Source organism: Siniperca chuatsi, linkage group LG13 (genome assembly GCF_020085105.1).
Source record: "Siniperca chuatsi isolate FFG_IHB_CAS linkage group LG13, ASM2008510v1, whole genome shotgun sequence".
NCBI classification, from domain to species: Eukaryota; Metazoa; Chordata; class Actinopteri; order Centrarchiformes; family Sinipercidae; genus Siniperca; species Siniperca chuatsi.
In genome coordinates, this window is record NC_058054.1 from 4103630 (window position 1) to 4238415 (window position 134786).

General features: G+C 38.5%; 2 protein-coding genes across 3 annotated transcripts in view; both read left to right on the forward strand.

Annotated features, from left to right (window-relative positions):
- Positions 1-632: 632 nt before the first annotated feature.
- On the forward strand, positions 633-63547 carry LOC122886633 (extended synaptotagmin-2-A-like). The gene is given in 25 exon segments (XM_044219056.1): positions 633-784; positions 2149-2536; positions 18293-18334; positions 21505-21639; positions 22427-22503; positions 23607-23679; positions 28322-28411; positions 38032-38087; positions 42821-42941; positions 43676-43852; positions 44751-44833; positions 45816-45864; positions 46822-46911; positions 47088-47183; positions 52529-52591; positions 54633-54707; positions 55761-55847; positions 56017-56166; positions 56607-57058; positions 58572-58670; positions 58768-58801; positions 58803-58900; positions 59048-59153; positions 59417-59466; positions 60285-63547. Coding segments are annotated over 24 exon segments (2730 nt in total). The 5' UTR covers positions 633-784; positions 2149-2155; the 3' UTR covers positions 60331-63547.
- A 4587-nt stretch (positions 63548-68134) lies between these two features.
- Positions 68135-134786, forward strand: part of LOC122886635 (receptor-type tyrosine-protein phosphatase N2-like) — a 227269-nt gene continuing 160617 nt past the window's right edge. The window contains exons 1-9 of one of the 2 annotated variants that reach the window (XM_044219062.1): positions 68135-68801; positions 88985-89035; positions 111194-111307; positions 121590-121704; positions 123076-123220; positions 127189-127573; positions 130994-131305; positions 131926-131966; positions 132745-133118. In XM_044219062.1, the coding sequence (XP_044074997.1) occupies positions 111199-111307; positions 121590-121704; positions 123076-123220; positions 127189-127573; positions 130994-131305; positions 131926-131966; positions 132745-133118 (1481 nt within the window). In that variant the 5' untranslated portion in view covers positions 68135-68801; positions 88985-89035; positions 111194-111198. The remainder of the gene's footprint in view (positions 68802-88984; positions 89036-111193; positions 111308-121589; positions 121705-123075; positions 123221-127188; positions 127574-130993; positions 131306-131925; positions 131967-132744; positions 133119-134786) is intronic. The other variant, XM_044219063.1, reaches the window with a different exon arrangement.

Here is a 134786-nt window from a genome sequence, read left to right on the forward strand (position 1 = left end):
AGTAGAGAAATCAAATGTAGGCTACAGGAAATATAATGAAAGAATTAACTGAATAACTAGACATCCTAGTAAAACCCTAAATGCAGTTTAAAACCTAATCTCACATTTGTGAGAGCTTTATTGTGAAAATAAAGCATATATTTTTTTCTCCACCTAGAACACATTGGACCAGGTCTAGATAAAAAAAACTAGGCTACTGTAGACCTGGGAGCCTATTGATTAACACTTCAAATAACTGTTACTGTTTAAAACCAGTTTTAGGCTTGTGAAACCTTTATTAGCCTATCTATAACTATATGTGTAAAAGGTAAAAACAGAAAGAGGGCGATTTCACAGTTTTTCTCCCTCCAGACCACATACGATGTAAATAAAAAAAATACATATATATAAATATATATATTTAGACGTGTCAAACCTGGACTCGATTGCCATTAAAACTCTAAAGACTGTTTAAAACCCATTTTCATATTTGTGAAACCTTGACAGTGGAAGAGAAACTTTAGACTAGAAACTCCGTAACCGTTTTTTTTTTCCCGCCGCAAGATGGCGCCCGGGTCCGCCGCTGTGGTTGTGTTTTGAAGCTCCCTCCCAGACGGAGGCTGACCTCCTTCCCGCGATGACAGTTTCCTGCAGGCTGGCTGAGGCTGACTGGTCGCCCTCACAGTAGGATGCAGCGAAGGGGAAAGAGGGTAGACTTTACCTGGTCGTCATGCAGTGGACTGGGCTTGTAGAGTGAATTTTTGTTTCGTTTTGAAGGAATAACGAATGTCGCAGGCGGATACCGGTGAGTGTGTGTTGCTTGCTCAGCGGTCAGCGCAGAAGAAGAAGTTGTATTTTTTTTCCGCTGGTGTTTGGTTTACGCAGTGCTGGTGGTGAAGTCCTAGCCCCGATACGTGTCACTTTGTGGAGAGAACGTCACGACAGACTCTATTCAAAATATCTGGAAGTTAAGTGTTGCTGTGCTTAGCGGTAAAATTGTACACACCGTAACCAATGACTGAAGTAAATTTTGGATTTAGTAGTCGGTGCTCTTCAATTCGGCACACACACAACCAAACAACACATATTTCAGTAGAACGTATACTCTCATAACTCGTATACTCCACACTTGTCGTTGCTATCCTGGGCGGTGTGTTTTGGTGGCAGAAGATTGCAGGGGAAACGGTTGAGGCACTTTTTAAAAGTTGAAATACTATTAAAACATTGTGTACAGGTGTATTGGATTTATGCCGAATTGAAGAGTACTTCTAAATGCTTCGCAATATATAGTAAGTTCCGATTTTTCAAGTTCGTACTGTTGCCAGTTTCCCCAGGAATAAAGGTATCAAAAAATAGCATTTTTGTATAGGAGTTTCGTATGACTCGTCATCGTACAAGAAGGCAGGCACTGGCATGGCAGTTGAGCCAGCAGCGTGTATAGATAGGCTGTGAAAACATTGTATAGACTAAACAAATAGTATTTTCCTGTAGTATACTAATAAAGTAATCTTTGGTCTAATGTGGATCGTTTTTGGGGGTTAAGTGAATTTAATAAGTTACCAAGTTTTTACAGCCTGCTTGATGAAGGGAGATTACTGTAACATGGAGCCTGTGGAGTACACATATTACTACACAGTTATCCGTAGTATCCTTTTTTGATATACAAACATTTTAGATCAATTCAAATTTTAAGATTTTCAGATGCATACTCGGCTTGCTTCCTTGCAAATTATTATATAATCTTGCAGATTATATTGTTATAACGTTTTTGTTTTTCAGAATATTTCTATAAGCCTGGTAGCTTTGGGGGGGTCTTTGGTCCACAGGAAGGGAAATATTGTTGATACATTTTCCCAGCCAGTGTGCTGTCACTCAGTGTTAGCACTGATAAAAAACAAAACAAGTAATAGACAGAATCTCAATGGTACATCTATGAGGCTCAATAGTTAGTCTGTTAATTCTTTGTCATGCTTGATGTTGTTTTATTCCCTGGGGTGTAACTACAGCATGTCTGTGGTATAATTGTTTGAACTTTGACCTGTAGAGATAAAAATCTTGCAGCATGAGGCCTCTGCTTTGCAGTGATGAAACAATTGCAACTTTGTAAGCGGCTGCTTGTGACAAGACACTAACATTTGCTGTAAATGTCCGTCAAAAATGTCTTTCCAGTGAGGAAATGAGTAACAGGATGGAGGATTCGGCGGCACCAGGTGTCAGTGCGAACGGACCCGCTGCAGCGCCCAGCAGCCAGGTGAGCTCCACCATAGGCCCACCTGTGTCCCCAGAAGAGCTGGATGAAGAGCCACAGTCGTCTCTGACGGATATCACCCAAATGTGGATTAAATTTGGCAAGACTTTCGCCATCATCTTCCCAATCTACGTCTTGGGATACTTTGAGTTCAGCTTTAGCTGGGTTCTGATTGGACTCGCCATGTTGTTCTATTGGAGGAAAAACCATGGCACTAAGGACTACAGGATAAACCGTGCCTTAGCATTCCTGGATCATGAGGAGAAAGCCGTGAGGCAAAGTGTGCCTACTGCTGAGCTGCCACCATGGGTAAGTCCTCCAGCATTATTACATTCCTGGTATTCTCGCTATGTTGTCATTACTGCTTTGTATTTTGACTCTGTTCTTCCAGCCAGCCAGTATCAGATGTCAACATTGACTGCCTGCCAAACTGGCTGATAGAGATAACTTAATTCCCTGCCATGGCCAAAAATGTAACTGTAGTTTGTCTTCCCACTGATTCCCCTCAGTTTCTTCACTCAAAATAGATAAACTTTTATTTTCCTCTCGGGGGAAACCGGGGTTTAGCACTATGGTACTTTAAGAAAAAACACCACAGACAGAACATCCCAGCTCACACCCTTTTGAATTTGTTTCCGCATCCACTCAAATCAAAGGATCACACCAGTACCCTGTCATTTCCTTGTTTGGGTTAGTGGTTAACCTTTCCACACTCTTGTGTGTGTGTGTGAGGTGTTGAAATTGCACTGGAAGCTACACTTTATAATATACAGCATTTATAAACTATGACTAACACGCAACTTCTCATAAGACAGGATACTGTAGTATTTTATTGGTGGAAAAAGCTGTTTTTGGGCAGTGTAGCTGGCAGCAAATAGAGAAAATTAATAGGTTTTGGCAGTTAGATACTCTAAAATGGCCATAAATTGCCCCAGGAGTTTCACAGTATTTAAGATATTTCTCAGATGGTTCAGTGGTGTTTCACATAGGAGGAGCAATATGGTGACAATCGGGGTAACCAGGGATAGACAGAGATTCATCATCTCTGACACTTGATAGTCTGACACTTTCATCCAGGACAAAACAAACTTTGTTGCTTGTTAATGAGGGTCTCACAAATAGCCATCGGAAAGGTCACACATTCTGCACTTTAGTTAAAGGCACACAAGCTCCCCATCAGTTCCAGGACTCTTTTTGATCATTTCAGTCCTGTTAACCACCCGAAGGAGTTGTAGTCCTCAATTAATATTTTACTCGTGACCTTTGAGCCTGCGGGGCTCTCGAGGCTGGCACTGTCTGTATTCATACATTACATACATTCTCTCTCTATCTACTCATTATCTGGTCTTGACATGTGGCAAACTCATCCAGCCAAAACTACTAGTTGCCAGCATGCAAGGGATGGAGATTACCATTGGTTGCGAGCAAACAGTAACGTTTGCTTGTCCGAGCTAATTCTGCAAATGAGTTCCTTTGGCCTGTATTGGCAGAGATTCGGAAGCAATGGATGGAAAGCTTTGGTTCAGTAATGCATAGTTCCATTTATTATTTCCAAGCTTCATGAAATCCACAAGCACGTAATATCTGGAGGGATACTTATGGTTTAAAGACACAATTCTACACAAATCTCAAAATGTGTGATTTGTGGCGGTAAAATGAAATTGACTTGACAAGTAGGGCTGAACAATTAATCAAAATATTATATTATTATTACAATTTTTTTCAGAAAGGTAAAATGTGTCACAAAAACATTTTATAAATGAACTATTGTGGTGCTACAGAGATGTCCCGGCCTTCGAATCATATTCTCCAGACGTAAGGGAACATGCTTGTTTGGTAAAGACCCCAACAAAAATCACATCATCATTTTATATATTTTTTTATATATATACTTTTTTCCATTCCCACTAAAATCGTGACTCATTGCCCAATCAAAATATCTGTCAATAGAATTTCTTTGCATATCGTTCAGCCCTATTTACAAGTCTCTAATTGTTTCTTTTCCAGTGAATGCCAGCTGATAACATCTTGCTTTGTGTCCTGACAGGACTTATTGTTTTTGTTTTGATTGGTTGCCTGTCAGATCTGTCCTTGCGTGACAGAAACTTTACTTTAACCTTAGAGAATCAATGGCCTGATTAGATTTTGGAGCACCTTGCTGCATACATTTGCATATTAATGAGGAAAAGGCAGATTTCTTTAAAACAGCAAATAACTCTTTCATCCTTGCACATATGGACTTACCCTCAGTGGCCACTGTAGTAGGTAAACCTGTACAATCTATTGCAATTCAATACAACAACTCCATTACGAAGTTTATAATGTTTTTTGTTTTTGTTGACATTGTCAGAAATGTGTAAATTCAATTATATATTTATTATTGAGGACATTTTTGTCCTCGTTTTTTCATACATGAGGGGGGCAGAATATTAGAAACACATCTGAATGTAATGTAGTTCAGTATGGACTTTGTTATTACCACTCTATGTAACGTAAAAACAGGTTTACGTCTAAAGAAATATTTGCTAAGTACAGTATGCTCCTGCTGAGTGAAGAGGAGCATTTCAAACTTTGTTAGCTTTTCCCATAATTAGAGTTATTGACTTGTGATGGCTGAGTTTAGTTTAGGCCATATCAATTATTTCGACATTATTCTAAAGATTAATAGCTGAAAGTTATTATTCACAGCTACAAACAACTGACACTTGATCAATGGCTTCACTATGGAAGTGAGACTTAACAATATGTTTCTGAACGATCAAGATCTTTTATTTAATTATTTATCTTTTTAATTATTTACACAGAGACTCAATACCTCTGTAATAGAGAGGCTGCAATAATATTTTCTATTATCAATGATGATGCCAGAAAACTGAGAAGCTGAGAGGATGGCAGCATGCCAGCCAGACCCAAACACAGCCCCCTCCCGTCACAGAGCGTCCTATCATCACAGCCATTACACAGTGCTCAGCAACAAGCCCAGGCCCAGTGCAAAAAGCAAAAAGCTTTGCTATAAGCAGAGACACAGTGGTGTAGAGCAGCTGTCACATTTGTTATGTTGTGAGTCAGCAAGCTTATCTTTTGTCTTTATGTTGCATGTTTCATCAAGTCTGTGTTCCAGATGTTTTAACCCACAACAACGGGGCTAATGACGTTTGGATTTGTAAACCGCACAATGCTGATTGACAGCTCATTTTCCTGATTAAAGGGAAACTGAGAAACCAGTGAAAGGATGTCAAAGGATTACAGCATCCTTCTGATAATGAGCCAAACACTCAGCAGTGAACTTTGACCCCTGAAAGACACTCAGAGACTGTCAGTCTGTCCCCATTCTTCATAGAAGATATATTATCTATTTCACCTCTGTCACACTAACCTCAAAACTAAATGATTACAAGCTCATGGAAAGTCCCAGAGTCATCATGATACAGTTCTTAACTAAATCAACTAAATAACCATCATTAGGAGCCCTATTGTATGAATGTTACTGGCTGGTACAATAGTTAAATTAAAAATTAGAATTAAAAATCCCCTATGCAGCTTCCCAGTGCGCAAGTCTTCAAATTACTTGTTTTGTCCGACCAAGAGTCCAATATCCAATCCCAATTCTCACATTTAAAAAGCTGAAAACAAACCGTGTTATAGATAGTGAATCTTTACATCTTTTTAAAAAAATCGCTTTTTTGTTGATTGATTAATTAAACAACTAATTGTTTCATCCCTACTTGAGACATAGTAAGCACTGTGACCTAGGGACAAATGTCATTATTTGATACGACAGCGTTTGCTTACTTCTCCGCCTTAAAGTTTTCTAAGAAAAATCTGACAGTCAGAGTAAAATCCTTTTCCTTTCAGAGGCAGGTAAATACCAAAATCTCTAAATGATGGTTAATGACCTGCCAAAGTGGCTGTTGATGCTTTATCGTAGAAAAGGTTTCAGTCGTAGTCATCTGGACACTGTTTTCAGAATCAAGACGTTTCGGCTCCCATCCGGAAGTCATTCTCAATTGTGAATGATGTTGATGCTTTGGTAATCTGCCCAAACAAACGACCCGTTAACTGAAATGCACAGAGATTATTCAAACTTTAGCACCCAGTCCAAGAGGTATTTTCAATAGAGTGGTGTAACATGAGGAATTTGCAAAAAAAAAACAAGTACGTTGAGGGATTTCAAAATAAATAAATCTAATTTTATTTTAATTTGCTTTTTGCGGTGCAAATTTCAAATTTTGCTTTGCTAAATCAGGACGCAACAAGTGGATTTTTATCTGGTGGTTTCAGTGAATTTCATTGTCCTGATAAACATTGGCGTAATTTAATTTTCACTTTAGTTGCGCAGTAGCAGACACAATGGATAAAACGCCATATACTGTATAAAACCAACATACACTCTCTGTATGTAAAATCAACAAAATGAACCACATCTGCAATACATTGGCGAGCAGTAAACCAACTGTGGTCATCGGTCTTGGCTCGCTCTCTCAGAAAATATGCCCGCCTAGGCAGTGTGGGCAGCAGCTCATAGTTCACAGGCCAAGAATGCCTGAGGTAATGGTAGTTTTATCTTAGTGAAGACAAACTGACACTGCACGACTCCCTCACTGCTGTCGGACACAAAAATAATAAAGTATAAAGGCTTTTTGTCAGGAAAAGATAAAGTTGTTGTTGTCTCACTGATGTTCAGAAGTATGTAAAGTTGTATAGCAGAGTTTAACCAGGAGCTGTCTCATCCATGGGACGTGAAAATCATTGCACACACTGATAACCATGACAGCAAGTAACTTGTATTTACTACCAAAGAAGTGTCTCAGACACACGTTAACACCGTTTTTTAACTCCGTTTATCCAAAAATGTTTAATGTTTATAGGTCATACAATTGTCGTGGCTTATCCCTAATTAATTTGCCAATTAAACAAGTATGTATTATCAAATAAGGCATCATTGGATCGGGCTACTGTATGATGTAAATAACTTTTGGTCTGATAACAGGACCTCCTTGGACATAAAATTTCAGTCATGAAAAAACTGGATTTAATTACATGGAGTCCAAATGAAAGTAGAATAAACAGGGGAGTGGCTTCAGAACTTGAAGTCACAACACTGCATGAAAAAGGCTTTTACATTTCCTGTCCTTTGGTTTTTAATAAATTTTTGTCATGTTCATTCTAATTTTATTACTTACCGCCATTTATGTTATGAAGCACCACAAGTTGTTGGTCTTATGGAACATTGCTATCAAAGTTACGTGTGCTTTTCAGTCTCTGTTTTCATGCAGTCTGTAACTCAGTGTGTCCATCCATGATTACTCGATTGCTAATCCTTTGATCCTTATAAGCTGGAAAATCATAAAGTTTGTGACGAGCAGAGCAAAGATGAGCAGAGTAAGAATCCTGTGTGCAACCTTTAAAGCTCTTTAAGTTATTAACAATGCATGACATAAAATATAAAAGATTTTTTTCTGAACAGTGTCATTCCAAAATAGAGAAATTGTAATTAGCTGCAGCCACCAGCCAGTGGTCAACGTTTAATCACCTTTTATACATTTGTTATCTCTATAAGCCTCTTTGGCATCAGTTTGGCCGGAATTAAAATAATATTAGAAATGCATTTTATTTATCACATACTAATGAATAGTTGACCTCAAACAGCGTAAAAGTAAAAAATGTTTGCATGCTCAAACACAAGTAATTTCAGTGTGTTTAATCATTTTTGTATATTTGGATTGTCTGAACTTTGCACTCCTTATGGTTAAATTGATTTATAAATTAAGTTATTCAACTACAAAAAAAAAAGATTTAGGCTAAGGGCAACAAAGGTCATCCCAGGTGACTGCTGGCTGCCAGAGCATGATGAATGTGGGGTCAGTGGGGCGGGGGTGTGATGAAATGTCTGCAACAACAACAGCATAATTGAGAAGGAATGAGGACAGTAAACTAATGGGGTGGAAGTTTTCCACAGGCTGCAGGATGCAGGCCACAGGTTTATAGTGTAAAATCACATTCCTGTGGAGCTAAACACAATACAGAGCATCAGAGTCAGAAATTTGTATAGTATGCTGATACTGAATGTCAGAGTGTTTTGACTGGATATCATTTAAATAGGAATCGTGCCTTCCTACCTCTGTCACAGACAGTAGCAACAAGGACTGGTGTGGCCAGTGTGCAGTATTACTAGACATTTGTTTTAGGGTTTAGAGGATTTTTCCAGGCTTAAGACATGGATTCTCTTTTTTATGCTTTCTTTTTTATTTTAGCATTTTGCCTTTTAATAGATTTACAGTGAAGATGCAGACAATAAACATGGGAAGCGTGAGTCAGTGAGGGGACAGAAAGGTCCCCACTATGGGTCTTAAACCACTAGGCTGTTAGGACTCCCCGACTCTTGTTTAATATGTTTGTATATCAATAGATTCAGGCTAGCTGCAAGCAGTTTGACTTGAGAGTGTTAACAGTTGATTTTACAGTTGTTTAATTAGCTTTGGATTGAATCCGATTGCTTGACCACATTTAACTTAATCAGAAGAAGTGGAGCAAAGGTGAACCAGGGGAAACCAAAACAGACAAATGAAAGCCAGTACTGTAATACTAATCCATGTCCTCCCCCAGGTATGGCCCAGGTAATTTAGAGCTGCCCCATTTATATCATTATTGACACCATTTAATCAATCCATCAGTTATTTTTAAGATAAATCAACTAATGGTTTGATGTACAAATTTAAGAAATGACAAGTGCCTATCAGCAGTTACCAGAGTCCATGTGCCCATGGAATGTTTGGTATTTTTACTTGATAATTTACTTTATATTTATATTATTAGGATAGTTAGTTGATCCACTAATTGATTAATTGAAGAATAGTATCAGCACTTGTTATCTCAATTTTGTTTTATTAGCTTTTTCTGAGCTTTCAACACCAGAACCAGTTCCATTGGTTGTTGGAGCCCGTGAGATGAGATGGAAAGCTCAGAGAAAGTTAGTCACTTTTCAGTTTAGATTTTTTTAAAATCTTTTTAACTTTTCACTAAACTACAAAATAGAGCAGTATCAAATCTGGCTTATTTAGATGTTTGGAATCCTTCAGATGAATTATGGTAGTGTTTGAGTCAGAGGAGTATGGCTGTACTGGGCAGTTCCTACTGTAGGTGTGGATGTGTGTAACTATGAAAACAAAGCTGGGTGGTGCTGGAAAAGTACAGGCAAACTCAGCTAAACCCTTCCCCTTGACAGTTTAATGTTAAAACAACGTGATTTAAAACAGTTTGACTTATTCAGCTGATCTTCAAAAGACCGACATGGAAAGTTACTACGACCGCTGTGTAACTGTTTCTCTCTGCGTCTCTTCATCTCTGTGTGCTCGTATGACATGGCATGGGTGGGGCTTCCCTGTTCTTCTGATGTGCCAAAGGGCAGGGCTCTGCTCCACAGCAGAGAATAGAAACAATGTGGAGGAACAGAAAGGCCTTGTGCTGCTCTGTCCTGCTTGAACCTGCAGTCTGTAAGTGTTTGGACTCTGTTCTCCAGCGTGTTGGATTTGAAAACAGACGGTGACTATTAGCTTAAAGTGATGACTTTGGTCTTTTATTTGAGGGTGTTTACATCCACAGCTGTTAAACCTAGTAGAAAGTGTTGCCTTTTTTAAACTGTACCCCCCACCCCAAGGATAAAAAGGCCATCGCTATCACTGCCCAAATCATTACAGACAGCATGTGCGCATTTAGTCGTACTTAAAACTGTAATGTTAACACAGTTTAGTGCAGCTTGCTAAATGTTAAATATGAAATATAGCCTTCCTAGAAAATGAAATGATTACTCTAAACAGACCTGTAGCTTGAGGGTCTTGATTTAGATCGTCTTGAAGCATCTTAAATTTGGCTACAGATACTTAGGAAGTCTGCATAGCACAACAGTACTTTGTTCTGGAGCCCAATGAAATTAGAAATATTTTAAGAGACAGTTTTGTGGGTTTTTATGTGTAATTTATTGCTTTAATATGCAGCCCTGCAGATGACAACATATATATTTTTTAAACTATTTAGCCTAAAAGAAAATATTGTGCATCAACTTCAACCCAAATTAGGCTATCAATAACATATACAGTATAAGCCCCGTCATATAGGTTTCCTGTTTCTGCACCTTTCAACGCCTTCGGCAGTTCGAGGAGAAGCTGATTGAGCAGGTTTCCTTGTTTTTCTTGTCACCTTGTAGAGGAGGGTCACTGCCCGCCCATCGGAAACTGAGGTTGATTTTTAGTCAGCAGGCAGTGACCTGACATACATTTAGAATGATGACAGGAAATGCAGTTTTCTTTTAATTTGTCAGTTGCAGTTAAAATGAATAAATTCCAGCAGTACTCGACTGAATTATTCATCCTCTCCACACCTCTCTCTTTCTCTCTCTCACTCTCACAAACACATGCATTGTATTGAGGGTGTGGCTGGAAAGGGAGGTTAGGATTTCCAAACAGCTGTTACATAGTTCGACTGTGAGTCTCACTCACTTGACTCGCTTTGACACAGAGAAACACACACACATGCAAAACTAAAAGGGATGCTCCGATCCTATACTGATCACCAGTAGAGTTGCCAAGTGGGAGGGGCTGCCGGTCCCAGAAGTGCTTTTCCCCATTCTGTGTTCTCATTTCAATTTGTTCGAAATCCTTAATGTTATTTAACGGAAACACGGGATAATGTAACAATCCTGTAGGTTTATGTTACGGCCACCAGTTGTAATTATTTCAACTTTGCTTTGGAGGAATCATGATTTGTCTGTCATTTTGGCATTGCGGATAGGTCAGAGCTGTAGCAATCCTCGGAAACAATCAGCTATCTTCTTACGACGATTTAGCCTCTGGGGGCAACGGCCAATGTTTTGGGGCTTCCGGTGTATCCGGGCCAAGACTTGCTCTTCCGTGCGCTGGTCATTGTCTACAGTCCGATTAGCTATCTCGGAACCCATCGACTATTGTCTGACGATGATTTGAATGCAGATCATTTGTTAAAAAGAGTTCTGAAATTGATAAAAAGCTAAATCGTCGTCAGATGATAGCCGATGGGTTCCGAGATTGCATTTCTGCCAAAGCCTCTTTTGCTCTCCACACGGACTGTTTACAGGCATGCAACCAAAGCCCGTACAAACGGAAACCAGAACGCTTCTAATACCAAGATCTTGTCCCTTGCCTACAGATTCTGCATTCATATGCAGATATCTGTTTATAGAGATTAGAGCTGTAGCTAATTCAGAACGCCTCGTCGTTACAGTTGAGAACAGAACACACCGCTGTAGTTGTGGAATTCACCCACAATTGAAACCGCAATTAAAAATGAATTTATTTAAGCTGCAGATTGTGTTTTCAGTTTTTTCAATACCGTCATCTTAACCTTCCACCCACCGTTAGCGGTACATGTAACAGAATTTTAAGTCAGGTGATCGAAGTTTTTATGTACACAAGCTTGTACCTTTGACTTTTTCACGTGACATTGTCTAGGGGAAAAATGAATGGGACTTTTACTTCCAGAACCAGGGGCTCCCGAAATGACTGCCCCCACGTAACTCTAATGGTTCCTGTTCCAAAACAATTTCACAGATATTTCCCAACCTCTCATACTGCATAGGAGGCCCTACAGAAGCCATGTTGTACTTGCTGTTTTTGAGGTTAGGAGGCATTGAGATGGAAACAGCACTGTATATAAAGAAATGCAAGTGTCTTTGCTGGTGTGGGCAGATGAGTTTGCGTAATACATCCATAAGTTTGTAGGCTTATTAGATGCACTGCACAGACACTGCCCAGCACTTTATAATACTATCACACAGGATTTTAAGTCTGGAAAGTTATCATGGCACTAATCGTGATGATTGTGTGAGAAACAGTGGGAATGCACCATTCAAACAAAGTATATACCTGGTATATACGCTTGCAAGTATTTGGCAACGCACTGCATTTCTGTTTGATGATGCTCTGCAAAAGCTGAGCCATACCAGATGACCCTGCTTTTTCTTTTTTGCTTTGTTGTGTATTTTTATCATTGGGAGTGCAGTGATCTCATTGAACTAAATGAGGAGGCTGCATTTTTTGACACAGTGCCATTCTTGGTCTGAAAATGGCCTTCGACTCACTTCTCCAAAATATGAACGCCTTCCTTAATACTACAAACATTTGAAAAGTGATTTAGACCTGCAACCATTAGTTAATTAGTCAATCGTCACAAAATGAATCGTTAACTATCTTAATTGTTTAAGCCATTTTTCAAGCAAAAATGCCAAAATCTATCACAGCATCTGTAAGTTTTACTCCATAGAATACAAGTGAAAATTTAAGATATTAGGTGTAACATATTGCCTTGAATAAGTTAGTACCAAAGACATTTTGAGACATCTCATGAGTCCATGACTGAGAAGATTATCAGTATCTAGAGGCCTCCACACTGCGGTTTTGCATTTTGAGCCATTGGGTTGGATTTGGAAGGAAATCTGTTGAGAGAGGGAGCAGTTCTTCTGGTGCAAACAGAGCTAAAGCTTTCAGGTTTTCTGCTAAGAGCACATGGAAGGAATGAATGACTAGTAAAAAACCTTTTTCACTCTGAAAAATGCTGTGCCATTGTTGCTCTAAAGAGAGAGAAATGTTCCCAGTTTTTTTTGAGGAAATGAATAAGTTTCCTTGTTTTGTCACTCTGAGCATTTCATGCACATCGTGGAATAAGGTATACAAAATACATAAATTCCTTTTTTAACCACTGTTTTGTTAATCTCCCTCTTATCAACTTTGTTTCCTCTTCTGCCCATATATTTTGAGTTTTATCCTCAGTTCTGTCTCTGAAGTCATGTTGGCTGATTTGTTAGTGTTATTTCCTGTTTACTTCATGTGAATGAGTGAATGATCTGAGAGTTTCCTTTTACTTTAGTATCCATATACTGTTTCAGTCTTGCTTTCTCTGTCTCTGTTGTTTACCCTACAAGGGGAGAAAAGTGTGCTACTGCCACTGCCTGTTTTATTGCACAGATGAGTCATTCTTTCCTCCTTTTACTTCATGGTTCCAACTCCTTTGCTTTATTTTGAGATCCATCAAGTTGCAACACATTCAGCCAGTGTAGCTGACTGCTGTGATTAGTGCAGGTACCTACTAAAGGACAGAGCAGAGACACATCACAGCCACATCTGGCACAGCTTCGCCTTAAGTTCAACCTTGAATAAACTTGCAGTGTTCAGTGTAAACATAGAAGGCCAACGATTTGTTTTCCATTTATATGTTTGGCTACATTCCTACTTCTCTGTCCTCTAGACTTAAGTTGGATACAATATAGTGATAATAATTGATGTAACTTCATCCCTTTGCTTTGTTGCTATTCATGGTGCATCGTATATGAGATCCGTGGGTGCATCATGACAGAGATGGTGATGTGTAGTGAACGTTTCCTGATTTCGGGGCCCGGCAGCTGGTAGAACTGACTTTGACTACTTTGAGGCGGGTGGCAGTGTTCTTGGAAGTCTGATTTGTATGTGTATGATAAAGAAATTGTATCTCGCTGTATTCAAACAACAGTAGTAAAATAAGACTCAGACACCAGATGTTTGTACTTTATATTTAATGCTGCCACTCACTTTGATGTTGTTTTTATATGTTGTTGTTCCTTGGAGAAAACTACATTTCCTTCCGGACAATAATGTTGAAACTTTTAGACAAACATGAGAAGCACACTTAAAGAAATATTGGTTAACTAAAGCAGCACACCGTGACAAAAAAACGAAAATTTGCTCAGTCTCTCATGGTAACGATACAATTTGTGTGTTGTAACAAAATCCTTTTGACATTATAACAAGATATTGTCATGTTATAATTAGAGCTTTTACGATACTAGATTTTTGAGCCCGATACCAATATCAGTATTTGACAGTTTTAAAAAAAACATTATAACCATATATCAGCCAATATTCTTTTTTATTTATTTATTTTTATTATATAATATCTTCAACAAACATTTTTGCTAAGAATCCCTAAGATGTGTACTGAGCAGGACATTTTACAGTTGACAAATAAACTTGTCAGTGCTCAAACTGTGACAAACATAGTAATGATGACAATGTTTCTGAATTACCTCTGACATGTCTTTGGCATTTCTGTACTGCAATTAGTTTTTACTTGTCAGCCAAAGTATACACCAATACTGATATATCTGCTATAAGCTAATATTGGCGGAAATGCCAGCCTGGCCGAGTTATCGTTCGGGCTCTAGTTATAGTGATGTATTTTTGTTGTTATTACTGCATACCAAATGATTCTGTTATAACAAGAAACTTTTTGTTCTTGTTAACACCAGATACCAACATATCTGGTTAAAACGAAAAACATTTTTCATTACTTGTATATTAACTAATGTCGTTGAAACAATATCTTTTTAGTCATCACATGATGTCTTGTCAGTTGGCTGTGAACTCATAGTGTTCTAAAAATTATTTTCATCTGTTAATGAGATATACCGAGCAGTTAATGGCCTTATATGACCTTTGTGAAAGGTTCAATACAGTGCATCTGAAAATGTTCTCATTGTAAGCAGAAACTCTTTTTGAAACTTTTTTTTTGTAACAGTGGCAGTGACATACTTCCATAGTTTATTGTAGGTCATGGGTCCATGGTAAAACTGAAAAAAACAATGAAATAAGCGATAGGTAGCACCGTAGAAGTACAGAAGAAGAAAGATCTTTGTATTCTCCGTTTGAGAAACAAATTCACAGCAATAACTCAACACCATGAAGTGAACATATACAGTTTTACCATGTGATACTTACAGATCAAAGGGTCATCACACAGTGACAAGACTTTGTTGTCCGTGTCATATAAATAGTTATTGGAATTTTACACACATGTGCTATGTTTGTATGAGACAGAGTAGCCTTGCATTCTTGTGCAGAAGACACATGCAGCAGGCTGTTATGAGTCTGTACTTCTTGGAGTGTTTATCCCTCGAATAAAAGCAACACTATCCCTTATGTGTAGAGCTACACTATATAGTTAGCAGACTTAAAGCGTAGTGGTGTAAAATACCGGTTTGTTGTTATTATAATTTACTTGTGGAAGAAGAGCTTTAGTTGTTTGTTGAGAATGCTGAAACGCAGAGTACACTTGATAATTCTTGAAGTATACAGTATTACACAGTATGTTCATTACAAACAACATGAAATACGAATACTCTCAAACTGACATTTAAAGAGTTATTTGACACTTAGATTTCTTTAAAGGTCCAATCTGTAAGTTTTTAACTATCAATTTTAGGTATATTCACATGTACAATTTACGAGTTTGGTTTATACATAAAAAATAAGCATTTTTGTGTGTCACAACTAAGATTGGTTACAAATAAAGACCTGTTTTACTCCTGTGTTTACACATGGCAGAAGTAAATCTGAATAAAAACATAGATTTACTTTTTGTTTAAAAAAAAAAAAACAACTAAAAAGTGTATTGTAAAGTAGTAGTACCATATTTATAAAACTGAACTGATTCAATACAAGTATGCTCATTTACTTGACAATGGTGAATGAAGACATGAATTTAGTGGACTTTTAATACAATAGTAAAGTCCATACATTTATAGATTTTTATACAACACACTCCACACACACTTTTTGCGACTAATTTTGATAAATTGAATACACCATTATTAGTGATAATGTAGACTTTGTAATGGAAATTACAGTTTATTTGTGATAATAGTTTGTAATACTATGTCATGAATCTGCTGTGGACATCTTCATTTTCCAGTGAATGCAAAACAGAGAAATGAGGAAGCACGCATACACAAACTATTTATGTATTTAGAGACTAAAGCCTTCCTGGTCCAACCGAACTTAGTCTCTATTCAAATGCATTGTGTTCATGGCCATATTCACATAAATACTCACTGAGGGTTTATGTGTATCTGCCCCAGGCCTGATGGTTTCTGCAGAATCCTCCCAGTGTGTCAGTTATGTAACAGGTCTGTCACAGTCGACCCCCATTCCTCCACAACAGTGTTGATGCTGCTCCACTGATATTCTGTCAGACTGCATCCCACTGTGGCTTCGTAGACTCAGTCCTCTCAGGTAGTCAGCGCTCTGCTGAGTAATTTCTCTGTGAGATCTCCATCATTTGACAGAAAGTGATAACTGCACTCAGTAGGGTAAAAGTCAAACACACATTAGTCGCTTTTTGGCCATGGTAGCGCCAATGGCCCTACGGATGGCAATGTCAGTCTGCCGGTCAGTCGGTAGGTCCACCGCTTTGCTTCAGACTGAAATATCTCAACCACTATTAGATTGACTAGAATGACATTTTGTACAGACATTCGTGGTCCCCGGGGGATGTATCCTAAGGACTTTTCCTCTTGCGCCACCATAACATTTGGTTGACATTTGTAGTTCTGAGTGATTTCCATGCATTTCCCCCTCAGGATGAATTGTAATAACTTTGGTGAACCCCTAGAGTTTCCTGTAGCTCCACCATCAGGTGTTTTTTGACCAAATACCTGCAAAACTAATGACATTTCCATCTGCCTCAGCTGTAGTTTTAGTTTAGTGCTAATTAGTAAATGTTAGCATGCTAACATGCTAAACTAAGATGTGTTAGTATTTGGACAAAGCATCACTGTGCCTAAGTGTAGCCGCAAGCATGGCTGTAGACTCTTAGTCTTGTTAAAAGATAGTTACAGTCTTTGGGTGAAAAAAACTAACTCTGGTGCCAATGAGGTGATTTTAAAAGTGAGAAAGCCAATATGATACTTGTGGAGAAAGTTCTTCCTAAAAAGATCCACTGAACTGAATTAAGTTTTGAAGGTCGTAGTTAATCTCAAATGTTTGTTGTCACGGGGATGCCAAGTGTCTTACAGTGTGTGTGTGTGTGTGTGTGCGTGCGTGCGTGCGTGCGTGTGTGTGTGTGTGTGTGCGTGCATGCGCATGTTTGTGGGCTGCACCAGAAACCATATTGCCGTGTTGTCAGTAAGGCTGGGTGCCACAGAGAACTGGCATGGATAGGGGAAAAAGAACAAGATACTGTGTCAAAACAAAGAGGATGCTGTTTATCTGTAGTAATTAGACTTTACAAAGAACAACCTGGCATACATACTCCTTTGTAATCACGGACCTGCAGTTTGTTGAATTATTAAATGCACAGTTTAGTGTATTTGTTGTTTTTTCATGTAGTTTTAGTATCTAAAATGTTCACCTTTATTGTGCAGTTGAATTGTAATGGGTTACACAGATAGTTAGTCTACCCTCATTGATATAAATTGGGTGGACAAAATATTAGAAATGCTTCAGTGTAATGCAATTAAGTACAGCCTCTAAAATGACATTATAACCTTCATGAAGGTGTTGTTTTAAAAGCATTTTGGTGCATTGGGTTTAGCTTGGTGCACCAAATAAACTGACAACTGGTATGTCTTCTCAATAAAAGAAAGGGATGCTACGTAGTGATTCAATGAACTGAGAAATTTATTATTTACTATTTCTTATCATGTTTTGTCTTGCATCTATGGCTCTGACTTTTTACCTCCTTACACATCTCCATACAATAATCTGTGCTTCTTTTCCCTTCATTGTAAATCACCCTCAGTGACAGCTGAACATGTAAAATATATATTTATCTGCTTAACTGCTCTTTGAATTTGTGGCATTTTGGCTTTTTAGAAGTGTATTCTAGAAAAGGAAAGTCATTTAGAGCATTAGCTGCAACTGGATGAAATAGACTTTTTTCCTTGTCTGTTTGAATTGACACTGGAGATTATAGTAATTGTAAAAAACTTTATTCACACAAGTCCATTGGCCGATGAAGTAAATAACATGAAAAAAGGAAAAAATATTAAAACGACAGGAACAGAAATTTGACCTGTGACCTGTCCTGCCCTAGATCGAGTTAGCTTGTGCACTTGGAGTAAAACTAAAATAAAAAACACCTCCCTACACTGATGTCAGAAGAGCTAAAGACACCAAACTGGTCATGTCTGAAAAAATCATGGGATTTTACATTATGGCATTGATGGGAATTCGGTATGAATTTAAATCATGACTCTAACGCTTGCCTTTCTATCTGTTTTTCCAGGTCCATTATCCAGACGTGGAGAGAGTGGAGTGGCTGAATAAGGTACATACACACACACACATAAACACACTCATTAACTTTATCCCTCTCTTCTCTCGCCACTGGTTTGCTCTACATCAGGCGCTGTTAGCTAGCAGAGGCAGACAGGTAGGATATATAAATAGGATCTGAATCTGGAGCTCTGCTAGACCTTTAACCAGGGCTTCCTTCCCTGGAGAGAGAGAGAGACACAGAGTGAGGTGGAGAGAGTGATAGAGAGATCCAGAAAGAGAGAAATTGGCACCTGGAAGAGCATCACTTACTGTAAATGTTCAGGTGGACTTCCAGTAAGAAGGTAATAGATGTAGATGACCAGGTAAAGAGCTTTTTAATTTCCAAATCTGACATTGTGGTTTTCATGTTTACAGTCATATTTGCCTTTTATGGTTGTTTCCAGGTACAGAGAGTCTGATTTAAAGGTGCAAAAAGAATGATATTTGCTCCTTCAAAGCACATAATTGCCGTAATTTATTTGTGAGGGGTTGATGGGTGATAACTCCAGCTGACTGGTATTTTGTACTGCTCACCAACTGAAGATGAAGAGCTGTGAGCGACCATGAGGGCTTTAAAGCCTGATTTTAGCTTGGTGAGATATACTCATAGGGCTATTTCTGGTTTTTACAGTATTTAAAAAAGTCAGAGATTTCTATGTTTATTCATACCATACTACTAACTGTTAAATGTATTTACTTTTTCAACAAAAGCCCTCAAACCATTGCTTGTTTTATTAGGTTTACTTAGACTCTGGTGCAGTATAAGGTGCCTCTCTACACCCATTTTTCTTTACTTTGTAATGACAAGAGGAACTCATTTACTATAAACTACTGCTATCAGCACCTTCTTGCAGCAGGAAACATAACTTTGTGTGAGAACATTATGTCTGTGTGAAAAAAGCTCACAAACCTCTTTTGCACCAGCTTGAAGTTGTTGTTTTTTTATTTGAACACATATACAACAGTATACAACCAGATAATAGAAATAAAACAGATGTGACAGGAGAGGTTTATACAATGGTCCTCCCCCTAACTTAAGGGAAAAAATGCTGAACTACAAAACACAAAATGATTTAGCAAAATTCAAAGAAAATAAATGACAATAAGAAACACACAAAATGAACACAAGATTTCACCAAATCAACAGACAATAATGTGATGGAAATGTAAAAAGAAGTACAGATAAAAAGTAAAGAAAAGAAAGAATTAGACATCATGAAGTAAACAAAATAAAAATTAAATTATTACGCTGATTATGTGAACTGTACAGGAGAGGCTCTGGGAGCTAAATGCTAATGTCAGCATGCTAACATGCTCACAATGACAATACTAACATGCTGATGTTTAGCAGGTATAATGTTGACCATGTTCACCGCCTTAGTTTAGTGTGGTAGCATGCTAACATTTGCTAATTAGCACCAAAGTACAGCTGAGGCTGATGGGAATGTCATTAGTTTTGCAGGTATTTGGTCATAAACCAACGTTGAAAATATAGTAACCCAGCCTCATTGCACAACTTTCTGAATTGTCCCGAGTAAAATATTTGCCCCAAAAATATCAGACCTGCTTTCTCTCCCATTTCTAATGTTTACTGATGTATCATTAGTTTGGGAATGTTTTCTTCTGATGTTCAGGACGCCAGTTTATCCGCTTCAGCAAAGCTGATTCACATTTAATTTTTTGCACCATTTAAAAGAATGAGGTTTCCTCCATTTACGGTGCTCATGTAGATGAGTCTGAATGTCAGTGTCATTAATATCTTCAGTCCCTGTTTTCCAAACAGCTGAGGGACCACACCCCAGAAAGGGCATGGTGACGATCAGCACGGAGAACATTCCTGCCTGTTCGCTCACATATTCACGCCGTCTCCTTGTCTCCTTTCTCAGCCTGTAAAGATTCTTCAGAGGTATTTCTGGGTCACTGAGCAGCAGAGGATAGACTGAGGAGAGAAACGCTCTGACCTCAAAGCCCTTACAGTGCCAGTATGTGGCTGTGGCACATTTACAGATAAAAGAATAATTCCCATTATTTAATTATTTAATCTTCAGCATGAGGAACAGCATACTGTAGTTTTGCTGCAGTTCTTTGTCTTTTATTAACACTTTGGTGATACATATCTAAAGTTATTGCTTACATTTAAATTTCTAAAAGAAAATCCCACTGTATATGTCATCTTTGCATATACAGTGCATCCCTGATATTTCTCTCCTTCTCATTGTCTCAATAAATTAGACTAATTGAGTTTCCGGAAGCTGCTGGACACTGTGGGACTTTAAGCCTGTGGATAATGAACAGGTTTTACTACTGTAAAATTCTCAGTGCAAAAGATAATATGGCTCAGTTTAAAGTCAGTAGTTAGGACACTTTTACATGTTGCCGTGTAAGTAGTTGGGCATGTATATTAGAGCCTGACCAATAGTGCCAATTGTGTGCCTTGGAATAAAAAAGTGACAGCCCCAATAGCCAGTCCGCTTAATAAGGTCAATATTGCCCCCAATACAGATGAATCCCTAGTTCTTTAGGACATCCCTAGCCCTAATGTGTATGCATATCAGAGCTGAAATAATTACTTATTTTTCCCGATGTAACTTTTGAGTTTTGAGTCTCGTTGGACAGCGACAGGATGTCTTCACGGTTCAGTTCACAATAAATTGACATCCTGTGGAAACTCCAGTGTTTGAGTCTGTAGGTGAACAGAGCGTTGCTGGTTGCAGCTTCTGAAGTGCAAAACTTTACTTGCATTTCACTCTTTACTAGGGCTAAATCATATTGTGATCATTTTGACAGAAATTACGATTGCAATGATTCATAATTAGTGGGAATGATCATTTTTTGCATCACAATTTTAATTTTCACTGAAAAAACAATTCATGATGATTTTCTTACATCTGGAGAACAAGATTCGTAGGCCAGGGAATCTCTGCAGCAATTATCTTGCTTGTTTGCCAAATAACTGTAATGTTATCAAATATATATATATATATTGTATTAAAAGTCCACCAAGTGTGCAGTAAAAACAGCCTTCTTCAACGATTGCAGGGGTATATCAACAGCTAACAATGTTAGCAAGAATGAGGCACGTCATCTGAAACAGCTCTTCGCTCCAGCCCGGCAGAGAGCATGTGGGATATGGACGTGATATATTTGTCTAATTCTTTCTGCCTCTCTCTCCTCCCTCAGACGGTGAAGCAGATGTGGCCGTTCATCTGCCAGTTTGTGGACAAGCTGTTCAGAGAGACCATCGAGCCGGCAGTTAAGGGTGCCAACCCTCATCTCGCCTCCTTCTGCTTCACCAAGATCGACATGGGTGACAAGGTGACGAGTTAACAACAAGTAGTGTGAACTAAATTCCTCACATATAAACCAAAGGCTCAGAAAGTAACACAAGAAAAGAAGACAACTGCACAGAAACAACAGTGCAAACAGAAAGATCTTCACATAAAACTACTTCTGTATGCTATTAGTTGTACTAGTGCTATTACATCTTATACTACTCTGTTTTTTTTGCACTTTTCCAAGTGGCAACAATAAAAGCAGACGTAATGTTCACCATGGTGGATCATTTAATTGAAATTAACAGAAAGGAAAGTACCTGGTTGGAAGGAAAAACACATTGAGAAACATACAAACTACAAAATACTGTAGTACGATTTAGTAGGAATGTAAAGTATTAGTTATAAACTAAATGGGTTAAAACATGCTAAATGACTGGTATGGTTTGTTAATACTGTTGCTCATAGCTTCTGTCAAAGTGTAGGTGTTTAGATCTTTTATTGGTGTGTTTCTATTTTTGTCTACTTTGTTGCTGTTGAACTTCCATGGCTTGCATGAACTGAGTCTCCATTTTAGAACATTGTTTGCAGGAGAACAAAAGCAGCAAAGTGAATCTGGGTTTTTAATTGGAGCTGTTTTCTATTATGACAAGTATTCCTTGTCTTTTGTTTGTCTTTTTGTCTTAAACCACACACTGAGTCAGGATTTGCTCACATTTCAGAGTAGAGCATCATATGTAGGTAATAAACAGCAGATCATCCAGAGTCTGGTCAGGTTTGAGAAAGATTTGCTCACTTGTACCCGTTTTGTCATATCTTTGTTTCTGCAGCCGCTGAGAGTGAACGGGGTGAAGGTTTACACAGAGAATGTGGACAAGAGGCAGGTCATCATGGACCTGCAGATCAGGTACACAGTAAAGCTCTTATATTCGCTTGTAATTTCTGAAGGATAAGGCTGGTGATAGTCCTTTGTTTTAAATTTATTTATTTTTTATTGTCAACAAAGCTCATGAAAAGACCAAAACCAACAATGGCTTAGTGAAAGTAGTGCAAAGTATGGCTTTCCACAAGGATATGGCGTAACCAGCCAGTGGGGGGAAAGTAGCCAGCTAGGGGGGTGTGGCACATTCTAATGCCACTATTTGATCATATACACTGATCTTAATTATTACATATTTTTGTGAGTTTGCCTACCCAGTCTGTAAATAGCTATTAATATTTAAAACCACACCTATTCCTGACTGATCAGAACTTTTGTAATCAAGAATCATTAGACCTTATATATATATATATATATATTTTTTTTTTTTTTTTATTTGACACCAACACTGTAAGGTTTATCTAGAAATGCCACAATGATAGTTAATGTATTGTTTTATTAGAAACATAAAGCAGATATGATTTAAGAATAACATTCACTTTGTTACACACAAAGAGAAAATTACTCAATGACAGGATAACCAAAAATGTAAACATATACTTGAAACTTGATCATATACATTACTGCTAGAAGTTCCATTACATCATATTTTATTTTTAAAACGTGATTTGGGGCATCTGACATTAGTTTGCAGAATTGGTCAATGGCAAAAAATACAAAAGCCTTCTTGGACATTTTAAACTGTAAAATGACAGTGTGAGGCTGAGGCATAGCCTACATTTTCCTCATATGACATAGGCCTGTTACTTTGACAACATTGCCTGTTTCAGTGTGTGTTTGCAATGCGTCTTAGAGACGGCTCCGCTGTAAAAAGCACAATGTAAATAAATATATATGGAAAATGCAGAGGGTTCAGTGGACTTTTCAGTGCTTACTGCACAATCGTCAAGTTGCTGCCACCGGTGTTTTCCGAAGTAGCCAGAGTAGTCATCGATTATTTTGCTAATATTTGTCAAACACTGAAGATGACTCTGTGCTCTCTACTCGGCAGTAAACAACCTTTCAGCTTCCCTCACTTTCACATTATAACATTAATCCTCTTATTGCATTTTTCTTGGTCTTTCTTTCAGCTTTGTCGGGAATACAGAGATTGACGTAGACATCAAGAAATACTATTGCAGAGCTGGAATCAAAAGTATACAGGTATGACTGCAGTGTGAATGTACAATGTTAAATGCCATTTGTGCATGCGTGCATGTTAACCAGGGTCACATAGTGCAAAGCTTTCTAAGAAGTGGCAGGCCTCTTTCCTGCTGTGTTACTAGATTTACCAACAGTGCAGCTCTGTCATGTTGCAACGGTTTGATTTAGTGCTGAAACTATTAATCCATTAATTGAATAGGCAAAAAATTAATGGGCAACAATCCTGACAATTAAGTCATTCATCAGGCAAAAATACTCTGGTTTCAGGTTCTCAAATGTGAGAATTAGCTGTTTTCTCTATCTCTAATATCTTTGGGTTTTGGACTGTTAGTCAACAAGAGAAATAATATGAAGATTGGGCTCTCAGAATTTACTAATAATGAAAATAATTGTTAGTTGCAGCCCTAGTTTGATTTCTTCACAAATTCCACCCTTCCATCTTTTAAAGGTACACACCTCCTTTTTTGTGCAAACAATTTTTCAGTTGTGTAAAATAACTATAACAAAAGAAAATAAGAAACCCTAACATGAATGTGTTTACACTGTATATGAATTTATGATATTAGAAAGCTACAAACTTTTTTTTTTTGATTGATCAATTAATTTAACGTTAAGTCTATAAAATGTCCAAAAAATCACAAGTTCCCAGAGTCCAAGGTGATGTCTTCAAATTACTTGAGTTGTCCAACCAACAGTCCAAAACTCAAAGATATTTAATTAATAACTATATAAAAGAGATGAGCAGCAAATCTTCCAGTTTTAGATGCTGGAACCAGTGAATCTGTGGAAATAAATGATTGTAACGAATCAATTATCAAAACAGTTGATAATTAATTATCTGGAAATTTTTTAATACTGTATATAACTGACAAATAGTTTCAGCGAAGAAAATACTAAAATAAAACAAAAATACAACAAAAAAGATAAATGAAATTATAAAACAATTTGACGAAACTTGACGAAGATCAATGGAACCAAAAAACAAGCATATTAATTTTAATTTCTAAGACTATAGAAGATAAAAAAGAAACCGTAGTTTTAGGCAGATGTGTGTCTTTATTGGTGGTAGCCCTCGTTCCTTCGGCCATGACCACTGTATTAACCCGTGACATCTCCAGAGACAGTTTTACGTAATGTGTTGACACAGGACTGATAAAGGAGATGTTATCCACTCGACTGTTTGCAGAGGATCAGGCCATATTTGCTGTTCAGAGATCAAAGAAAGTGAATGGAGAGAAGAGTTGAAAAGATTTACAGAACGGCAGCGTGTACGAGGCAAAGTCAATATTTGCCTTTGTGTATGGCTTAAATTTATAGCTGCAGTGCTGGGCTGTGTGTCAGCTTGTCATAGGCTGCTGAAGAAATAAGTAGTTCAGACGCCGAAGATGCTTACTGAGAGCTTGTCGTTTCTTCACATTAACTGTCTGACTACATCAGTTACTGAAAAGAGAGCTTCTTCTTCTGGTTAGATGGATCCTGACACAGGATTATCTGCTGCACATGATTTATAATGGGTCCTCATTCAGGCAGGAATGAGCTACAGGAGGGCAGCGGGATAAACAAAAGGCTATCTTCAATCTTTCCACTGCACCCATTTTGATGAGCAAAATGTTGGTATTTGATTACTCAGAGCGAGCTACGACCAAATTTGGTGCTGCAGACGGGCAGTCTACATTTCTAAGCTTTGAGTCACTGCGGCCACTGAGAAAGCAGCGTCCTTAATAATGAAAAGCTCTGAGGGGAAACATTCACTTGTTTCTTAAGAATTGTCAGCCACATCTGTAATTTCAATTTAACATGAAAAAATCTTTGACCTGCATCAGTTCTTTGCCTCTGCTAAAATCATCAGAGTTTTGCATTAATGAATGATTTCAGCCCCAGATGATTGAAGCGCAGATTTTCTCTCCTCGTGACTCTTAGCACCATAAAGGTTTTGTAATACCAGCATTTAACAGTCTGATATCAGTAGAAACAGCCAAATGTCAAAGGAAGAGTTTGGCTTTGTGCTTTTGAAAAGGCCAGTGTGTTCCAAATTGCATTATATAATGAGGGTGAAGACAAATGACAGTTGTAGAGTATAATGCAAAGATCAGACTGTACAATAGCAGCCCAATAATGGCATGATCCAAGCAAAAATGAGTGGGGCCACAACAGTTTATATATTTTAGTTTGTTTATTTTATTCCATATTTTATTTTGAAAACATTGCTGAAATCTGGCAATGAATTTCTGGTCAGACTAGTCTTGTTTATTTATTCTCTATAATCAGGAAGTTTTTGATTTGAGTCAAATCTGAGTCAAACCAATTTTAGACTATTTTATTTAGGCAAACATCTCGTATTACTGCGTGTTTAAATAACATTTAAAACTTGAGAAGTTTGGCTTCTTTTGATAAACTAAGTAAAGGGTTTTGCTAAAACTAGTTAGACAAACACCTATGACACCTCTGTGAAGCCATGATGGTTGACATTCCTGATCTCGGAAGTCTGTCTCTGGCCTTTCCTTCCCCTTGCATGATCATGCACTTATTTCTGCCCATCAGCACAACCCCAGATTCCTCTTTAAGACTGTGGATCAGTTAGTTAACCCTGCCTCTCCTTGTGCCCCTGCTGATTGTGATGCTGATTGTGAAAAGTTTCTTTTGCACTTTGCTGGTAAGGTGGAGTTAATAAGATCTGATATCACCCCCAACCCTGCCTTTTTAGATGTGGATCACCCGCTCAGGGATTCTTTGAGCAATTTTTCTGCTGTTACTCTGCCTGAACTCATCATCAGACATCATGTCTCTTATGAGAGTATCCTCCAGCCCTCTGGACAAAATCCCAACTAGGTTTTTATTGGAAGTTATGGATTGTATTGCGCTCCTTGTACAAATTATTTTTAAAAGCTCGCTGTCTACTGGCTGCGTCCCAGATTACTTTAAAACTGCTTGTCTCCAGCCAGTCCTAAAACAACCTGGGCTTGATCCCACCCTCCTGGATAAAATCTAAGCAGCTTCTTGCTGCTGTAGAAAACAAAAATACCTTTGGAAAGTACCAATCTGGCTTTCGTCAACACCACAGCACTGAGACAGGCCTTCTCAAAGTCACTAATGACCTTTTAATGAATGCAGACGCAGGCGTTGTGTTCAATTCTTGTGCTGCTGGACTTAAGTGCTGCCTTTGACACAATTGATCATGGCATTCTCTTAGATAGACTGAGGCACTGGGTGAGCATATCTGGCACTGCACAAGACTGGTTCTCATCTTATCTGTCCAATAGGAAATTCTGTGTCAGCATTAATAACTTCATATCAAGTACGGTGTGCCTCAAGGTTCAATTCTGGGACCAATACTGTTCTCCTTATACATGCTTCCCTTGGTTGATGTCATCCGCAGACATGGTATTTCTTTTCATTGTTATGCGGATGACACACAGTTGTACCTCCCTGTCAAGCCCACTGACCTTAGTACTCTGAGTTCTCTGCAGGACTGCCTGTCTGACATAAAAGAAATTGGATGTCGATACATTTTCTTCAGCTCAAATAAAACTGAAATCCTTGTTATTGGGCCCCAACACATCACTAAACAAATATTGACATCTACTGGTAACCTGTCACAACATATCAAGCCTGTTAGCAATTTATGTTTTGAGCAACATATTACTAAGCTTGTCCAATCATGTTTTTATCACCTCAGAAACATTGCAAAAATCCGATCTATTTTAAATCGTACTGATCCAGAAACTGTTGTACGTGCTTTTATCTCCTCACACCTTGATTATTGTAACAGCCTGTTCACTTGTCTTAATCAGAAAACTTTGACACGACTGCAGACTGTACAAAACTCAGCTGTTCGGCTGTTAACCAGGACCAAGAAGTATGACCACATCCCACCTGTTTGTTTTAGGATTGATTTTAAGATCTTGTTGATTACTTTTAAGGCTCTTTATGACCTGGCTCCAGACTATATTTTAGACCTTGTAATCCCTTATGAACCTTCACGTAGTTTGAGATCTTCGGGCAAGGGTCCTCTGTCTGTTCCTGAGTCCAGGATGAAAACTAAGGGGGACAGAGCTTTTGCTTTCAGGGCCCAGAGGCTCTGCAACAACTTGCCTGAAGAAATTAGGTTGTCTGAGTTAGTGTCTTCATTTACGTCTCTTCTCAAAACACATTTTTATCGGAAAGCATATCCTGATTTTACCTGTTTATTGTATTGCTTTTGTGTATTTTATGTATTTTATTTCTTTATATTTCATCATTCACTGTGGTATTTTATTTATCTTGTTGTGAAGCACTTTGTACTTTGTTTTGATTAGTGCTTTATAAATAATATATAATAATATTAAGTTTTATTGTTATTATTATCATGCAAGTCATGAAAGATACCAAGCAATGATTGGTTGGGGCTCAACATGTAGTCTGACATATCTCTTTGCCAACTCAGCATGAAAAAAAGGCACCATGATCACCTAATCTGACAGTGACCATCTCAAAAGACATACATGTCATGTAGTCTAATTGCAGCATAATAGAACACTTTACATTCAATGAAAAAGACGATGAACATTAATAGGTTTCAATGAGATACAATGAAATATATACAGTAGAAACATCACTGAGAGGTCACTGACTAATTCATGATGGGTTTTTTCCCCCTGTCCAGCTTCATGGAACGATGAGAGTGGTGATGGAGCCTCTGCTGGGGGACATGCCGCTGATCGGAGCCCTATCCATCTTTTTTCTCAAGAAACCAGTGAGTACCTTGACCTTTGACCTCATCCTCTGACTGTGACTTTCTCATGATGTGTACCAGCTGAGTGTCTCCTCTAAAATCCCTGTAAGCCTTTTTACCAGGAAATTTCACTGTACACCAATACACTTTTCAGTTTTAAATGAAAATAGATTAATAAGCTCTATATACAGTACCTACTTGGATACTTTGGCCAAACTCTGGTGTACTGATTGAAGGAGGGCCACCTAGTGCCATGTTTGAAATTTGAAAAGGCTTTGCAAACATGAAAGAAAAGCCTGAACAAAAATATGCTGTGTAATGCGCAAAAATAGTTAAGTTAATAACAAAAGTTATTTTACAGAAGCACACGTGCAATGAAGATTTTTACAGAATTTGGTCTAATAACTTGCAGAAATGTCCTACAATCACTTTGGCCATCCATCACTTGAGCATTGACATATACTGCATGGATTATGAAAACCTGATTATGATTCTGCTTGTACTGTACAGTTCTACCAAACCACAGTGTTTTCCACTCCAGTCTTCCTGAACGCGTCCCAGCCCCAGTCCTCCTTTATCAGTGCATTCCTTCTCTCTGACTGCTGTCTTCCTTCCTGCACATTTTATCTTCAAGATTCAGGCTTTGACAGTGGTACCCACATAAAAAAGAATCACCATCAAAATTCTTAAACAGAGATGTGGAATTGTTCACTCCAAATACGTATTTTCAGTCTGAAATGAGAAGAAAGAGGCATTCGTTATGACAGCAGCAACACTTTTGAGTGGAAGCTTCTGGCTATGTTAGGAACAAAGGTGTTCAGAAAGATATGTTAATTTGTATCTTCTACATCTGGGTGGAGTTCACTGATGAGATGGTTTTTAGGTGTTGTTGTTTGGTGAGTCGATGCTGCATCTTCTCATCCAACTACAAAGGAAGTGACATCACTACTATTACATCAGATATAGGGCGATTTGTTCTGGCTTTTTAAATCCAGTTTTCTATGTTCAAGTCATTGAATATTTGCATTTATAGCTTTTTAGCAGGTTTTCTGTAGGTTTACCCATAAACCAGGTACATCACAAAGCTGTACCTGGTTGACACATGTATTAGGGCTGTATATTGGCAAGAATCTGGCGATACAATATATATCACGATATAGGGGTTACGATTCAATATATTGAAATAACATCAACCACAGCTTAACATTGTTGGTGTTTGGTTGGTTGTTGGTGGTATTTCCCCATCCTCTTCTTCCCTGTGGTCCACAGTCATGTGTAAGTGTTGTTATCTTTACCTTTAAATATTTTCCTGTGATTGATAACACTAAAGCTGTTTTTTACATGTTTTAACTTGAATGCAACTTCAGTTTCCTGAACCATCCGATTATTTTGGATGTCTGTGAATTTCCTGAACTTCAGTTGTCCTGAGATTACTGGTATTCATGGTGCATTGCTGTGGTGCATTGTTTTAGTGATGCCATTAGATTCAAATACCAGTCATTGTTTGGTTTTATCTGGTATGTATTATTTGTACATCTTGCCATTATGGCTGCCAGCAACAATATGAGGTTTGAACAAAGAGGAGTGTTTTTATTCTGAATGAAGAATGTGGAAACTCTGTGTACTAGTCAGGTTCAGTTTAGTACAAGGAAAAGTGAACCAAGTGCTGCTTTACTTTCGTATGAACACCGCCTGGTAATAGATTCATTTCTAATTGTCAGATTATGTTGTTATCAATGCATTTTGTCCTTTTTGAGTGTGGCAGGTCATTCTTATTCTTGAAAATTGTAGTTTAACAAAATAATCTTGACTCAAGTTCTACTTACTATCTTTTTCCAGAGCTTTCAACCTTATCTCATAGTCTTTATCAGCAGATGGCATTTGTCATTTGTGGTACTTTTTCAATAACACTAAATTTAATAGTTGTAATGAAGATTTATATCAGTTTTTTTGTCATTTGTCATCACCATGACAACTGAGCAAACTCTTCTCATCTCACGGTGGTCTTCATCTGCTGATGAAGACTTTTAGATGCAGTTGAACGCTCCAGAAGTAAGTAGAACTTGAGCCAAGATTATTTTGTCAAACATAGCAGGAGACCATTTTCATGATAGGAATTACAAATCAGAAAACAATGAAATTCCATGAACAAGAGTAAGACCAAAGGTCATGTAACAATGAGTTAGTACAATGACAATGAAATTTGATTCACAAAAGTATAAACTAGCTGCCAAATTAGTTACCTTGTGCTTCATGACAGGAAGAAAGAAAGTATCACAGTGAAAGATCAACATTGAGTACAACACAGTAATTATTCTAGTAAACATACATATAAAGTCCACACATTAGCTCCAGACAGCTAGTATCGTGGTTAGTTTGGATAGCAGTAAAACGTTTCAGTCTGGAGCAATACCTGTAGAGTAATACCCACAGAAAAACCTAGCAGCAGAAGTCAGCCAACACTTGGACCACTTTTGGTGATAAAATGAATGAAACAAGGATTTGTTTATATCTTTGTAATGGTTAAGTGTGTCTTTAGTTTTCATGCCAAAATTGAAAGCATTATTATATCTTATGAACCATTATTTTTCAGTGACAGTCATAATTTTCTTACACGAGTTGTTCTGTGAAATCCCCCTGCTGCTTTCATTCTCTTCCTGTGCCAGCCTGGCACAACGGCATTGTGGTCCACCATGGTCTACATCTAGAGCGCTAACTAGGCCACAGAAAGATGTACGCCCACTTCACTGTGCTGCACTCACACACAAACATGTGCCATGAACACATACACTGTACATTTGACCATCTATAGTACACTGTACATTTACAGCAAACTAACACACAGACATGAGGGGAAAGGCTCACATAAAGATTAAAGAGAAACTCAATTTCACACACAAAGATCAGTTTACTGGTCATAGTAAGACCTACCCAGCCCGTGGAAACAGATGAACATGTCTTCTATGGCTCTGGAGCAACTTTGTTTTTTAGTGTATCCCTTGTAAGTCCCCCATGTGTTTCCTGTAGATCTGACTGACAAAGGAAACTTGACTGACATGTGAACATTCACACAATTTTGTGCAGTCTTGTTTTCGTGCTGACCTGATTTTGCCAAATGAGCAATAGTTCTGCCTGTCGAGCGCAAGCTGGACAAGTTAAAGCTCTTCTGTTTTTTTGTAATTCTTCTGGACAGACAAAAGGGATAAATGCTCAAGAACAAGGCTAATTTTGGAATGATGTCTAAATAGTTCTCCTTAGCCAGCTAATTCAACAAAATTATGTGAAATTAGGCAATACCAAAGCAGCAACAAAATACATGCATCCAACGTTGTAGCTGCAGACCACAGCATAGTATAGATGGTCAAAACAGTGTGTCTGCTGCACATAGAAACACAGCCATGTTCCCTTCTTCTGTGCCTCTCACACACAGAATATACTCACATACTGGTTATGTAATGGAGAGAGAGAATGGGAGGCTCTTTAATGCTGTGAACATTTTAATAATCTTACACCAGACTGCCTGAGGCTTAACCCCGGGATTCCACCGGGCATGGCTGCGTCGCCTCATGGCTGCAACGTGGCCGCCGGAGGTGATCGCGGCCATTCGAGACAATGCTTGTGATCCCACCAGATGCGCCACAGCGCGTCCCTCCGCTCTGCTCCATGACGAATACGCGGCGAGTCTAGTTTTGATGGAAGCCGCGTCAAACAGCACAGAGCAGATGAACCAGGCAGGAAGTCAGACACAGAAACGACATAGAGAATCCGGTCAATTTTCTAAATTAAACACTCTGTGCAGACTCCCAGTCGTATTCAAACAGAAAAAAACAACTAAAACAGACAAAAATAGAGACCATTTAACTACATAGCCTAATTACCCACGATAGAAGCACAAAAGTCACGGAAAAATTACCGAATCAACAAGTCAACAAGTCATGAAGGACAGAACAAAACTGACTTGCAGACCTTTTGCTTGCACAACGCTGTTTACAAAACAGATGATAAACTTTTGCATTAAAGCGCTCTGTAGTAACTTACAAACATAACTTTTTACATTTCCTTTTTTAAAGTCTATAGCCCATTTTCACTTCCCTTTAAGAAATAAATGCTGACGTATTAATATCAACCAAGATAGGACTTTATTGATCCAAGCTTTATATACAAGCTACCCAGCAGTATATAAAGTAAATAACTCCACCAACATTAAAGTGATGTACACATTAATTCATCAATATTTATTATCCAGTCATATAATATACATTATTCTGATATGAGCCATTCTGCATAATGAGTACTTTTACTTCTTCCTCCATTGAATATGAGTCTTGGATTTGAATACATAACTTAATAATATAAGTGTAATATTTCTTAAAAGAAGGGGGAAAAACCTCAAGCTTCTGAAGGAAAAATAAAGGTCAGGAGGTTTAGTTAAAAAAGGAAATAAGTTGTTGCTGCCAATTATTTATGTACTTTTTTTTACATTTATTTGATTTGATTTAATATTTCTAACTTGTATTATTGTTGTTGTTATACATGTTCCTTTACTCTGTCTGTCTGTGTGTGTGTGTGTGTGTGTGTCCATGTACAGATAATTTAGCAGTTTCATGCGTCACGTTTCCTCTTCAGCCATAATAATGGCTTCCAGCATCTGACATTTTAAGCCTCTTTTATAACCTTTTTCAACTTTGCGGTCATTCTTAATGTCGCGCGCACACACACACACACACACACACACACACACACACACACACACTCATACACACACGCCTTTCTCTGGCTCTTACTCGTACACAGAAACTGCCACCTTACAATCTCAATGATATGTTTTAAAACACAAACACACTGAGAGTAGGTCATTCCACATTAAGTCCAGATATACATTAACCTTGACAACTGGCACGCTGCTCACATTCCTTTTATGGTTAGTGGACTGGTGTTATTTTGAGCTGGCTGCCTTCCCAACATGAGTCTGGTGATTGTCTTGTGATGGTACAGTTTGCGTGACGATGATTGAACACTGACCAGCAGTCGGTCCACATCTGCTGCAGGAACACTGCAGGCTGAGACTGGTTCACAGTATGAAACAGATATTTCTGCTTCTCAGTTCTGATTGACTTGTTTACTCTCTGAAAATCAAATCGGCCTGATTATCGGGACAAAGCGTCTCTGTGTCTCAGCGTGTCTCACTCAGGCCTGGTAGCTGCGGCTTGCTTGCCACACCTCAGCTCCATCCAGACTGCACCCTATTTTGAAAATTTTTGATTTTTTTGCCCCCATGCTCTGACAAAAGATGGTAGCAACCAGTAAACCCAAACTCCAGGCTTCTTTATGGACACTATGTGCGTGTTTTTCCACAGTCTGTGCTACTACAACTGCTGCTGCTACAACGCTAGAAGAGCTGTAGCTGACCTGCTTCTTATACTCCTACTACTACCAGGATTCATTTTGATTCTGCAACTACCATGAGTACTGTTAGTACTGCTTTTGCTTCTGTTACAATCACTTAACCACCTCAGCGACTACTGATACTACTAGCTTTGTTGCTACTAATGCTAATGCAACTGCCATCACTGCTGCTTCAACTCCCACTTCTAGGTTTGGGCAGTGTGATGATATTATCTGTTTCACAAGGGCTCGCAACACTGTAGAATGCTCCCTTTCAAAAACAGTACAAAGAGTACAGCGTTTTTGAGCCCAGGTTGGCTCTTCATCCGGTACAGAAGCAGTGCTTTACACACCAATATGATGATATGCTACGAGGAATTTTGCTATACTGTTTATACCAAAGAAGCTTTCCCCATGATCTCTTTTCATAATAGGTCATTGTGGGTTATGTTGTTAATCAGCGAACAGGGCTTTTTTGGGTTTTTTTTTTTTTGTGATCTTGGATTCACAGAATGCTTTGCATCAATCAGATGAAATCCTGCAATTTGTCAAGTATTTAATTCACTGCATTAGACAAAAATCAAAGTAGTATTAAATGCAATAAACTGTTCAAATAAATAGCAGTGGAATGCATTTCATTGCATTAAGAATAAATTATATTACTGTTGAATGTAATGTACTGTTTAATACTACTATGCATTATATTAGAAGAATGTCTTAACATGTGTAGGACTGCAACAAATAATTATTTTCATTGTGGATTAATCATTTTATAGTCTACACAACATTAGAAAACAGTATTTCACAGAAAACTGTTTTCTACAGCCCATAGTGACGTCATCAGATGTCTTGTTTTGTCTAAACAACAGTCCAAAAATATTCAAGACAAAGATAAGCAACAAATTCTCACATTTGAGAAGCTGGAAACATCAAATGTTTGGCATTTTTGCTTGAACAGTAACCTCAACGATTTATCTATTATCAAAATAATTGCTGATTAATTTGCTATCGATAAACTAATCGATCGACTAATCATTGCAGCCCTTAACATGCGTAAACAAATACTTATTTTTAATTACAATTTGCCTGGACAAAGGAGTTTTGTAAAATGCAAAAAAAAAAAAAATCTATTATTATTACAGCGCGATTCAAGTGAAAGTCAGCTTATTGCCCAGTTGTACCTTGATAGAAGAATTTACCATCATTTATCACCATCCATTGCTACTACTAGAATTACTAGTACTACTAGAACTGTCGGCACCACTTTCATGGACACCCCTGTCCACATACTTTGGTGTACTTTTGGTCTGTTATTCATGATCTGTGCTAGGCTGTTATAGCAACATATTAATGGTCATGGGTTTGCAAATCACATATGAGTGTAAGGTTTGTGTGTCCACATACTTTTGGCCTTATTTTGTACTAACACTGCCACTGCAGCTATTCCTACTATTATTATTACTCCGTCACCGCTGCTACTAAATGGACTACTGCGATTACTTCATGAAGGTATAGAAGTACTATATAAATGCTACTATACTGCAACTACTACTGTTACTACTGTAATCACTGCTGCCTGTACTACAATGCAGCTGTTAGTACCAGTGTTAGCTGGTATGGCAGCAGCAGAGACCATGATATTCAGTAGATATCAGGGTGTGTCAGGTATGTGTGCAGTGATTCAGCCCTGCTTATTACTGCAGTGACTGTTGGAGCTTTCAGTCTGACAAACCCTTTGATATAATGTTTAGAATGTGACTTCTCCTCATAAAGTATATAAGCCTCATAACTGGGTTAGAAAACCAGGTTAAGCTCCCATTGTGAATATGAGAATCCAGGTTAACATGCGTGGCGGTTTCCTTTTATGAAATCTGTAACTGAATGTAGGGAACATGTTACTGCCTGCATCATCTGTGCACACTCAGATTTCCATTTTGAGAATCTTGTAATGCCAACAAATACATAGTGGAGTGCAGCACCTCCTATAAGGATTATCATTGCATCTCTTCATGCTGTTTAGTCTGTTCTGTCTATAGGTCAATATTAACAGCTCATCTTGAATAATTGAAGTGGTGAAAGCATTGTAGTGGTGAATTCAAGGGGTCTGTCTTTTAAAGACACCATCATAATTCATTATTGTTATGGGATTGTGGTAATTCTTTCTGAAAGCCTGTTTTTGTTTTCTTTTTAGGGGTTATGGACTCATTGTTGCAATGAGAGTTTATTGTTTGGTGAGAGTATATAGTCATGTGCACTAACATCACACACAGCCCACACATATTAGGACAGTCACTTTTTTTCCAAAAATCAAATTCAAATGGAGGAGAGCTGTAAGTAATTCTTTCAAATTAATTCAAAGCAAACCCACGTAACCTAATCTTGGAAGAACTGACGTCATTCCAGTCATTCTCTGTGCCTCCACTGCCTCATTTGAGTGACAAGCTGACGGATGACTCCTCAGATTTGTTGCTGTTGTATTTTACAACGTCGGCAAACAGCCTTAACTTTAGCCACAATTTTGCCATCTATAGTGAAGATAGTAAAAAAGCTTCCACACATTACTTCTCAGATTGTTCTGCATGCTAGTTCCTCCATTATGTCGTAATGAAGAGAACAACAGACCTTTATTTACTGAGAGGGGAACAAGGCATTCATTAGATTAGAGTGCATTTTATGAACCCTCCATCACTAGAGCTTGTACATTGTGAATTTTGAATTTGGACAGATAAATACAGATGGAATATATTTATTTTTCAACCCCTAAATGTCTAGATTTTTTTAAACTCTCAAATATCAGCATCGGACTCAAAAAGCTTTGAGTAAGGCTATAATTGTAGCTCAGGTGGGAGAGCGGGTTGTCGATCCCTGGCTCCTCCTGTCTACATGTCCCAGTGTCCTTGAGGAAGACACTGAACCTCAAATTGCTCCCAATGTGTGTATATGCAGGGACATTTTGGATTAAAGCATCTGGCAAATGAATGTAAAAAAAAATGTAAAAAAACAAAACAACAGCCCATAACACACTGACCACTACCTTATTTGTGTTTTTTAGTTGTGATATACTGTCTAGAGTGCAAACCAGTAGTGTCTTTTTTACAAGCTTTTTTTCCCCTTACGAAGTGATTCAGTTACTGAAAAATCCATCTCAGACAAATTCTTTCCTTTTCATTTAAAGTAATATTAGGAGATCTTTTTTACTGCAGTAATGGCTCTGCAAAAAATGGCTGTCGCTTGTTTTTCATTAACTGTGGATCTCTTTGCATAATGTTTCATCAGTGGTTCAATATTCCCCTTCTTTTGTGTCTTAGTGTGACTTCACTTCTGATCTACTGTAGCATCTAACAGCTGTTTATTTGTTAATGTAATGTCATTTATAAAGACAGTGAGATGCAGTCCCTTACCAAATACTTCCTGTCTGTATGAAGGCTAACTCAATCTGCCCCGCTGTATTGATCATCGGGTCGATTGAAATAGAGCTGGGCTCCTCAGCTCCTGCTGTCGCTGCTCTGCTGACTCGTGACGCCGTCAGTGAGGAGCTGATAATGTGTAGAAGAAGAGCTCGGTGCTGGGAGAACTCCGAGAGCATTTTGGTTTCACAGAGATTGTTTCATACCAAAACTTTTCATTCAAAATTTATTTTGAATGTTTCTGCAGTAGTTGGAAATCATTAATTTGATTATATGAAGGAAAATTGCAGAGATATAATTTATTCCTCAAATCATGTTTATGGTTGGACTGATTCAGGCTTTTGAATCATATTGATCAGATTAGATTAATTGCCAATATTTAGTTCCAACATTCAGTTTATAATTTTGACTGTTTTAATGCCAGAACACTAAAACAAGTTTTCCTTGTTAGCCATTTATTATAAATATTATAAAACCTAAGCTGCTGTCAGGGAGAAATGTCCATCATTTAACAGGTAGTAAAAGTTAAAATTCTTCCTGCAAATCTTCAAATTGCAAACTTAAGAGATTGTTATATTTCTGACAAAACTTGGGACACCGCTAAAAACTGTTGGAGAATTTCTGTATCTCTTTCTGGGTTAAGTGCAGCTGATTGTCTCCTTAAAAGCTGAACAAAAGTCTTAAGGCAGCTCTGAACTTGAGTGTGTGCTTTTTATTAACAGGAGTAGTTTGTCAGAGTAGGGATCATGTTTTACCTCCAAGCAACAAATTATTTATCTTTTGCTTTGTCTTTTTTCTCTCATATTTTATTAAAATCTAAATCATATTTCTTCTCTCTCTCTTCTTCAGTTGCTGGACATCAACTGGACAGGACTCACAAACATGCTGGACATTCCCGGTGTCAAGTAAGTAACTGCATGCAATGCGGTGTGAGTGTGTTAAAGTTTTATGACTGTGTGTGCGTGTATTTTGTGTTTCTATCTTTAAATAGTGTATTTGCGTGCCTGTGTGTCATTTGTTAGTCTGTGCATCCATTGATTTTAATTAGAATTAATCAGTTTACTATGTTGTTAAGAGCCGAGCAGCCACATCCTGAACGCACACACACAGATTCTTTTGATAATCATGGCCAGGTGGCTTCACACAGTTCCTCAGGGACCTAGCTGGCTATTAGAGAGCAGCTGTGTGTGTGTGTGTGTGTGTGTGTGTGTGTGTGTGTGTGTGTGTGTTTGTGTGTGTGTGTGTGTAATAGAGACATGATGTCATAACTGTGTCTATTTTGTTTCCATGTGGACGTGCTCTCATGCACTGTGTACATCCTATGTTTGGATCACAGTGTGCTGTATGTAACACACATAATGTATACACACACACACGCACGCATACAAACACACAAGTTTAAGCTGTTACCTTTGGTACCTTTGACCTCAGAGGTCACTGTTTCGTTCATTATTTCCTACATAATGAACACATAATGAGCAGCACATTTTAGATCAGTTATCATTTTGCATCATTATTCAGATTAATGCTGTGTGATCTTTTATTTCCTTATCTGTCATCTGGCATTGCATTGTGGGACTATTTCAACCTCATACCAGACTGGATGGAAATAGTATTATGGTTCATAGTTCATGTGATCAGGCTCTAACTGAAACCTACAGTACTTTCCAATGCAAATGTTGGGAACATTATGAGGCCACTGAAATGAGTTTAGAGCAGATGACATACAGTGAGACTGCATAGTGCCATTCAGCATGAAAACATGTTTTATAGTTTCTCTCTGTGACTCACGCCTTTGAACACCTTATTATATTACATTCTTCTTAAACCACAAGTATCTAATATAAAATACCTCTACTGAATCTAAGTTGCTGTCAAGTTGTTTTTTGTTTTGTTTAACCAAAAAAAAATCCGAGAGTTACCTTCCTTGTGTTTGCCATTGAATGTGGTTTGAGTTTGTCTGTTGAGCTCATGGAAATGTTAAAGGTGCCTTGAAGGAGTTTTATGTTTACATTCAGTGTTACTCACCAAAACACCTTTCTGCAGCCCAACATGCATCTCTTCATAGACTGCCTTTTAAAAACGGGATGAGAAACCTTAAATCACTCACAAGGTCACATATTACCCTTTGTTTTGTGAAATATAAACCCATGAATATTTCTTAGTTGTAAAAAATTCTCAAATCGTAGAAATGAATACGCATGTGTAGTGGACCACGCAACTTGGAAGCAAACCGGTAAGAGGAAGAAGCTTTTTTAGAGTATGATTAGGTGAGTGAACAGGCGCCATCTTGAAACACATTATCTAGTTCTCTTTATACATCCATGGTTGGGCTTTTTTGAACTGCCTGGTTCTTTTTCTGTTTAATCCAAAATATAAGCCAAAATATAAAACATAACACAGTCTGTGCAGCAGGTATTTTTCATGCACATTTGCACATGTTTGACTTCTGCATAAAAAGTAGAAATGCCAGAGATGTAATAAAAAGCTGAAATATTGCAAAAAAAGTGCTTACCCATGGCTGAGGTGGAAAAGTATGCAAATCCAAAAAGAGACATTGACGTTGTACTTGCTTCTTCTTCTTCTACTGTAGACAAAACTGTCGCTTAATGTTATCGGCCTCCGCTCCACCAGAAAGCCCAAAATATAAATCATCACAATAGTGGGGGTGTCACGGGTTTAAGTAACTTTAATGTCTTTAACTTTGTTACTGGTGTGCCATTAATTATGTAACCTTGCCATGTTCACAAGAATATATTTGCATAATTGTACAGTAGTTGATGGAAATACACACTGATTTGCACATTGTTTTTTTTAGAAAAATTCAGATATTTTTGCTCAACACTGCAACATTTTAATAGAGAGATAACTAAAGAGTCTTTAAAGCAGCAAACTGGAAAGCTTTTACAAATTACTGTTGTATTTCAGCGAACAGGTAATAGAGAAAAGCAATTTTTTTTAGTCCTTGTGAGAAAATATCACATCCGATTACTCCAAACCCTTAACAGCAGGAAAACTAAAAACATGCCGAGCACATCCTTCCAGCTCGGTATAATGACAAAATGAAGCCGGTGCTTTGAAGAGGCATTCCCAGTAGACACACAGCCAGAGCGGTCTATCAGGCTCTCAGGCTCTGCTGCTGAAACCATTACATTAACCACCGGATCACAGAATGGATTATGACCTTTATTTTTCCCCACTAAGTGTTGGTATTTATAGTAACGTGATTATGAAAGAAGAGCTGCTGCAGACAGAGATGTGATGTTGGGTGGATTTGGTAGAGAAGCTTTTCCAGACATGATTTCTTTTAGTTCAGCATCAACCTCGAGGGAGTCACAGCAACGACAAACTTTAGATTTAACAGAAAAATACACACTGACAAAGACACTACATCACTACAACAGCGGTGACAGATGTAGTGTCTTTGTAATTTACTTGTCAAGTGCACTGCATATTAGATGGATTTGTAGCATACTGTTATGGTTCCATTGTGAGAGTTTTTGAGGCCTCTATTTTGAGGCTGAAGTGAAACCAGAACCCTGGGTCCTGTTCAAGAATTAAGAAACCCTCATTTAAATTCCCATTAACATTTGGGATATTTGTAAAGTACAAACAAAAACAGCCCTAAAAATGTAACCATACACATTGTGTTGTGCAGTTCACTCCAACAGAGGCTAGCCCAGAGGTGGCATCTGTGAGGCTAGCACATGCTTTGAGCTAAATGCTAACGTCACCATGCTAACATGCTCACAATAACATTGCTAACATTCTGATGTTGAACAGGTATAATGTTTACCATGTTCACCGTCTGAGTTTAGAGTGCTAACATTTGCTAATTAGCACTTAACACAAAGTGCAGCTGGTGTGGCAGGTTTTAGTTTTTGCAGGTATTTGGTCATAAACCAAAGTATTAGAAAACCTAAAATGTGACCTGATGATGGCACTAGATGGATAGTGAAGGGATCACCAAAGTTATTACAGTTCATCCTGAGGTGAACATGAATATCTGTACAAAATTTCATGGCACTTGGTCCAATAGTTGTTGAGGCATTTTACTCACAACTACAAATGTGAAGCTCATGGTGGCACCAGAGAAAAGGTCAGGGGATCATCAAAGTCATTATGACACATCCTCCAGGGACCATGAATGCCTGTACAAATGTCATGGCAATCCACTGAATAGCAGCTGAGATATTTCAGTCTGGACCAAAGTGGTGGACCAACAGGCGACACAACCTCCATAGAGCCATGCAGCTAGCATGGCTAATAACAAGAGGTAGTTAAACCTGACGTTGCAACATTTATTTTTAAAATCTGATCCAGATTTTTGTAAAAAAAAAAAATGTGTTTGTTATAAAAATGGAGAGAGAAAAAACAAGCCCAGATTATACATGCAACGAGAACAACAAAGCCTGAAACAAAGCTGATGGTGGTAAACGCCCCGTCCTGCAGAGTACTGTTACCACACTGCTAACTGCTTTGTCACTCCTCCATATTGACCTGTTGCTGTTTCCTGTTGGTTTACTGTTTGTTTTCAGCAGAAAAACTCGCTGCGGTTTTCAAAAGACTCCGCCCTGTGAAATGTAACTTTCCTTGTTCGACGGGTTTGTAGGAAAACACCAGAGTGTGTGTGTGTGTGTGTGTCTGCTGTGAAGGCATGCCTTCGCCCCACCCTCCTCACTCTCTTCCTGTGTGTTAGTGTAAGGTTACTCATTATTTCCTCAGTGATGATTTGCATTTTGCCCTGAAACAGCAGGAAAATCTGAGGTCACCCTCAACTGTGTGTGTGAGTGTGTGTGAGTGTGTGTGTGTGTGTGTGTGTGTGTGTGTGTGTGTGTAGTGTCTAACATTTATCTGGAGATAATTATGTGTTTAGTGAGTTAGAGACCAGGTTTAGCAGACCAGGAATCAGCAGTTCAACATTAAAATCAACTTAGCATTCACAAGAAATTCGAGTCTGAAAATGACCCAGGATCAACTCTTTCAGGGGTGATTTATTTCTGTTAGTAAAGCACTGCAGCTGTGTTTTAATGCAGGTTGCTGCTGCCCTCTAGAGGAAATGAGGCAAAGGAAGACAGTACTCACTCTCTCACTTACACACACATACCACACTACTGTCAACTTGTATAACACCCGCTGTGACTGCAGCCAGGGTTTAGTGTTGTCTTAATATACATGCTGGTTGTTTCCTGTCAGGAAGCCGCAGCACTCATCTTTCAACCTGTTAATCTTATATAAATAGTGTCTGGAACCAGAGAGGAGTATATTGTATGTGTGTGTGTGTGTGTGTGTGTATTTGGACATGTATGTTAGTTACAAGGCCGGTCTGTTAACATATAGACAGCTGCAGATGTTAACGCTTTCCTTCCTGCAGAACAAGAAAATACCTGCAGAATGACAAACAGGATGAGAGAGTAAACTGCTTCTCACACTTTGACCATTCAGAAAAATATTTTGTTCTATTCTTGTCATCTTCTCTGGCTTTTAATTTGTAGTAATTGCACCTTTTTACATTTTATATTGTTTTTGATGTTTTAAGGTTATTCTTTGTTATCCTTCCTCTCTCTCTTTCTACCCTCTTCCTCACCTTCTTCACCCCTCATCACTTTCCATCTCTTCCTCCATCCATCCCTCTCAGTGATTTGTGTGACAACATCATCCAGGACATCATCTACAGCTACCTGGTCCTGCCCAACCGCATCACCATCCCTCTGGTGGGAGAGGCCCAGCAGGCCCAGCTACGCTTCCCCATGCCTAAGGTAACATACACACACACACACACACACACACACACACACACAGTTGAACATTTACGGTTACAATAAGTCAGTCTGTTGATTGACAGAAAATTATTTGATTATTTGAAGGGTTTGGTCATCAAAAATACCAAACAGTCTCTGGTTCCAGCTTCTCAATTGTGATGATTTTCTGCTTTATATTCTTTTATCATTGTAAAGTGAATATGAATAATGAAAATAATCATCTGTTGCATTTCTAGTTATTGATAACAGTGTGGTTTTGTTATAGCACTGAAAAACACCAAATCCCAAAACTTTCCTTCCATCTTTCTGCTCCTCATAGTAAATCACTACAAAAATGTCCCTTGAAACAGAACCTACTAAGAGACTGTCACTGTCCATTTTAATGGTCCTAAATGTTTGTCAAGTTAATGTTCATTGCTTTGTATTTTATTTTACATCCTGCCCAAATTCAAATGAGCTTAAAGCTAATTCACATGCGGTTGTCTCTGATTATATATGGGGTCTGCTTGATAAACTCAACTGCTCTGATTATCACTGTAGGCGTCATTACACCAAAATCTTTTTTAGAGTAAGTTTTATGAGCAAGCAGGGAAACTGCTAACTTCTCTCAATCTATTTTTTTTTTTTTTTTTTTTACTTTTTCAAGTTGTACTTATTTATTCTGAAAAATCCTCACTTTTCCATGCACACAAAAATATAAAATGATTTCAGAGACTCTTCTGTCTCCTCAGGGCGTCCTGAGGATCCACTTCATCGAGGCCCAGGACCTGCTGGCTAAAGACAAGTTCCTAGGAGGGCTGATCAAAGGCAAGTCAGACCCGTACGGAGTCATCCAGGTCGGGACCCAGCTCTTCCAGTCCAAAGTCATCCACGACACTGTACACCCAAAATGGAACGAAGTGTACGAGGTGAGCGACACGGTCTGACAGCCAGCATCAATCTGAGCTAAAATTTAAAGTTATATATTTTATAATTGGATTTTTGGCCTCATGCATTAAAAAGATACATACAGCATACATGGATCTCATCAAAATAAAGACCCTTCCCTTCTGGTACATCTGTAGTAAAGTGGTAGCACTTTAAACAGCAGCCCAGCTTGCAAGGCTTCTAATGTTTCCTGCAGGCATCCAGTGATTTGTAATAATCACAAGATAGTAATCATAAACCTGTTCAAATTTCTGTCTATAACAGGCCTGGACATTTGTAATTGCCTTTCGATTCAGTTTGATTTTTAAACATTCATTTAAATTAGTTTTTCTTTCAAAAGTAAGCAACTTCAGTCTTAATAACCATGGTCTACACATAACATTTAAAGTTAATGTGCACATACTCACTAAGAAAAGGCACAAAGATTGATCTTGGGATTTTAAAGAATCTGAAAATCGGACCAAGTTCTAGAAAAATTCCTACAGACCGAATATAATAGTATTTGTGTCAGTTCATGAGGCTTTTTCAGGATGCATTTTAGATTTTTACATTTTTGTCAGAAACTAAATTTTATATGCAAACTGTAATTGCATATAGAGTGCAATGACACAATTGGATGCAAATTCTTCCTGGGTGGCCCAAGTTGAAGGAAAAACTCCTTTATTCCAAGGCTTTATGACTCCAATTCATGAAGGTGTAAAGACAAGAAAAAAAGGAGAGCTGTCTGAAGGAAAATAGCAGACAGACTGGGAGTTCCTGGTTAGTTCAGTGTTCAGTCTGAACACTCCTTGAGAGTGTTTTCATGCACCAGCAGTGACTGTCCAGTCCTATGTTCAGTGTGTATGAAGGTCGTATTAATGTTGTTATTTGTATTTTCAGGCCTTCATCTACGATCACTCAGGACTGAATCTGGAGATTGAGCTGTTTGATGAAGACACTGATAAAGACGACTTCCTGGGAAGGTACAGTTATTAAAACAGCAAAGCTACCACCTGTTATAACTTCGCCTACTCCTCTACCTCTGTTTCGTTCTCTTGACCTTTGTTAAACTCAAAACAAACACACAAACACTACATTTCTGTCTCTTATAACTTATGGTGTCTAAATATTTAGCATGAGTTAAGGCTCTTTTTATGGACAATTAAGGCCAAAAATTGTCATGGATTTTGTGTTTTTCACAGATGTTCTCAGCGCGTATGACTAGTTCTGAAACGATTGCTCGAATAATCGATTACTTGTCAACAGTCATTTTGATAATTGAGCAATCGTTCCAGTCATGCATCCACCAAAAATGCAAATCATCCTCTTATCTTAGCTCCTAAAATGTGAAGATTTGCCGCTTTTCTCTTTTACATTATTATGAAGTGAATATCTTTGTGTTTTGGACTGTTGGTCGGACAAAACGAGACATCTGAGACGTTACCATGGTGATTTTTTACTTACTTAATTATTGTTTGTAGTGACCCACTTAAATAAAATATAGTGCTTAACATTAATTCAACATTTCAGATTCGATTTGTTGATAACACTACATACTACAATGTATACTGCAATAAGGATAGCTGCACACATAGATTTGGTAGTTTATGGATTAACTGAGTACTTTATGTATTCTGTATATTGTGTTTTTCATATTTTATACAAATCAGATTTGTCATAAAGAGTTTGCACTGCATGTAATAGGATTTCACACTCCATTTACCTGAAAGTAGTTTTTCATCAAAGGACCCTGAAAGCGATGGCTGGCTTTCACAGTGAATTCACAGTGGTGTTTAATGAGTGCAGCGTTGTGTGTCTGACTTTAACTTCCACCAGAGGCCCATTAACTCACCGCCGAGTTAGAAACAGTCTGCCGTGACACTGCAGCCAAACGCGGTGTGATGAGTCGGACTCGTTCAGAAGCCCTCAGTGAAAGTTTTGAATTGTTTGTGACTTGTTTTTCAGTCTGGTGATCGATGTGGCCGAGCTCCAGAAGGAACAGAAGGTCGATGAGGTAATCTGCATCTCTTCCTCTTGAGTGTCTTCAGCAGTCAGCTCTATTTCAGACTGAAAAGCAGTAGACGTTTTTTCATATAGCGAATTCTTTGGTCCCATGTACTGTGGTGTTTCTACAGTGCACTTACAAGAGGCCACCTGTCACTCACACCCTGAAAACTGATGATTTTTTGATTTTCTGTTGAAGTTAGATTTTTGTGTGTTATATTCTATTTCTCCCCCTTTTCAGTCATAATGGACAGACATATCACTGCTCACACTAACTACCCAGTTCTTCTTGCTTTAATTGTTGTTGGAGGGGATGAAAGAAAAGCAAACTTTATGTAACTTAAAATCCTTTAAATAATTCATAAATCAGTTCAATTGCATTTACTGTATATATACATGTCTTATTATTCTTCTTATTAATAGAAGGGAGAGATTTATACAGTTTAGACTTACAGATAAGAAATAAATATGAAATAAAATTATTAAGTAAATGGACAATAAATAGTATTTTGTGGTTCTCATTTTCGTAGTACAAAATAACATTCATGGCTTCTAATATTTGCTGTCATGTATGAACAATCTTTTTTTTTTTAAAGCTTTATTGCATCTTCATCTTTACAAAAATCCCTTTTGTTGTGTATGTCTACAAAGCAATTCCTGTGTGCCACAAAAAGCACAATATAAACTGGATATAAATCATTGCTGTGTTGTAACAATCAGTGATAAAGCGAAGCAAAACTAGTTATTTGTATCTGTGAAAATGTCATATTACTGAAGAACCCTGTTTGCGCTGGAGCCCAAACTCAGTTCAGAAGTATTCCTCTCCTTCACTTTACACACTGGGTTTGATTTATTTTCGTCTATGCATCTCTTTATTTATTAGGCAGAATTTGGTGCTATGGGGTGGAAATATGTCTGTAGAAACTATTGGCATTGATATTAACAAGGAATATTTCTTTGTCTTCAGTGGTTTGTAATGGACGGTGTGGCTACAGGGAAGCTGCACCTCAGACTGGAGTGGTTATCTCTGCTGCCCACACCTGAGAAGCTGGACCAGGTACAGCTGATTCAAATTATTAAACAAATCAAGCTATTTGGGGGAACTTGTGATGGACATTTAACCTCCAGCCTGCCTGAACCTGTAAACGTGTGCCATGTTCTTCCCACGAAGCCTCAGAGGATAAATTTTACCAAAAAACTGAACAGTTACTGCATCTTTTTTTGTCCTCACAGGCACTGACGAGCATCAGAGCTGATCGTGGACAAGCCAACGACGGCCTGTCGTCTGCGCTGCTTCTCGTCTTCCTGGATTCAGCCAGAAACTTGCCGGTAAGTCAGTCTGGTCGACTTAGGTATTTATTAAGCCCAGGTAAAGAAGAATGGTGATTTATAAATGGTTTTGTTAGGGAAAGCAGCTTGCCATAAAGACATGTGGAGGCTGATTTTTACGAGCTGCCCTGTTGATCATAAATCAGACATGCCAGTTTACATGTAGGGACAGAAACGTCTTAGCTACAGTGTTGAAACCCGGACACTTTTGTCTGTCATTCCTGCTATCAGATGTATAGCTAGTTACCGAAGCACATTTACGCCATGAAAAGAAGTTTGTTGCCTTCGTTGCTGTGTGGTTACTATGTTCATGCCGTTTTTTAAGGTTTTTCTGTGTATTTGACAGCATTTTTACCATTAAAGAATATTTCTTGATTTCCCACCTGTCTGGTGCTCCGGCTCGTTTAAAACAAACACTCGTGCATTCTTGGGAATTGATGAAGTGTATTTGACATCCAGTTTTTGCTTGTTGGTCCCAGTTCACACTGTGTGTTCACCTCACCCTCACTTATCATCTTTTCTGAACCTTTTTTCTGCTTTCTTCACTCTATCTCATCTTAAAGGTGCAGTAGAAAGAAGACTTTAACAAATTCTGTTGTAATAGTGCTCTTCTGGTCTCAAGTGTTGCACTTTAGCTTTTTTAAATTTCCAATTCAATCTATTAAATACACTAAAATTGTTATTTGCTTTAATGTAGGATCCCGTTCTTCTGTTTCTGAGAGTCGGGAAGATTTAACTGCTGACACAATTAGTTAATGTTACCATTAGTGCAGCAGTTGAATCAGTAAAGTATGTCTCAGTGTAAATGCAGACATAGAGTTTCATAGATATAATATGCTTATAGAATAAAAGACTATTCAAATTGATATTCATCCTGTCAATAAAACAATCCTTTAGATTGTAAAGCATTAGTGTCATGTTGATAGTGATACCTTTATATAATTATCATAAACAAATGAGACTTTTTTTCCCCGAGATAATTTGTTTCATGTTCGTGGTATTGTTAGTTATGTTCAATGCTAGTCTTTGACCACACCCTGGAAGAACCATGCATGTACATATTAAGAGACCTGAATACTGTGTTCCAAGTAGGACTGGGTATCAAACCTTAATACTTCTTGAGTACTGACAAACATGTGTCCATAGAGTACCGAAAGTTGGCTTTGAATTCTTGGTCATATGTTTAGGCTTGCTCTCTTATTCATTGATCAGATATTTCCTGATCTCCTGACCTTTCTAACTTTGCAATATGTTTTATTCCAATAAAATGAGAATAAGAATGAAAATTTGGTCCGACAAGACGACCAGAAGGTGTCAGCCCTACAAAAAAAGTACTGTTTTGATATCAGCTGTGGAAACTCAAGTAATGTATTGGCACCAATGTTGCAACATTTCTAACAAACCCAGCCCTAAATTTTACATTTTTGGGGGGGGTTTTTTGTTGCTCTGGGCACATGCACCAGAAAAGTTCTTCAGCTTTTATGTTTTTGTTCCATAGAGCATGAGCTGTAGAGTCTGGTTGAGCAGACCGACTCTGCACATGTGTGGATGGCACAGAAATAATATTCTGCCACAGTTTTTGAGGCTTGATCATTTTTATTGGAAAAAATAAGTCATTGTGGCTGCTACTGTATATATACATTTACTCAGCAGTGGTCTCATTTGTTTATGGTAACTGAACTGTTGGTAATAAGTGATCAGATTGTCGCAGCACCTTTTAGTAAAAGTCGAGTCTGTCTTTTCTCATACAGTATTTTCTAGTTTAAATAGCTTTATTTGTTAGCGTTTGAAGTCTGCAGTGCAGGCCTCTCCTTCCTCTTTTCAGCCTCCTCTTCTTCTCTGCTTCTTCTCTCCCCTCCCCACCTCCTCCCCCTCTGAAGAGCGTCTTCGAGGGGAACTTGGGCTCTGGCTACTTAAAAGAGAGGCGGGCGGCGGGCCTCGTGTTTTGCGAGAACACTGCCTCTCTCTATAGGACCTTATTTGTGAGTCCGCTGGCTGTTTTCTGCATCCTAGAGTAGTTTGGCCAGTGCCAAGGTGTGATTACCTCTGCGAGAGGTCATGTTCCTTTTTGTTATGTTTGTTTGTGTTTTAAAAAAGAAGATGTTTGAACTGTTGCTGCCTGATGAGCATGAATCCCTACCAGTGCATGAGTTGAATTCCTTAATATCATTATTTGTTATGAATGTTATTTGTCGGAGTTTGACTGATTACAAAGCTGAGGAACATGACAGAAAATTGTGACCAGAAAATGAGCAAACAACATTGAGGGTTTATGTTTTAGGACTATCAAAAGCATCCTTCCTCCTCTATTATGTTCCTTCATAAGGAGTTATTGATCTCACAGGATTGGTTGACACATTGTGCATTGTTTCCATTAATCCAGTTTCATCAGATGCGTTATTTTCTAGAAAGTGGAAACAATGGCTGTGTGTCCAATGAAATGAGTCTCGCCAGAGCTCATTCTTTGTATCTCATTTTCTCCTGAGAAAAAAAGTTGATGTTTTTCTGCCTCACTGCTGACAGATTACATTTTAGCAGAGCAATAGAGTTTCAAAAGGATAGAACAACCAGTACTGCTCTATTCTATTGTAAAGGTATAAGGGTAACTTTGTGTTGTGACGGCTTTTGTGTGCAACTGTTTTTTTATTTTATGGGGTGCCAGCCAGGAAACATCCTGACAGAAGTTGTCTAGTCACACGCACAAAACGTCAGCCAACACAAAGGATGTATGCCTTAAATGTCAATCAGCCTGCTCACATACAACCTTAATATAAAGTAAACATTTGTAGAAGAAAAAAAAAATCAACACAACTTTGCTTTTCAATAATTAGAAAATGTATTAACACAAGAACAGAGGCACTGCTTTCCCAATAAACAAAACAATATGTGAGTTGAGTTAATTTCTCAGTCCATAAGAAACACAAAATACGCAGTCCTCCTTGGAAAAGACGAAACAAAAATATATAGCTCGAAACAAAACCACCAGTCTCTCCCGTGTTGAACAAAAAACGTACTCACGGTGCTGAGCCAGGACAATGACGAACATCAGGGAATTAGTTTTAATTTTGTCACCCATATTTAATCCTGAGATCATAAATCCATGTGAGTTTCAGACATCCTTCTTATTTGAACTATTTTTCAGTTGTCAAAAACTGTTGATGAACATTTAAGTCCAATTAGTTGCTCAGAATATTTAGTCTTGTTTTAGTCATCAATATATTAGTTGAGAAAGAGTTTTCAAACATTTTAGTCTAGTTTTAATAAGAAATTTGACCGTTTAGTTAATCTCAAGCAAACTGATTCAATACGTTGTATCCATTTAAAAAAACGTAGAGAAAAAATTTGCCTTTTTATTCGTCAACAAAAATATTGAGACATCGTGCCCGTTTTTATTTCCACACTCAATTTTTGTCAACTGTTTTTTTGTCCACAATATTATAAAGAAATCTAGAGACAGTTTTTGTTTCGTAAATTCTGTTTCGTCTCTTAAACATCTCCTCTTCGTCATGTAAAAGAGGTTGTTGATGAATATTTGTCACAGTTTTAGTTCTCACCACCTTGAATCAACAGTTCACAAACATATTCAGAAAGTCCCAGATGCCCTAAACCAGTCCCGCCTCTCAGGCAGGTTAAAACAAGTCTTTGAGAATTGTTTGTACTACGTGTTGTAGTAGCAAATTAGTTTTATATGTAATTTATTTTGAGAGGAAGGAATGCATTTTGATCATTCTGAGACACTTAGAGCAAGGAGCATCAATTCTCTGTGGATCGCTTTCCCTCCATCCTTCCTGTATGAGCCCATTGTGTGTGAACAGGTTTTCCCATCAGTCTCCCCTGTGGCGGTTCCCCCCAACTCTGCCACGGGGGGGGCACATGGTTACCGCTCCATGAAAAACTGAAGCAAATTAGATTAACTTTAAAGGAATGCACAGACCTTTTGACAGGAAATGTCTTATCTGAGGTGAATGTTGGCTGACGTTAACACTTAAATAAGTAATGCAGTTCTGACTGTTTGCCAGTAGGTGTCACTGATGAGTTACTTGTCAACAAGTCTGTGTATTGCTCAACAATCTTACCTCTGATCCCATCACTGATCTGACATGAACTGGATTGAGTTTTCAGACCCATTTATCCATGTTAGATCAAAGCTGAACAGGAGCGAAGAGAGGATGAACATTAGCAGAACATTCAGTCATTGGTGCTCTACAATTTGAATGTGTCATTTTGCAGTTTTTGACAAACACTGTTAACGTTCAACCCTGAGGTCATTCTTCTCTTTTCGGTTTGACATTTATGATCACATCGTTCTGAGATACATTGACTTAGCATGCATACCTGCATTATGTGTCCCAGATGAAAACACGAGTGTGACCTCAGTATCAGATACTTTTGTTGCTGCCAAGTCTGTGATTCTATACAAAACACTCAGTTTTATCGCCGATTCAGTGTATTGTTAATGGAATATGTTGTACATGACCTTCTGCACGAGAAGGAGTTGGCTTTAATATCAATGGAATTCATACCAATATAAATATATAAATATCACCCAGTTATCACAGCTACATAAAACCATCTCAGCTTCTTCTCAGTCAGAATGATTCCTTCCCTCTGATCTTCATTTACTCTCTCCATTTCACTCAATGACTCCCTTCTAATGCTGTGGTATTTTGACTAGAGTCCAACCAATATTTTTTAGCTGACATTGGTTTATGGCAGATATTGGCATAAATATTGGCAGAGATCCAAAACAAATAGCATTTTATAAATGTTTTATATGCTGCAGATTTTTGTATATTCAGCCTTGTTTTTTTTAAATTAAAGCTGAATATATATTTGTTGTATTTGTATTTTAAATTATAGTTAATATTCATAATATTGTAATTACATTTCTAGTTTATTGTTCAACTGGAAAGAAACTCCTGCCTCAATATATACCATTGCCACAAATCTTTACAATTAACATTTGATAGATAATTGCCAAAAATGCTTATGGGTAAATAACAAACATAGTTTGTAATCAGTGTTGCAGTGTATCATTATGACTTGTTTTTTTACTTTAAAAATTTGCTATCAATATCAGCCTCATAAATCCAGTATTGGTCGGACTCTAGTTTTGACCTCATGTCCAGGTTTAATTGGGGAATGACATTAACCATGTGATCGTCCATGTTGTCTGTCTGTCTGTTTCTTTGTGTCCCAACATTTGGTGATGCTGGCGGTCCTGGTGTGTGCTGTCTTTCTCCTCATTCTCCTCCCTGCATGCCCCTCTTTTCCCTAATAACCTGCCGGTGTGTGTTTGTGTGTTGTTTGCTCTCTCCTGCCTTGTCCCTGGGGGAAAATCAAAGCACAATCCGTTAGAGTACAACCAAGCGGGGCTGAGGAAGGCCTCGGTCAGTAAGGCAATCAAGGTAACAACACGGTAACGAAGTACACCCATATCGCTCAGACACCCAGGAGGGATACAGAGGAACACTGACATATGCTCACACAGGCAGGCTTATGTACTCACACATTCAACTCATATTTACACTGTATGGCCAAAAGTATGCAGACACCCAAATATTCTGGTTTCAGTCTTGACACCAGATGTTGAACCCGGCTGCAGGGATTTGCTCCCATTCAGACACAAGAGCATCAGTGAGGCCCAACACTGATGTTGGGTGATCAGGTCTGGCTCACAGTCGGTGTCTTAGATCATCCCAAAGGTGTCGGATGGGGTTGAGGTCAGGGCTCTGTGAAGGCCAGTCAAATCCTTCAACAGCAAACTGGGAAAACCATTTCTTTCTGGAGCTGGTGGTCCGTGTACGTTCAGGCAGTTTGTTTTTTCGTTTGAAACCAGAAATGAAAAACAGAGCTGTTTTTCCTTTTTTGTTGTCAGAAGAGAAAACCACGTTTAAAAAACGGTCCAGTTTTTCCTTTTTGAACTGAAGAATGAAGAAAGGCAGACAGGCGACTATGCTATTAATATGTGAAACGGTGAACAATAATTTGGTAACACGTGGGGACCTCTGCTGGTCACTTTAGACAACACTATTTGGGAAGGACCACACAGGCTATTTCCACATATAATTAATTAGGCTATTAATTCACGCTACGCAGCTAAATAATATATCACACACTTTTTGGATAAAATATATTTCATATCTAAAAGAAAAGAACAAAATCATTTTTTATTTTATTCTGACAACAAAAAAGGAGGAAATGGCTCTGTTTTTCTGTTTTTGATTTAAAAATGGGGGGAAAAACTGCCTGAATGTACACTGTCATGTTGAAACAGGAAAAGGACAAACACAAACTGTTGACACACTATCATCTAAAATATCATTGAATGCTGTTGCATTAAGATTTCCTGTCACTGGAACTAAGGGACCTTGACCAAACCAGGAAAAACAGCCCCAGAACAAAAGTGTGCAGTGTCTGCATACCCTATAGTGTACACTGCAGTTTGAAGTAAGCACACAGATTAAGTCTTTAACAGCTGCATAAATACAGATGGCTGTAAGTAAGTAACAGTGCCACCAAATCCCTACATTTTCCTCACAGCTCTCTGTGACTATAAACCCTTGTTGGTTTTGGGAGAAAGTCTGGCGATTTTGGAACAATGTAGTGCACTATGAAAATATCAGGGAGTGTATCTTAAAGGTGTGAATATTCTCTCCTGCTGTGAAAAATTTCAAGCTCATTAAATTATACTCGAACAGAGTTAAAGCTCACTTGGTGATGTACCCAGCAGGGGGCGCTGCTGCATCATAGAAAACGGCTCTGTGGCCGATTTCACTTACTAGAACTGTACTTACTGACTGACTGTTGTTGTGAAATAATTAACAAACTCCACTAGTCATGTTTGTTGACTAAAACTGTGCACCGTGTCTAACAATGTGTTTTGTAGTACACTTACACCCAGCCTTTTAATTCTGAAACTTTTAATCGATCTTTTCATTTAAACTGATCTGGTGTTGTTTTCCAGACTTCCTGGTTTGGGGCCATAGAGACTTTTACCTGATGTACTTTACTGCTTAATCCCTTCCCATAAAAAGTAACACATTTTGTTGATAATGTGATAAGTAGCTATATCACATTCCCAAAATGACACTGCATGAGCTCAAAATGCGAATTTTGAATGCTCATTTTAGAAGTGACTAATGGTATGTTTAATAGCTTAATTTTAGGTAAAAAAAAAGATGCTAACAGTTTAGCTGAGCTAAATCTTGACAAAAGAAAGAGTTATAGACTCCATTTACTCTATCACTGCGTCTTTTTTAAAGAAATTCTTTGAACTGTAAATTGTAAATTGAACTGAAACAGTTTTTGTGTTTTCATAATGTTAAAAAAATACTTACTTTCTTAGAGTGAAATGCCAAATAAGTCATTAATGCTAGCAGAGTATGCTAACGCCTTGCTCGCCATCGCTCTTTCTTGATTGTAAAACCTGTTTTTCTTCTTCTGCAGTCCGGTAAAAAAGTGACCAGCGATCCCAGTCCATTTGTCCAGTTCACAGTGGGACACAAGTCCTTCGAGAGCAAGGTGAGACAAACATTCTCCACATTCATACCCACCACCATTAATTTGTTCAGTATAATCCTTATGAATCTTGTGTATCCTCTACTCTCAAAAAGCAATAGAACTACGGCCAATGTCACTTTTAGTTTTATTTTCAGAAATTCAGTTTGATCATTGATGATTTTCTCATCAGTTGAGATGAGAAAATCAATATAAATCTCATGTCTGTGTGTTAAGTACAAAGCAGGAGTCAGGACGTGGTTAGCCTAGCTTAGCATAAAGACCAGAGACATGGGGAAACAGCTACTGTAGCCTGGCTCTGTCAAAGGTTCAAAATTAGGCTACAAACACTAATTACCACTTTGTACCTTTTTTGTTTTAATCGTACAAAAACTGGAATGTAAAAAAAGTACATGCTGGTACTACGCTACTTTCTTAGCGAATAACACCCTGGTACAGTACAAATCCAATTTTGTTTATCTACAATTTTAATTAAAAAATAATATGTGTTCATCACTGAGCTTTAAAAAAGTTTATTGCCTGTGTTTTCACTTTGGGCAGAGCCAGGCTAGCTTTCTCCTCCCGCCTCCAGTCTTTATGCTAAGCTAGGCTAACTCCAGCTCTATGCTTAACACACAGACATGAGATTTATATTGATTTTCTCATCTCATTCTCCCAAAGAAAGAAAATAAAGCTATATCCTCAAATGTTAAACTATTTGAGAAAACTGTGGATTTACCCTCCACCCGCAGATTACATGTTGAAATTTTGAATTCACTTTGACTGAAAAAGTTGGTTAATTTGTTGCGAAATAATGGCGCCCATCATCCTAAAGCTAACATATTTCTACTGTAGTTGCTGAGTCTGTAGCCACAGCAACTAATCTGTGTTCAATCAGTCTTAACAAATTAGTAACTTAAATTTTGCAACCAGAATAACTTAAATTACATAGAAATGAGCAGTTTTGCAGTTGGCTGTAGTCTGTGACTGTCAGGGTGTGGTCTGGCTTGACTGTGCCTTGATATGTTCCCCTGTTTTCCCTTTTCTCTAACTCCTCTCTGTTGCGTCCCCTTCCAGATCAAATATAAGACCAATGAACCGGTGTGGGAAGAAACCTTCCCCTTCCTCATCCACAACCCCAAAAGCCAGGAGTTGGAGGTTGAGGTACAGAAGCTTCTTTAGTAACACCAGTATTATATTTGCTTAACTTTTGGTGGCTGATCATTTCACTGCCGCTCCACTCTCACGTTTATAAGCAGTTAAATCTGGGATGTGTGAGTTGTTACTGACATTATCCTGTCAGCTAATGTTTTTTGTACCCTTTGTGTTTTAGGTGAAGGATAAGAAACATGAGTGTTCGTTGGGGACGTTGAAACTGCCTCTGAGTTGCCTGCTGGAGGCGAAGGACATGACACTGAACCAGCGCTTCCCCCTGAAGAACTCCGGACCGAGCTGCACCCTCAAGATGAAGATGGCTCTGCGGGTAGGAGGACAACCTGCAGATGATGTTCTCTAAGTGATAGTGAAAAGAATTAGTCCTTTGTCGTGACATATTTTTATGAATGTCGCCTAAACTGATTTAGTTTTCTTTCGCTCCAGGACTTTAGAAGCTTTTTAAAATCCCAAATTGAGCAGTAAAGTGGTCCCTGTGGTTTGTCAGGCTCGTACACCTTTTACTGGAAAGCAGCTCAGCTGCATCACGAGACATCAGGATCAAACTTTGAATGGAGCAGAACTTTATTAGTTTATGAAACCTTTCTAGTTTTTTCTTGCCTGATTTTGGAAAAATCAGTTGTTCACACAGAACATGGATCTAGAAAAAGGCACGAATTAAAGATATGTCCGCTCTAAAATACAAAATGACAGTTGGTTGTGACCTCACTTCCCTCTTTCTCATTTTTCTCTGTATGTGACTAATTTCAGGTGTTGTACTTGGAAAAGAACACATCCTCAGAATCCAACCCGTCCTCCGTGCAGGTCCGCAAGGCCAGCTCCTCCAACCCCATCCCGCAGCCCCCCGTCTCCTCCGTCTCCTCTGATTCCCCCAAGCCTCCCTCCTCCACCTCCGACATCCCCCGCTCTGCCTCGGTGTCTGCCCAGGATCTGCTGAATCGGCGGAGGGAGGCCGATGAGCCCTTTAGGTCTCCAGGAAGCACAGACTTAGGGCTGGGTGGAGGAGGAGGAGGAGGAGGAGGAGGAGGAGGAGGAGGAGGTCACAGCCTGGCGGAGACTGGGAGGAGCACCTCCAACCTGGCCATCTCTGGTTCCCAGCAGTACCTGGCTGGAGGCAAGGAACCAACGCCCAGCATCGCATCGGACATCTCCAACCCCTACGCTGCTCAGGAGCTGCAGCTGAGACTCCAGCATCTGCAAAAGTATCTATTGATCAAAAATATATCACTTTATCTGTCCAACCAATGATCAAACTGTCTGTCTGACCGTGTATAGAACACATTTTTGTACGTCTTTATATCCATGGAAAATAGTTTTGTCTGATTGGCCGGCAGGTGTCCATTAAAATCTCAAACAGAGGTTTAACCACTCAAATCTGTGCACAGGATACGTGTATTAAACTGCAGGGAACCACAGGAACAACGCTTTACACTACCTTACCAGTTAACTCACCTGTGAAACCAACATAACTTTATCCCGACTTTCACACCAAAAGTGAAAGTGTGAGACTGCTATCATTTTCAAGGTGATTAATTTTAATAGTGATTGACCTTGAACTCCCATATACTGACCTCCAGGACGGGCATCTAATACCATTTCAGCATTGATAGGAGGGTTTAAGTTGTGCTAATTTCACTGTAGAATCCCAGAGTTAAATTAATTTTCTCTCTGATCCTACTGGGACTTTTAAATAGTAAAAATCTTGGGTAATGCTTTTCGTCATGCTCTTCATGATACACTCTACCTCGTGCAAACTGTGGAAGAAGGGGAGGGATACAGAAAGATTTTTAGAACCCGTTTGCCTGAAAAACATTAAAATTTCAATGTTTGATTATGTTTGTGGTGAACACAAAAAAGAAAAATTCAGTAAGATCCAGTAAGGTTGTCGTTATTCTATATTTATATATTGTCAACAAATCTCATGAAAAGACCAAAACCAACAATGTGTTATTCCATCTCTCAATACTTTCTGACTTCCCTACCCTGTCTGACTCGCAGCTCCAAACCCACTGGTTAAAATAAAGGCTCAGTAGTTTCCTAAAACAGCTGCTCACTGTAGTTTCTATCAAACGTTACTCAAACAGGAGTAAGAAGTGTATTTGTCGGGCACTATTTTCAGCGGCGGATGAATCCACATTTGGTGCTCTAGTGAGTATTTGGGGCAGCAGGATGGTGTGTGTGAGTCAAAATAAACTACAGTGTGTGTGTTCATGGTGATGAAGTAACATGTCACCCAGTGCAACAGCGTGGCTCACTGATATGTTTTTAATAGTTTTTGCATCAAATAACTAATTAGAACCAAACTTATCAGAAAAATTAACATTTGAACAAACATCAGTGTGATATGATCTACCTAAAATGACAGAAACCATCTTTGGGAAAAATGTATTTGATTGTTTAGTTTGGCTCATGTCCCATCCGCTAACATGGAGGGGGCGGGGTTTATGACCTATACTGCAGCGAGCCACCGGGGGGCGATCGAGATGTTTTGGCTTCACTTTGTTGGTTTGGGTCTTTTCATGGGATCTGTTGGTGAGAAGAAAAATACAGAATATCACCAGCCTTATCTTTTGAGGGGACATTTCTACAGATCTGAACATTTTACCTGACTGGCCTCCAGTTGTAACTGCACGCTTTCACACTACAATGAAAATACAGGCTTGAAAATGAGGTGCTGGTTTTGATGAGTTTATCTCTCTCTCTGTGTGTCTGTAGTGGTTCAGGCCCCAGTCATTTCCCGCTGGGTGAGGTCCAGCTGACAGTCAGACACAGCTCCCAGAGGAACAAACTCATCGTGGTCGTTCACGCCTGCAGGTGCGGACCAGTGAGACTTAGGGGTTTCTTCCAAAAAGACACTTTAGAAGTTGAACGTTTTCACTCTCAAGTAATATTCATTTGTTTTCTTCCACAGAAACCTGATAGCGTTCACTGACCATGGCTCAGATCCCTTACGTCCGCCTCTACCTGCTTCCTGACAAACGGAGGTCGGGCAGGAGGAAAACTCACACATTCAAGAAAACCCTCAACCCAATTTACGATCAGTCGTGAGTCTCACTCTTCTGCTTTCACTTGTATTGTTAGATAGCTTCAACTTTATTGTTAAACACAGTTTTGTTAGTTGTTGATTATTCAGTGGCTGAGTATAACTGTTGTAAATGTACTGTGGGCTCTTCCTCTCTCTGTCTGATCAGGTTTGAGTTCACTGTTTCCCTCGTGGAGCTCCACAGGCGGACTCTGGATGTTGCCGTGAAGAACGGTGGAGGTCTGCTCTCCAAACACAAAGGCCTTCTGGGAAAGGTACAGACCTTCACTGGACTGGCCGATAATAGGACAAAAGGGTCACTTCTTTCTAGAGTTCCTTGTTGCGTGATTCATTGTTATGGACTTAAATCTTGAGATCTGTCTGTGCATTTAGAAACTTAAAACATTTTTTAATTTACAAAAATATCTTCTAATATAGTTTATTAGTCTGGACATAATAAAATATTGTCATTTCATAATTTAAATGTATCAAGTCATTAATTCTGTCAGCGAAACAAACTGTTGCCTTTTCTCATCAGGTTCTGGTGGATTTGACCCACGAGGACATCAATAAGGGTTGGACACGATGGTTAGTCTTTGATCTCCCACTTTTCAAGTGTACTTGGGTCATTTATGAGGATCTCATAACACAACAATCAAGTGAAACAGCTCACACAAAGCTCACTTTTAATATATGATGTTAAGAAAACCGAATGTCTTTTAAAGGCATTCTTTGATACAGAAAATGCTTTTTTTGTGACCTTAGGTGACCTTTTTGATCATCATTATATAAAATACAAAATGACTTCTAATAAAATAAAAGATATTGTCACTTATGGATATCGATATCAAAATGTTATTATGTTGTTATTATTAAGTTATTAGTTGTTATATTTATGTGACCTAAATATGGAATTTTGGTAACATGATAACCGGTGTATTTATTTGTTTTTTTTGTATCATGTCATATCACATGACTTAAATTCCATACCAAGGTCATGTATTAACACACTCAACCATCTCCATAACAGCTGAGTAAATGTGGCTGTAAGCTCCCTAAGTAAATAATTTCTTTGTCAAAGTGCTATTTCCAAGGACAAGAATGAACTGTCAAGCTAAAAAAAAAAATATAGTGATATAGGTAGAATCAGTTTCCTCATGTTGTTGTCATGCTAAGATCTGCAGCTCCATGGCAACCTTTGAAGGATTTTTACAACTTCAGAGTCACTGTTTAAATGAAATATAGTGTAAATGAAGTACTTGTTTGCTAACAGTATCCCATGAAAAAGTTCTGGCACTGTAACTGAAACTGGTGTTGCAGTTTTCCAACTGAAACTGACTCGTTATGAACTCTGATTTTAATGAAACTGGTCCAAAATAAAACGCTCTTTCTTTCTCCTCCTGCAGGTATGAGCTGAGTGAAGATGGCCTGACGAAGCCTCACCAACTATAGACGGCAACGACAGGAACCATCATCATCATCATCATCATCATCAATCATCATATCACCACACTTCCACTTTAGAGACTTCCACTGAAGTCTACAGTACGACTTTTTTTTGTTTTTAATTTTCATTACTTGTAACGTACAAAAGGAAACAGAAAAGCAGCTTCTGACATTCATTTAATCACAGTCAATCATCAGTCGCAAGGCAGACCTCCCCTTTACGAAGTGAAAGGCTGATAGACTAAAGGGAGTATACAACATGTAGAATACTATATATTACATAATGTACTGCTGTGGAAGTCTATATTCCATATTTATAGGAGAAACTATAACAGCTTTAGGGGAAAACAATCTTTTTTTTTTTGCTGTTGCAGCAGTTTCCTGCCTCGAGTTTCGGTAAAGAATGGCGATGTACAAGTTTGTAAATATATACAATGATGCTGGTCAAAACAGACGCTATATTCTAGAGATAAGAGAGAGGTGTGGGCTCTTACTTGGCCAAATGATTGTTTGTAATTTTATTTGATTTGATTACATTTTTTTAATGAAAAACATTCTGCACAATGTGTCCGAAGCAGAGCAGGCGGGCGGTCGCAGGGGAAGGCGCCACCAAAGAGATGAGAAGTATTTATTGTTTTGGTAACGCAGCTGTACCCTGGCTTTATTCCACTGTAAGAATATGTGTATTAACCAAGTGAAATGAACTGCAAGTACACAAATATTGTGTTAAATATAATGCGAATACCAGTTTGTTTAGTTTGCTAATATAGTTTATACACCTGTTGTTACACTGAAATAAGGCCATTGTTAAGTGCTACCTGTTTGTTTTTCAAATATTTGCACATGTGTGTTTTATTAAAAAAAATAGAAATTAGAAAAATTAAAGTGTCAAGTTTGACATTTTGGCTTTCACTTTCTTGCTGAGAGTTAGATGAGAAGATACCACTCTCGTGTCTGTCAGCTACAGCCAGAGAGGATTAGCTTAGCTTAGCATAAAGACTTGAAACAGGGTGAAACAGCTAGCCTGGCTCTGTCTGAAGATAACGAAATCCGCCTACCCGCAACTCTGAAGCTCACTAATTTGTACGTTTGTTTAATCCGCACAAAACCGTAGTGTAACAACAACAAGTTGTGGTCTTACAGGGGGAGTTACTGTATGTACTGGACTGTTTCTTGGTGATGACAAGACTCCAGGAAGTCGCTCCACATCCGCCACATAACCTCAGTAAAACCACATTCTGTTCAACCTTCAGACGGAGCCAAGCTAGCTGTTTCCCCCTGTTTCCAGTCTTTATGCTAAGCTAAGCTAACTTAACCCTTTGCTGCCTTTTATATTTAAAGAGTGTTATTGATCTTCTCGTCCAACTGTTGGAAAGAAAGAGAAAATTTTCACAAAATGTTGAACTATTCCTTTTAGGTAATTCCTGCATTCAGCTGATTTTAAAATGAAGTGATTGAACTATCACCCACATTTTCTTCATTTATCTAAAGGCCACTCTGTAGAGAAGTTTAAAATTCTCCACTTTGGCTCCCTCCAGTGGTGGTATTAAGAAAAGTCGCTGACAGACAAACTGTAAATTCTTAAATGAATTCTCGTTATTTAGCTCAATGAGAGAACCAGACCTAATTTCCCGTTCCCCAGGTAATGCAAACGCAAACCTTCACGTTTACCTTTTGTTTTGATCAATTCAGTTGATAATGTATATTTCCTCATTAATAATTCCCACAGTACAACAGCAGAATCATGTCATACTCAATACTGTGATGCTCTGAATTCTTCCTCTCTCACAGAAATTCTGTTTTTATTCATTAATTAATTCAAATCATTCCACTTTGCAGTTTTTTTTCTCGATCAGTGTTGAGCTACCGTCAAGAAAACTCATCACTTCCTGCCAATTTTTCACATTAAGAGTGTTCCAGCTTTCCCTTGATTAGTAATCTTTCAATGTGAAACATCTGCAGTGGAAAAACTGGAATGAATAAGTGAGTGTGGACAGTATTTGTGATAAAAAAGAGAAACTGAGAGCAGCAGAGTGAGTATGACGTGACTGTGGAAATGTACATTATTATGCTGAAATCACCATGAGTTGTTGTAGTAGGCTACATTTAATTCCACCCCCCTCAATGTTTTTAATTGTTTTATTTTATCTGGCCTTTATTTGGACAGACAGTATTTACCACTTTTATATGAGAATTAACTGTTTACATACCTGCACAAACACTGAGGTAAATGGGCTGGAAGTATCACGAAGCCCACCTGGATTTCTACAAACGGAAACTTCTGAATGGTTTTATCACAGGAAATGTCTGCAAATGGTGGCTTTAAAAAGTGAGAACATTTGGACATTTTCTCACTAAGAAATTGAACGTTATGTCGAGAAGCTCACAGGAGGGTGTTTGTGTTTGTCATTCTTTTTGAGTTGTTCACATTTTGTTTATGAAACTACATTAGTCTTAACTTGTCACGAAGTGTCATTTTCAACACGTGTCTTATTTGTTGTTGAGTTACACACAAAATATGCGTAGCCTGTCGAAGACACAGGGCAGTGTTGAAAATGACATTTATCTATTTTTTTTTGTGTACATACACTTTTTTCACGCACATCATATTAAACACTGCTTTGACTTTACAGCACTTGCTCAGAAGGGATTTATATCAGTAACAAATCCACAGAATACATCATTCTTGGTATCAAACACATTCAATAAATGTTATGTTATCTATGTGGCCCCACAAAGCCAAAGAGCAGCAATTTTGTGTTGATACAGAGGAGGCTAATGTGACCTTTGACCTTCAAAACACAAATAGACTTTTGTTGTGTTTGCATCACGCATCGAGAAAGTATTTTACATATATGTCTAAACTGTGCCGTTCTGCATTTTATGTCTTTTAATGTTTTTTTATTTGTGTTTCCCAGCTGCCCTCTTTGTCTTGTTTTATTATTATATGTTTTATTTTGTAAGAATCAAAACGTTTGTCTGTAAGTCATTGGATTTGAGAGCTATGCCTCTGGGATGGACTCTGTCCTCTGAAAGGCGGTTTGTCTTCTCCGTCTTCTTAATTTATCTTGTGCCTTAAAATTCATACCCAGAGATATTTACATGTATAAAAAGAACCGACAAAATGCTACAACAGTTTCCCATGTTTCAGACTGTCTCCTAAATGTATTTTAAAACAAATAAAGAGCTTTAGCTGGCTATAGCAGCATGAAGCTGTACAGCACTGTGGCTTCTGACCGTTGTTTTTATATTTATCACTGCAGAGGCTTTAAGGTGGCGCAAGTATTGCTCACCCCTATTTGTGCCTCAACTCCAACACATTAAATCATCTGACCAATAAATTGCAGGGATTTATTTTTTTTAAATGAGTGTAAAATTAAACACTTGAAAAGAAATACAGAAGAAGAAAGAAAACAATGAGTTCTCCACAAAGAGTTCTGAGCTAACATAAATCCACTGTTTCCATGCAATCTGTCACTGCCAAATAGCAAGGGTGCCCTCTAGTGATCACATCTAAAATAGCTTAATGCACCACTGGGTGGCGTTATATCACCATTTTAGTGCAGTGACCAGCTTTAAATTTTTAAAATCCCATCATTTTAATCCTTCATGAAGCTCATATCGTTTCTACCTAAAGGCAAAGCAGCTAAAAGTTCGCTAACAGGAACATTATCAGTTTCAGGAGCAGATCAGTAGGTTTTTTATAAATATTTCCCTGTGCAGATTATTATTTTGTCAAGCATGAGCCTGCAACCTGCACACAGTAAATCAGGGGTTAAATCGATGGTTCTCAACCACTTCAGCTTGTGATCCCTTAAAAGAAGCTTTGTCTCCTTAAGAGCCCTCATCACAGACTACATGTCAACTAGCAGTGGTCAAAGAGTGACTTTTCCTTCTCACATTGTTTTATTTGAATACTTTTTAGCAGCCTGGAGATGTAAAATTATCCAATAATTCACATTAAAGAAGCAAAGATTAGAAAAACGTCAGAGAAAAAAAAAACAGTTTTATTTACATTTCTGGTGGCCATGTTTCACAAATGATTGTTTCTTGGAAGTCGCAGATACATTTGCGAGGCCTGCAGGGCTCTCGCATGCTCGTGCATGGGCTGCAAGTATGGTGTTTGTTTTGATTAGTGAAACGTGTCAAAAAGTGAGCAGAAATTATCCAGGCGGTGGTCGTCCACCAATCGGAAGGTCGGCGGTTCGATCCCGGATGCCCCCAGCCCACATGTCGAAGTGTCCTTGGGCAAGACACTGAACCCCAAATTGCTCCCGAGGGCTGTGCCTTCGGTGTGTGTGGTCAGTTAACATCTGCCATCAGTGTGTGAATGGGGTAATGTGATATGTAGTGTGTGAAGCGCTTTGAGTGGTCGGAAGACTTACAGGTACAGTCCATTTACCATCACCACGTCATTTTGCAAATTGCAGCTTGGGTTGCAAATTTGGTGTAAAGAGCCCCTGAAACTGGGCATAATAGGCTCAAACTGGATCTTCTCTGTGGTCCTCGGTTTTTACAGAAGTAATGTCTAATTTCTTTATATCTGGTCTTTAAAAGTATGAAATTGAACTCTGATACCTGCAGACACCCCGTGTAAATGTATTTGTTTTGGGCATACAGCATTATTTAGAACAACACAACAGGTTTTTGGACTTTAAAAGTCTTCTCTTCTCAACTAAAGCCAATGAGGCATCAGATCTTTCACCTGCTGCTCCGAGAATCTGCACTTCAGACAAGAAAAAGACCGAAAAGTCTTGTGCTGTGTCACCAAAGTACTAACTCTTTGCAGCGTTTGCATTTTTCCTGCCTCTCCATCAACACCACACCTTCTTCATCTGACCCTGAACACACCACAGGAGGTCAAACTGTACCTCAGATACTAAAATCACAAAATCAGGCAGCGATTAGATTTATGTTTTCTGTGTGTGTGTTTGTGTATGTGTGTGTGTGTGTGTGTGTGTGTGTCTCCACCACGTCCCTGTGCTGAGGCAAGGCAAGTTTATTTGTATAGCACCTTTCAACAACAAGGCAATTCAAAGTGCTTTACACAAGATTCATATCGGAGCCACTGATCAGCTTTATCAACCAACAGTAGTATTTTGAAGTAAATTATTTGACAAACAGGAAGCTGAGAAGTGGACTGATGTGGTTTCTCCTGGTCTTAGTGTGGACTCGGAGTCTGATCGACGTGTAAAGACAGCATTACAGTAGTCGACCCAACTGAAGATAAACACGTGGACAAGTTTTTCTAAATCCTACTGAGACATAAATCCTTTAATTCTTGATACACTCTCAAATGATAGTAGGTGGATTTTGTAATTGTCTTAATGTGGATGTCAAAAGGTCTGAGTCCATGACCAAGATTTGTGGCCTGGTTTGTGGTCTCTAACGTTACAGACTGAAGCTGAGCACTGACTTTTAATCATTCTTCTTCTTCTGTTTTATCTTTATTTAACTGGAGGAAATTTTGCACATCCAATCATCGATTTGCTGAATGCACTTACACAGTGGTTGTATGGGACCATTGTCCTCTGGTGATATCATTATATAAACCAGTGTGTCGTCTGCATAATTATGGTAAGATATCTCAGCTGTGCTGAGAGGCCACACAGTTTGCCTGCAGCCTGATAAAAATCACTGCGAGAGCTTCTCCTGCTTGAATATTTTGATGAATCAGACTCTGACCCACTTTGACTGCCTCTGGATATTAGTGTCATACACACACACACACACACACACACACACACCCGCACACACACACAGAGTATATCATCTCTCGCTGTTTGTCATAAATGAGAATCTAATGTGTGCAGGTGGCAAAAGAGAAAGTTTGAGAATATGCTGCATGCTGATTGATGGCCTGTGGGTATTTGAAGTTTGTGAGAATATGTGTGTATTTCTATCCTTATGAGGACCAGGTGTCCTCAAAAATGAGCTGCTGGGCCCCCATTAATCACCCATTCCTATCCCCTCTACGGGCATTTTGTACAGTATTCCCGTGGCAGAATATTATATGGATCCAGGTTTCCTGCGTGGTAATTTGAGTGAACATAAATTAAGAGTGTGCCGCAAGTAAAATTCACTGAAATAATGTTCTTAAAAAGGGCTAGATAGTTACTACGATGGGTCTCCTGGGCAAAAATGAGCTGTGGGACCCTTTTTTTTATCACCTGTTGGTGGTAATTTATGGATAAAAACAAATTTATTCAAGAATATGCACCATGCACAATTTGACACAGGGACCAGTAGTGAAGTCTTGTCATTTTAGCTGATAATGTGCTTTAGTAGAGCATATTCTTAAACAAATTTGCAATACTACCACTAACCAACTGACACATAATGGCTACAGGGCTCTCTGGGCCACTGAGGGTTTGGGGCCCTGAGGCAGTTAACCCTGACCTTAGGGCCAAGAACTATTCTGGCCTGTAAAACCACAACATGTTATGTTTACACGTCAAGTTTTATAGGATGTAGATTAAACAAATGAGATATAACTTGTTTATCAGTGAGCTTTAGAGGTGCTGGTAGGTGGATTTTGTTACCTTTAGACAGAGCCAGGCTAGCTGTTTCCCCCTGTTTCCAGTCTTTATGCTAAGCTAAGCTAACCAGCTGCCAGTGGTGTAAAGTAAATAAGTACATTTACTCAAGTACTGTACTTTTTGCAACAATACAATTTTGAGTTACTTGCACTACATTTATTTTATAATCACCAAATATGATGTATTATTATTGATAAAGATAAGACTTTATTGATCTCTTGGTGACATTTAAAAGCTACTCAGCAGCATAGTAACAAAAATTAGCTCCTCCTTTATCAGCTCTAAGTAGTGTACATATTAATGCATCAATAATTATAATTCAATAATACAATATATTTTATTCTGAAATGGTCCATTTTGCATATTGATTACTTTTCACTTTTTGTACCTGAAGTATATTTTGACGCTTATAGTTTTCTACTTTTACGTAAGTAAAATTTAGAATGCAGGACTTTTACAGTATTAGTACAGTACAGTATTGCAGTATTTTTTACACTGTGGTATTATTACTTTTACTTAAGTAAATGATCTGAGAGTACTTCTGCCACCGCTGCCGGCTGCTGTCTTCATATTTACTGCACAGTCAGAAGTGAATAAGCATATTTCCTAAAATGTCCAACTATTCCTTTGAAAAAAAAACCGTTTTGTTACATTTTCCTCAAAAACCATCTGCAAAAATACAACAAGTTACAAGTCATTTTCTGATATTAACTGGTTTTAGAAGAGTTTGCTTAAATATTTATAATAATTAATATTTATTTGAGGGCATTTTATCTCAAACTATTTTATTCAGGCAGTGACCCTGACGATTCATGACGACTGTTCCCTCCAGTTCAGCAGATATTTCTGTTTCTCAGCTATCAGATGAGAAATATCTTCCTTTGGTTCACCTGCCTTCAACTCAGAACATGAATCATTTCCGACAGCACCTGAAAGCAGCGCTACTGCTGAATCAGAGTGGGGCGCTCCGTGAATCCGTCAAGTCAGACTAAACAAGATTAAATCCGGATATTGACTGGATTTGACCTTCAGAATAAATGTTTAAAAATGCATAGTATGGGGCAGAACTCTCTGTAAAATGAAAAGATCACATAGTAGCCTATCATGAAGAAATGTTTGCACAACCATGTTCATGGATGGGCAAATTTGATCATAAACAGATCTCCAGTAAACTTTGTTAGGTGACAAAAACTTGTTAGGTCTAAGTCATAATTTAAAGCAACAAGACAGATGTAATTTATTGACCGCATACACCTTATTTAATTATATGTTTATTTTCATTTTCATGTGCATTACCTCAAGAACTCATGACACAAGCCACCACACAAATAAAAACATAAATTGAACGAAATATAAACACAAATCTTCTTAAAAGTCTTTCATTTAAGTTGTAGCATTACCTATACTGTGTTTGTCAAGTGGTTTTATTTAGAAAATTACCACATGAAAATGACATTTTGTGAATTTTATATAAATAAACGTTATTTACTGATTGAATCCACGTAGATTTTGTTCACTTCGGCCTTTGCATCTCACTTGTCCATACAATTTGCAGCGTACGGTCTTTTTCAGACGTTTATTTCGAAAATTCTCACCGGAAATACTGTATGTGCTCGTGCCTTGACGCTGTGAGAGCTCGAGCCTCCAGCAGCCTGCAACAGCAGCAGAAACGCCCTGCATCCTCTCTCCTCTCCTCCAACATCCATCCACCGCCCGTGTGTCCCGACTCTCCTCTGCTCCTCCAGCCGCGGAGGAGCCACTCTGAGCGGGAAGGAAGACGAACCAAACCTCGCTGGAAGAAATGGCCTTTTAGCACTTGAGAGAATAACCCAGAAGAGACATGGATCCTTTGCCTTTTTCCTTCCTCCACCACCTCCTCCTCCCTCCTCCTCTTCGCTTCCCTGAGCTGCGTCCCCGCTTCTGCTGACAGGAGATTCGGTGAGTAAATTAACGGATGATTATTCTCCTAACCGGAGCTGCATCCGTACTGTCTCCGGTCCTGTGGAGACCTCTTCAGAGCCATTTTGCAGACCGGAGGAGACTATTTTTGTTTCTGATCTGTGTCAATATTGTATCAGGAGCTGGTTCACCGCAGCTTCACCTGAGCTGAGGAAAAACAAACACAGTGGCCCTAATAAAGCAGAAAGATCCACTGCAGATGTACAAGTCCACATAGGAATATCATAGAAATAACAGAAGAGCAGCGTCAACTCACTACTGCGCACCGCGGAGACGCCACAAGTCCGAAAATAACAGGAAGGAGACAATACAGGGAAATTAGCCATTATTTTATTAAGAGGACCTACATCTGTTGTAACAACAGGCGTAATTAAAATAAAAAAATCTAAAAAATAAAAATATAATACAAACAATTTGCAAAGATTTTTTATTTTGTAAAATAATTCAAAGAAAGCAATACATAAAATTCGTGTAAATAACATATATGCAAAATAAATACAAATGAAACGTACAAAAGAAAATAGTAACAGACTGCTAATCAATATAAAAATAAAAAACAAAAATTAATGAAAATAAATTAAATAATAAAAGTAAAATAAAAAATAATAAAGAAATGAATTATTAAAAACAAATCATGAATTCCATTAATAAAGTGCAGACAAGATGAAAATAAACCCACATAATGAATACACAAATGAAATACACAAAACAAAACTTACTTTACAGGTGTACCAGAATACTAGTTGAAATACTAATGTTAAACTATTTATTTGATTAAAATAATATTACAATTAAAATTAATAAATAAATAATAAAAAAATAATTCAAGAAAACAATAGCTAAACATATAATATAAAATGAATAAAATAAACAAAATAAAATATAAAAATAACAATAATAAAAATAATAATATACAACAGTACCAAATATAAAAAAAATAAAATAAAAAAACTGTGCAGTGCTGGGTCTGTGTACACTCGCTTGTAAACAAAAACAGGCAGCAACCATCAGTGATAACATCAATGCAGAGCAATAAAATAAACAAGCTCATACATACACTCTCCAATTTCCAGCTCTGTGCTCCTGACAGAGGAGCTATTGATCGGAAATATAAAGGTGTGTGTGTGTGTGTGTGTGTGTGTGTGTGTGTGTAGACTGGAGACATTAATTTCTCTCATGCAAAGAATCTATAAATAGCTGATAAATAATATTCCCCCACTGATCCGGAGCCTGCAGGATGACTGATGCAGGGATGTGTTGTTGAAGATGGTGAGAGGAGGAGGAAGAGCAGGAAGAAGCTGGTGCTGAGAGGGAGGTGTGTGTGTGTGTGTGTGTGTGTGTGTGTGTGTGTCCAGACCCTCCTCCTCCTCTCTCCTTCAGATTACATAACCAGCATACAGAGAGTGTGGCAGCCCCACCACAGACTCAGCTGAGGAGACGAGCAGCAAAACAACAGAGTAGAAATATATCCTATAATATGTTCATCTACCTGTGCTGTTATTGAAGTATGTGGTTTTATGACCACATCTGTATACTAATCCTGCAATAACCCTACAGGGTCTTTTCGTTTATTGTACTGTTTTGACATTTCATTTATTGTTTCCTAAACAGTTTTTATCGTAAACATAATAAAAATATTATCTTGACTTAGTTGTAGCATTCTGCTTGTCTGCGTAATGCTTAAATACCTACAGCTTCTGTGGTAGTTACAGAAATGCAAATAGTGCATATAAAAAGTGGCAACACACTACAGTTTAGCTAATGTTGTGGTAATGGCTATATGTAGTGTGACCTACGAGGCTACCGTACTACGGCTCGATGTAAACAGGAAGAGGCTGAATTAAGGCGGAGCTCAAACTACTAATTTAATACTTAATTTCTTAAAAAAGAGTGGAATAGAGAAATACAAACACTTGACTAGCTACTAAGCCGGTCACTCATGAATCCCAGTGTTTTATTGGTTTTAGGGTGCTGTCTTCGGTGCCCTTTTTACTTGTGTTAGATGGAGGCGGGACCAGGAGGAAGTTCATGTTGGTCATTAGTGTGTATTGCATGGCTGGCGCCCAGAAAATACAAAAAAAGACTTGTTTATGCAGTTAATTTCATGCTGAATAACTTAATTGGATTGAAATGCTTAAAAAATATTGAATATATCTAAAAATATTTAATAATAATGTATTAAGCTTGCTGATTCTGAATTAAGCTTTGCGGCTGGTGGTGCGTGGTAGTCTGGCCTCTATTGTCCAGCCGCCACTGTCATACACGTGTGAGATAAGATTCACATCCTGCTGTTGGTTTCATGCCATCCTGCTGATGTGACAAGTGTAGCAATACGCCTAAAAAAGGCAAGGAAGAAGACCGCTAGCATGCAAACATGCTAACAATGCAGTATTTAAACCTGCAATAACTGATTTTTAGACCACTTGGGGGCAGCAGAAACAAGTTGATGTGGCAAACTTGTTAGCAAACAGATGCTTATTTACACATCCAGCAGTTACGTAGCAACATTTCCATTCATTTGGACTCGTGTTTGTGTCCACATGATGAATGTAAGTCCAATATTAAACTACAGTATATATTAATATATTCTCTTTTAGCTCTGTTTTTGGTCTCCACCAACTCCTGAGGGAAATATCTGGCTCATTAGCTGCTAGATGCTCCACTATGTTCACCAGCTGGTCTCTAACTGTGTCTGTCTGTTTGCTGCTGAGCAGGTAGTGGACAGTGGGTTTAAGAGCAGTGAACCGAAACAGTTGTAGTTTTGCAAAGGCTTTATGAGTGAGGAAACACACTCAAGACGTTTGTTAGGCCTCAAGGATACACACAATGCATTTTGTGAGAAACACTGAATGTAAACTTTATTTATAACCTTGCAACCTCTCTTGTAAGCATTAAAACAAAGAGTGATTTTCTCATCCCAGATTTTTTCTTTTAAAATAATATTTCAAGCTCTGAAAGGGTGGGGGGGGGGGTTGGAGGTTTGGTGGTTAATTGACAACAGCAACTTATTTCATGTTGAATTTATAATTTAACTCCCTTTGTCAGATAAATGTAGTGTTGGAGTAAAAAGTACAGTATTGGTAGAAGTAGAAAATGGAAATACTGAAGTAAAATACCTCAAAACTACACTGCAAAGCACAGTACTTGAGTAAGTGTACTTCGTTACTTCCCAACTCTGAATAAACATATACTGTATTAACACATACAGTAAATGACATCTAGAAAGAACAGCAAGTTCCTGTTGATACTTGGCCTCAATGCAAAATCTGCAAAATCGCATTAAGTAGCATCACCTTCAAGCGACGTTCTCTGTTTTGAGATCATTTTGACTTTCTTCATAAAAAACTTTTAACTTTAAGCATGGATTGTATAAACTGTGGAATGAGGTGAAAGTATCCCTATAAATATCTTACATTATTCCTTATGGGACCTGTATATTAACATTTTTAATCACAAATTACATTACACTGACCCTTTGCACATAATAGTCGTACAATATTTAAAACGTTCCTGTAACGTGCCTTTAGGGAGCCATAGTGAGAATATCACGACCTGTGTTACTGCTGGTCACCCATAATAGTCGCATAACATTGAAATATTGATGTAGTGTATTTCTAAGGTGCTGCAGTATTCAACAGTGACTTTACAGTGACCTTGTTACATTTCATAGTAGTTTTATCTCATATTGTATCTATACTAGAGAGTTAATATAGTTTTGTTCAGAAGAAGACGATCAAAATACCAAAAGCAACAGAATAAGGAGCAACGATTCTCTGACGTACGAAACCAATTAGAAATTCTCATAAAGAGTAGGCTATTGATGCTTGTGGTTGTTTTTCTTTTGCTGATCCCTGATTGGAGGTCATAGGTCAGTTTATGTGTCACATCTCTTCACAACACTCTGTGACACTGTGTAGTCTGTGGGTGATAATATTTTTAGGGCAAAAATGTGGCTTTTTAAAATGTGCAGAGAGTTTCAAAATGCAAAATGTGCTCCGGTGTTGTGCACAGGAAGGTGTGGAAGGAAATGTTACGAGCAAAGCACGCCAATTTCTTCATCTACTCCCACCGTCCGAGGAAGTGAAGACCTAGTGGATTAACTTTATTTTTGATGGAAGTGTCCCCACAACAACTGGAAAACACTTTGCGCACGACAAAACACGTGCGCAAAGTTCACCATTTTACTTCCGACTGCTAGGAGGGCCGTACAAAGCAGGATTTGCTTCAAAACTGAAGCTCAAGGATGGATCGATACTGACTTTAAACTTGGGAGCTGTAAATTTTTATGTTGCTTCACCGTTTATTTATTTTGCAGCCTGATAGCCTGTTGAACTCGGCGTTTGCATGTTGCTTTTTGTGGAACTTTGTACTGCACCGCTAACCTTAGCTCACCTGGCTTTGTTGTTACACGAAAGCCCCCCCTGCTCACGCCAGTGGTATGTCCCAACTGGTTTTCAAACTAACTGGTTCCTGAACGCGTCCACGTGTTGTGTTCATCTAACAGCAGATTACATTTCTTTTTTTGGTCGGTGGCTGTGATGTAGTGCTCAATTATACAAATCATATTCGCCGCAGTAGATATGAGATGCGACTTGAAAATCACCAGTAATATGTTTGCAAAAGTATGACGAGTCTGGTGACAGAGGCAGACCACAAGTGCTGCCGTATGTGTGTCTGTTGCTGCCGTATGTAAATGTACTTGATAGACAGGCCCGGAATCAGAAAGACTTTATTGATCCCCGAGGGGAAACTCTTTCGTTACAGCTGCTCACTGTCACGTCAGTGCACACAGGAATAGAAGTTCTAATAGAATACAAATAGAAATAATTATAAAATAAGTCCACAACGAGACAATTATTTCTAGTAAGAAATAAGAAATGTGCAAATCAAAATATAATACACTATAATACAGCTAAGATAAATAAAGTGAATATAAAGTACAAAAGCTAAAATCAGTGTAAGTACCAAAGTGGATTTACAGGTTGATAAGTATGTACGGTGTAATACAATGTAATAATATAAGTAATAAGTAATAGTGCATGAACTGTCAAGTTAAGTGTTGCAGATTAACCAGATTATTAGACGGTGGCTATTGCACAGCAGTAATATTAGTATTAATAAATATCAATAAACAGGGAATATTAAACTGAAAACAGAGTATATTGCACAATATTTCAAGTATTGCAGTGATGTTAATGATCCAGTGTCCATTATATGATATACTTCTGCCAAATAAATGCTGTTGAGATGCCTAATCCTGCCCCTTGTCTAACTCTGAGAATGAATCACATTACATTTACTAATTGACCTACTTTATGGGGCAGGCAGCTCCTCCTAAAACACATATATACCTCATTTTCATTCCTATTTGGAGCCAATAAACACGTAACGTTTTAATCATTTTTTCTTTCTTTCTTCCCTTACATTGCCACTCGAGTGAAAAGGGGTAGAATCATGTTTTGAGTGGAGTATCCCTTTTGTTTTTGTAATACCGTGATATAATACAGTCACCATAAAAAACAAATAAAATGCAAATAAAATACTGTAATATAAATTCAAGGTCATATTGCCCACCCCTACTACCTTCTCTGATCGATGGTGAACTAGTGCAAGATTGTAGTGATGCAGAGAAAGTGATGTGTGTGTTTTTAAATGAAATGACAAACCATGTTGTTGTCGTTCTTTATGTTTCTCAAATTTGCCATGATCTCCAAACAGCAGGTAGCACACGCTTGTTTACAATGGAAAAAATGTGAAATGATCTACTGCAAGGGTTTTTCACTTGCTTTCAGAAACGCAACATTTTAATAAACATTCAAATCATCAAATGGTTATTTAAAACTCCACTTGACATAATAGCAACTTGGTTCAATCAAACGTCATTCTTTTCTTCTAAGCCTACTAGAGGGTTTGAAGAAAGAAAGTTCAAAGACTAAATGAGTTAAGTGGAATATTTTTGCAGTGCAGTTACAGCAGACCTGTAGTATTCTACCACCCATCGTCCATCATCACTAATAGCTTCTCTTACACACCTTTTACGCTGGATTATTTGTGCTGGATGATGAAGTGGGAGCTCCAGCGCGCAGGGAACGCTGCCCAGTCGAAGCACTATGACTGTTTGGGTTTTCATTTTTTTCCTGCTGTGTGTTTTGGCAGCGAATCACAGCTCGGTTGAACAGGTGATACAAGCTTCAAAAGTACAATGTCCACCTTAAGAGGCCATCGGATGTGGAGGCTGAACCTTCAGTTGTATTTCTGCCAGAACAATTTACTGACAAGTTATTTGTGATTATGTTTTGTTTATGAAACAGGTTAGAATGATCTCCAAAGAGAACACGTCTCTTGCTTACAGGCCACTTAATGTGAATTTGCCTGTTTTTGGGACAAGTTGTGCTACATTGAAAATGGGTACATAATAAGAAATTGCCAGCAAGAATTCAGATGTTAATACAGTGTGCTTGTTCAGAAGTGGAAAGCAATGTTTACTAAAATTCTGTCTTTGTTTTGAGGTTCTGGTACTTTACTTGAGACTTTCTGCTTTTCTTCCACATTTCAGAGGGAAATATTGCGCTTTTTACTTTGCTCTATTTATCTGACAACTGGAGTTACTAGTTACTTTGTAGATTCAGATTTTTACATTTAACACGAGATAAGATCATAAAATATCCCTGCTATAGAGTAAAAACTCGTATTGCCAACGAATGTTTATTTCATAATCGATTAATCAGTCAACAATCGTTAAATCAATAAGATGTCAGAAAATAGATCAACAGTCCAAAACCCAAAGATGTTCAATTTATAATGATATAAAACAGAGAAAATCAGGAAATCCTCACATTTGAGAAGCTGGAACCAGTGAATCTTTGATATTTTTGCTCTATAAAATGACTTAAATGATTAATTGATTATCATCAATTGTTGTCAATTGACTAATTAATCCAAAACTAAAGTCATAGCTGAAGCAATTAGTTGTAATTAGTTACATGTGAATTTATTACATGTATTTCTGGTGAAATTTCATGTCTTATGTGAAACCATGAATTTCAAACATGCCTTTTTCTGCTATTTTGGAGATATACCTCCAGTTTTGGGGATTTCATTCATTTCATTCATTCAAGTTCAAATTTTAATTATTGATGTGCTGATATGTACCAGTTGCATGTTAATGCGGCAATAATTTAACAGTGAAAGAAGCCATTCTTCACTATGAGTACTTTCACTTTTGATACATAAGTACATTATACTGCTAATACTTGTCTGAATTCAGGAGCATTTTAATATCATGTGTATATTGAACAACCCTCTGATTTACAAATGAGGTTGCAGCCAGACACTGTTTATTCTAATAAGTATTTAGCTGTAATGCCTGTTTTGTCATTCAGTTTGCATATGGCAGGCATCACATAGCCTATTGTGTATAAAATAACTTTTTAAATAACATTTCTTAGTAATGATGAGTGACTTCAGTTGCTCTTTATTGATTGTCTCTGTGTGTGGTCTCGTCAGCTGCTGTTTGTCCATACAGTGATTTATGTTTATTGTGCTTGTCGTCTCAGTGTGTTTTCATTGTAAAGCCTCTATGTGAGCCAGATTTCCCCTCCTGAGATTTGAACCGCAGACTGTGCTCAGTTCAAGTCTCCTAATCATTAACCTGGACCTGGAGAAGGTCGCAGCTGGTTTGCCTGGTGTGACCGTAGCCATGGCAACGCTCATTAACATTTTATTCATGCTGATTGGTTGGTCGGGGCAGGGCTGCAGAGCTGCTGAGGTGCTTTCCTGTAACAGTGCAGTAATACATGTGGACACGGGACGTGGACAGAGGCAGGTGTGAGAGAGCTGTTATGTCATCCCATAATGTCAACTTTGCTTTTTTTTTTCTTTTGGTTTCTCTGTTCTTGTTTTTCATTGTACCAAAAGCTGGAATCAAATGTCTGGTCCAGGAGTATCATGAGTCCAGTTTCACAGTTTTACGTCATCATAAAGGCCGTCAATTTTTTATACAAGATAGATCATCCAATATTGATCTAGATGACAGAGCTCCTGCAGAATATTGGTTTATTGTGTATGAATTAAGCATATTTGGGTCATAGTGGCAGATTTCAAACAAATTTTGTAGTCCAAAACAAAGCTGCTGCTTTTAACCGTTTCTGTTCAACTACAAAAATAATACACAATACTGGAGACGCAGTAAGTCTCTGGCTGTTTTGTATGTACTTGTTACCAGTTATGTTTATCATCAAACCTCACCCGTCAGTAGTTATCTAGAATTATAAATGACAGTTTAATAAATAGTAATACTGAACAGGAGGATGTAAAAGGCTGTTAACTCAGGGTTAGTTGGTTTGTTAGTCAGAAAACTTTATTCTCAACATGTAGCCTAGCTGTTGTAGTGTAAAATTGTGGGTTGATATTAATAAGGGCAAAAGACAGCAAGCTAACGTTAACCAGATATGGATTAAATAGTTAATAAACAATGGGTGCTATCGTCTTTCGCAGTGATGCTGTGTCAGTTTAAGTATAGGGGATGATGCTGCTGAAGCTCTAATCGATTTCCAAATTCAGTCCAATAAAGTTCTACTGTTTTTATGGTGGAATTTGAAATGGTTCATTCTTTACACAGTAAGTTCCCGATCCAGAGAGTGCGGTTTGTGTTTACTAGGCAGTTAGATACTAAGAAAAACTGTATACGAAGAAAAACATGCTGAAAAGAGATTTTTGTTTCCAAATTAAAACATTATAGAAACACTTGGAAGAATATAATTCTAACTATTTTCTAAAGCCATCACATCTCATCCTTGGTCTCTTCCCAGTTTTAATGATGAGATGTATTTACGTAAGAATAACGAGACTTATTCTTTGATAGTTTCTGATTTAAATCTAAATTTGACAAATGACCATTTTAGGTCTTGTACTGCTGCTTATGTTAGGACAACATTGAAAAAACAAGAAGTTTGGCTTCTTTTGTTAAATGAAAAAAGGGGAGTTTAGCATCAGTACTGAAACTTAGGTTTCTTTTTGGCACTATGGAAACATTTCCAACAATACCAAGCCCTCATTTTTGCAGAGTACATTTGACATATACAAAACCCTTGCATGGATTTTGCTGTGATGATGGAAATCACTCAAAGAGCAAAGGGGATCTTCTCCGGTTTCCTGCTGTGAGAGGATCCCTGTGAAAAACTGAAGATTAATGAGGATTCAGAAAAAACACATAGTGATTATAAACCTGACATCATCCTGTGGTGAACTCCAGCTGTAACTAATTGCCGTTACATTTGTCGGTGTTTGCTATATTGATCAATTGGCTGCACTGACTTGACATTACTCAATAAACTGATCGATCTGGATCAATGTTTATTGAGTGCAGAAAGTGCGATGAAACACCCGTCACCCTTAGTGCTGCCCTGCTTCTGCTTTGTTCCTACCGGCTGCGGGCTGCTGTTTCTGGCTGTGTTGATTGATATCTCCTCCTGTCCTGGTTTCTTCTCACCGTGCAGGTGAACGCACATCTGTTCTGAGTATTTATCTCAGTGAATTGTGTCTGTTTGGCCCTGCGGGGGTTTATTGTGCTGCTTGCTCAACCTCTTAATGCTGTTTGGATTTACCGGAGAGCTCCCAGTCAGCTCCTGGACATTTGTGGCTTTCAACAGTTTGATGTCTTAATAGAAATGAGTTTTGTTTTTACCTGAGAATTGATCGATCACACGTTAACATCAAAAGCTTACACTTACCTTACACTTACTTTTACCTACCTTTTACTTGCAATATCACCCAACTCACTTAAACCCATCAGCGTATTTTCACATACCCCTCACGCAGACCTCCATCTTTGGTTGTTGCATCTGAAACAGACAGTCTCGCCTCCTGAAGCTTGATTCAAAGATAATTGTAGTTTATTACAACTTAGGTTCTTAAACAAGTTACATTTACTACAAAACATATCAGCATGTGCAATTTAGTTGAATTTATGAATTTAATTTATGGGAAACAGGGTAGTACAAGTGACATCTCTCCCAGTCTTTCCATTGAATTCAGTGGTGGAAAGTAACTACATACATTTACTGTAGTACTGTACTTAAGTACATTTTGACATACTTGTACTTTACTTGAGTATTTCCATTTTATGCTACTTTATACTTCTCTTCCATTACATTTCAGAAGGAAATATTGTACTTTTTGCTACATTTATTTGACAGAGTTACTAGTTAGTGTTTACATAAAAAAAAAACACATGATATGCTTATATGATATGATGCGGTATTATACTACTAATCTACTCAGTAGTATATAAAGTATCTACAATTGGCTCCACATTGACAAACTACAACATTAAAGTGCTCTTACATGTATTCGTTAGTGATACAAACAGAATAACAGAATATTGTATAATAATATAACACTTAGAAAGGAGCCATTCTACTACTTTAAATACATTTTGCTGAATACATGTACTTTTTCAGGACTCTTACTTGTAATGGAGTATTTTTAGACAATGGTATTTCTTCTTTTACTTTACTTAAAGGATCTGAGGACTTCTTCCACCACTGTTTGTTACAAAATTGGTCTTTTTTCTCTTTTTTTTTTTTACAGCCAACAATGTAAATAACACTTCAAAGCTGAAAGAGTGTGGACACCCTGCCAACTTTGAAACCAAAACTATGCCCTTGCTTGCCATAGTTGTGTGCCTACAGTTTGCCTGTGCAATGAGGGATTATTACTAACGTTTCAGGTGCACTTGCTTTCTCAAAATGTTAGTGAAAGTTATATTTTTCAAGCAAAAGTGTTAGGGTATGGTGTTATTCAAGCTTAACCAAAACCTTTGTCTTTAACACAAGTTATATTACATGCAAACAAAAAATAATGTTCACATGATTTACGCCCACAACGTCTAATTAAAAACTTTTGTAGAAAAACACAACACCGAACTACAATTGATTTACTGTATAAGAACGTAACTTTGACTGTTTGTTGGAAAAATTAAAAATCCACAGTCTATACAGTACACTCAGCACATAATGAAGGCAGCCAGCATCTGAGAGCTACAGTAAAAGAGAGCTCTGAATACAAAGCACTGCTTCTTCATTCGGCCAGATGGATGGATCACTGGCTTTGAACAATCAGGGGAAGAGAGGAAGAGAGGAGGATGAGAGGAAAGGGATAAAAGGATGAGGGAGGAGGTGATGGAGGCGGTTGTTTTGTCGCGGCAGGAGACAGAGGAGGGGAAGACAAAGGGAGATTATCGCCAATTTAAGCAGGGCTGTTCACACACACCTCTTAATTGAGAAATGGATTTCCCCCGCTCTACTGCGACGAAATAAAAATGATCAAATGCTGCCTTTGCTTCCAAATCCTTCCTTTGTGTTCGTCTAAATTGTCAGGTGGCATGTTGTCGTGATTGATCATTTCTCTCAGAGCTGAGGCTCAAACAAATTGGATTGTTGTCATCATAAAAACAAAGGAAACATTGAAGGAATGGTACACTAGAGAAAACACGTCTCCTACACACACATATAGATAGACAGCACATAGACTGCCAACTAGGAAAGCCCTTTCTGATCAGCCATGGGAAAAACTTGAAAGTGAGTCAGCCTTTAATTGAACTAAAAACAAAATACAAAGACAGGGAAAGCTTTTAAAAGGCCCAGCCCTTTTTCCGTCAGTCTGCGACCCCGACTTGTTATCAACTGTCCCGAGATGTAAACACGCCCACAGAGATAACATTGTGTGGTAGTGAAGGTTAGAGCTGAATGCTGAATTAAAATGATGCAAGTCATTTGTTGTAAACCAGACAGAAGGCCACTCTTCTGTGCTGACATATAATGAGACGGAGACAGGGACAGAGGCCAAGGATGGAGACTGAACTAAACTTAATATCTTGCTTACTTTTCATTTGTTGTCTCTGGCCGGATGTTAAAAAGGCACCTAATACAACCTAATACATAGACAGAAAATAGCACTGTAATACCAATAATCAATGCCACAGTATCACTAGTATACCACATGGTAATTAGCTACAATCAATATGAATACCAGCTACACAATTTGGAGAGTTATGTCATTTTTCTCTCCATTCCAAAACTAAAAGCAATAGTTTAATAAATGGTGTTTATCTGCTCTAATGTATGCTGCTAACGTTAGCATGCCTGGCCAACTAGCTTACTGCCTACAGTAGGCTAGTGTAACCCAGCGTTAGGCCTACTTATATAGCCATTGACTAGCACGTCATTAGTTAACCAAGTTATTTTGTAGGATTACTTCTCAGGTGAAATTAGAAAAAGCTTTGTTCAAGACACGTCCTCTATGTGGGAGCCAGCCCTGGATGCCATATCAGAGTTTAAGCTAACGTTAGCGCCTTTGTCCTGGTCTTTATTGGATTTGAGAATGTATACACTCCAGCAACTGTAGTAACCCTAGTACTTATCTTAAAGCATTTTCTCTTTTGAATTCACTTCAGCCCCATTAGGTTACATGTGGGATTTTTTTCAGCCTTGATGATGTGGAAATATGGATTGTTCCTTGTATTTCGCTGAGGTTACATCCTATAAACCATCCACTACTGCATAATCACTACAGGAAAAGAGAGAAAGCCTGGCTTTGTTCATGTATAGTGAAAAAACTGTCAGCATGTGGATGGTAGAAATGCATTTTACACATGTATTTTGAGGGTACATGTCTTTAACGTATGTAAAGAAACATATAACTGTATTTTGAATTTTCATATATTATAGAATATGATTATGGGCCATTTGTCATTTTCAAGCTACACATGGACGAATATACCCAAAAGTTTATATGGCCAATTAAATCATTGGCTTTATTTTTCAAGGTGACCGCTCTCAGTTTAATCATTGGCCCTCTCCCTTGGGAGCAGCAGGTGTCTGATGCAAACAGGCAGTTGGCATCCTGGGAAATGTAGTGCCTTTTTTGTCAGCAAGCGCAGCATGTGATGGCCCTGCCAGGAGGCATTAAAGGCCACAGCCTGGACGCTGCTCTTTGCTCACAGGGTGAAGCTGATTGAAATTCTGTTCCTCCCGCATCGCCGGCTTGGCGTCGGTCCACAGTGCAATACTGCAACCTATTTCACAGTCTGCTGGTGTGGAGTGATGAAACCAGACAGCAAAAACTCACGGTGGCAGCATAAGTCCAAAAGTAGCATGCAGAGCCATCTTCCATATCCTCCACTTCTAACTGGCTCTTATCTGGAAGTGAAATGAAAAAAAAAAATCTCTAATTTACTTATTTTTCCTTAAATCCTCTTTATAACACGTCATGGGGTCACCGTAAAGTTTTTTTAAAGGAACTTTGGCTCCACTTAGGCAATTAGAATCTACAGTTTATTATCTAATACATTCATAATAATAATAATAACTATAACAACCGCGGGGTTGTTGCCTTATTTGAGATGGCATCCGGTTGAATCCTTGACTGACGATACATCGTTTAAAAAGCACAAAGCTCCACAACTCTATCTGTGTAAACCATTATGAGATCCCAATATCACTTTAACAACAGTTGCTTATTATGTAACAAGAGTGCATACATAATCCAACAGTTAAAATTAAAAACAAAACAAAGGCAGGAAAAAATTACTGTTCGTGCGTCTGTAACTTTGTTGTAATTCTGACTTTTTGATAGTAAACTTCAAAGAGTTCCCTTTTAGAAGAGACCAAGAACAAAAAGTTTCAAGAACTTTTTTATTTTGGGTCATTTTTCGGCTTTGTGCACAAAAAGGGGGTGCTTGTTAAAAATAGCAGATATGGACAGTAAAAGAAACTATGCAGTACAGTAATACAAGTGCATTTAATAATAAAATAGATGCCACTAAACATAAAATAAAATCTATAAAACATCAAATAACAGCTTTCATTAAAGGATATTTCAAATGTGTGACAAAATTTTCGCTGCATGAAAATAAAATAAATCTAATTGAATTAACCTGCTGCTTTGATCGCTTCACTTAAAGAACTGTTTTATTTTATTGGATGTAAATATTAATTTTTGTGTGCGTTTAAAATTAGATATTGAATGTCAGCAAACATTTTTTGCCAAAATGTGTGTATATAATTTTGTTTTCAAATGTTATGATTCCCTTTCAGTTGTAAGCCTCTGCGTATTCCTTTTCTTGCTTGTATATTTTTGCTCTTATTATGCTGTTTTGGAGAAATTGGCCCAAACGCCGCATGAACGCCCCAAAGCTGCTGTAATGAAGCCCTGACTCTTTTTGAACAGGGTTTCTGTGTCACATGTTTCTGCTTTTAACAAGACTGCGTCTGCTGTAAACTACTGTGATGATGTTTTCCACAGAGATGTAAACAAATACGGCCTCGGGTGATTCCCCCTTTAATTACAACCAAAACAGAAACATAATGAATATCCAGCTAACATGACACAAGCTTAACGCAAATGACTTCACTCTGATATGTCTTCTTTCGAGTAAAACTGCATCCTGGGTAAAGAGAAACGAGGTTGCTCAAAGCTTGAAAGCATGTGCAGATCAAGTGGCTGCTGTTGATTTTGGTTGGAGGCAGGAATCTGAGTTCAAAACAAGTGTGTTTTTGGTAATTTATGCAGCTTTATGAGTGTTTGCTGCTTTGTTTTGATTTATTTGGCAATGTAACCTTTGGTGGCGAAACATTCAAGCAAATACGACAATGTAAAAAGTGAATTTTCTGTAATTATCCAAGAGAATAAAGTCAATTGTGAAACACAAGTAAGATTGGTTCCACCTAATTACAGGAAACATCGTTAATGTTATTAGCAACACCTGCGTGTTTGCTGTGAAAACGGGCTATATGTTGCTTTTCCAAGTTAGTATTAGGTATCCCAAACAGGGTTATGCTAGAGCAAATAATATTTTAATTACATTTTTATAAATAATATTGTTCTGTAGTACAAGGGCTAACAAGCTGTACACTGTAATACAGTAACAATTCTGCTTGTCTCCTACATGAATCATCATCTGGTGAGTTTTTGCTCAGGACATGTAGCTTTAGCCTCAGTGTCTTAGCATTATATCGTGTACAGTATGTAAGTATTGTGTGCATATTTAAGACCCTTTTACATGTTTTTTGTTGTAAGATGGGTCAGCTGCAAACATTAAACTGAAAAGCTTGAGATGGAGTTTTCAACCATCTCACAGAGGTAGCGTTCATAAGTTAGCTAGCTACAGCTGATAAAATCTGATGACATTTCAGCCGTCAAAACGGACAGTTGTCGGCAAATTCTGAGTGGTAAATCTGCTGCTGCATATACCCCCTGAACGGAAAGATAGTAGGTCAGTAGATGTAGTAGCAGTAGTTGTAGTAGTAGAAGTAGTCATGGTAGAAGTAGGTCATAGCGAAGAGTCAGGTAAAGGTGGAGCTAATTTCAACTACTTTATATTCTGCAGGGTACCTTAGTCCATAATAATACTTCATAATGTATGTATTAATAATCGGAGTCTGCGTAGTAACTAATAACTAAAGTTGTAGTGGGTAAAAAGTACAATATTGGCTTCCAAAATGGAGTGGAGTAGTATAAAGTAGCATAAAATACTCAAGTAAAGTACCTCAAAATTGTACTTAAGTACACTACTTGATTACTGTGTTGTACTTCATATGGATACTGTTTGACTGGTGATACATTGTTTATGTATATCTAAATGTTCAATATAAATGTTGTTATGTTGATAAAACACTTAAAATGAGCGTCATTAACTTTCCTTTCAAAAGTGTTTGGCAATGCAAATGTGTATCATAAATTGTAGGAAGCAGAATTAGAAAAAAAATCTGAAAAGCCATTTCTCTAAAAATACAAAAAACAGCCCAAAATGCAAGAGCTGATGTCTTATTAAACCATTTAGTCTCATATTCCAGTCTTAAAATAGAAGGGCCAACACTGTATCGCAGGGTAAAACTGATAAGTATTTCTTTAACATGAGAATTGGTGTTATATTTAAATCATCACTTCAACCTAATGACGATAATAATGATTAACTTTCCTTTCAAAGGTATTTGGCAATGCAGATGTGTTGTATATAATTATAATTTGTAGGAAGCAGAATTGGAAAAAAAATTGAAAAGCCACCTCTTTAAAATCTCTAACCTAGTAGGACAACAAGGGACCAAGGAACATTTAAGAAGCTCCCTGTCAGTCTGTTTGTGTGGTTGTGAGTACATAAAAAATACAACATAAAGCCATCTTTTGTTCACACCAAAGAAAAGAAAGCAATACTGTTGCCGTGATCACCTCCTAAAAGCTGCAGAAGCAGGTTTGTAACAGAAAAGTCATCGGCTGGAGGAATCTGGGCAGCAGAAGTAGATGAATAATGAGCCCTACCCTGCTTTGGTCTAAAGCTGCTGATGCTGAGGTGCTCTTGAATTGCTCCAAAACTGTTACAGTCAAGCTGCTCGTTGCCCAAAAGCAGTTTTTGTGGTAAGCTCCCAGGTGTGAATGTTTAGCAAACCCTTCCCTGGAAAGTTGAAGATTGAAAAAGATATGATACCACAAAATGAAAACAGGAGCTCACAGAGAGTAAATGGTGGAGGGTGATGGGAGAGAGATGAGGGGAGGTAATCGCTGGCACTCTTTGATCCCTGGAAGGCAGAGAGGGAGCAAGTGTTGTCATGGTTACAGCATGCATACATCATTTTGCTAGTTTCAGCCGGCACCCTGCCTGCTACAGTCCCTGGGGTATTTCCCTAATGTGTTTGTGTGTGTGCGTGTGTGTGTGTGTGTGTGTGTGTGTGTGTGTGTGTGTGTGTTTACACCCACCTGCATACATTATTATTTCAGTTCATTGTTAATAATATCATTGGTACATGTTTATCTAGATGAACATTTTAAACTGATAATTTATTAATGCCAGAAGTATTAGATAAAGCATCAGCAGTAGCAGTCCTCGCAGCAATATTAGTAATGGAAGTACTTGTAGTAGTACTAGAGTAGTAGGGGTACTAGGAAATTTACTGAATTAAAGTATTGGCAGAAGTGGTAGAAGTAGTAGTATTAGTAGTAGCAGTAGTCACTTAATAGCAGTGGTAATTGTAGTAATACCTGTAATAGTAGTAGCACAGGCAGTAGTAGGACTAAGTAGATTAGTAGAGCAGTAGCAGTAGTAGTAGTAGAAGTATTTTAGTAGGTATAGCAGTGGCAGTAGTAGAAGTAGGAGTTTAGTAGATAGTAGTAGTAGTAATAGTAGGACTACTAACAGTGATAGTTTAGTAGTATTAGTAGTAGTTTTAGTAGAAGTGATAGAAGTAGATTAGTAGATGTAGTAGGAGTGGCAGTAGTAGGAATAATAGTTATAGTAGAAGTAGGTCAGTAGATGTAGCAGTAGTAACAGTAGTAGCAGTAGCTGTAGTAGCTGTAGTAGTAGAAGTAGTCTCGGTAGAAGTAGATTGGTAGCTGTAGCAGCAGTTGTAGTAGTAGAAGTAATCTTAGTGGAAGTAGTAGAAGTAGATCGTAATAGTAGTAGGACTAGTAGTAGTGGTAGTTCTTGTAGAAGTGATAGGTTAGTAGATGTCCTAGTAGTTGATGTAGTAGTAGTCGTAGTAGAACCCAGGCTAACCTCAGCGACCTTCTCCACACAGCCACAATCAGACATGATCAGTTCTGCACACTGGAGGGTTCTTATTGCAGCTGCAGGAAGCACATGTACTGCACATGGTTTGCACCTGCTTAGCAACTGTTGTCTGTTTCTCTCCTTCTTCAGCACTTTTGTCTCCATGATGGATTGTTTAATTAATTTAGATTTTATCAATGCATCAATTTTCATGTAATTTTCCATCTAATGCTGATTTACCAAATTGACCTTAAGTCTCCAGAAGTTTAAGAACTGGTGCTTATCTCGTGAATCCAAGTCCCAGCTTTGCAGACAGAACACTAATTAAAAACCTGAAAGTGACACTCTGCTTGGTCCTGATCCAGCCCGGCACAGAGAGACAGGCCAGCTGCTGCCTAACCAATCAAATGGGCTAAACTATGATACTGTAAATCCTGTTTGGGTTTGTGCATATGAAAGGAAAGAACATTATGTTTCTCTGTTGAACCTGAGTGCCACTCTTACCTGCTATAACCCCCTGCAAAAGGACAAACAAACAACCACCCCCATTCCCTAAATCTACAGCAGGATTTAACTTGTTTTATATGAGCCAGACAGACAGAGTGTTTATAAGTGCTAAATGCTGCCAGATCTCCTGTAAGCGGAAAATAATAAAATATGGCTGCCTCCCCTCTTCTCCCAGAGGAGCACTGAAGGAGCCAGTTTGATGCATCCCCATCAACCCAGTGTTAACTCCGGATAACTGCAAGCATTTACTGTCCACGGCTGACAAATATAGCAATACAAAAACAGTCCAAATTTGGTAGAAAGTACTTTTTATAGTGAGGTCTGTTATCCAGAGTAAGGCGGACTTTGTTTCTGGAAAGACATATTCCCGTTGATTTCTGTATAATGGCCCTGCACACACTGACAGATCAGTTGTTCAGGTTGATTATGTCACCAAATCTATGTATAAGAATGATGAAGGTGTAAGTTTTTCCTGTCCAGCGTCCGAAATTAACACCCGTTTGGCGCGTAAATCTTGGAAGGCTTACACTAGCGGGTAAATGTTTGTACCAAAATTGTCATGTTATAGCAAACTAAGCTGAGAGTCTCTGCTGAGAGTTTGACACACACACACACACACACACTGCCATATGTGTTTTTACTTGCGTCTAAACAGTGCCGCGAAAGTGACCATCTCGAGCGCTCCTAGTTTGGCGATTTGAGTGGAAATTTTGCTCTGGCCTCTTCTTTAAGTTTGTATTCAACATAATACCTCATTATCTCAATGAAATGTCCTGAACCTAATGTATAGATTTTTTCATCTACCAGTCCCCTTGGCCGGTGAGTCAAAAAGTTAATTTCGGACACTGGTCCTGTCCCAACAGATGCAACAAAACTAATAGGATATTGAGGGAGATGTACATGTCTACAGTCTTACAGTCTAAGATAGCAAATAAGTGAAAACACCTGTGGTGGGGTATTATGGGGGTGTAGGGCCTCCATAACTCCACTGTACTAAGGTGGCAACAGAAATCTTTTTAAAACCTGGGCAAATTAAACCAAAACTATCTGCATGGCTACAATTCGAGGTTTAGAGGTAGGTGATAAAATCATTTTGTTAATAAATTGGTTGAACCAACCTTTGTTGTGACTTTTTAAGCTCCAACTCAGTGCTTTGAAGTAGAGAGGGCTAAATACAAGATAATTTACTGTGTGTAACAGTGAAATAACTAGAAGAGTGCAGATCTCCGCCAGGCCTGGTATCACCAAATGGTGATAGCCCTTACGTAACGTATTTAACTTACGTCACGTACTTAACGTAACCTAACTGACGTAACTAGCGTACTTATTTAACCCAAACCATGATCTTTTCCTAAACCTAACCAAGTAGTTTTGGTGCCTAAACCTAGCCAAACTGTGACTGTTTCGCAACCACGGCTGCGTTCAACCCCGACAAAATGTAGCAAAGCGTTTATTTAAACGGAAACAGTGGTGCATTGAACACTCAGTTGAAGTACGTAGGCGTACTGCACTGCACTGCCTTTTTACTACGGTGGTGTTTATATACATGTCGCTGCCAACTGGGTAACACCTCTGACACACCCACCAAACGAGAGAAAACATACCTCAAAGCCCGTTGCCCAGCGTTTTCAGGAAACATGTCGTTCAACCTGGAAACCATAGCAAAACGGTGCACGTTTTCAGATTGAACATTGCTACCATGACGACGAAGGTCACCTGAAAAAGGAGGTTTTTCAAAAATTGTGAATCACCGCAACCACGAGAGGTCCTTGAGCATACTGTCATAATTGTGCACAAAAAACATTCGGCTGAAGGGTCCAGTAGTATATGAGATTAGCCGTGGACAGATACACACACACACACACACACACACACACACACAATGCATTATAACCTCATCAGACTGTTCACTTTGACTGAGAACACACCTGAATTAATTTACAGCCACAATGCTAACTTTTCAGCTAACTCTCTATGTTTCTACTGCTACTGTATATGTATTATTTATTTAACAGTAAATATGCTGGAAATGTGTGATTCAGTTACAAAACCTGCCTGTGTAATCTTGTTACGTGCTAACCAGTGTGTTGTTATTGTGTGTCTCTTCAAACAGGTTGCCTTTTTGAGAGCGAGCTGTGTTCTCCATATGAGATCTGTGTCAACGGTAAGATGTCCAGCACACACACACAAACACACAAACATGTTTAAAGCTTTATTGAGCTGACCAATTACATTACAAGTATTTAGGAGTGTTACAGAACAGATCATGAGAGATATCATGTTTGTTCACAGTTACATCTCTTGGTAACACGCATAGACTGTATATAAAGATGGACGACGTGTCTCCACTTCCTCCCACTGCACAAACATGAAGCCAAAATATTCCGGTGACGCCTAACTAATTAGAACCAAACTTATCAGAAAAATGAACACTTGAACAAACATCAGCATGATAAGAACTACCTAAAATGACAGAAACCATCTCTGGGAAAAATTTATTCCACGTGTACTTCGAGCTTTGAGTCTTTAGTTTGGCTCATGTCCCATCCGCTAACATGGAGGGAGCGGGGTTTATGACCAATACTGCAGCGAGCCACCGTCATATCGTCCATCCTTATATACGGTCTATGGTTACACAACTCCGACAGCAGTAGCAATGAAACCAACAATACAGTCAGACCATTTATAAGCGTTACATCCCTCTCATTAGGGAACCTCTTTTAAGACTGTAGACCGTATTTTGAAAGCAGTAGTCCAAGGGATTCATGTGTGCTGTGCAAAATGCTCTGTTCTTAAAAAATGCTCAAATTGGGAGCATAAAGGGTCCGCAGAGGAAACAAAGTTAGTCGTTTCTTATTGCAATTTGGTGTAGAGTATTTTTCTGTTCATGATTCGGGAGCGTTCGAATATAAATGCTGAGATCTGGGGGATCTCCTCCCTCTGTCTCAGCTGGACCTTGAACTTGTAGTTGTTGTTTGTAGACCTGGCCAGTGCTCAGGGCTTGTTTAAAGGCAGATCAAAGTGTAGACACCAGGCACATGTACAACAACAGTGTCCAAAACATATTGAATCTCTACTGCATTAATGATAGTAGTTACAACAGGCAAGACATTTGCTAAATCAGCACGTGTGCGTATGCAAGTGAGCAGAAATGAGCAGAAATATTAATGCACACAAAATCTGAATTGCTGCATTGCTTCTACATTCATACTAGCCTCTTTAGAATTAACTGCTGGGTTTTGTAATTACACACTCAACCACATATAAATATAAACCCACACTCACTCTGCCTTACTCCCTTGCGGCCTCTCTGGCATCAAGAATAAGGAAACCCCTGCTGAGAATCAACCTAGAATCAAAAAAGCTCAAAACATGAAAGTCGTTCACAGAAAAATCAGCATATATTTTGGAGTCTTGGAAACACTTTTATCTTTGACTCCACTGGGTCAGGTGGATGATAACCGGGTTGCTCTCTAGAGTTCATACTGTTCAAAGCGAACCTTTTGTTTTCTGTATCTGCCATATCATCAGCATTCGTTGGTGTACTGGGAAACTCTCAACTGTGCAGGGCAGGCTTCACTTATCAACATCTCTGCAGGATTTAAAGCAAAGCCAGAGAGCCAACAGAGATAACCAAATACTATAATCTGTTGTATAATCTTATTAAGCATGTGAATGGTCTGTTAGGAGGTGCAGGTGGCCGTGCTGTTGGGTACACAGCTGACCGACCGCGTTTCTGACCTGCTTCCTGACGTGTTTATTTCAGGCAGAGTGTGTGTTTGTTCTGAATTCATTAGCTCTGTCGTTTCCTGTCTGCGCGGTGTCCTTTTGAAGTGTGCCCGATAATCTAATTCTGACAGAGGAGGTGAGGATGAAAAAACAAAACACATATCTAGTTCTGTGAGAAAATCATTATGTCCTCGATGCATTTTATTTTTAGCCAAGCTCAGACAGGCTCTCCGTCTGTGTTGTGACTGCCTCAGGTGACCTTGTTTTGCTTTGATGAAAAATAAGGTGTCAACTGCTTGGTTAGTTGGTCTGCTGTATTTCATTGCTGCTAGATTTTTCTTTGCTCTGCTGGTCACACTCATATCTTCGTGCCTTCATTATTCGACTGCAAATAAGTTATAATTTATTTTTGTGATTCTGCGAACACTGAGGTCATGTCCTGCATATATATTTGAAATGAGGCTGTTTCTGGAAAAAAACATCATATTTCAATATAGTAAATTCATTTAATATATATATATATATATATATATATATATATATATATATATATATATATATATATATATATATGTATGTGGAGATATTAAACCATCATGTAGGACAGTAGTTCACATGTGGGGGACAGTATAATCTAAGGGGTTGCAAGATGATTAACAGAAAAGATGACAAAACTAAATTCTGTTCCACAAGAAAGTTGTTTTTCTGTTTTTTTCTTTAAATGTTGTCTTTTCTTGTGAAATACTATTTATTCAAAGTCTGAAAATGATAAAAGGAGAAAATGCTAAGTTGAAGCAGAAAATACTTGATTCTGTTCTAATGATGGCTCAGTAACTGTTGTCAGACAGCAGCTAAACAGGGAGAGCAATTTCACCTATTTTGCAGATTTCAGTGGTCCACAGTTTTGTTTAGTGTGGTTTTTTTGCCTCACTAACTTCAGGTAGTATATAAAATTTACTGCTTTGCCTCTGTTCCTTCATAGGTCATTAAAAACCCCTGAGTTGGATGGTTGTTCAGTAGTTGTGATGCCGTGTTTCCTCAGCTGATGTTCCAGCTGGGATGGAGGACTCTGTCCAACTCTTGCCTTTTCCCTTCACTGTGACCTTATGTGTTTCAGCAACAGGAAGTGTTCCGACTCCGTTGTTTTCTCTTTTAACGTCCTGTCTACGCTGGGAGTGGGAATGTGTCGCGTTGTGTGGATTGACATCTGCTTCTTGTGATAACCCTGCGCCTACATTTTTAGCAAATATCTGACCAGTTTTATAATATAACTTACAGTGTGAAAGTCTGCCAGGGATCAGCTAATCATGTTACTGTTATAATAGTCACTGGAATGTACATATGCACACATTCTCGGATCTTGTTCTTCCCATTCAGCTGACTTTTCAGTACCTGCCTTACTCTGTGTAGGTATTTGGCTGTGGCTGACTTCCTTGTTGCCTCCTCATGGTTTCTGTTTACCTGCGGGATCCCAAGGTATTTGTAGCTTTCCTGAACATCTACAATGCCTTCTGGTAGTTCAACCCCCTCGGTTCTGATCATTTTCCCTCTTTTTGATGCCATCCGACCGCACTTGTCCAGTCCAAATGATATTCCGATGTCGATGTCTTGCTCATTCCTGGAATATAGCTTGATCTCATCCAGGAGGTGACTGATGGTTGCTCCACTTCAGAACCGGTATCCGTAGCCAGTCTTTGTGATAATCTGGCTGAGGCGGTTCAGGCCTATGCAGATAGATAGATTGATTGATTTATCATCTGGTTCACTGATCATTTGTGAAGATGGCAAAGTGAGCAAGTTGACTAGTTGTAAGCTAGTAAACGCCGTACATAACTTTGCACCAACGATCGTCTTTTTAATATCTGTGGTGGATGTTGTCAGGCCATACAACCGCCTCAAAAATGTGGACGTGTTCCCAGTGTTGATCAGTTTATAGCAGGCTGTGTGAACCGATCAGGACTGAGACTTTGACTTGTACTTACTGTAGCCAGCAATAACAACCGGAAGTTAGGAGACCAAACCAGAAATGAATCAAGCGAAAAAAGGTGCTAGCGTATGAGGTCAATACTTGTCTAACTTGATTTGACTTGAATGGTGGGTGTTGCACATATAAATGTAGTTGTTCTCACCCAATCAACTGCTTTTTGATTGATTGATTTGTTTATTTGAATGTCCTGCAACCAGGGGCATAGCACAAAACTCTGGACCCTGTACATAGGCATTCTCTATGGGCCCCTCCCCGCATCCATGGCATCGTTCTAGTATCTTTGTGGGCCCTACTCGCCCTGCATACTCGCCCCCCCTCAGTCCTACGCCCCTGCTTGCAAACTATGGTGCCCAGCCCATATGGGCTTACAAGACACTAGACAGCAAGAGCAAACAGGATGGCCACATGACAAATATACAGTTCCACAAATTCAAAGAGAACATTTAAAAAGATTCAATTTCCATGACAGAAATGTCCTATTATGTTGGATACAGTGTTCTCTGGCTTAGTTGCCATGCAACTTTCTATTTTCTATAAAACTTGCGAAGACAAAAATCTCCTCATAAAATCTCACTGCTAATTATTGTGAAACATGAATATTAAAATGATTCTATCAGTGTTGGCTGTTTTGGTGGAGCTACTTGTCAGCTCCGGTACACTTTCAGTCCAAGTTTCAAAGAGCATGAACAGCTCCCCCGGGCTGAGTCATCTGAGGTGAGGCTGCGTTGACAGCTGGATCTCACAATGGAAAAGCTAGTGTTGGGATTCAGGTAGGGCAGGTTTGGTTATTAGCAAAAATATCAAGGATATTTATGAATATTAATAGAATTATGAATACTATCAAAATTATTCATGTGAATTAATAATTACTTGGCACCACCCTGGGATCAGGGACCAATAACCAAACATGAAAAACAGTCTCAAAGGTGGCTGTCCACCTAAAAATGCTGATATTTAAAGCACTATCTTACATTATTAAGGGTGGACAGCGGCAGTCTTTCTCTCCGTGAAGAAGCAGTAAAACCTGAATCTTCCTTCTGCAGGTACGGGATCGTTACGGGGAAAACCGATCAGGATCCAAAAGTGTGTTCAGCAAACACAAAGCAGTCGCTTTGTTGCTCGTCCAGCAAGTTGAGACTTTCCTTCGGGAGTTAAAGTTCATGTGAGCGTCTCCTGAAGTGGCCGAGGCTACAATGGAAAGATGTTACGCTCCCGACTTTATGGAGGCGATGACGTCATAGCTGTGCGCCGGCATTTCCAGTGTTTAGATTCAACCGAGCTCTCGCGTTGGCTTCAACCGGGATCTCGCATCAATCTTACACCTAAGTGTGAATTAACGGCTGGTGGAGACCTGGCGTTGTTGCACTGCCTGGCCTTTGTTTCCCATTCAAGCCCTTTAGTGAAGGCTTCACCTTCCCCAAGTAGGCCCATGTCTTTGTTCCGCACACATGGTGAGGCGAGGCCCAACACTAGGGTGGCTGCACCTTCAGCCATTGTTCTCACCCACCGTGTGTCTGACCTGCTTCAATAGCTGCTGTCAAACTGCCCATCACAGACAATGGCAGTCTGTTGTGTTGGTGATTGGCAGCTCAGGCTCTATCAGGCCACACAGCAGCTCTGATTGCCTGAGCTGACTATAACGTCTTGGCAGAAAAATACAATGGGTGAGGTTGGTATTGTTCAGCTGAGGACATTCTCTCTCTTTCTAACTTTTTCCAACAACAAGGGGAGAGTGTGACAACTAAAATATATCTCAATACCCTGAGGAAAGAAGTTGTTCTTTTACCTTGGCATTGGAAGCCATTTAAACGGTTTGAAAATGTTTTTATACTTGACAGCTACTCCTGGATGAACACTACACGTGACAATATTATATAGAAAAGATGCATAACTTGCCTGGAGATTTTGAAGAATTAAACATCTTCATCATTAAAGATCTTTCACAAAGTAATTTAACACTGAATAACAGAGCATAAAGACTATAGCAACAACTGCTACACTCCTCTGTGTGGGTTAAAAACTTCAACGATATTACCTTCGGACTATGCCCAAATCAGTGCATCACAGTAGGAGCATCCACAAGCAAAAATGGCAAAAAACCTGTTATGACATATAAGTATACTTACTATACATGGGGACAACATTTATTTAAAACCTTATTCTTCACATTGTAGCAAAATAGTGAAGTTTGCATGTTGTTATGCACATATATCCATATATGATGGCAATTTTACATTTTAGTCTTATGTCTGCATAGTCACTTGTAAAAGTCATGACGACAATCTTCCTGAGCTGACCCTAGTAACATTTCCAATAAACTTAGAACTGTAGTTATCAGTTAACAGTTATGACTTCTTTACCCTCACAGTGTGGGGCAAGAGAGGAAAAAATAAATAAATAAAACCACAATAATAATCAGAGCAGCAGTCTCCCTTCCAATATTTTCAATTTTCACTTGTGCCAACTGCATGGATGAAATTATGACTACACACGCATTAGACACAGCATGTGAGTCCCAACTTCACGTCTTGTCATTTTATGCTTGTGCACCATCCACCATTATAAAACAGCAGAATTATCTAATAGATAGTGAAATTGATGAGAAAATGTATTAGGGCATTCAGTGTGAGAAAAGGAGGCGAGTGTCTCTTGCGCTCATGATGGTTGTTAATTAAAGTTTCAAGGACAAATTAGTTTTTTAATCCATCACTGATGCAGCCTGTGAGAGAACAGAAAACACTCTTCTTCTTTTGGTTGTGATCAGGTTTTTCTTGCTTTTACTACATTCTTCAAACATACGCATTGTGCAGGTATAGCAAAATGATATCACATAGCCATATATCATCATGTATATATGTATATTGTATATCCGCACACTGTACAGCGTGCCTCCATTCTTCCAACCCCATTTCCACCATGGCGCCATTTCATAACCACCCCACACTACCACCCACCCTTTAGCCTCAAAATAAAACAACCTTTTGTTTTATTGGTGCATTATGTACGCACCATGTGCCAGATATCACATGCGCATTATGGCTCTTTTCGTAACAGTCATGTGTTGTCTGAATAAAGCCATTATGGAGCATTAACGTAGCAAACACATGTGCATGACGAAAGCCATTATCTTTAACAGGTAGATAAAGACACCAGTGTTACATATTCCATGTCTTAAATGGGCTTTTGGCAAACCTCCTTAAATAAATGTGATAACATAATGATCCTTGCCCTCAGACAAACTTACCTCCAGCATAAAACATGACATGACAGTGACATTCCAGGATTGAGGCAATTGTCCAAGATTCAGTGAGGAGCGATAAGGGTGTCCATCCACCCCTGTGGACTTTTTGCTATTTTAAAGCGTATCACCCCGACATGTCTGGGTACAAAAGGAGAGAGGGCAGGCGAGCTGCATGGAAATACGCTGCTCGATCAGTGACTTGACATTTTCATTGTGACTGTCATCTCAACAGACTGAGCTGTGCCGCATTTAGAGCCAGCACATCGAACGCCTACAAGGGTCAGCTTTATTACACTGCAAAAAGTGCTCCCTATAATAATACATTTATGTGGTGAGTTTTCAAATGGCATGCTTTATCTATTGACTGATGGAAAGAAGCAGGATAGAGTTTGACTTGTATTCGCTACAGTTTCACCTGTTTTCAAGAATGTATTGATAATATTGTGATAGCATGTCACTTCATCAGTACAGTATACTGTACACAGATAAGTCCACTTGATTAAATCGGATGTAAGCATTCAATAAATAACTGTCTATTCAGATGGTCATTTTTTGCAGTGTAGAAACCTCCGCTGACTTTCATTTTTAGCCCCAGCATGCAGCTGAGTCTGGCCATAGAGATAAGGATGGCTGCCTGTCAATTATACTTAGACACTTAAAGGTTCCTATGTTTTCACGTCAGGGCTGCAACTAACTTTTATTTGTATCATCCAATTATCTGAAGATAATTTTCTTCATTAATCGATTCATTGTTTTGTCAATAAAAAAATGTCAGAAAATAGTTAAAAATGCCCATTGTAATTTCTCACAGTCCAAGCTGATATCCTCAAATGTCTTGTTTTTTCCGACCAACAGTCCAAAAGCCAAACATATTCCCTTTACTATCATGTATGACAAAGAGAAGCATCAAATCCTCACATTTGAGGGGCTGGAACCAGCACATTTTTGCTTCAGATATCAAAATAGTTGCAATAGATACATTTTCTGTCGATCAGTTAATCGACTAATCGTTGCAGCTCTAGTTTGAACCCTTTAATATTAAACAAAAATCATTACATTTCATTACTGCCATTCATTTTCCCAGGTACAGCATAATTATTTTGATATTGAGATATCTTAATATCTAATTAATTAAGATATCATAGATGTTATATATGATTTAACACTTTCCGGGCAGCTGTTGATTTACATTCATTTCAGTATCGTATGAAATTCTTCTTGTAGAGACGTGAAAATAGCTTGAGATAGTTACTACATCAAAGAAAACATAATATTACCTTTACTCGTTATCCAACTTATATTATAATTGTGTGATAATACAGTAGGGTGTGCAGATTAAGCTCAGAAGTTTGCTTATGTTGTGTGTTCACACATAAGTGGAAAGTGCTGACATCACTGTTACTTAAGAGTCTGCCATACCTCATTGTTTTCTTGCAGATTTTATTTTAACGTTTTTGTACAGACTTTTCGTTTGAGGCGAAGGGTGTTTCTTTCCAAAGAGCAGTGAGTCAGGTGAGGATCGGAAATAAAGGCTAAGACTTTGCTGTATTTGTTTAACCCAGATTTAACTTTAGGTGTGGTGCTGTGCGATAAGATATCTTAAGCATGTGTCAGTGATAAATGTATGCATTGTTTGAGTCTTTTTCTAAATGTACAGTGATCAAACCTTTTTTGTCACCTTTTAGTGGATGGGATTCTTTTTTATTTGTGTCACAGCTGTTCAAAAATATGAATTAATTCTTTTAGAAATATGTTGCGTTTATAATGCAAATTCTCATGCTATCAGTTATTTCCATAAATAATTTATTTATACATCACTGATCTTAAAACAGATTTAGACCAGTTATGATTAAATTCATTTTTAACTTAGACCCATGACAAACAGATAATAGATCAAAAATAATTAATAAATATGTATATGTATATAAGAACAAAACATTAACAGCAGGTGATTGAAACTCCTCACTTCCTGTTCTACAAACTCATTGTGCGACCTCTGTGTTTTCTGATGATCGTTCAGCCTTGCAATAGATTAATCAGAGTTTTACCCCCGATGACTTGATCTGGGATGTGATGGATCATATTTGCACTGTGAGTTTGCTCAGAAGAGCTGCATCGGGGAAGCGCATCTGAGCTAATATTTTCAGATGGGAGACGACCAGCGATGTGGAGAAAGCCCAATCAATCTTGCTTTCTGCTTTTGTTTGCATCAACAGTCTTTTACGGTCTGGTGAATTTGTTCTAATCACACTCTGTCTTACTGCTCGCTGGAAGTGTTATGCACTAAGAAATATAGAATCATAGAAACATAGAAATTTTCCCTCTTTCTTTGGTCGTTTCTTTTGTTCAGTTTGATGTAGGGCTATGGTAAAAAAAATCATTGCGATTATTTTTGACAGATATTACGATTGCCATATGATTCACGATTAGCGGGAATGATCATTTTTGCATCACAATTTTTGTTTTCACTGAAAACACTATTAAAATCATGATGATGTGACATTTGTTGGGGTCTGTATTAAACAAACATGTTTTCTTCCATCTGGAGAACAAGATTTGTAGGCCAGTGCATCTCTGCAGCACACATTTTGTCACACATTGTACCTTTATCAAAAAATGGCAGCTTCTGCGATTTGGATATTGCACTTGGCCATGGAAATAGATCCGAATAAATCCGAAAACAGCTGCAGTGCTCCGATCATAATCTTGATGATATTTAGCAAATATACTGTATGATAGATGATGCTTCATTTAGAAAGGAGTAATTCCCTTTTTAAAATTAAAAATTAACCACCATTAGATCTATATACAGTAAATGTCAATTTTAAGGTTTTTATATTTTTGCAAAAACTAGATGTATTGACTTAACAATAGGCTAAGTGGCCTGATCCTGTTTTCCAGGCCACACTCTTATATCACCAACATTTAGTGTACTAAAACAATGGTTCCCAACCAGGGGGTCAGGACGGCCACAAAGGTTTGCAAGATATATTTTTCTGTAATTTTCCATGTGAAATACTGGAACACTTTACCTCGTCAAATTATTGAAAATAAACACTGGTCACACTGTTTGAACTGGTCACAACCGGCAGACATGCAACTGGAGATGAAGGGTCACAAGTAGACAGAGCTTAATTTTAAGGCTTCTCAAGGTAAAAAGGGTGGGAACCACTGAGCTAGAACAATCTTAAAGCTGCTTACTTTGTCTTTTGGCCACTTGGGGGCCGAAGAGCTCAATGGTAAGCTGATAGACACGCAGCCCTGACAAATCATCGCCTTACTACGTTGTTATGATTAACGTGTTCGCATTTACACATCTAGCAGAAACAGAGCAACATTATCATTCATTTGGAATTGTGTTTCTGTTCACCTGAATAATGTAAGTCTAATATTCATTTGCTTTGTAGCTCTTGTTTGGTCTCTCACCAACTTCTGAGAAAAATATTTGGCTCTTTAGCTGCTAGATGCTCCACTTTCTTCACCAGCTAGTCTCTAACTGTGTCTGTCTGCTGTTTGCTGCTGAGCAGGTAGTGTACAGTGGGTTTATCAGAGCTAGTTTGATAAAAACAGCTGCCTGCTGGAAACAGTTTTTGAACCATACAGTAAACATAACCAAAAATTTGTTTATGTTATGTTTGAAATGTGAAAATATCATACATTTGTATATTCCAAGGAAAATATCCGTCTTTTTTGCGTTATGGGATTTGTGTCTGAGCATGCAACTAATAGCCCTGTTGGGATGTCTTCCATCTCCTGCTCTATGATGGAGCCACTGTTTCCCCCCAGGTGTTGACTGGGTCCCTCGGCTTTACTGTCAGAGCTGTAATGGAGCTCATCTTGAAGAAGCTTGCTCAGCGTGGAAACATCCATTTCCAGCAGAGAATACTGCCTCCAGTTATGCTTTAATTGGCATTAGTTTACTCAGCAAGAGGAGAACTGAATTGAATTGTGTGATGGAGATAAGTGCTATTATTCCTGTGCTATATACAGAGTGCATAGAACATTATGACCCTCTGATTTGTACATTAAATCAAAAGACCAAAGGGACCAAAAAGGATTAGAGAAGATTTTTACTCAACATCTTGAGTAACATGGATTCTGCAAATCTGCAAATGGGTGAATCTAAATATTAGGACAGAGAGCCCCCTTTTGAGGTGGTCTGCCTAAATGGACTCCGATAGTGGCGTCAGATCAGAAAACACTTCCCTCTACCATGCATCCTGCCTGGATTATTTTTACATGGCATTCCTTTTGAAATTGACCACAATGGCAGAAAAGATGAGTCTAATCTATTGTTACATATATTTCACATTGATATGCATATAACTTGTTATAGTACTACCAGTCTTTGTGAGTTGTACACAGTGCTAGTGCCCCGCAGCCCAAACATTAAGTGGTTTCAAAGCGTTATTGTCATATGTGATGAGAGGTGACACAGTTTAAGTGTTCAGTTTGGAAGAAAAGCAAATACTTGACATTATTGTTTGTGTTGTATATCCTTGCTAGAAATTGAAATTTAGTTAAAGTGCTATTGGTCAAATATGGCTCTTTGATAACGTCTAGTGGCTGCTGAGCGAACTTCCTCCACACAACCCCTCATATTTTCTGAAAGCAAGTAGTAACCTGCAATAATGTGGCCAGGTAATGTTTAATATGCTGCATCACCAAAAAAACATCAGCGTATGAAGTTAATGTTCACTACATCCTAAATTGTTAACCTGTCCAAGAAATGTGTTGCCAACACTTCACTAGTATTGAAAAAGAAACCTCTCTTCACCTTTTATATGCTGCAATATTTTGGTTTTGGAAATTTAAAGCACCATCATATCACAGGTCCTGGAAGATTAGAACAAAAACAGAGTCGGTTCAGCTCTGCCTGCTTGACATCTCAGCACAATGACCACAACATTCATACCCCATACTCAAACCCCACCCACACAATACAGTCATTTTGTGCAAAGAGACTGTAAAATATTACTGATTGCACCTTTAAGACCATCAATTACAAATCCTACAGGATACTGAATCTTTAGAACTGACTAAATGTTAAGTGCGGCACATCTTTATCATAAATGTAATTTTCACACACACACACACACACACACATACAAGCAAGAGTGATAAAGGAGGGTGCTCTGTTTCAGCCCCCTTACACTGCTCCCCTTTGATTAGCTGCAAGGGACATAAAGCACTCGATGGAAATTACCATGGCAACAGACTCGAGAGGAGCAGGCCTAAACTGGCCCATTACCCATCTGCGCCCTGTTGCATGTTGTCTCCTGAACATACAGTGCAACAGTCGACGTGTCACAACACCCACGGCAACGGCAATCTGGGCTGAAAATATCTTGATAAAGTCTGAATTTGATGATCGATCTGTGGATTGTTGATTTAAATGATTCATCTGTGACCTTAGTCATTTAAATAACTGCCCCCCGCGGTCGCATGTGGTTCAACCTTTTTGCAGTTGTTGAAAGCTTTTGAAATTGCTGTTTTAAACTCTAAGGGACAATGTTTAAGCCCCCTAGGCTAAAGATGTTCTTGATTGGATCTCTCAATTATATTTTGTTTTCGTGTAGGCTCAGGCTTTAAGCTGCACTCGATGTTCAATTTCTGTAGGTTTTACTGGAAAGAAGTCTCCGGTGAACAAGAAGTGATGCATTTTACAGTTTGCAGTGGAAAAAGCTTAAGAAAAAAAGTTATCAGCATGAGCTAATATCCATCATGAACAGATGAGCAGTAACTGTAAGTTTGCACTTAATGCGTGACCAACTGCAGCGCTTAATGTACTTAAAGGAGAAGGCTGTCTATATTCTATATTTGTCTTATTGTCAACAAATTTCATGAAAAGACCAAATTCAACAATGAATTGTTCCAAAAGTATTGTGTGTAAAGCCTGATATATCTTCTTCCTCTGTGCCATAGAGCTCCATTGTTGTCCAGAAACTATTAAAAACACACCAATGAGCCGCACTGTTGCACTGGGTGACATGCTCCTTCATTACCATGAACACACAGTGTAGTTTATTTTGACTCAATCCCACACACACCGTCCTGCTGCCCCAAATACTCACTAATCCGCCGCTGTAAATAGTCCCCAACAAATGCTCTATTTCCTCCTGTTTGTTTGAAAAAAATCTTTAAAAAATGCGATCTGTTTGTAAAGATTTACATCTAAAGTGGGAACCAGTGGGCTTGGAGCTTCCTGGGTAAGGAAGTCAGGAAGTGTTGAAAAACAGACAAACACATTGTTGGTTTTCATGGGATTTGTTGACAATAAGGACAATATAGATTAAAGCCAGCCTTGTCTTTAAATGGAAAAAAAAGTTATCTGTTTAAGAGAAAACAGATTTTAACCTTGCCTACAATGTAAAACTAACTTAAAGGTACTCTCAGTGACTCTAATGCAACACTCAGCACAGCTGCCTCACAGACAAAAGCCACAATCAGTTCTGTTTTCTGGAAGGCTTTTACATTGTGTGCTGAGTTTGCAATAACAACAACACACATGTTGTATGCTCTTCTTGTAATTTAGCAGCACAGAGTCACTGAAATTGTTGTGTTTAGGGTTTTTCCCCCTTTGCCTTTCCCCCAAGCAGTGTATTTTGTATTTTGGGATTAAGTGAAAAAAAGAAAAAGGACTGGCCTTTAGAAAAAAGCAAAGTATGAGTTTTTAGGTAACTGTGTTAAATAGATAAGTTAGTCATAAAGTCGTAAAGTCATTTTTAATTTCCTTATGACATGTAAGACATACAGTATATGTTTCTTAATACTTCAAAACAAAATAGGTTGTTCAATAAAGTGTTAAGGTGAGTTTTTATAAGGCGTAAAACTTTGCCGCCAACATATGAGACTCAGCTTCAGTGACTCTGCCCATTGAGAAATTTCTAAATGAGATAATATGTGTAAACTGTTTAGATAAAATTCAAAACTGGTTGGAAATGTAGCTTCTTGTACTCTTGCTCTTGCTCTCATGAAGCACATCACTTGAGAGTGAACACTGAACACTTCAGTGGAGTTGGAGGCTTGAGTGTATTTGTTTAATGTCCTCACACAGCCTCCACCACCATCATCATCATCATATTTGCTGTACGCCTGTCTGATTAGGCTAACTGGCAGGTGTGGATCAAAAGTGTGTGGTTTGACGGCCCTTTAAAGGAGATTCCTGTAACTATACTCCCGTTGCATTATAATAAAGCTACTTTGAAAACAATTCTGGATACTTGGTTTGACATTTTTTCAGCCATGAGGCAGAGAGACCATCTTGTAGATCAGACTAGAATCAAAAAACAATAACAACAAGTAGCCAAAATTCACAATATTATCATATAAAAGGCAGCGATCCAGCAGCAGATCAGCAGAATAAGGAGCCAAGTCTGAATGGCAAATCAAAGTATAGACATCCCCATATTTACAGTAGTCGTCCTTAAGATTGTTCCAGATTACTAAAAGGGGAACTGCCACATCTCATTAAATGATCAAATGTACAGGGAGCTGATGGGTTATTGATCAGTGCCACTGACTCAGTGATTACTTGGCCAGGTGCTGAGGTTTCACTTTCTGACTGGCTTTCAGTTTTGGAACAAAATATTGGCTGAGGGTGTGGCTTTTGATTGTATGCAAGTGGCATTTTGTAAAGTAAGATGAATAACTTTCAAGTTGTTGTTCTTTTTGTTGTTGATTGTTTGTGTCTATATACCATAATATTAATATTAATTTAATTTTTTTTAAACTTTGAGTGATTTACAGTGGCATACATAGATTTGGTTTTCTCTCATGTAATGAGAATTTGGCAACCAGAATGATTATAGAACCTTTAGTCTTGATTAGGGCAGCAATTAATGATTATTTTCAGTATCAATCAATCTGCTGATTATTTCTGAATTAAATGATTTATCATTCAGTCTATAAAATATCATGAAATGGTTAAAAATGTCTATCACAATTTTCCAGAGCCCCAGAGATGGTGTCTTCAAATGACTTGTTTTGTCTTTCTAGCAGTCCAAATCCAAAAGATGTTAAATTAACAATGATATATAATAAAGAAAAGCATCGAGTCCCTACATTTGAGAAGCTGAAATCAGAGAATGTTAATTTTTCCTTAAAACATTGCTTACTGTTACTGTTACTGTACCGTTTGTTGATATTGTTGCTATTTTGTGAACTGACTAATCGTTTCAGCAATAGTGTTTATTTGACTTTAATCCAGGTCAGTCATCTTTTTCATAACGTATGTCTGCATATTTAAATTGAAATAAACTACCATTCTGTAAAAACAACGTAATGCATCTCTCACCCGTCCTGCCACCTCTCACTCACTTCCAACAGACACACAGAACACACATGTTGACGACACCTGAAGATGCTCGACGTCTTCCCGGATCCATTCTTCATATGTTATCTATTCATAACTTTGTCATCATGATTGTCCATAATGTAATTTTATTATGTTGGTGTATTCTGTATACACATGTCTGTCCGTCCTGGGAGAGGGATTCCTCCTCTGTTGCTCTTCCTGAGGTTTCTTCCATTTTTTCCCATTAAAAAGTTTTTCCTTATCTGATTTGAAGGGCTAAGGATAGAGGGTGGTGTATGCTGTACAGATCGTAAAGCTCCTTGAGACAAATTTGTGATTTGTAATATTGGGCTATATAAATAAAACTGACTTGACATAGCACACAGCGAACATTGTATGCATACACAGTAGCCTGTGCAGCTAATCATCCATGAGCATTGCTAGCACGATTAAAATCATGAGAGCCAGAGCCGGTTCTTGACAGGTATGAAGGAAACCCTTTACTTTCTAGCCAGTCTAAGCAGCCCAGGCCCTGCCAAGCGATGCCAGAAGTCATTGATCTTGTGGAGTGCAGCCTGTGAGGGATGGACTTGTGCAGATCCCTGGAGGCAACAGATCCATTAAGATGTCTTAATCCAGTTCATTAGGCAGGACTGAGTTTCCTGCTTTCAGTCAGTGCGTCCCAACGGCGCAGTCCAGAAACGCACAACACTGTGTCGCAAAGGAATTCAACTTACAGTATTTTTGTGACTGCACCTTTCATCAACTCACCCCTTAAGTGATGAGAACATTCACATATTATCCTTGCGTCCCCAACATATTTTTAATACTAACACTTTAGCATACACTATGCCGAGTCCTGCCCTGACACAACTTGCAAGTTATTTTTGCTAGTTTCAGAAAAGTTTATTTTCTTATTTTGATTAAATAATGGCTATATTTGAGCTGTGGCACCTGAGAGCAACATCTGGTCAGCATTGTCGGCCCATCTCCTCCATCTCAATACACCCTGTGCTTCTGAGAATGGCTCTGTGAATCCTCATTCTGCTCTAATCTGGACCATAAATCACAAGAAGACATGTCTGGCTCTGAATTATGGCCCTCTGGTAGTGAACTGGGATAAATTGCAAAGCCTTATATGCATGAATATAATTATGACAGATAATTCAAGATGTTCCTTCTGGGAAACACAGAAATTGTGTTGTATGAGTTCAGGGCTGAAGGACGAAAAAAGCCTGTGGTGCAGAAGTTCACTCTGGATCTTGTTTTTCTTTGTCGCACTTTGTCGCAGTCACAATATTATTGATACAATCATTTCAGCATCAATAAGTGATCATTTACATTTTTAGGCACCGGGTAAAATTTTGAGGGAAATCTGTTAGATTGCTTTATGGCATAAAACAGGAAGCAAACTGAGCGAGAGGTTTTAGAGTTTCTGGTAGTGTCTGTGATATCACACTGTGAAACCAGGATTTAGGTTTTACATCTTGACCTTTGTCTCCTACTGGAGAAAGTCCGACGCTCCGAAAATAGGGATGCACTGATCTGATCCATCGGATTTGTATCAGGGCTACGGACCTTATTAAGTGGATCGGGTATCTGTCAGATGTGGCCGAACCACAATTAAATACATTTATCTGTGTCATTATGTATTAATTTATTTACAGGCTGACCAGGGGCGTGAGCAATGAGTAAAAATGTGTTTAGACTCAAATTTAAAGCCCTGTACATTATTAATAGTTGCACTATTTATTCAGTGTAATAAATGAATGCCAAATAAACAATGGTAAATATTCAAATAGGAAATCATATCAATAATTAGCTGCTATTTGTAACTCTGTGCATCACTTTGTGGTCATTTTGCGTCTCTGTCTTAGACATTTTGCGTAATTGACTTTCATACAAGAAATGTTAACAGTCACTTTATACAGAGGTTTTGATACAAATAAGCCAACTACCTGTCACCTTCTTACTTACTTACTTCTTCACATTACATTACATAAAAATGATCCCACGCAGGTATACAGATTATTAATTTGGGAAAGAGCACTGGTATCGGATCGGGATTTGGTATTGTTAGATCCTGAGTTGAGGTATCGGAATCTTTATCGGATCCTGCGTCCTTAGTGGAAACCATGCAAATTAAGTGTGGTGGATTGAGACACCTGTCACATAAACACATCTCCAAATGTGACTCTCTTTAAGCCTTAATAGTTTTTTTTAAAGAACTAAGAAATGTACACCAGGCCACACAGAAGAAGTGGTATTAGCTTTTGTGACTGTCGTCTGCTGTAGAACAAATGTACTGGTAGTGTGTTTCAACTGAATTGAAGTGAATGTTTTCCCACTCACTTCAATTCAGTCTGAGTTTTCTAGCCACTATCCAGTGGCCATTAGAGGAATTGCAGCTTAAAAATCTTGAGCTTTGGCCTCAAAATTTCGCCACATTGGTTCCAGCTTCATCTTTTTCCAGGAAATATCTTGGAACAAATCTGACCTGGAGCTCGGAGGGATTCAGCTGCTTGCTCAAGGGCACTTCAGCAGGGTGCAACACAAGGCTTAAACCCAAGAAGTCCTGTTGAGGAACAGCCACATTTATAACGTCTAGGCCACTCTTGTGTCAAAATAATTGAATTTTAATCTTGGCCTTGATACTTTAGCTCTAGATGGGTTAAATTATTAGCTATGATTCAGATGTAGTTCCTGGAAGATACAGAAAATGCAAGTGCCTTAGGTGAAGCGAAGGAAGAGACTTGATGATCTTTCGCGTTCTGTACTCAGCTCTGTGAGGCTCGAGAGGACAAGGAACAAACACATTTGTTTCTTGGTCTCTGTCTTTCTTTTTGTCTTTCTCCATTATAATGTTTCCATCTGAAAAGATTTTTATGCAAACTTTTATATTAAGGAAACAATGACACAGTAGTTGCCAGTTGCCTATTGGGGAGACAGCAAGTTCCTACATTTCAGAAAGTCCAAAGCTACTTGTAACTGTTGTACAGTGAGGTATTTCATCATATCATGGCAAGGCTGCATCATTTGACAAACCATTTATCTTTATTTCACACATAATTTATTCAGCAACAAAAAACAGCTTCAAGTAAGCATTAAACTTTTGTAATGTTGAGGAAGTTTGTGTAAATGTGACAATTCCCAGATCACATTTATAGTATTATAATAAGCTAAAATCTTGCTGCCTCCCTTTTTCTTTAAGTCTCTTTCCCTTCTTCCTCACTCATCTCAATCTTCCTCGCACACCCACAGCACATCTCCCACAGTATTTCTGATTCTGATTCTGATCTCACTCTTCCGTCTCATTTGTAAACATCAGAATATGCACTCAGTGAAGCATTTAAGAGTAATTACAGCAGTGCAGACCAGACGCTGGTCATCCTTAGCTGCCTGTTAAATGGAGCTTGCAATTTGATTGAGACGGCCACAGTGACACAGAGGCTATTTATAGACAAGAGGCCTGAATTACCATGTAGAAGTGCTGTTATGCAACATGCACACTCTCCCACATACATGCACACACACATTCATACATGCGGTGAGAGGAATGCACAGTCACAGGCACATGGAACGCAGACACAAACACCACAACATTAACATGCAAACACACATGGATGTTTCTTATTTCTAGTAAATTTTGCATCCTTTGCACTTTTACCATAAATAATGAATTTTACAGCATGGAGGATCATAAGAATTTATAGCAAGTAATTGTAATTTAAAGCACAGAAACACTTGTCTCCTAGAAATTCTGTTTGTATACAACTAATTTGCATTAGCAAATATATTTTGAAAGAAACGAAATGCAGCCCAGATCATGTTTTCTATTAACATAATGAGGAAATTAAAAAATCTGTAAAGTCACAGAAATGTCGGTACTGAATGTGTCTGTAAAATGTTCACAACATATTTCATTTGATTTCTGCCAAAACATCCAATCTTGTAATATAATATCCACTCGTAGTGACTACAGCATTATTTAGCTTGATTATGTTTAAGCACTGGCAGCACTTGCTTAATATAAGGGAAAGATTATGGTCCAAAGCGACTTGAAGCAAGAGCCGAAATTGCAATCTTTCCCTAAACTTAACGAGAGTGCTTTTGTTGCCGTAACCTAACCACTGCCTCTGAATATAATCCAGGCAACGATTATGTTTGTCACCACAGCGTAACCACAGCGGAAAAACGATTATTTATTAATATCTAAATGTAACTTCTAGCAGACAGGGTTGACCAAGTAATACCTGAGGCGCTTTCCCCTCCTTTTCTTTAATACGTAGGTAAACATACCCTTTTGAGTGAAGTAGTAGATAGAAGACAGGCAGTGTTCCACTGATCTGATGGTAAATTTGTATTATATTGCTGGCATTCAATTGTAGTGTTTTGAAGATAGCCATCCAGTCAACATCAGTTTCTTGAATCTGGTTAATAGAAACATTTTTTTTGTCTAACATTTTGTCTAAATAAAATGGGATAATGTACATGGAAAACAAATTATTGACACTGTGACATGTAAAGAGAAATCTGGATTATCACTGACACAGTTTGTTGTTGGGTAGAATACTTATGACTGAGACACAAAACAAAAAGTGTTGCTTTGTATGTGATGCAGCATGTTTTCAGAATCTCCCCACTGCTACTGTAGATCAATAAATGCTGCCACTACTACTAAAACAACTCAACTAAAATTGATCGAGCTGTCTGAGACTGCAGGAAGATGTGTTGTTAATTCTATTAAAGAGAAGTTACTGTACAAAGTGCTCTGCAGAAGGGAGCCAAGACTGTAGAGATGTACATGGAAACAAAGTGTACCAACCATAAAATATCAAGTTAAGAAAAAGTAAGTAAGAGAAATTTAATCTGATCTTTAAAATGTGCACTGATATGGTCTCCATGAGACAACAGCAGCAATAGCCAAAGAGCTAAGTGTCTCTTAACCAGTCTTAGTACTACTCGTATGTTCAGGCTGCTGGAAAGATTTCGCTGTAAATGCCTGACTGAGGCGCTTCTTGCGAGATTGGGCGAGGAAACAATATTCATACATCATTATTTTTTACTCTGATCGGCCTGAACAACCAGTTGATTGCTCTTGTGCTGTACATGCAGGTACAAACACACGTCACCACTACAGAAAAATAATACCTTTCAATAATGTGCCGCTGCAGTTGATTCAAATAGAAGAGAAAACAGTGTTCAGAGTTTATTACTTACAAAAAGGTTACTGCACCACATGCTCACTTATTCTTTATGGTGTAACTACCTGTTAGTGGTGAGCACTGTTTGAAAATCTCTCCGTTTATATCTGTCCTTTGACTCACTGTCGCCACCCACGGCTTTATTTTCTGAGACAGCCTCCTGCCGGCTTTCAGCTCACATTAACACTACCCACTGTGTGGCTTTTTAGAAGGAAGTATGACTGAGTGAAAAGTCACACTCTGTGTCATGGGATCTATGTTTAGTAATAAAATGATAAAAGAGTCCAGAGAGGAGAGTTGGATCTGACTCGGCCTGAAGTTGGAAAGTTTCCTGTTTGTTACAGCCTTTTTAAAGACCTTTTCAATGAAAATACAGTCACTAATCAGGCAAATCCAGGTGAGACTAGTATATAATATAAGATAATATTGGTAATCATAATTCAACACAACCAAAATGTAAGTACAATAACCTCACTCTGATCACTGGGGGAGTTGACACTGCTGCCCAAAAGGTGTATCTAGATTGGAGGGTATAGAAAATACTAAGTCAGCAATGGTTTGTAGAAAACCACAAAGAGAGGATCCATCGCCCAATATTCTGGTGGTTCTACAAAGACTGAACTGCAGATTGTATGAATTTTTGTTGTTATATTTACAATTGTCATCTTTATGTTTTATTTAATTTTTTTTATTTCTATACATTGCTCTTGTCCATAACAAGTGATTCATACAAGTGATTCACTTTAATGGAGAAGTATTCATGCTGAACGAGATATTGTAATGTAATTGGAAATCGCTACTGTTTGGTAGAGGCTCATAATAAAAATAGTGAGGTCCGTCGAAAAAGTTAGATTTTTGTTGTTAGTGCTCAAACGAACTAAGAAATGCAAAAACAAATTCATACACATCAAGTGCGTAATCGCAGGTCAATAAATGAAATATGGAAATGTGTCCCCCCCCAGCATTTGTAACTGACCAGTCATGGCATCCCTCCTACTGAAAGAAATCTCATTTGTTCCCCTCAATATTCAATGTTAATAATGTGTGTTGGTCAAATCGCCGGGGCACACAGTCTCTGACACAAGGTCCTTATCGCTCTGTGTACTGTGTGTGTTCTGTTTTTCACTGAATGTCCAACATGTAGCTGCTGGTTAAAGAGTTAATACTGAAAATACAGAGAAATAAAAAATAGTGTTTAATCGTTTTTCCAAAACAAGCTCGTGTACAGACTTTGTGCAGGTGTGTGCACATTTGAATACGAATAGGATGCTGACTGACTGGTGAGGTGATTGGTTAGGTTACTTCCAGACTGCATCAGGCTGTTTATGTAAGAAGCCAAGCCGGCCTGCTGATGCACACTCTCATTTCATATACACTGACCATTAGTGCTTCATTTCTTATTTGATGGCTGTTTCTTACTGTAACCTTAAATAACTTTTTCTTTACACATCTCTCTCTCTCCGTTACCGTACAGAGCAGTACTGTGTGGCTGTTAATATGTCTGTCACTTTACCTCGACCACCAGCTTTCTCTAACCTTAAACAGGTGGTTTTATTTGCTCAAACCTTGCATGTACAATACGCACAATTTTATTTGAACATGCACTTTTTATTCCTTCCTTATTTTTTTGTCAGCTGTGTGATATGTTGTTCTGATGTCTCCTATGGTGTTGCTGACACTGTGGACTTAGCTTACAGTACCTACCACACTGTACCAAAGACAAATTCCAGTCAGTTGGGAAAAACTGAACATGAAAGATGAATCATATTCAGCCTTTCAAAGAAACTTCCTTTCAGTGACCTAAGTGTGAAATGCTAAATATAAAAGCAAGATTCTCTACTTAAAGTCTGTTTGTGTGTTGGCAGATGGTATGTTTGGGAGGTGTCACTCTGTTCCAGTGAAGGAAGTTTACACCTACGATGTCTCCCCGTCTGTAGTCCAACGCTTCAGGACGCTGCTGGAGAAGCTTTCTAACAGAGGTACACACACACACACACACACACTGCTCTCATTACATACATGCACAAAATCTAACACACGTAACACGCCACAGCAGTGTCTTTTTAATTAAGTTAGGTTGATTTAAAACTTTTAGGCACTCTAAAAAAAAACCCAAATGTTTGTTTTTGTTTTACTCATAATATTTAATATATTAATTATTTGTTGTGCAACTGTGTCTCCTACAAATAATGTTCATATGCAGATGATATGCAACTAATACGCTCTGGTCTACATGTGTAGAAAATTACATCACATTAATTTGACGCTTTTGTCCAAAACAACTTAGAATAAGTGCAATGAACCACTGTATGAACAAAAGTGAGATATAAATAGCAAGTGCTTTTAGTGTTTTTAAAAAAAAAAGAAATTAGTCATCAGTAAGTGCTGAGTGGGGTGTCGAGGTGTAGTCTGAAAAGGTGAGTTTTAAGCCTGTGACTCTGACGTTAATGGGATTTTGCATTATCTGCACTGGAAGAAAACTGAAAGCCCTCAAGTCCTGTCTGGTCTGTCTGGCCTCTTACTGTGAGAAACACCTCCAGCTTCATTACGATGTGGCTCCATTCAAGAAACACAAGCTGGTGGACCCCTCCAAGAAGCTCCAGGAGAACATCTGCTCTTGTCATGATGAGGTGATGAAGATGTTCTGCCGTACTGATCAGCAGTGTATCTGTTATCTCTGCTCTGTGGATGAACATAAAGGCCACGACACAGTCTCAGCTGCAGCAGAAAGGCCTGAGAAGCAGAGAGAGCTCGAGGTGAGTCGACAAAACATCCAGCAGAGAATCCAGGACAGAGAGAAAGATGTGAAGCTGCTCCAGCAGGAGGTGGAGGCGATCAATCGCTCTGCTGATAGAAGCAGTGGAGGACAGTGAGAAGATCTTCACTGAGCTGATCCGTCTCATGGAGAAAAGAAGCTCCGATGTGAAGCAGCAGGTCAGATCCCAGCAGCAAACTGAAGTGAGTCGAGCCAAAGAGCTTCAGCAGAAGCTGGAGCAGGAGATCACTGAGCTGAAGAGGAAAGACTCTAGGCTGAAGCAGCTCTCACACACAGAGGATCACACCCAGTTTCTACAAAATTACTCCTTGCTCTCACATTTCAGTGACTCTATAGAGTTACCCAGCACCAAAATCCGTCCTCTGCAGTACTTTGAGTATGTGTCAGCGGCTGTGACAGAGGTCAGAGATAAACTGCAGGATGTTCTGAGTGAGAAGTGTCCAAAGATTTTACGGACAGTGACTGAAGTGGATGCTTTACTGTCACAACAACTGAGGACCAGAGAGGAATTCTTACAGTATGCATGCCAAATAACACTGGATCCAAATACAGCACACGCCTGGTTGATATTATCTAAGGGGAACCGAACCGTAAAATAATAACTAAGGAAAACTACAATTTCTTGGATTTTTATTCCTCAACTAGATTCATTCACAGTTTTCAGGTCCTGAGTAGAGAGAGTCTGACTGGACGTTGTTACTGGGAGGTGGAGTGGGATGCACTGATCACAATAGCTGTTGCATACAAGGATATTAGCAGATCAGACAGAATTTGGACACAATGACAAGTCTTGGGCATTATATTGTCATTGTAAATATGAATTTAGACATAACAATGTCAATCTCAGTTAAGTTGTCCTTCAAAGTAGGAATGTTTCTGGATCACAAGGCAGGTATTCTGACCTTTTACAACGTGGATGAAAACATGACTCTCCTCCACAGAGTTCAGACCACATTCACTCAGCCTCTCTATGCTGGACCTGGTCTTCATTTTTCGGGAGGAGACAATGCCGAGTGGTGTGAGCTGAAGTGGACAGGATTTTGGCAGTGGGTTAGATTCTGTTTCTTGATGTTTAATTTTGTTGTTTGTTTGGTGTTCATGCATTGCATGTACCAGATATCAGCTGTCACTGAAGCTGTGTTGCCGTCATTGTATTTTCTGTTGAGATTTGAGTTTCTGTAGGTGGCAGTCACAGCCATGGTGGCAATTACTGCTCATGCTAACAACGTAGCTCATCGGCTGTTGATTCCGAACCAGAAATGATATAAAATGAATGGAATACTGAAGAGAAACTTATATTGTTTAAATGACAACTGCAGTCAATCTGCAATACAGATGAGCCAAATGGACATTTGTTAGCAACACAGACATGCTTTTACATAAACTATGGTGCGATCTCATAGCTCTTGTGTTTTCTATGCATATCCTAATGCTGTGATATAGCTGCACATTTTGTTGCTGTAAAATTTGCTGTGCTGCCTATAACAATATCCCCATTTTATCTTGAAAAGTGAAGTAAATGAAAGGAACTGTGTGAATATTTGTCCAGTCATTTAGGAAGAGGAGGAATGTTCAATTAATTTATTGTGTGTGTGTTAAGTGAACTTGTACACGGAAACAGTGAACAAAAGTCTTTCATCAGGATTTAGCAAGTGGATGTCTGAAAAAACTTTACAAACACAAGTTAAATTATTTCAAAACATGAACAAGGCTTGTCTTTTATATTCATATCAAAAACTCAAAGCTGCAAGAGAACAAAAACAGACGACTTCCCTTTGAAACACAAGTGCATTCTGAACCAGTGTAACAGAAAGACAAGATTTTTTATTTAATTTAACCATATGAAATAAATGAAAGTGACAGCTGATTCTAGATTCTTGATTAATGAATTTTTTTGGGTTCAAATCTCAGAAATGAGTGAAAATGCCGATTAAAATTTCCTAGAGCCCAATGTTACATATTCAAATTGCTTGTTTTTGGCAGAAATGTGTAGCCGGGCCTCGTCACCTGTGCTGCTCTCACAACACAAATGCATCACTGACACAACCCAGTTTCTCCACAAAAACCCGCCACACCGAAAGCTGAGTTGTTGATAAGGGAGGTGAGAGTAGTCCAAGTTTATTTGAATTTTTTCCATTTCCTCATGCTTTAACCTCTTAAAATGCAAATGTTCTGTTTTATTCCTTTTATTTCACCATAAGTAGTTTTGAGATTGGAAAAATTGTTTTATTCCACTCTTATTCCCTCCACCCCCTCTGACAGTATCACATATGTATTCTGTATCAGAATTTAAAATAAAGTTCTGTGGGAGTGAACGACATCTGTTGGTCACAGGTTTGAAGAAATAAATGTAACCAGTGACATGGTGTTTAACCATGCTGTTCTGTTCTCACTGCATACCACTACTTACTTACAGTGATAAACCCGTACAGCAGTTTATCCCACAGAAGGCTGAACTAGGAAGGAATACAGATTAGATAACCTTAGTGAGCATCAAGACTTGAATAAGTGTGAAATATAGTTTGAATTTTATTTTCGTTTAAATTTTTATAACTTGTGGTGGAAATGATAAACCCATGATCAGCTGATTGTCACTTTTTCTGGTGTAATAAGCTGCTGTTGTTGTACTATACCAGTAGAGGGAGGCAGAGACCTGTGTAACAGCCCATTGGGCGTCTGTGAGCATTTCATCCACTTTCATCATGCAGCTTTGCTTTGACCGACAGGACCTCAACTACACAGGAAAAACCAGCCTGTTGCTCTCTTGAGTTTAGCTTTGCATGCCTGCAACTGCTGAAGGGAGAATGGTGTCAAAAAAGTACAACAGTTATCATGTGAGGAGTTTATTGCCTTTTTCCCCACCATCTTTCTTTTGAGCCTGATTTGGTGCCCTTACTCCCTTCCCTCTGCAAAAGAAAAAAAACAAAAAAAGCTGTTCCTCTGGTTTAATTTGCCGAATCCACACTCTGCGGGAGAGCTGGAGAAATATTCAGATTTCACAGAGAGGCGACGAGTTTGGAGGCATTTGTCAGGCGCTCTGAAGTGAAATGAATTATGCAAATGAGATGTTTGGCCTCGGCTGTCTGCAGAAGCCATTAGGGAGGACAAAACTCTAAAGACACTGAAGCATCTGCATTTCAGGCCCTGCCAGTCCACTGAAAAGATAATACAGTTTGCTCTCTCCTTATCTTTTTCTATTATAAACACAAACATGAGCATATATTCTCATCAACAGTTTCTTTAATTCTTTTTTTTCAAGTATATGGACATCCACTGGGCACCTGTGTTCCACACCCCTGTCAACATGTACTTTGGTGGACAGGCGTGCCCACAGTTAAAGCAATAGTTTGACATTTGGAAGAAGATTGATACCACTCTCTTCTGTCCGTTCAATGGGAAGCTACAGTGGGGCTAGCTGTTTCCCCCTGTTTCCAGTCTTTATGCTAAGCTAAGCTAACCGTCTCCTGGCTGCATATTGATAGACAGATGAGAGTTGTATTGATCTTCTCATCTAACTCTTGGGAAAAAAGCAAATAAGTGTATTTATAAGTGAATGTTGAACTAATCCTTTGAGTATAAAGTACAAACAGGTTAAGTTCAAACAGTTAATTGACTATTCTTGTTTATAACAGATCTTCTTTTTGTATTGTTGGCCATCATTTATATCAGTAACATCATACTAAATCTGTTAATTTCTGGTTAAGGTCTGGTAGCAACTTTTTGTGGTCTTTTTATTTACTTATAAAAGTAGATTAAGTCCTTGTGTTACGACAGACAGCCCCTGCTTCCCATACCTGGCGGCCATAGTCTGAACGCTGTCCCTAATGTACACACACTTGTTGTTGGTCAGCACAGTGTTATTATTATTGACGGGAATGATGGCCAAAACTACAAAAAGTTGTAATAAACTGGATTTATCCTTTTAACGCATCGGTTGGCTCTCTCTCTAATGGCTTACATTTTGCTGTTGCTGTGATTGCATTCACCCTCCTCCATCCGCCCACACACAGAAACACAGACACTCACAAACACTACTCTCACAGCAAACTAAAGGCCCTGCAGATGTGAAGCCACCTTGCTAAAAAAACTAAATTCAATTTACCCTCAATGTAATGGAGAGGTGGCAGAAGGGCACAAGTTCCAGAGATGGATACCTCAAAACTTCAGCAACTAATTTGACAAAACAATCTTAAATTAATGTCCATTTACTAGCTTTTCATGAAGGCTTTAAACCACGTCTTATGGTCTTCATCAGCAAATGGAGCTGAGTTTCATCATGTGACCTAAGTATGGAACTTTGGAACATGTGATATGGGGGAGATTGTAAGCTCTGTCTCTGTTCAAAGGTTGGATGAGAATGGCCGCTTTGATCTTTCTCTGGTCGTCTACCGGCTCCTTGTCGATGACCTTTGACCCTTTCTCAGTCAATGCTGTGGCCGGTTTTGGACTAGTTTTCACAGAAAGCTGATGTCTGTTTCTGGTTTTCATTCAGTCTCTTGTCCAGGGTTAAGGTTAAATTGCTGGACTCATGATGGAAAGTAAAAAAAAAATTAAAAAAAGGATCAAAATCAATGCAGCAGAACCAGAGATATCTTCTTTTTTATTCTGCACATTCTCTAACTTGGCAAAACCTGGCGCCTACATTACCTAGAATGCAACTAGACTAAATCCACTGTCTGTGGAAATTAAGAGACAAACACATTAAACAATGAAGAATTAAGTACAACAAATGCAATCTCATGCACCCATACACAACCATCATATTACAATGTTTTGTTTAACATTGTAATATGATGGAATTTGGACAGATTTCCAGGGAGAGTCTGAAAAGGCCTGTACCCTTTATACCAATCAGTTTAAGGTACAGTAGCTGGTACTCAATTTTAAACAAACTCAAAAACAAAAAAGACAAGAAGAAGTCAAACAAACGTGTCTGACATGCCACAAACATCCATCACCACTGTGTAAAATGTAAGTTTGCTTCAACTGCTCATATGAGTTATTTCTGGAATGGTCATACTCTAAGGGTAGTTTTAGAGGACTGACAACTGTTTTATTGTTAAGGTGTCAGGATTTGTTTGAAAGTGCAGTGAGTGTGGCTGCGCTTCAGGTTTTGAAAATTAGATTTGCATAAGTGGTCTTGATAAATCAAGCATTAATGAAAGCCTGTTATGTTTTTGCCCACGGTTGTAATTACTGTGACTTAGTGAATACGGCCGTTGGTGGTTGTTGAGCACACAAGCATAATTTAGTCAAAATGTGGAAAAGGTAGAACAGAAAACTACTGTATCTGAAAAAAAGAAAATGCAAAGTGACCTGGAGCTTTTCCAAAACAGTTTTTCTGTTCTTTGTCAAGGCACGAAGGCTCTGACCTCTGACCTCCTCACTGTTGTCTGCTTGTATTTTTGGCCATCTAGGAACTGAAGCTCATTTGCTGTTGGTCCTCCTGGATAAAAGTGCATCCTGCATCTTTGTCCGTTGTGCACCACAGAGTCTCATTTAGTCAGCTATTCAGATGTGGAAGCATCTCACTCAAAGCGCCCTTTGCCTTCTACCTCGACTGGCCGACCGCCTCCTGCCCACATTTCTGTGGTCGCTTTGGTCTGTGAGAAGCGTAGAGTCACTCTGAATATCCTGGCAGGGGCTCCAACGTTTATTAACCTGTCGTGTCAGATGCCGTCTGTTCACCCGCCGCTAATGCCCGTTTTCTCAGCAACCATGGCTGCCATTAAAGGCTCAGTTTTATGGCTCTTTGATGGCGAAAGCTGGCCTGACACGCTGTGCAGCTGTTAAAGAGAGGCTTGTGCCTGATTCGTGGCAGTTGGGGTCGTAATTCATTTTGCAGGGGTCTAAAGAAGTTGTCCGGGTGCTGAAATGTTCTGTAACGAGTAGAGCTGATTTAATTAGATTCACTGCGCATCAATGCAGAAGTGTAGATTCATTTTGTTTGAAAATGTGCTATTGTTGGTTAAACATCAGCAGTATAATGAGAAGTTTGCAGTAGTAGTGTCTCATTCAGGAGACTCAGATTCCATGAAATGCTATCAAACCCCGAAAGTAGACTTACATTGACATTGTGCAGTGGAGGTTATGGAGAGATGGGGAAAGACATTAACCATTTCTTTCTTTTTTTGTTATTTTTGGGGTATTTTATGCCTTTATTAGATAGCAGTAGTGGAGGGAGATAACAGGAAATGATGAAGCAAGATGGGCAACAAAGGTCATCAACTGGATTTGAACCAGGGCTAAACCCCTAAGCCACGAGGTCGCCCCAAATTAACCGTTTCTGATGTCTGGTCTTCAAAGCCCAACTGATCGTATGTTTTATATCATGAGCAAAGTTTTATTTTTAATAGAATGTGTTCTTGGGTTGAGATGGATATTTAAAGCAGCTACAATCTGCATTTTTATAATAACAATGTATCAGATGACAATGTGAAAGGGGTCGCTCACAGTGATGAACCTACGTTACCACTGTCCGACCCACAACTTTACTGTCACTCTCACTGCTGCTGGTGCCACTGCAGCTCTTTATGCGATCTTTATGTCTGTTATATTCATATTCTCATCACAACTTAATGTGACTTTGACTGATTTCTCCACGAACTCTGTCAACCAATCATCTTGTTGCCATCTGGGTTTAAAACAGGGTTTTTTTTTCAGCTTTCTGTTGTCATGGTTCTAATTAACACTCTCTATACCGCTTGTGCAGTGTTGTATAACAAATAAATTAATTTCAATACAACTAATTTCCTCACTTTTCTTTAAATTCATCTCTTTCCTCAGCTCAGACTGTGGAATGTCCTTTCCTTCTGATAACTTGAGATACAGGGTTTACAGCTGACAGCGGTGGTGTTCTCGTTCCCATTTTAAGTGTGTGTCCTCTGTGCTGGACCCACATCTTGTGGCATCACATCTGGAGCTGCAGTCTGTATTACTCGAATCTTTCATGAACATCATCGCTCATCTGCCAAATGCTTCGGTTCATGTTGTGCTTTGCGCGGCGCAGCCATATTTCCGGTAACATTTCGTTCCGCTACCCCATCTGGTGTTGGCGCCTGCTCCTCTGTTCGGTTGCCAAAAAGCTGTGTTTGGATGCATGTTAAGCATAAGAAACAGACGTGAATGCCCAAGTAGCTCATCAAACTTGTCCTTTTGTACACTTGCTGAAATGCAGAAGAGATTTTTTTTCTTCTTTTTGCTTTGTCACTGATGCTGATACTCTTCACTTGCTAAGTCCATTAAATGCACAGGAATGTATGGCTGACATTGGTACAGAGACAGTTTGAACAGTAATAAAAAATATTACCCAGAAGAAAGAGACACAAATGTCCAAACTGCTCATCAGTTTCTCTTCTTGTGGACTTGAAGAAGAAGACAAATATGTTTAAATATAGTCACTGATACAGAATCAGTCATACAATAAATTATATCAAATAAGGACAATTGATGCACAAATACAACCAATGAAGTTTGGAATGTTGATTATGAATTATCAGGTGACACAAAGTGAAGCCTTCATCAAATATTATCCGTTTAACTGTCGGTAGTTGCTGCATGCACAGTGATAGATGCATCATAGAATAAAAGAGCAAATTATTCACACAAGAGATTTTTTTAAAGGAAGTTGAAGAGACAGTGTTGTGTTTTATATGAAATACGTTATTGAATGCATGTAAAAAAAATATATGTATGCATTTATACATTAACACACACACACACACACACATATATACACACATCATATGTATTTATTATATATTAAATTTATGTAGTAATACAAACAAACACTAAGTATCATTACTCATTAGCAAATGTTAGCATACTCTAAACTAACACAGTAAACATGGTAAACATTATACCTGCTAAACATCAACATGCTAGTATTATTATTTTGAGCATGTTAGCATGCAAAATGTAATTTTTAAATAAATATAGCCAGTTTTAACTGCGACTTCTACACATCATTTGACTTGCAAATGACCAAATAACTGCTCAGTGGGAATGTTTATCACTTATTTGGATCACTATTGTTTATTTACTGTAATTTTTAAATTACATTTAAAATATGACAGTGCACAGACATGCGAAGTGTGTGGCTTTCACGCTTGACCTTCTAACTCTCTTTTTTGTCATGTTGGTGATATCAACACAAGCAAATTTTAAAACATCTTTATTAATTTGACAACACGTGCGCAGCATTTAAAAACACACACTGCAAATAACGTTACAGAAATGCACTGCAAAAGCACACAACCAAATACAGAAACGCGCTGCAAAGACACAAAACGACAAGAGGAGGAAACTAATTCACCAAAAGTTGACAGGCCTTGTTTTGGAACGACATCCAGGGTTGGTCACAATTCTTTCTCATGCAGTAATTATCTTACAGGTATTAAATCACTAATGGAGCTGATTTGACGACCTGAGCATGTCAAATCCAGGAGCTTTATTGTCTCGTCATAGTGCATCACAGGATAACTGTCTAAACTCCCATGCTTTAAAAATGATGTGTGAGGACGACACATTTCACCGGTGGGTCTAATGCAGGAAACCTTGCAGACTGTAGGAAACGCTATTTCTGTGCCCTTGGTCACTCCAACGTTCATCACAGGCTACAGGCCGACTGTCACCTCTGATGAACCTTGTATTATCTCTGATTAACAGTAGTTTTCCAACATGTTTTAAAATTCCTTCAAATTTACTTTAATTTTCAGTTTCAAAAATGCTTTACAGACTTTTTCTTTGAATCTGCGTCCTCCCGCGAGGTAAGTGCACGCTGCAGATCAGACTGCGCATGTGCAAAGTGGAGAACCCGTACAAAACAAAATAACAGAAAAACAAATAATGGATGATACGGACCCGACTTCACGAGTCACAAACCTGTTTAGTGTCCTCTGGAAACACTTCCGTTGTCGCTTTGTGTTTGCAGCGCGTTTCTGTCTTTGCAGCTTGTTTTCTAAATGCTACGCATGTGTTACCAAACTAATGAAGATGTTTTCTTAATTTGCTTGTGTTTTGTCTATTTGCATGTCTTTTCTTAAGTTGCAGTGCGTTTGCCCTTGTCAGCCACTGTAGGTAAGCGCTTGTACATTGAATTTTCAATTAGCTCATCAAGCCCATCCTACTGAACTGTGTCAGGAGGAGGAGAGGAGAAATGGTTTCTGCTTAGTCACTTAAACAGCCAGCCGCTCACCAGAGTCTCCAAGGACACCACGCTGTTGCCTTGTCTCCTCTGCTAATGAGTGACCTAATGAGTTTAGGAAAACTACTGCATGCTCAGCAATTTCTCACGCTATGCATTTCAGCTGGACTTTTTTCACGCATAAAACTCTCTTTTTGAATACCCCACTGCAGTGTTACTCACAGTTTAATTAAGAATTTGTTATTTTCTGTCTGAGACACACAGGTGTGGACCTGCCTGCAAGAAGAAATAATAGAGTTCCTCCATGTCCTGATGTGGTTCTCTGTGTTTCTGTCTGTAGGTTTGACCTGGGAAGATGACACCACTCAGCAGGTCCTGTCCAAGGAGTTATCCAAACTGAGAAGGATTCCCTACAGGCCACCGCAGAATGGACCTGTCTACAACACCGACAGCAGGTCAGCTGTTTACCCAGTTTACCCATCAGTAGATGTACTATTGTGATCCCACTGTGGTCAAAGAACTGGATTTCACTAGATATTTTAGACTGATCTGAAGGCCAGTCTTATTTCTAATGGAAGACTTATTTCAAACCTAAAAAGTTGGCCACCCTGCCACCAGGCTAGCTCAGAACTAAGAGAACTCATATTTCCATTGTAACATCAATCAGTGACACCTGCAAACCTTTTCTGCTGGACAGAACAGAGCTGAGCAGTTGACATGGTTACTCAGTCAACCATGTTTCCTGGTTTGAAAAAAGTCTTAATTCACCCAAATTTATGGCAAATTAGTCCTACTTAAGATAGTCAAGAACTAGACAGCCTTGTGCATTACGGCTATCTGAAGTCTGACTGTTAGTTAGGTCCCAGTCATAGTCTGAGTTTCTCTTTGTGAAACTGGCCCTTGGTTTAAGCGGAGTCTTTGACTAACCATTTAGTTTACACTTTATTTGAGAAAATTTCAATAACAGTACATTGTACTGTACATTACTTTCAATGAAGGCTTCAGAGTCCTTTTGCTGTTCCAACCAGGGTTTTGTTTTAATTTGAGTTTATATTTGTGTTTTTTATAATTTGATTTTCTGTTTTAGAGTTTTTGTTTTTTGTGTGTTTTAGTTTAGTTTTGTTTAACATGTTGGTTGTTTTGACCAGACCACTTCTGCTTCTGTTTTTCACTTATTGTTTTTTTATTCTCCATGTGAGAGATGATGTAGCTCAGAAAGCCTTAATAGCTCAGCTGTTTAAGGAGCAGGTTTAATAACAAAAAGGTTGTGGTGTTTAATCCTGTCTGGACCTAATGTATACTAATAATGTAACTTGTCTTTTGATTTGAAATTTGTTTCCTGCATTAGCGTCTGATAAAGAAACAAGAAATGTTTATTTTTTTGTGCAACTCTGCATGCAGCATTTTTAACCAGTAGACTATGTTCAGTACCACATTAGTTAAGAATATGTATCAAGTTTTTATGCATTCAGTCATTTATTTGTTTAAGATAATCATGTTAAACACTGAAAGGAGTAAGGACTGAACAATTGATCAATTAGTGAAATGATGCTTATGTAAATGATGTTGTGAGGTGAAGCCCTTAATCAACAACAGTATAATATTAGCAGAGATGAATTGGGGGTTGATATTGAAAGAAACATAAATAATGATATAAAATAATATTTAATGATTAGATTATTTGACAAACTGAGGAGAAATAACAGTCCATTTTGCACATACAGTAGTTATATGGCTCTGAAATACTGATGTGTTCAGTGATACAGTGATGGGCACTTTTCCTTCCTTTCTCCATCTCTTTTTTCCCCTCTTTTTGTCTCCCACAGGCCGGCAGCTGAGGCGATGGACCCAGTAGACCAGAGGGTGAAGCCAGTGGAGGTGGAGCTCAGCAGAAATCTGCAGATGTACCTCCAACGTCTCGGCCTCCTTCCCAAAATGTCGCCGGCCTCCAGTCTGAGCACCCAGAGCAAGGTGAGGGATTCCTGGATGCTACATTTGTCTCTTCTGGGTCTCTGCTATACTTCCAGTTGATGATTTTGTTGTGTTGTTGCAGGGTTTCAAGCTTTCAAATTTTCATCACAATATATTAATACTCACATATTTGAATATTATACTTGAAGTACAACCAGTCTTTTTATGTTAGTCACTGAAAAATGCCTGATATAACCATGGTTCTTCTTTTGCAAGTCAGTTTTAGCCACATTTCTGCACCGTATTCTCATGTTCATTAAGTGGATCTGACCAGTTCAACCATTTTTTACTAGCAGTTATTAAAGACTTTATTTTCTGGATGCTTAATCATTCAGTACCCTCGAGTGCCTCAACAGTAGTCGTTGAATGATGAGTAGGATTGAATTGGAAGATTTTAACACTGTTGTATGTTTTCACAGCACACCACCATGTTTTTCCTTAGGTTGCATTTTCAGAATTATTCAAAGGTTTAATGTTTTACACAGAAACACATAATTCACACATAAAAGTATCAAACAAAATTATAACAAATACATCAACAGACTCATTTTAATAGCTTACAAATAGTTGAATACACAACTCTGCAGGTCTAATAATACAGCTGTAGTTTTGAGTCTAGACCCTGGATGTCTAATAAAAATAAAGATTTGCTATATTATTCTAATGCAGCTATTCCTTTAATATCTCTGGTTGAATTAAACTGTTGTGGGCAATGTTGCAAATCAGTGAGCAAGACTGTTTTATGGCAATATAGTTTTTTTTATGATTTGTGCATCAATGTAATGGAGTACCTTACGTTTCCAGGTATTTAATTCAATAGATTTGCCAAAAATAGACATTCCTATCTGTTTATTTGATCTATTAATAATTCATTCAATTTACGAAAAATTGACAATATCACATTATATGGTGCTATCATGATAAAACATTACATACAGGGTACACCAATGAAGGTTTTATCCTTATTGCTATGTGATACCTCCTGCCTTGACACACCTAATGAGTATAATGCCACCATGTTTTCTTTCCAGCTGCATGTTTGAGCTCAGAAAATGCCTACTAATAATGTCTACTAATACATGTGTATTGTAAGGTCTCAGACAGTCCAAAAAGTAAATGAAACACATATGATTGAATATCAGTGAACATCAGTAAACTTCAGCTCCTGTTGCTCCCTGTTTCACATGTGAAAGGGGGTTAGAGCAGGTGGGACATTTGTTTTTACCCCAACGTCTGCATGTAGCCCCACCCTCCGATCACAGCCACCTGCTTGTGTTTAAAAAAAAAAGAGAGTACACACACACACACACGCAGTATACACTCACAGACACTCAAACAGTGTCCAGTCATATAAAAACTCACACAAACACACACACCTTCACAACAGGGAATCTGGTGTCATTCTTCGTTGTCACTCCGCTCTCGCTTCTCCATCCTAACTGATGGCTTCTCCCAGCATGACCGTTATGAGCGAAATAATAGCAGCCGAGAGTTCAGGAGTTCACTGTTCTAATTAATAACTCTCCACGTGACTTGTTCCTCGGCCATGTCTGCTGCCCAGGCTGAGGGGAGCGGAGCATGGCTGAATGGCGGAGGCCTTTCTCCTGCTGGGGAATTGTACCAAAGACTCTCAGAGTACGATGGCGTGGAGCCTGCAGGAGTCGCTCGGGGCTTGTGGCCTTTTCTATCCAGGTTCACTTGTTTGGTGGAAATGAAAAGGAGCAGAAGGGCCGAAGGGGTCCTGGAGGGCACGAGTGGAATAAACCGCACTAACTGTGTGACATAGATGAATAAAGATACCGGCAGTGACAAATACCAGAAGGGGCCTCGCACATACAAATCATAAAGAAGTATGACGACTGTGAGGAACTTAACCGTTTGTGTTGGTATTGTTATGGTAATTTTACCGTTAGTCAGGCTTGTACCATTCTGTGCTCCTACAGTAGGTGGGCGTTAATGGAGCTGGCAGTGACTCTTTGCTTTTGTTGTAGCTGATGGATCTGTTAATATGATTGCATAAATGGATTAATAACTTGTTTTTTCAAAAATGGCTTTATTATGGGCTTTATTTTCACGTCAATAATCATTTTGTTTAAATGTTGGATAAAAGTCTTTAATATTAAAGCAAAATGGGGCTCCTGTATCGAAAAGGTCTTGAGTGGTAGCCCATATTCTGATTCTTTTTTTGATTTTCCTGATTATCTATTTTCTTTTATATACTCTTGAATTAATTTGTATAATTTCTTTTATGTGAAGCACTTTGGCATTATCTCCTTCAAGTTATAACAGTCTCTCTTACGTAAATTTGTCTTTTATTCTTTTGTTTTTAATTCATTTAAAGTGTATGTAAAGTACTGAAACACTGCCAAATGGTATATATTGTGCTGTATAAATAAAACTTGCCATGCGTTTTTTTTTTATGAGCAACAGAAGATTCAGGTTTTTATTTGACAAAAAGTAAACAGTTTTAAAGAATATATTGCCATATCATTTAATGTATTAAATTGAGAAATCTTTATATCTAATATATATATTTCAAATCTACATGTATTTATTTTGCTAGGCTCATATTTTGACCAGTAGTGCAGTGGATTGGCAATCCTGTAGAAATGAAGCAAAAACACAACAGACGTAGTGCAGAAACCAGCAGAGTAAACCAAAGCTGCTCAGGCAGGGTGACTGTGCATTTTACCTCAGCAACGTGCTTTTTTGCTTTCACATGCACCACCACATCCCTGCTCATTATTTCAGGAAAATGTTACAGTTTTAGATGGACAAAGAGCAGATGGGATGTTTGTCTTGGTCCCAGAATTTGCATAAAGTACAATTCTGTCGTGCACACACACCTAGACACCTGCTTTTTTTGTATTTTTATTATATTTATGCCTTCTTTAGACAGTAGAGAGCTGACAGGAAACGAAGGGAGAGAGAGATGGGGAATGACAAGCAACAAAGGTAGGCCAGACACGGACCAGGGTCGTTGTTATTCATAGTCTGCACCTTAAACCCCTTGATCACCGGGACACCCCAACAACACAGAATTAATATTGTTATTTAATGATTATTGTGAAATATTAAACATTTATTACTAAATATTTAGCTTTTGAACATTCTCGCTGTTAACATTCATTTAGCAGACGCGTTTCTCCAAAGAAACTCAATGTTTCCCATGCGCATACAATTGAAGCATTTTGGAGTTCAATGTCTTTCTCGAGAACACTACAACATGTGCACCCAACCCAGTCTAACACCTGAGCCACAGCTGCCAAACTTTTACCTTGCTCTGATGCTGTTTTCTTGGCCATGCCTCCATTGAAAAATATGTTTAAAAATATGTTACATGGAAAAAATGTATTCTTTGAAGTAAAAAACAGAAAACCACCCTGTTGCACACAATGAATATGCATGTACAAGTGAATGTAGAACATTAAACATTAAACACATTAAATCCCCAAAAAGTACCCATTTAATGTGATTTTATTGTATGATAATTTATAGTTATTTTACGATATAATCCACATAACACATTCAGATTTTGTTAAAGTTTGTCTTAATTGATGCATCTCCCCAACTTCTTATCAAGGTACTGTTTGTTTTTCTTTCCACTACTGTGTTCTGTTGTTCTCCTCTGCTGAATTTGGTGGCAATCCAAAAATCTTCTTGCCAGTAAAGATAAATTCTGATTTCAACATTGAAATACTATTATCATGTCCATCACATTCCTCTGGAACTGATTTTTCTTTTTTATTTCCACATGGACCAGTGGGAACCAGAATAAAATTGATGTAAAGCAGCTTTTTGTTGTTCTTTCTCTTTAGACAACATCAGATCTGTGTCATGTGAATCAGGACATAATAATGACATTAGTACACAGTTATGTTTACTGTTTCTGTTCCGAATGGCTACACAGTGTGTGTTTTTTTTAAAGAACTCTATGTGATTATACATACTTTTCTTGATTCTTTCAGAGTGACCGTTTCCAGTCAGGCATACCTGCAGACTTCTATCGCTCCATCGCCCAGACTTCAGCTCAGAGGTCACCTCCCTCCAGCTTTTCTTCTCTTTCATCTTTCTTACCTCTGCAGAAACAAAGACCTCCAGGCGACCAGCTCCTCCCCATGCAGGGTGACTTTCTCCTGGGTGCCCTGAGGCAGTATCTTTCCGGGCATCTCTCCCTGCACCGTGGGGGGGTGAGCCCAGAGGAGCAGGAGGCCCCGTCGTCCCACCTGAGGCCCTTCTACAGCAACGGAATAGAAACTTCTGGGCTCAAAATAGAGACCCCAAAATCCAGGCTTCTGAAGATGGGAAGAACTCAAGGGGCTTCAGTCAAGGACCCACTGACGTCTGTGGATGGTATGTGTTTTAAGGTGTAACATGATGGATATTAACATCAGAAAATCATCAAGGCTATCTCACCATCCAACAATCACATACAAACACATATTTCACCTTTTAGCTGTTTAACTATCAATGCGGAAAAGTGCAGAGGTGTTGATTCAACTATGTGTTCATTTTTTAAGCTGTAGTTTGTGGCATTGTTGTGTTGGATTGGATCACTATAATATTGTATATTATAAGCTATGTTGTCAGAAACTCTAATTCAGGGAAAAAAACGTAAACATGGACAACATGAAAAGGTTTTTTATTTCATTTTAAAGGTTGCAGTGCAGCTGACTGAGAGTTGAATCACTGCTATGTTATATAATAAAGGAGCAAGCTGTGAATTTCATGTGGTGACACACACTGCATTGCTCTGATGTCCCAGGAAGGCATTATACATAAACGACAAAATAGAACATTTGCTGGTGGCTTACAAAACAACCAGTATGACAGTTCCAAAAATTACTTGTGTGGGTGTTTTCTGATTTAGGCAAGTAAAACTACTAAAAAGAAACCAACATTGATTGTCAGTGTCAAATGTATTTACATAGCACATTCAAAACAACCAATGTGCTGAACAGGATAAAACACCAAATAAACAAACAGAAAAGTTAATATATACATAAAAAGAAAACAATAAATATAATAAAAAAACAGCAGCACAATAGAAATTTAAATCAAGGTGTCAAGCTCAACTAGAATTGAATGCCAACAAGAAGTGAGTCTTTAGTAGCAACTAAAAAGTTTCTAGGGTCTGGGCAGCTCTTATATGAAGGGGTAAACTGCTACAGAGATTAGGGGCAGCCACTGCAAAGGCTCGGTCGCCTCTATTTTTGTGCCTGGATCTCAGAACATCCAAGATCATCTGGTTGGTCGACCTCAGTGCTCTAACTGGAGCATGATAATGTAACAGTTCTGCCAGATAAGGTGGCACCAGCCCATTTAAAACCTTAAAAACGAGCAATAAAATCTTAAAATCACTAGTGAAGCAGACAGGAAGCCAGTGCAGGGAGGACAAAACTGGTGTTATGTGATTGCGCTTTCTCTTACCTGTTAAAAGACGAGCAGCTGCATTTTGTACTAATTGCAGACGACAAAGAGATGACCCATGTGACCCATAAACCCATGTACAAAGAATCACAGTAATCCAACCGAGAAGTAATAAAAGTATGGATAACTCTCGAAGTCGTTGGGAGAGAGATAGGACTTTACCTTGGCTAAAAGTCTTAACTGAAACAAGTTGGTTTTGACAACTGAACTAATCTGCCGACTCGAAAGGAGCTGTCAAAAATTCAGATTCTTAGCAAAAGATTGACTGTAAGATGCTAGAGGGCCAAGAGTACCATGAGGGTCGTTTAGTAGGACAGGTCGTCCAAACATCGATCTCCGTTTTATTTTCATTAAGACTGAGAAAGTTTAAATCCATTCAAGTTTTGATGCTGTTTAAGCAGTCCAACAAAGACTGCATTGAATCTTTACTTTCAGTTTTCATTGGCAAATAGATTTGTACATCATCAACAAAATAAGGAATGTTATGTTTCTTAAAAATGGATCCCAATGGCAGCATATACAATGAAAAGAGGATGGGGCCAAAATTGGAGGGACCCCACATGTGAGTGGGTCCACAGTCAACGAATATTCATGTAGGTGAACTGAGAAAATCTGTCAGGTATGACTAAATCGATTTGAGGGTAATACCTTTGATACCTACACACTGTTCAAGGTATGATAAAAAGATCCTATGATCCACAGTGTCAAAGGCAGTAGTCAAATCTAAAAGCACCAGAATAGCAGAGTTCCCTGAATCAAGAGTTAAGAGAAGATCATTAAAAATTCTCCAAATTTTTAAGATTTTAGATAGAAAAGGTAGCTTAGAAATAGGCCTGAAGTTAGAGAGAACAGAAGCATCCAGATTTGGCTTTTTAATAAGAGAATGCATTACAGCATGTTAAAAGCAGCTAGAACATACCCTGAAATAAGACAGGTATTTATCAGAATGACGATACTAGACCCAACTGTACTATAAACGTCTTTTAGTAGATGAGAGGGAATACTGTTTAATGGACAATTTGGACATATTATGAAGTACCTCTGATAGTAAGGAAAGTGATACAGGCTCAAACTGAACAAAGACAGCTGGGCACAGAGGAGGAACAGAAGGGTCTAAGGCAAAGGAAGTGGGAGAAGACGTTAGAGTGGAAATCTTTCCAATAAAAAATTTAAGAAAGTTTTCACAGAGTGTAGGCGTTGGCACAATACGAGCTGAGTCACAGGGAAAAGTATAGTTTAACTCGAATAGATGCAGCTCAAAGCTAGAGTAAATGTCAGATGGAGTCTGCTGGCATTGGAAGGTGGATTTCAATACAGACTCTAGCCCTCCTCCCTTGCCGGTGGTCCGAGGAGAGCTGAGAAATGCACACTGAGGAGGAAGACGTTCAGAGAAAGGTGTAAACTCACCAGCATGAAGCCAGGTTTCCGTCAGAAACATAAAATCCAACTGAAGGTGCTTCCCGCTTTCCCCGTCTTCTGAGACGCTTCTTATGGGGAAAGGCAAAGGGTAGGCGGTGCAGGCCTGTCGGTATGTCAGATAAGAAGAGAGGAAGACTTGTAGTTTGGTCTCCTAAGTCGTGCTTTGACAATAATTCTTCAGAAGCTCAAATGTTGAGAAGTGCTTGGCGATCATAAACAAGTAAAGCAGAGACATCTTGACGACATACACAGAAAAACAAAGCAGCATCTAACAATACACTGAGCAGACGAGGCAGACGATTCACCGCATGCTTACTTCGTCTGCAGTCCTTTAGGCAACATAATGTCTTGATTGACGCTGTGTTTTTGTCGCAGCCCTCTGTGTGAGGACCTCAGCTGTACCAGCGCAGCGACATCATTGAAATGAATGAGGAAGCTGAATTTTTGACATGGTGCTGTTGTCGTTCTGATCACGGGCTAAGACTATTTGTGGCGGGAGCAACGTCATGCTCCTTCTGCTATGAGAGCGGTGAGAGAGAACCAGAAGAGTAAAGCTGTGGGCCGGACAGCTAAACAATGAGCTGAAACTCACTGTAAAGCCGAGGGGAGCTGCAGATTTAGGTGATAATTCTCTGTGGGTTCAACACTGCAGGGACCACTTTCAATGTGTCATTTGATACATTGTTATAATAAAATGAATGAATACAGCCGCTTTATGCACGTCTCGTTCATGCTGAGATAAATGGAGCTGGTGGTGAGATTGTTTTGTCAACTACTGTTTCCAAGGTGAAGAGTGAATTTTCAGTCTCAAGTAAACATAGGTCGATTTAAACATTTTAACAAACAACCAATGCTGTTTGTGTTTCTCTGGTGAGGACAGTGTCTGTCTGACTCACTGTTCTCTTCCCTCTGTGTTTCCTCCAGAGAGGTTCATCAAGAAGGTTTTGAAGAACGCTGGCAGGCAACATGTGGACGTGGCTGACCTGACGCCACAGGACTTGGACCAACTGTCCAGCCTGATAGCTGATGCTCTGCAGGTGGTTGACCAGGACCAGGGACTTAACAGGGGCCTGACCCGGGTTAGACCTGGACTGAGAGACCTGGGAGGAAAGCTGAGGGATAGGGAGGAAGAAGTCGAGGAGACTGCCAGGGATGAGGAAGAGGAAAAGTTGCTTGAGAATGCTCCGACACTGAAACCACAGGAGAGTACTCCTATAGTGCCGGCAGCACTTCAAGGTAATTTTATAATGATTCATTTTGTGTTTTTACACAATTAAAGTATTGAGCAAAAGCTGGAAAGCAAGTCTGTGGTACATGCATAATTGTGTAGGTAGTATTAAACAAAAAAGACACTCTGAAACAGCTCACAGCAAGAGTGCAACATAAAAATCAATGTGTAAATAAATAGGCATCCTGTTTAGCTCAGTGTAAACACAGCCAGTTTTAATGGTTCAGTGTCCACTGAGACCACTCCGACTAAAAATGTTTACACTACAGGTAAAAGTGCTCAACAAATAGCTTAAAAATGGCTGAAAGTAATGGCGTGGCTTGTTTAGGAACCTGCAAACATATTATTAATGCAGATGTTTTTTCAGTGTTTAGTAAAGAAAAAGAAAATCTGTGAAAAACTAAACTACCACAGTAGCAAATTCAAATCAGTCAAATATTAAAGAAGAATGGATTTGTAATTTTAAAAAGTCATTGAGTTTGGACAGCTGACTTTCTTTAGCCTTTTGTGCACATTTTTACTCCTGTGCCATTTGATTAACATCATAGTTTCTCTTTCTCTCTTACTGTTCTTCTCTCTGACGAACACAAACATTTATGAATAATATTGACTCTCCATCTCCCAACAGAGCGCCACACGGATACAGAGGAGCATAATGTGAAGGACAAGGTAAGTTTTGGGACATTGCACATATTTTAAAATGCTTTTCTGCTGTTAAGCCTTACTGTCTAAAGGCTAAATCACGAATTAAGATATTAAGATCATCATTTTGCAGAAATGCATGTCAATATTGGAAGCCTCATGACATAAAGGTTGCCACTTTGAATCCCCTGATTAGCTGACAAAATGTAACATTGAAAGAATATTTGGAGAGGTGGATTGAGCAATCTGATTTCAATCTGTCTTGGATGCATTTACACTTAGTTTTTTTTTAGATCCGCCCAAGATGCATGAAGTGACTGTAAATGGGGTCTAATTTGATCAAATGTCTAATCTTTGTAGCACTACACAGGTGTTTCCACTTATTCTAGATTAGATTAGACCTCTGCTCAGGTTAAAGGTGGGCAGATCTACAGTATACTGGGAACTACATGATGACACCAATCCCTATGTTGAATGATTAAAGTGTAGTGTAGTTGTGCCATCCTAGCAGGTGCAACAACAAGAAGACACCCACACAGTCCTGCAAAGAGGTCTAATCAGGCACAATAAGTGAAAACAGCTGTGGGGGTAGGCGTGTTGAAGCTTTAGAAGCTTAAAATGGACTTCAGTAGTTGGACCTATTTTATTCTTACCCTAATTTCAGGCCTAGAATTCTGTACATGGTCAGAAAATGTTATGGTGGCTGTCTGAAACCATTTTTTTCTTTAATTAAAAATGAATTGCTTCTTTTTGAAATGTAAAAAACACAAGACATCTCACTCAGAATGTTTCCTTTTTTTTCCAGCCTGACAGCGAAAACCTCTTCACTAAACTTCTCGCTTACCTGGACAAAACCTCCTTCAATGCCTCTCCTTCAGCAAGAAATGGGAACAGCGTTGCCATGGAGACACCCAGTGGCCAACAGGTGGGGCTGGAAAACGTCCAGAGTCGGACCAGCGAAGCAGGGGTGACGGTGCAGAAGAAGGACGCCACCCAGTCTGTGGAGGAGGTGTCGGAGGTGGAGGGCTGGATCAAGGAGGTGGCGCCCCCACCTGCTTCGCTTGTGTACGGGGAACCGCACAAGAAGACGATGCACGTTCCCGAACTTCAGCTGGACGTGAAAGCCAACAGGAAGAAGGCCGACGATGATGTCTTCGGCTACGTCATCACTGACACAGAGTGAGTAGGAAGCCATACAGGTGGTGCAGAGGCAGTACTGCTTAAACCTGACTGATACTGGATCTTTGAGTCTGATACCAATGTTGATCTGGGAGTTAAAAAATCTGATACATCGGCTGATATTTTAACAAATGCGTACATTTTTGAAAATGTTTCCTTTGTCATTGCTCTCTGGTGGACAAACTATGTAATGTCAACACTGTTTCTAAAGTCCTGCAAACATACAGTAGTATCTTTGGCATCTCTGACCAACAGTTTCGTGTTACTTATCGGCCGACATGTACTCACAATATTTAGTGGACAAAAAATTAGAAACACCTCTCAGAATAAGGCAGTACAATCAGTACAAACAGCACAACAAACCACAGCGTCCCAAATGATCCTCATTAAATCAACAACTTTCTAAACCACTTTCAACAAAAACTAAATACACTATATTATAACCTTCATGAAGGTAGGATTTATTGCAGTGTTGTGGTATTACACCGCATTAGTGTTACCTACAACTGGCAACTGGCAACTGAGTGCATATGCTGATACAGATATGTCTGTGATAAGATAATATCAACCGATAATGTTGATCTGCCGATTTTTAGGTTGGGCTCTAATATTGATAAATATAAGTAATTTCAAGTTCAGAAATTAGATGTGTTGATATATGATTGTATGCCTTGCCAGTCACGATGGAATATTTTCCAGTTATCAGATATTTTATAATGATTACTGACAAAGTCGTAACAATTTAGATGGTGGAATGATGAACATCAAGTCAAATATTTATGTCACAATCATATTGCATAAAGGGCATTTGACATAATGCAAAAATCACTATAGGTGAGATCACAGCTGTTCAGATTTTGTCAATTATCTGCAGAATGTAAAGAATCCTATCAAATTAAGATCCTGATGCATTCCTTCCTAGTTAATTTCCAGAGTTCTTTTTTTTTCAAAAAACAAACACGAAAAAAAACTTTAAAGGGCAATCCACACTACCAGAATTTTTGCACGTGCACGTCAATATGCAACCCCCTCCAATTTTTACACTTCAAATAAATCACACAAATCTGCTACTTTCTATATGTTGTGAACATGTTAACTACAGAGATCAATCAAGGCCTCCCCTGAATTTAACAGTTTCACTATGGACATGCAGAGCTATGGTTGGAAGGGGAAGTAAAATAAATCAATCAATATGTAAAATATGGCAATATGTAGTCCTTTACACTACTCATGGAGCCTAATTGAGAACAATTTTTTGTCCAGTGACATTTGCAACTGAGATCAGAGCAGTTGTGGCTATAATGGATAGACGTTGACTTGTGGAGTCTGGTATGAATTTAGGGTGACGGACAGATTTTCACAGTGAAATTAAAGAATAAATGCCAGAAAGGTGAAAGTTTTCTTACCAGTTGCTTCAAGAAGTGAAAAAAACCCTGTATTGTCTGTCTGTAGGCAAGACACTATGTATAATCCATTTCCTTTTGTTTTGAACAATCCACACTAACGACCGATATTTTGTTCTCACAGTAATGGAGACAGGAACTGTGATTTCCCTGTGAACACAAATCCTCTGTTTCTTTGTCGTTGCTATCAAGGAAAAATATAGTTTCTCATGCATCACAAAACAGGTGAACCTGCCTTCATACAGAGCGAGTTGATTTCAAATAT